This window comes from Heterodontus francisci, chromosome 39, assembly GCF_036365525.1.
Source record: "Heterodontus francisci isolate sHetFra1 chromosome 39, sHetFra1.hap1, whole genome shotgun sequence".
Classification (NCBI taxonomy): domain Eukaryota; kingdom Metazoa; phylum Chordata; class Chondrichthyes; order Heterodontiformes; family Heterodontidae; genus Heterodontus; species Heterodontus francisci.
The window spans coordinates 32,536,353-32,680,531 of record NC_090409.1 but is presented as its reverse complement, the minus strand read 5'-3'; the positions used below and the strand labels follow the sequence as shown (position 1 = coordinate 32,680,531).

Here is a 144,179-nt window from a genome sequence, read left to right as displayed (position 1 = left end):
GCACCCCCCTACCACCTCTCATCACCGCTTTAGTGCAGTAACTTGGCAACCTGTCGCCGGGGGCAACAGTCTGCCTGAGAGCCTCCTTCCTGGCCTCGTCTCTATTTATAACGGTGCCTGTGCGCACTTGTAATCAGACACTTGACAGTCCCGCTCGCAGGAGTACGAGATCGAGAGACAAAACAGCTCAGCTCTCCACTCCGCAATAGCGAGCAGCAAGTCTGACGTACTCTCATTGTGAGGTTGTTCTGAGGGCTGCTGGTTGCCACTGGTTTCCAAAGGCCCTGTCATTAGACAGTTACGTACATTAAAGACAACAGCAATTAAAGTCTTTCTGTGGCAGCTTTAAGGTGGTCTGTGAGTTGGGCAACTGCTAACCAGCGATATCTGCAAGCAGCTTCCAAATCCCAATTAGTTAAGGAGCTGAGATGAAGATTCTCAGTGGGGGAAGTGGTGGGGGAAGGGGGTGTAGGCGCAAGGTGAACTGAAGATTATGGGGTTATTATCTAGAATTACTGCAAAGGAACAGGGCATTCGGCCCAACTAATCTGTGCCAGTACTTACACTTCACACAAGCCCCCTCCAATCTCCTTCATCTCACCCCATTAACATACCCTTCAATTTTTTTTTCTCAGCAATTTGCATTTAAATAGCGCCCTTAATGTAGGAAAACATCCCAAGGTGCTTTGCAAGAGCGTTACCAAACAAAACTGGACACCGATGCACGTAAGGCGATATTAGGTCAGGTGACCAAAAGCTGGGTCAAAGAGTGAGGTTTTCAGCAGTGTTTTGAATAGAAAGGCGGAGAGGTTTAGGGAGAGAATTCTAGAGCTTAGGGCCCAGGCAGCTGAAGGCACGGCCACCAATGGTGGAGCAGTGGGAATCGGGATGTGCAAGAGGCCGGAATTAGAGGAGCTCAGAGATCTTGGAGGGTTGTAGGGGCTGGAGGAGGTTATAGAGATAGGGAGGGTTGTAGGGGCTGGAGGAGGTTATAGAGATAGGGAGGGTGTAGGAGCTGGAGGAGGTTATAGAGATAGGGAGGGTGTAGGAGCTGGAGGAGGTTATAGAGATAGGGAGGGTGTAGGAGCTGGAGGAGGTTATAGAGATAGGGAGGGTGTAGGAGCTGGAGGAGGTTATAGAGATAGGGAGGGTGTAGGAGCTGGAGGAGGTTATAGAGATAGGGAGGGTCTAGGAGCTGGAGGAGGTTATAGAGATAGGGAGGGTCTAGGAGCTGGAGGAGGTTATAAAGATAGGGAGGGTGTAGGAGCTGGAGGAGGTTATAGAGATAGGGAGGGTCTAGGAGCTGGAGGAGGTTATAAAGATAGGGAGGGTCTAGGAGCTAGAGGAGGTTATAGAGATAGGGAGGGTTGTAGGAGCTGGAGGAGGTTATAGAGATAGGGAGGGTTGTAGGAGCTGGAGGAGGTTATAGAGATAGGGAGGGTGTAGGAGCTGGAGGAGGTTATAGAGATAGGGATGGTGTAGAGGCTGGAGGAGTTTATAGAGATAGGGAGGGTGTAGGAGCTGGAGGAGGTTATAGAGATAGGGAGGGATGTAGGGGCTGGAGGAGGTTATAGAGATAGGGAGGGTGTAGGAGCTGGAGGAGGTTATAGAGATAGGGAGGGTTGTAGGAGCTGGAGGAGGTTACAGAGATAGGGAGAGTTGTAGGGGCTGGAGGAGGTTACAGAGGTAGGGAGGGTGTAGGAGCTGGAGGAGGTTACAGAGATAGGGAGGGGTGTAGGGGCTGGAGAAGGTTATAGAGATAGGGAGGGGTGTAGGGGCCGGAGGAGGTTACAGAGATAGGGAGGGTTGTAGGAGCTGGAGGAGGTTATAGAGATAGGGAGGGTGTAGGAGCTGGAGGAGGTTATAGAGATAGGGAGGGTTGTAGGGGCTGGAGGAGGTTACAGAGATAGGGAGGGTTGTAGGAGCTGGAGGAGGTTACAGAGATAGGGAGGGTGTAGGGGCTGGAGGAGGTCACAGAGATAGAAACTTAGAAAATAGGAGGAGTAGGCCATTCGGCCCTTCAAGCCTGCTCTGCCATTCATTATGATCATGGTTGATCATCCAACTCAGTAACCTGTTCCCGCATTCCCCCATATCCTTTGATCCCTTTCGCCCCAAGAGCTATATCTAACTCCTTCTTGAAAACATACAATGTTTTGGCCTCAACTGCTTTCTGTGGTAGCGAATTCCACAGGTTCACCACTCTCTGGGTGAAGAAATTTCTCCTCATCTCAGTCCTGAAAGGTTTACCCCGCATCTTTAGACTATGACCCCTGGTTCTGGACTCCCCCACCATTGGGATCATCCTTCCTGCATCTACCCTGTCAAGTCCTGTTAGAATTTTATAGGTTTCTATGAGATCCCCCCTCACTCTTCTGAACTCCAGCGAATATAATCCTAACCGACTCAATCTCTCCTCATACGTCAGTCCCGCCATCCCAGGAATCAGTCTGGTAAACCTTCGCTGCACTCCCTCATTGGCAAGAACATCCTTCCTTAGATAAGGAGACCAAAACTGCACACAATATTCCAGGTGTGGCCTCACCAAGGCCCTGTATAATTGCAGCAAGACATCCCTGCTCCTGTACTCGAATCCTCTTGCTATGAAGGCCAACATATCATTTGCCCTTTTTACCACCTGTTGCACCTGCATGCTTACCTTCAGTGACTGGTGTACGAGAACACCCAGGTCTCGCTGCATATTCCCCTCTCTCAGTTTATAGCCGTTCAGATAATAATCTGCCTTCCAGTTGTTGCTACCAAAGTGGATAACCTCACATTTATCCACATTATACTGAATCTGCCATGCATTAGCCACTCACTCAACTTGTCCAAATCACCCTGAAGCCTCTCTGCATCCTCCTCACAACTCACCCTCCCACCCAGTTTTGTGTCATCTGCCAATTTGGAGATATTACATTTAGTTCCCTCATCTAAATCATTAATGATTTAGAGATAGGGAGGGTTGTGGGACTGGAAGAGGTTACAGAGAAAGGGAGGGTTGTATGGGCTGGGGGAGGTTAGAGAAGGGGAGGGTTGTGGGGCTGGAGGAGGTTACTGAGATAGGGAGGGTTGTATGGGCTGGAGGAGGTTAGAGATAGGGAGGATTGTAGGGGCTGGAGGAGGTTACAGAGATAGTGAAGGGCGAGGCCATGGAGGGAATTGAACATGAGGATGAGAGTTTTGAAATTTGTAACGTTGGTGGACTGGGAGCAAGTGTAGATCAGTAAGCACATTTGGTCCCGGTGGGAAGGGCCGTGAAGGGGAATTGGTGTGAATTAGGATACGGGGCAGTAGAGTTTCAGATGAGCTCAAGCTTACGGAGGGTGGATGGTGGGATGCTGGCCGGGGGAGGCTTGTAATAGTTGAGTCTGGGAGGTTAAAGGATGAGGGTGTGTGTATTTGTGCTGAGTGAGGACAGGATGAGGCTTGACTTTGATGCCTTACACAGTCAAATAGGCGGCTGTTGCTAACCCTCTGAACTCAACCAAGTGACCATTCTCAGTTCATAAGTAACCTAGGTGCCCAAGGAGCCTGCGCCCCCCAGGAGATAAGGGAACTGTTAACCCCCTCCCATCCCACCCACTGGGCCAGGAGCAGACTGCGGTGGTTACATTGAACATAACCGGCATGTTGTCTGGCACATGGGTCAAGACACATGGCAGTCGGATGTTTGCAGAGGCTTCTTCGGTTCGGCAGGAGCTGGCTTCCTGCGTCCAGTCCAAAGAAGGAGCCTCGCTGCTGCTGACGGAGCTCCGGACACAAGGGGGCTGCTGTGTGACCGCCGCAGGCTCGCCTCACCCTCCCACGCACGATCAGCCCCGCCGCCCCACGAAACAAAGCAAGCCCAGTGTCACACAGAGATGGGGATCGACACATCACACGCCTGCACACGCGCGCGCTCGCACACACACACACACCTAACCTCGCTTAGACCACTGTTAGAAAAGCAAAATCCTGTAGATGCTGGAAATCTGAAATAAAAACAGAAAATGCTGGAAATGCCAGTCAGGCAGCATCTGTGGATGAAAGGACAATGATCTGAAACATGAACTCCGTTTCTCTGTCCACAGATGGTGCCAGATATGCCCTGTATTTCCAACATTTTCTGTTTTTATTCTTGGCTGGACCGCACTTGGAATACTGGGCACCGTTTAGATCCACATATTACGAAAAGGATATACAGGCACCAGAGAAGGTGCAAAAAAAAAATTACTAGAATGATGCCAGAACTGAGATGCTCTGACTATCAGAGGACTGAACAGGCTGGGAACTCTTTTCTCTAGATAAGGGAAGATTGAGGGGTGACCTGATAGAGGTCTTTATTATTATGAAAGGGTAGATGTTGAGAAGATGTTTCCACTTGTGGGGGAGACAGAACTGGGGGCTATCAGTATAAGAGAGTCACTGCTACGAAAGTGCGTCTATATTTTTTGTTCACTATATGTTTTTGAGAACTTGTATTTAAATTGTGCAGATGGGTTCATTGGAAGGCTGAAGATTGTATAGAAGCTGGACTTTGATTTGTTGTTGACAGTTCATTGAAAGGAAACTGAGATGTTGTTTAAAAACAGCCTTGCTGGAAGTCATGTGCTTTAAGCAATAAACAACAGAAACCTTGGCAACCCGGGGAAGATGTTTACAGAGAAGTGACAGGTCAAGATTTATAGGGGTCAGGAGGCTTGATTCTTGAGATATTGTTTTTGGTTTCGCTTTGGACAGAGTGTTGGGGCGTGAGCTGTTTTGAAGACAGTTGGAGAAAACCAGCCAAGACAGCAGCCACCATCAGCTCATCCTCTTCCATCTCTTTGGGATCTTGCTGAGAATCAAGTGGAAGAAATAGAGAAACTCATGCTGCATTTCTCCTGAAAAGCCTGCCAAACTGATCCTCAGCGTCGCCTGAAAAGAACTGCTCCAGAAAGGTCTCAATGACAGCCTTCTATGCGCATTTGGGACGCCAGATCAAAAAGGGACAACTGACATCTTTCCACATCTTCTCTTTTATTCTTCAATAATTTGCAAGTATTTGGCCAAAATATTCTTTTTTGGGTTTTTTTTGTAACAGACCTCCGCAAAGAGAATTTCTGTATTTTTCCAGTGTGTGTGCGAGAAAATTAAAAAGGGAACTTTCATATTTCAATCTGTGTGTTAATGCTTTGCTTCGTTACTGGATAAGTCTTGTTTGATAATAAACGGGTAATTTTGCTGCTTATGAAGGAAACCTGGTTGGTGTACTTTATTCTGGGATAAAGAGTACAGTCTACGATTGACCGCATCGGTAACTGGGTAAACATTTAAATATATGTTGCAACCTGTGGAGAAATGGAACTAGAAAAGACAGTGCACTCCTCCCACCTTGGTCGTAACGTGTTTAATAAATCCAATAGGGAATTTAGGAGAAACTTCTTTACCCAGAGAGTGGTGCGAACTCGCAACTACAGGGAGTGGGTTGATGCGAATAACAGATGCATTTAAAGCAGAAGCTGCATTAACACATGAAGGAGAATGAGGGGTTTAGGTTGAACATTGAAAACATTTACAGCACAGTAACAGGACCATGCCAGTGAATAGATAGGGACAAACTATTTCCCACTGGCAGGAGGGTCGGTAACCAGAGGTCACAGATTTAAGGTAATCGGCCAGAGGGGGAGATGAGGAGAAGTGCGTTTATGCAGCAAGTTGTTGTGATCTGCAATGCACTGGCTGGAAGGGCAGTGGAAGCAGATTTAAAATGGAATTGGACAAATACTTGATGCTAACTGCAGCCCTGGCTCCAATATTCACGAGCTTCTCCAACCCGCCGCCACCCGGCTCAGTATCTGTCTCTCAAACACCTCCAGATCCTCCTTACTGCACTGAAGCAGTCCTGACCAAAGTCTGGGACACCATCCTGGGAGATACTGGGTGCTTAATCTCGCCTCAACACCTGCACAGCCATCTGCCCCCATCGCCCCTTTTCTGTTGTCCAGCTTGTTGGGACGGCCCCCACACACAGTTCTGCCCTCACCAACCCCAACAAAGCCAGCAACAAGTTCCCCAGACCTGTCACCCCCAAGGGATCTCTCCTCTTTGGGAAGAGGAAGGAGTTACAGGAGGAAGACACGGTACTGTGCGTCAGTGGCCCCTGCTACACCGCAGGGAGAACAATCTCCCATTTGTGCTACTGATTGATAAGTGCGAAACCGCCCCCCCCAACAAAGCCCAATGGAATGTTGGCCTTTATTTCGGGGCTGGAATACACAGGGGTGGGGGAAGTTATGTTACAGCTGTACAGAGCTCTGCTCAGTCCCCATCTGGAGTAACTGTGTTCAATTCTGGGCCCTGCGCTTAAAGAAGGATAGACTCTGCTTTGGAGGGGGCGCAGGACAGATTTACCAGAATGATACCTGGGGATAAAAGGCTTAAATCAGGAGTACGGGATTCATAGACTAGGCTTGTATTCCCTGAAGTTTGGACGATTGTGGGGTGAATTAATCGAGGTTTAAAATGATTTGATAGGGTCGACAGAGAGAAACTATTTCCTCTGGTGGGGGGGAAGATTCCAGAACAAGGGGCACAGAACCTTAAAATTAGAGGCGGGCCATTTAGGGGTGATGTCAGGAAGCATTTCTTCACACAAAGGACAGTGAAATTTGGAACGCTCTGTGTTATTTGCAGCAGTGGCCTGGAGACGAGTTTGAATTCCTGGGGACTCCAGGGCAATCCCGGAGGGTCGGCAACCCAAATCTAAGCTTGGCGCCCTCATCGGTATGCTGCCCCCTTCGCAACATCGTCCGCTTGACACATGACTCCAAGCCCCTGATGGGAGAGAGCTTGCATGAGCCAGGGGATAGTTCCCAGAGTGGGGATTGAACCCCTGATGACTGAGAGGGTGAGAGAGCACTGAGCTAGGGGTTAATTCCTGGAGTGGGGGGGGGGGGGGTCGAACCCCACTCCTCCCTGACCTGACTGAGAGGTTGAACCGAGCCAGGGCTAGAGCAGAGGCTTTGTGCAGCAAAGTATCATGTGGCGCATGGCCATTATAATCCATGCAGGAGATGCCGTGCCCTGTTACGCACATGGTCCAGGGCCGTGAAATCAGCAACAGAGGTTGGACAGAAGCTGGGATGTGTTGTGCGTCACTCAGTACACTTTGATCTCAGGCCCTGGGGACTTTGAAAGAGGCAGAATCCACGGCTGTGCTTCTGATCAGTTAAAAATGGAAATCGCATCAAGATGGAGAGATTTCATGGGAGTGCACTGGTTTGTCAGAGTGCTCAGTTATCACACAGCTTGCTTGTCACTCTCACTTGCTCAGCAATCTGAAAAGATACCCCTCCCTGCCCAGCGGCACAGCTTCATCCACAGTCTGTCACCAAACACGATACACCCTGCTTAGAGAGCACATCTACCAGATAGACTCAAACAGCCCTGGTGAATTCTTTACCTTGCATATAAAAAACACTCGAACCCCTCGATTAGATTCCAGTCTGTAACTCACTCCCGGGTATCTGTTATTCTATATATAAACCACCCAAACCCCTCGATTAGATTCCAGTCTGTAACTCACTCCCGGGTATCCGTTATTCTATACATAAACCACCCGAACCCCTCGATTAGATTCCAGTCTGTAACTCACTCCCGGGTATCTGTTATTCTATATATAAACCACCCGAACCCCTCGATTAGATTCCAGTCTGTAACTCACTCCCGGGTATCTGTTATTCTATATATAAATCACCCGAACCCCTCGATTAGATTCCAGTCTGTAACTCACTCCCGGGTATCTGTTATTCTATATATAAACCACCCGAACCCCTCGATTAGATTCCAGTCTGTAACTCACTCCCGGGTATCTGTTATTCTATATATAAATCACCCGAACCCCTCGATTAGATTCCAGTCTGTAACTCACTCCCGGGTATCTGATATTCTATATATAAACCACCCGAACCCCTCTATTAGATTCCAGTCTGTAACTCATTCCCGGGTATCTGTTATTCTATATATAAACCACCCAGACCCCTCGATTAGATTCCAGTCTGTAACTCACTCCCGGGTATCTGTTATTCTATGTATAAACCACCCGAACCCCTCGATTAGATTCCAGTCTGTAACTCACTCCCGGGTATCTGTTATTCTATATATAAACCACCCGAACCCCTCGATTAGATTCCAGTCTGTAACTCACTCCCGGGTATCTGTTATTCTATGTATAAACCACCCGAACCCCTCGATTAGATTCCAGTCTGTAACTCACTCCCGGGTATCTGTTATTCTATATATAAACGACCCGAACACCTCGATTAGATTCCAGTCTGTAACTCACTCCCGGGTATCTGTTATTCTATATATAAACCCCTCAAACCCCTCGATTAGATTCCAGTCTGTAACTCACTCCCGGGTATCTGTTATTCTATATATAAACCCTTCAAACCCCTCGATTAGATTCCAGCCTGTAACTCACTCCCGGGTATCTGTTATTCTATATATAAACCACCCGAACACCTCTATTAGATTCCAGTCTGTAACTCACTCCCGGGTATCTGTTATTCTATATATAAACCACCCGAACACCTCTATTAGATTCCAGTCTGTAACTCACTCCCGGGTATCTGTTATTCTATATATAAACCACCCGAACACCTCTATTAGATTCCAGTCTGTAACTCACTCTCGGGTATCTGTTATTCTATATATAAACCACCTGAACCCCTCGATTAGATTCCAGTCTGTAACTCACTCCCGGGTATCTGTTATTCTATATATAAGCCACCCGAAACCCTCGATTAGATTCCAGCCTGTAACTCACTCCCGGGTATCTGTTATTCTATATATAAGCCACCCGAAACCCTCGATTAGATTCCAGTCTGTAACTCACTCCCGGGTATCTGTTATTCTATACATAAACCACCCAAACCCCTCAATTAGATTCCAGTCTGTAACTCACTCCCAGGTATCTGTTATTCTGAATATAAACCACCCGAACCCCTCAATTAAATTCCAGTCTGTAACTCACTCCCGGGTATCTTTTATTCTATATATAAACCACCCGAACCCCTCGATTCGATTCCAGCCTGTAACTCACTCCCGGGTATCTGTTATTCTATATATAAACCACCCGAACCCCTCGATTAGATTCCAGCCTGTAACTCACTCCCGGGTATCTGTTATTCTATATATAAAGCACACGAAACCCTCGATTAGATTCCAGTCTGTAACTCACTCCCCAGTATCTGTTATTCTATATATAAACCACCCGAACCCCTCGATTACATTCCAGTCTGTAACTCACTCCCGGGTATCTGTTATTCTATATATAAAACACCCGAATCCCTCGATTAGATTCCAGCCTGTAACTCACTCCCGGGTATCTGTTATTCTGTATATAAATCACCTGAACCCCTCGATTAGATTCCAGTCTGTAACTCACTCCCGGGTATCTGATATTCGATATATAAAACACCCAAACCCCTCGATTAGATTCCAGTCTGTAACTCACTCCCGGGTATCTGTTATTCTATATATAAACCACCCGAACCTCTCGATTAGATTCCAGTCTGTAACTCACTCCCGGGTATCTGTTATTCTATATATAAACCACCCGAACCTCTCGATTAGATTCCAGCCTGTAACTCACTCCCCAGTATCTGTTATTCTATATACAAACCACCCGAACCCCTCGATTAGATTCCAGTCTGTAACTCACTCCCGGGTATCTGTTATTCTATATATAAACCACCCGAACCCCTCGATTAGATTCCAGTCTGTAACTCACTCCCAGGTATCTGTTATTCTATACATAAACCCATTGAACCCCTCGATTAGATTCCAGCCTGTAACTCACTCCCGGGTATCTGTTATTCTATATATAAACCTCCCCGAACCCCTCGATTAGATTCCAGCCTGTAACTCACTCCCGGGTATCTGTTATTCTATATATAAACCACCCGAACCCCTTGATTAGATTCCAGACTGTAACTCACTCCCGGGTATCTGTTATTCTATATATAAACCACCCGAACCCCTCGATTAGATTCCAGTCTGTAACTCACTCCCGGGTATCTGTTATTCTATATGTAAACCACCTGAACCCCTCGATTAGATTCCAGACTGTAACTCACTCCCGGGTATCTGTTATTCTATATGTAAACCACCTGAACCCCTCGATTAGATTCCAGACTGTAACTCACTCCCGGGTATCTGTTATTCTATATATAAACCACACGAACCCCTCGATTAGATTCCAGTCTGTAACTCACTCCCGGGTATCTGTTATTCTATATATAAACCACCCGAACCCCTCGATTAGATTCCAGTCTGTAACTCACTCCCGGGTATCTGTTATTCTATATATAAACCACCCGAACCCCTCGATTAGATTCCAGTCTGTAACTCACTCCCGGGTTTCTGTTATTCTATATATAAACCACCCGAAACCCTCGATTAGATTCCTGCCTGTAGCTCACTCCCGGGTATCTGTTATTCTATATATAAACCACCCAAACCCCTCGATTAGATTCCAGTCTGTAACTCACTCCCGGGTATCTGTTATTCTATATATAAACCACCCAAACCCTTCCATTAGATTCCTGCCTGTAGCTCACTCCCGGGTATCTGTTATTCTATATATAAACCACCCAAACCCTTCCATTAGATTCCAGTCTGTAACTCACTCCCGGGTATCTGTTATTCTATATATAAACCACCCAAACCCTTCCATTAGATTCCTGCCTGTAGCTCACTCCCGGGTATCTGTTATTCTATATATAAACCACCCAAACCCTTCCATTAGATTCCAGTCTGTAATTCACTCCCGGGTATCTGTTATTCTATATATAAACCACCCAAACCCTTCCATTAGATTCCAGTCTGTAACTCACTCCCGGGTATCTGTTATTCTATATATAAACCACCCGAACCCCTCGATTAGATTCCAGTCTGTAACTCACTCCCGGATATCTGTTATTCTATATATAAACCACCCAAACCCCTCGATTAGATTCCTGCCTGTAGCTCACTCCCGGGTATCTGTTATTCTATATATAAACCACCCAAACCCCTCGATTAGATTCCTGCCTGTAGCTCACTCCCGGGTATCTGTTATTCTATATATAAACCACCCAAACCCCTCGATTAGATTCCTGCCTGTAGCTCACTCCCGGGTATCTGTTATTCTATATATAAACCACCCAAACCCCTCGATTAGATTCCTGCCTGTAGCTCACTCCCGGGTATCTGTTATTCTATATATAAACCACCCAAACCCTTCCATTAGATTCCTGCCTGAAGCTCACCGCCACGTGTCCATTGTTGTATATATTTGCTGCCCGCCTCATTATATCATTCAGGGGCTTCAATTGTACAGAGAGCAAGGGAACGTACAGAGCTTCGGGTGAAATCAAATCTCATCTTGTTCTGACTAACTACAGGAACCTCCTCCTGGTCACAAAAACAGAATGAAAACACACCACAACATGACCTTTCACGGACTTGCTTAACTTTTCCAGTTCCCCGTTCTGAATCTGGCCAGCTCTGGGATGGATATTCCCCACACATGACCAGTTTTGCTCCCTAAACTGGGCTGGTTGGTGAAATGTGCCCCATCACCCCAGCGCAGGTCCTTCAGCTCTTGTGCTCCCAGCATGTATGGGAGGGCTGTCTGTCTGAATGACATCCGCCCTCTGCAGTAGTACATTAGCAGGCCTGTGAATGAAAGTGTCTCCCTCTCCTCTCCCAACTTGGGCTGTGAATCAATAGAGACCACTGAGGCCGGAATGAGCGTGCGATGAGTCAACTGATTCTCTTCACCTCCCTGTGGAGTTGACTGTGAGTCACACAATGACACAGCACAGCAGGCCATTCAGCCCACTGTGTGTGTGCCGGCACTTTGGTCGAGCCATTCAATGAGTCCCACACTCCCTGCACTTTCCCAATCGCCCTTTAAATTTCTCCCCTTCAAGTATTTTTCCAATTCCCTTTTGAAAGTTACCAGTGAATCTGCTTGTTCCAATAGTGGCCGTGGGAGTTTTTCCGTCCACCTGACTGGGCAGAAGGGGCCTCGGTTTAACCTCTCACTAGAAAGAAGGCGCCTGCGACAGTGCAGCACTCCCTCAGTACTGACCCTCCGACAGTGCAGCGCTCCCTCCGTACTGACCCTCCGACAGTGCAGCGCTCCCTCCGTATTGACCCTCCGACAGTGCAGCACTCCCTCAGGACTGACCCTCTGACAGTGCAGCGCTCCCTCAGTACTGACCCTCCGACAGTGCAGCGCTCCCTCAGTACTGACCCTCTGACAGTGCAGCGCTCCCTCAGTACTGACCCTCTGACAGTGCAGCGCTCCCTCAGTCCTGATCCTCTGACAGTGCAGCGCTCCCTCCGTACTGACCCTCTGACAGTGCAGCGCTCCCTCAGTACCGATCCTCTGACAGTGCAGCGCTCCCTCAATACTGACCCTCTGACAGTGCAGCGCTCCCTCAGTCCTGATCCTCCGACAGTGCAGCGCTCCCTCAGTACTGACCCTCCGACAGTGCTGCACTCCCTCAGGACTGACCCTCTGACAGTGCAGCGCTCCCTCAGTACTGACCCTCCGACAGTGCAGCGCTCCCTCAGGACTGACCCTCTGACAGTGCAGCGCTCCCTCAGTACTGACCCTCCGACAGTGCAGCGCTCCCTCAGTACTGACCCTCCGACAGTGCAGCGCTCCCTCAGTACTGACCCTCCGACAGTGCAGCGCTCCCTCAGTACTGACCCTCCGACAGTGCAGCACTCCCTCAGTACAGATCCTCCGACAGTGCAGCACTCCCTCAGTACTGACCCTCCGACAGTGCAGCGCTCCCTCAGTACTGACCCTCTGACAGTGCAGCGCTCCCTCAGTCCTGATCCTCCGACAGTGCAGCGCTCCTTCCGTACTGACCCTCTGACAGTGCAGCGCTCCCTCAGTACTGACCCTCTGACAGTGCAGCGCTCCCTCAGGACTGACCCTCCGACAGTGCAGCGCTCCCTCAGGACTGACCCTCCGACAGTGCAGCGCTCCCTCAGGACTGACCCTCCGACAGTGCAGCGCTCCCTCAGTACTGACCCTCTGACAGTGCAGCGCTCCCCAAGTACTGACCCTCGGACAGTGCAGCACTCCCTCACTACTGGCCCTCCCATCGTGCGGATCTCCCTTCGTACTGACGCTCCTACAGTGCCGTACTGCCTCAGTACTGACCCTCCAACAGTGCCGTGCTCCCTCAGTACTGACCCTCTGACAGTCCGCCTGGATTATATGCTTAAGTGTCTGGGAACTTGGCCCACAATCTTCTGACTAAGAGGCGCAAGTGTCATCCACTGAGTCACGGAGGAGGAAGCGGGTGCAAACTGGGGATTTGGAGTTTCGGGGGAACAAAAGGGGAAGTTTGTAATCCAATAGACACTCACAAAATAGGGAGAGAAATGTTGGTGGTGAGGGGTGCGGGAGAAATCATATGACAGCTTTGGTCAAACTTCCCCTTTAAGACTACCTGCTACACTCTCCCCGCCTGGCTGGAAAAAGAGAGGAAATCTTCAGAATGACCTTTCAATGATGTGTATGAGGCCCAAGTTCATCTCCCCCCGACACACACACACACACACACACACACACAGGCCACACAGCAACAGGCAGCCTGTTCAATGACTCAGTCTCGGGTTCAATTAGGAGCCTCCCCGTCTGTTCGTGCATAGGGAGGGACTGATCTGCTGCTCAAACTACTACTTAATGCACTGAACTGACCCAAAGGAATAGATCAAGAGGGCCCATCTCTCCCCTCGGAACAGAGAGGGGGCGATATACCATACCATCGCCGTGCGATACAGCTTACCGGTCGCCGTGCAACATACACTGTACAATATACCATACTGGTCGCCACGCGATATACACTGTATACCGTTACAAGTTCCTGTGCAATATACAATAGTAGGCGTCATGATATACTGTGTAGGTTGTCGTGCGATATACTGTACAGGTCACCGTGTGATATACCGTATGTGTTGCCATGCGATATACCATATGGGTCACCATGTAATAACTATACAGGTGATTGAGCACTAGCCATCCCTCCTCCGCTCACCACAGGTGCACAATACCCCAGTCAATAATGGCGACTACAACACCCACAATCCTCTGCATCCCAGAAACCACACCATCTGCAGCTTGGTTTCACTGCATTGCATCCTGCGAGCATTAAGTCACTGCTATTTGACACGAGTCTGGGTCGAAGCGAAACCAGGCAGGAAAAGGTGTGGGATTATTCTCCCCGAATGTTCAGTTCAGTTCAGAGATACAGCACTGAAACAGGCCCTTCGGCCCACCGAGTCTGTGCCGACCACCAACCACCCATTTATACTAATCCTACACTAATCCCATATTCCTACCACATCCCCACCTGTCCCTATATTACCCTACCGCCGACCGATACTCAGGGCAATTTATAATGGCCAATTAACCTACCAAGCTGCAAGTCTTTTGGTGGTGGGAGAAACCGGAGCACCCGGAGGAAACCCACGCAGACACAGGGAGAACTTGCAAACTCCACACAGGCAGTACCCAGAATTGAACCCGGGTCCCTGGAGCTGCGGTGCTAACCACTGCACCACCCCAATGCTAGCTGAGGCTTAACCTTCTTTCCCAGGAGACGCCAGGAAAGTCCGAGAGGGTTAATTGATGGGAACAGGTTGCAAGACGAGGAGTTTAGGGGGTGTAACTTTTTGATCTAATCAAGGTATTGAAGGTGATTGAAGGAGTTGATAGGGCAGATGGTGGGGGGAAGAGTCCAGAACAAAGGGACAGAACCTGAAAATGGAATAGTGTAGGTCAGATGGTTTCACAGGTCGGCGCAACATCAAGGGCCGAAGGGCCTGTACTGCGCTGTAATCTTCTAATTCTAATTCTAAAAGAACCAGGCCATTCAGAGATGATGTCAGGAAGCATTTCTTCATGCAAGGGGGAGTGGAAATCTGGAACTCTCTCTCCCAAAAATTGTCATTTCCACCTCCTCGAGACCCATCTTTTATTTCTTTACTTGTACTATTACCATCTCTTTTGCCTCTCCTCCATTAAGATGCTTCTGAAAGCCGATCTCTTTGACCATGACTCTGCTAATAGTTGCTTACGTGGTTCATAAACAAAACGTTTTAGAGATAATGTTCTTGTTAAGTGCCTTGGGACATTTTGCTATGTTAAAGGTGCTACGGAGATGTAAATAACAGTTGTTGTCTTAAAAGAAGAGAAAGAGAGGCTGAGGGGAGGAGAGGTTGAGGGAGGGAATCCCAGAGCTTAGGACCCAGGCAGGTGAAGGCTCGGCCGCCAAAGGTGGGAGGGATGATGAAAACTGGACGAATGGCAACGGTCAGTGAGGCAGGAGCGCGGAGATCTCAGAGGGTGGTAGGCGGTTTCAGACACAGGGACAGAGAGAGGCCATGGAGGGATTTGAAAACAAGGATGAGAATTTTAAAATGGAGGCCTTGCCAATAGAGGTCAACGAGAACGGGAGGGAATGGGCGAACGGGACTTGGAGCAAATTCAGTCACTCCAGTGAGTATATCAGGGATGGGGTGAATGTCGGGGTACAGTGAGCATATTGGGATGGGGAGAATGTCGGGGAACAGTGAATATATCGGGGATGGGGTGAATGTCGGGGTACAGTGAGTATATCGGGATGGGGTGAATGTCGGGGTACAGTGAGTATATCGGGGTGGAGTGAATGTCGGGGTACAGTGAGTATATCGGGGGTGGGGTGAATGTCGGGGTACAGTGAGTACATCGGGAGTGGGGTGAATGTCGGGGTACAGTGAGTATATCGGGGGTGGGGTGAATGTCAGGGTACAGTGAGGAGATCGGGCTGGGTTGAATGTCGGGGTACAGTGAGAATATCGGGATGGGGTGAATGTCGGCGGACAGTGAGCAAATCAGGATGGGGTGTATGTCGGGGTACAGTGAGTATATCGGGGATGGGGTGAATGTCGAGGTACAGTGAGTATATCGGGGGTGGGGTGAAAGTTGGGGTACAGTGAGTATATCGGGATGGGGTGAATGTCGGGGTACAGTGAGTATATCGGGATGGGGTGAATGTCAGGGGACAGTGAGTATATCGGGGGTGGGGTGAATGTCGGGGTACAGTGAGTAAATCGGGATGGGGTGAATGTCGGGGTACAGTGAGTATATCGGGATGGGGTGAATGTCGGGGTACAGAGAGTATTTCGGGGGTGGGGTGAATGTCGGGATACAATGAGTATATCGGGGGTGGGGTGAATGTCGGGGTACAGTGAGTATATCGGGGGTGGGATGAATGTCGGGGTACAGAGAGTATTTCGGGGATGGGGTGAATGTCGGGGCACAGTGAGTATATCGGGGGTGGGGTGAATGTCGGGGTACAGTCAGCTAATCGGGACGGGGTGAATGTCAGGGTACAGTGAGTATATCGGGATGGGGTGAATGTCGGGGTACAGTAAGTATATCGGGGGTAGGGTGAATGTCGGGGTACAGTGAGTATATCGGGGGTGGCGTGAATGTCGGGGTACAGTGAGTAAATCGGGGGTGGGGTGAATGTCGGGGTACAGTGAGATTATCAGGGGTGGGGTGAATGTCGGGGTACAGTGAGTATATCGGGGGCGGGGTGAATGTCAGGGTACAGTGAGTATTTCGGGATGGGGTGAATGTCGGGGTACAGTGAGTATATCGGGATGGGGTGAATGTCGGCGTACAGTGAGCTAATCGGGATGGGGTGAATGTCGGGGTACAGTGAGTATATCGGGGATGGGGTGAATGTCGAGGTACAGTGAGTATATCGGGGGGGTGGGGTGAATGTCGGGGTACAGTGAGTATATCGGGATGGGGTGAATGTCGGTGTACAGTGAGTATATCGGGATGAGGTGAATGTCGGGGGACAGTGAGTATATCGGGATGGGGTGAATGTCAGGGTACAGTGAGTATATCGGGATGGGGTCAATGTCGGGGTACAGTGAGTATATCGGGATGAGGTGACTGTCGGGATACAGTGAGTATATCGGGATGGGGTGAATGTCGGGGTACAGTGAGTATATCGGGATGGGGTCAATGTCGGGGTACAGTGAGTATATCGGGATGAGGTGACTGTCGGGATACAGTGAGTATATCGGGGATGGGGTGAATGTCGGGGAACAGTGAGTATATCGGGGGTGGGGTGAATTTCGGGGTACAGTGAGTATATCGGGGAAAGGGGTGAATGTCGGGGTACAGAGAGTATATCGGGGGTGGGGTGAATGTCGGGGTACAGTGAGTATATCGGGATGGAGTGAATGTCGGGGTACAGTGAGCTAATCAGGATGGGGTGAATGTCGGGGTGCAGTGAGTATATCGGGATGGGGTGAATGTCGGGGTACAGTGAGTATATCGGGATGGGGTGAATGTCGGGGTACAGTGAGTATATCAGGATGGGGAGAATGTCGGGGTACAGTGAGTATTTCGGGGGTAGGGTGAATGTCGGGGTACAGTGAGTATATCAGGATGGGGTGAATGTCGGGGTACAGTGAGTATTTCGGGGGTAGGGTGAATGTCGGGTGACAGTGAGTATATCGGGATGGGGTGAATGTCGGGGTACAGTGAGTATATCGGGGGTGGGGTGAATGTCGGGGTACAGTGAGTACATCGGGATGGGGTGAATGTCGGGGTACAGTGAGTATATCGGGGATGGGGTGAATGTCGGGGGACAGTGAGTATATCGGGGGTGGGGTGAATGTCGGGGTACAGTGAGTATATCGGGGATGGGGTGAATGTCGGGGTATAGTGAGTATATCAGGGGTGGGGTGAATGTCGGGGGACAGTGAGTATATCGGGGGTGGGATGAATGTCGGGGTATAGTGAGTATATCAGGGGTGGGGTGAATGTCGGGGTATAGTGAGTATATCAGGGGTGGGGTGAATGTCGGGGTACAGTGAGTATATCGGGATGGGGTGAATGTCGGGGTACAGAGAGTAATTTGGGGATGGGGTGAATGTCGGGGTACAGTGAGTATATCGGGATGGGGTGAATGTCGGGGGACAGTGAGCTAATCGGGATGGGGTGAATGTCAGGGTACAGAGAGTAATTCAGGGATGGGGTGAATGTCGGGGTACAGTGAGTATATCGGGGGGGGGGTGAATGTCGGGGTACAGTGAGCTAATCGGGATGGGGTGAATGTCGGGGTACAGTGAGTATATCGGGGGGGGGGGGTTGAATGTCGGGGTACAGTGAGTATATCGGGATGGGGTGAATGTCGGGGTACAGTAAGTATATCGGGGGTGGGGTCAATGTCGGGGTACAGTGAGTATATCGGGGGTGGGGTGAATGTCGGGGTACAGTGAGTATATCGGGAGGTGGGGTGAATGTCGGCGTACAGTGAGAATATCGGGGGTTGGGTGAATGACGGGGTACAGTGAGAATATCGGGATGGGGTGAATGTCGGCGGACAGTGCTTATATCAGGATGGGGTGAATGTCGGGGTACAGTGAGTATAGCGGGGGGTGGGGTGAATATCGGGGTACAGTGAGTATATCGGGGGTGGGGTGAATGTCGGGGAACAGTGAGCATATCGGGATGGGGTAAATGTCGGGATACAGTGAGTATATCGGGATGGGGTGAATGTCGGGGTACAGTGAGTATATCGGGATGGGGTGAATGTCGGGGTACAGAGAGTATTTCGGGGGTGGGGTGAATGTCGGGATACAATGAGTATATCGGGGGTGGGGTGAATGTCGGGGTACAGTGAGTAAATCGGGGGTGGGATGAATGTCGGGGTACAGTTCGTATATCGGGATGGGGTGAATGTCGGGGTACAGAGAGTATTTCGGGGATGGGGTGAATGTCGGGGCACAGTGAGTATATTGGGGGTGGGGTGAATGTCGGGGTACAGTGAGCTAATCGGGATGGGGTGAATGTCAGGGTACAGTGAGAAGATCGGGATGGGGTGAATGTCAGGGTACAGAGAGTAATTCAGGGATGGGGTGAATGTCGGGGTACAGTGAGTATATCGGGGGGGGGGTGAATGTCGGGGTACAGTGAGCTAATCGGGATGGGGTGAATGTCGGGGTACAGTGAGTATATCGGGGGGGGGTGAATGTCGGGGTACAGTGAGTATATCGGGATGGGGTGAATGTCGGGGTACAGTAAGTATATCGGGGGTGGGGTCAATGTCGGGGTACAGTGAGTAGATCGGGGGTGGGGTGAATGTCGGGGCACAGTGAGTATATCGGGGGTGGGGTGAATGTCGGGGTACAGTCAGCTAATCGGGACGGGGTGAATGTCAGGGTACAGTGAGTATATCGGGATGGGGTGAATGTCGGGGTACAGTAAGTATATCGGGGGTAGGGTGAATGTCGGGGTACAGTGAGTAAATCGGGGGTGGGGTGAATGTCGGGGTACAGTGAGATTATCAGGGGTGGGGTGAATGTCGGGGTACAGAGAGTATTTCGGGGATGGGGTGAATGTCGGGGCACAGTGAGTATATCGGGGGTGGGGTGAATGTCGGGGTACAGTCAGCTAATCGGGACGGGGTGAATGTCAGGGTACAGTGAGTATATCGGGATGGGGTGAATGTCGGGGTACAGTAAGTATATCGGGGGTAGGGTGAATGTCGGGGTACAGTGAGTATATCGGGGGTGGCGTGAATGTCGGGGTACAGTGAGTAAATCGGGGGTGGGGTGAATGTCGGGGTACAGTGAGATTATCAGGGGTGGGGTGAATGTCGGGGTACAGTGAGTATATCGGGGGTGGGGTGAATGTCAGGGTACAGTGAGTATTTCGGGATGGGGTGAATGTCGGGGTACAGTGAGCATATCGGGATGGGGTGAATGTCGGCGTACAGTGAGCTAATCGGGATGGGGTGAATGTCGGGGTACAGTGAGTATATCGGGGATGGGGTGAATGTCGAGGTACAGTGAGTATATCGGGGGGGGGGTGGGGTGAATGTCGGGGTACAGTGAGTATATCGGGATGGGGTGAATGTCGGTGTACAGTGAGTATATCGGGATGAGGTGAATGTCGGGGGACAGTGAGTATATCGGGATGGGGTGAATGTCAGGGTACAGTGAGTATATCGGGATGGGGTGAATGTCAGGGTACAGTGAGTGTATCGGGATGGGGTCAATGTCGGGGTACAGTGAGCATATCGGGATGAGGTAACTGTCGGGATACAGTGAGTATATCGGGATGGGGTGAATGTCGGGGTACAGTGAGTATATCGGGGTTGGGGTGAATGTCGGGGAACAGTGAGTATATCGGGGGTGGGGTGAATTTCGGGGTACAGTGAGCATATCGGGGAAAGGGGTGAATGTCGGGGTACAGTGAGTATATCGGGGGTGGGGTGAATGTCGGGGTACAGTGAGTATATCGGGATGGAGTGAATGTCGGGGTACAGTGAGCTCATCAGGATGGGGTGAATGTCGGGGTGCAGTGAGTATATCGGGATGGGGTGAATGTCGGGGTACAGTGAGTATATCGGGATGGGGTGAATGTCGGGGTACAGTGAGTATATCAGGATGGGGTGAATGTCGGGGTCCAGTGAGTATTTCGGGGGTAGGGTGAATGTCGGGTGACAGTGAGTATATCGGGATGGGGTGAATGTCGGGGGACAGTGAGTATATCGGGGGTGGGGTGAATGTCGGGGTACAGTGAGTACATCGGGATGGGGTGAATGTCGGGGTACAGTGAGTATATCGGGGATGGGGTGAATGTCGGGGTATAGTGAGTATATCGGGGGTGGGGTGAATGTCGGGGGACAGTGAGTATATCGGGGGTGGGGTGAATGTCGGGGTACAGTGAGTATATCGGGATGGGGTGAATGCCGAGGTACAGTGAGTATATCGGGGATGGGGTGAATGTCGGGGTATAGTGAGTATATCAGGGGTGGGGTGAATGTCGGGGGACAGTGAGTATATCGGGGGTGGGGTGAATGTCGGGGTATAGTGAGTATATCAGGGGTGGGGTGAATGTCGGGGTACAGTGAGTATATCGGGGATGGGGTGAATGTCGGGGTACAGTGAGTATATCGGGGATGGGGTGAATGTCGGGGTATAGTGAGTATATCGGGGATGGGGTGAATGTCGGGGTACAGAGAGTAATTCGGGGATGGGGTGAATGTCGGGGTACAGTGAGCTAATCGGGATGGGGTGAATGTCGGGGTACAGTGAGCTAATCGGGATGGGGTGAATGTCGGGGTACAGTGAGTATATCGGGATGGGGGTGAATGTCAGGGTACAGAGAGTAATTCAGGGATGGGGTGAATGTCGGGGTACAGTGAGTATATCGGGGGGGGGGTGTGAATGTCGGGGTACAGTGAGCTAATCGGGATGGGGTGAATGTCGGGGTACAGTGAGTATATCGGGGGGGGGGGGTGAATGTCGGGGTACAGTGAGTATATCGGGATGGGGTGAATGTTGGGGTACAGTAAGTATATCGGGGATGGGGTGAATGTCGGGGTACAGAGAGTAATTCGGGGATGGGGTGAATGTCGGGGTACAGTGAGCTAATCGGGATGGGGTGAATGTCGGGGTACAGTGAGCTAATCGGGATGGGGTGAATGTCGGGGTACAGTGAGTATATCGGGATGGGGGTGAATGTCAGGGTACAGAGAGTAATTCAGGGATGGGGTGAATGTCGGGGTACAGTGAGTATATCGGGGGGGGGGGTGAATGTCGGGGTACAGTGAGCTAATCGGGATGGGGTGAATGTCGGGGTACAGTGAGTATATCGGGGGGGGGGGGGTGAATGTCGGGGTACAGTGAGTATATCGGGATGGGGTGAATGTTGGGGTACAGTAAGTATATCGGGGGTGGGGTCAATGTCGGGGTACAGTGAGTATATCGGGGGTGGGGTGAATGTCGGGGTACAGTGAGTATATCGGGAGGTGGGGTGAATGTCGGCGTACAGTGAGAATATCGGGGGTTGGGTGAATGACGGGGTACAGTGAGAATATCGGGATGGGGTGAATGTCGGCGGACAGTGCTTATATCAGGATGGGGTGAATGTCGGGGTACAGTGAGTATAGCGGGGGGTGGGGTGAATATTGGGGTACAGTGAGTATATCGGGGGTGGGGTGAATGTCGGGGAACAGTGAGCATATCGGGATGGGGTAAATGTCGGGGTACAGTGAGTATATCGGGGATGGGGTGAATGTCGGGGTACAGTGAGTATATCGGGGATGGGGTGAATGTCGGGGGACAGTGAGTATATCGGGATGGGGTGAATGTCGGGGTACAGTGAGTACATCGAGATGGGGTGAATGTCGGGGTACAGTGAGTATATCAGGATGGGGTGAATGTCGGGGTACAGTGAGAACATCGGGATGAGGTGACTGTCGGGATACAGTGAGTAAATCGGGGTGGGGTGAATTTCGGGGTACAGTGAGTATATGGGTGGGTGGGGTGAATGTCAGGGTACAGTGAGTATATCGCGGGTGGGGTGAATGTCGGGGTACAGTGAGTATATCGGGGGTGGGGTGAATGGCGGGGTGCCGTGAGTATATCGGGGATGGGGTGAATGTCGGGGTACAGTGAGTATATCGGGATGGGGTGAATGTCGGGGTACAGTGAGTATATCGGGAATGGGGTGAATGTCGGGGTACAGTGAGTATATCGGGGGTGGGGTGAATGTCGGGATAAAGTGAGTATATCGGGTTGGGGTGAATGTCGGGGTACAGTGAGTATATCGGGATGGGGTGAATGTCGGGGTACAGTGAGTATATCGGGGATGGGGTGAATGTCAGCATACAGTGAGTATATCGGGGATGGGGTGAATGTCGGGGTACAGTGAGTATATCGGGGATGGGGTGAATGTCGGGGTACAGTGAGTATATCGGGGATGGGGTGAATGTCGGGATACAGTGAGTATATCGGGGATGGGGTGAATGTCCGGGGACAGTGAGTATATCGGGGGTGGGGTGAATGTCGGGGTACAGTGAGTGTATCGGGGGTGGGGTGTATGTCGGGATTCAGTGAGTATATCGGGGGTGGGGTGAATGTCGGGGTACAGTGAGTATATCGGGGGTGGGGTGAATGTCGGGGTACAGTGAGTATATCGGGGGTGGGGTGAATGTCGGGGTACAGTGAGTATATCGGGGGTGGGGTGAATGTCGGGGTACAGTGAGTATATCGGGGGTGGGGTGAATGTCGGGGTACAGTGAGTATATCGGGGGTGGGGTGAATGTCGGGAATCAGTGAGTGTATCGCGGGTGGGGTGAATGTCGGGGTACAGTGAGTATATCGGGGGTGGGGTGAATGTCCGGAATCAGTGAGTATATCGCGGGTGGGGTGAATGTCGGCGTACAGTGAGTATATCGGGGGTGGGGTGAATGTCGGGAATCAGTGAGTGTATCGCGGGTGGGGTGAATGTCGGGGTACAGTGAGTATATCGGGGATGGGGTGAATGTCGGGATTCAGTGAGGATATCGGGGGTGGGGTGAATGTCGGGGTACAGTGAGTGTATCGGGGATGGGGTGAATGTCGGGGTACAGTGAATATATCGGGGATGGGGTGAATGTCGGGGTTCAGTGAGTATATCGGGATGGGGTGACTGTCGGGGTACAGTGAGTATATCGGGATGGGGTGAATGTCGGGGTACAGTGAGTATATCGGGGGTGGGGTGAATGTCGGGGTACAGTTAGTATATCGGGATGGGGTGAATGTCGGGGTACAGTGAGTATATCGGGGGTGGGGTGAATGTCGGGGTACAGTGAGTATATCGGGGGTGGGGTGAATGTCGGGGTACAGTGAGGAGATCGGGGATGGGGTGAATGTCGGGGTACAGTGAGTATATCGGGGGTGGGGTGAATGTTGGGAGAAAGTGAGTATATCAGGGTTGGGGTGAATGTCGGGGTACAGTGAGTATATCGGGATGGGGTGAATGTCGGGGTACAGTGAGTATATCGGGGATGGGGTGAATGTCGGGGTACAGTGAGTATATCGGGGATGGGGTGAATGTCGGGGTACATTGAGTATATCGGGGATGGGGTGAATGTCCGGGAACAGTGAGTATATCGGCGGTGGGGTGAATGTCGGGGTACAGTGCGTATATCAGGATGGGGTGAATGTCAGGCTACAGTGAGTACATCGGGGGTGGGGTGAATGTTGGGGTACACTGAGTATACCGGGGAAGGGGTGAATGTCGGGGTACAGTGAGTATATCGGGATGGGGTGAATGTCGGGGTGCCGTGAGTATATCGGGGATGGGGTGACTGTCGGGGTACAGTGAGTATATCGGGGGTGGGGTGAATGTCGGGGTGCCGTGAGTATATCGGGGATGGGGTGAATGTCGGGGTACAGTGAGTATATCGGGATGGGGTGAATGTCGGGTTACAGTGAGTATATCGGGAATGGGGTGAATGTCGGGGTACAGTGAGTATATCAGGTTTGGGGTGAATGTCGGGGTACAGCGAGTATATCGGGATGGGGTGAATGTCGGGGTACAGTGAGTATATCGGGGATGGGGTGAATGTCGGGGTACAGTGAGTATATCAGGTTTGGGGTGAATGTCGGGGTACAGCGAGTATATCGGGATGGGGTGAATGTCGGGGTACAGTGAGTATATCGGGGATGGGGTGAATGTCGGGGTACAGTGAGTATATCGGGGATGGGGTGAATGTCGGGGTACAGTGAGTATATCGGGGATGGGGTGAATGTCGGGGTACATTGAGTATATCGGGGATGGGGTGAATGTCGGGATACAGTGAGTATATCGGGGATGGGGTGAATGTCCGGGTACAGTGAGTATATCGGGGGTGGGGTGAATGTCGGGGTACAGTGCGTATATCAGGATGGGGTGAATGTCAGGCTGCAGTGAGTACATCGGGGGTGGGGTGAATGTTGGGGTACAGTGAGTATACGGGGGAAGGGGTGAATGTCGGGGTACAGTGAGTATATCGGGGGTGGGGTGAATGTCGGGGTACAGTGAGTATATCGGGGATGGGGTCAATGTCGGGGTACAGTGTGTATATCGGGGATGGGGTGAATGTCGGGGTACAGTGAGTATTTCGGGATGGGGTGAATGTCGGGATACAGTGAGTATATCAGGGATGGGGTGAATGTCGGGGTACAGTGAGTATATCGGGATGGGGTGAATGTCGGGGTACAGTGAGTATATCGGGATGGGGTGAATGTCGGGGTACAGTGAGTATATCAGGGATGTGGTGAATGTCGGGGCACAGTGAGTATATCGGGGGTGGGGTGAATGTCGGGGTACAGTGAGTATATCGGGGTGGGGTGAATGTCGGGGTACAGTGAGTATATCGGGGGTGGGGTGTATGTCGGGATTCAGTGAGTATATCGGGGGTGGGGTGAATGTCGGGGTACAGTGAGTATATCGGGGGTGGGGTGAATGTCGGGGTACAGTGAGTATATCGGGGGTGGGGTGAATGTCGTGGTACAGTGAGTATATCGGGGGTGGGGTGAATGTCGGGGTACAGTGAGTATATCGGGGGTGGGGTGAATGTCGGGAATCAGTGAGTATATCGCGGGTGGGGTGAATGTCGGCGTACAGTGAGTATATCGGGGGTGGGGTGTATGTCGGGATTCAGTGAGTATATCGGGGGTGGGGTGAATGTCGGCGTACAGTGAGTATATCGGGGGTGGGGTGAATGTCCGGAATCAGTGAGTATATCGGGGGTGGGGTGAACGTCGGGGTGCAGTGAGTATATCGGGGATGGGGTGAATGTCGGGATTCAGTGAGGATATCGGGGGTGGGGTGAATGTCGGGGTACAGTGAGTGTATCGGGGATGGGGTGAATGTCGGGGTACAGTGAGTATATCGGGGATGGGGTGAGTGTCGGGGTTCAGTGAGTATATCGGGATGGGGTGACTGTCGGGGTACAGTGAGTATATCGGGATGGGGTGAATGTCGGGGTACAGTGAGTATATCGGGGGTGGGGTGAATGTCGGGGTACAGTTAGTATATCGGGATGGGGTGAATGTCGGGGTACAGTGAGTATATCGGGGGTGGGGTGAATGTCGGGGTGCCGTGAGTATATCGGGGATGGGGTGAATGTCGGGGTACAGTGAGTATATCGGGATGGGGTGAATGTCGGGGTACAGTGAGTATATCGGGATGGGGTGAATGTCGGGGTACAGTGAGTATATCGGGGGTGGGGTGAATGTCGGGGTACAGTTAGTATATCGGGATGGGGTGAATGTCGGGGTACAGTGAGTATATCGGGGGTGGGGTGAATGTCGGGGTATAGTGAGTATATCAGGGGTGGGGTGAATGTCGGGGTACAGTGAGTATATCGGGGATGGGGTGAATGTCGGGGTACAGTGAGTATATCGGGGATGGGGTGAATGTCGGGGTATAGTGAGTATATCGGGGATGGGGTGAATGTCGGGGTACAGAGAGTAATTCGGGGATGGGGTGAATGTCGGGGTACAGTGAGCTAATCGGGATGGGGTGAATGTCGGGGTACAGTGAGCTAATCGGGATGGGGTGAATGTCGGGGTACAGTGAGTATATCGGGATGGGGTGAATGTCAGGGTACAGAGAGTAATTCAGGGATGGGGTGAATGTCGGGGTACAGTGAGTATATCGGGGGGGGGGGGGGGGGGGGTGAATGTCGGGGTACAGTGAGCTAATCGGGATGGGGTGAATGTCGGGGTACAGTGAGTATATCGGGGGGGGGGGGTGAATATCGGGGTACAGTGAGTATATCGGGATGGGGTGAATGTTGGGGTACAGTAAGTATATCGGGGGTGGGGTCAATGTCGGGGTACAGTGAGTATATCGGGGGTGGGGTGAATGTCGGGGTACAGTGAGTATATCGGGAGGTGGGGTGAATGTCGGCGTACAGTGAGAATATCGGGGGTTGGGTGAATGACGGGGTACAGTGAGAATATCGGGATGGGGTGAATGTCGGCGGACAGTGCTTATATCAGGATGGGGTGAATGTCGGGGTACAGTGAGTATAGCGGGGGGTGGGGTGAATATTGGGGTACAGTGAGTATATCGGGGGTGGGGTGAATGTCGGGGAACAGTGAGCATATCGGGATGGGGTAAATGTCGGGGTACAGTGAGTATATCGGGGATGGGGTGAATGTCGGGGTACAGTGAGTATATCGGGGATGGGGTGAATGTCGGGGGACAGTGAGTATATCGGGATGGGGTGAATGTCGGGGTACAGTGAGTACATCGAGATGGGGTGAATGTCGGGGTACAGTGAGTATATCAGGATGGGGTGAATGTCGGGGTACAGTGAGAACATCGGGATGAGGTGACTGTCGGGATACAGTGAGTAAATCGGGGTGGGGTGAATTTCGGGGTACAGTGAGTATATGGGTGGGTGGGGTGAATGTCAGGGTACAGTGAGTATATCGCGGGTGGGGTGAATGTCGGGGTACAGTGAGTATATCGGGGGTGGGGTGAATGGCGGGGTGCCGTGAGTATATCGGGGATGGGGTGAATGTCGGGGTACAGTGAGTATATCGGGATGGGGTGAATGTCGGGGTACAGTGAGTATATCGGGAATGGGGTGAATGTCGGGGTACAGTGAGTATATCGGGGGTGGGGTGAATGTCGGGATAAAGTGAGTATATCGGGTTGGGGTGAATGTCGGGGTACAGTGAGTATATCGGGATGGGGTGAATGTCGGGGTACAGTGAGTATATCGGGGATGGGGTGAATGTCAGCATACAGTGAGTATATCGGGGATGGGGTGAATGTCGGGGTACAGTGAGTATATCGGGGATGGGGTGAATGTCGGGGTACAGTGAGTATATCGGGGATGGGGTGAATGTCGGGATACAGTGAGTATATCGGGGATGGGGTGAATGTCCGGGGACAGTGAGTATATCGGGGGTGGGGTGAATGTCGGGGTACAGTGAGTGTATCGGGGGTGGGGGTGTATGTCGGGATTCAGTGAGTATATCGGGGGTGGGGTGAATGTCGGGGTACAGTGAGTATATCGGGGGTGGGGTGAATGTCGGGGTACAGTGAGTATATCGGGGGTGGGGTGAATGTCGGGGTACAGTGAGTATATCGGGGGTGGGGTGAATGTCGGGGTACAGTGAGTATATCGGGGGTGGGGTGAATGTCGGGGTACAGTGAGTATATCGGGGGTGGGGTGAATGTCGGGAATCAGTGAGTGTATCGCGGGTGGGGTGAATGTCGGGGTACAGTGAGTATATCGGGGGTGGGGTGAATGTCCGGAATCAGTGAGTATATCGCGGGTGGGGTGAATGTCGGCGTACAGTGAGTATATCGGGGGTGGGGTGAATGTCGGGAATCAGTGAGTGTATCGCGGGTGGGGTGAATGTCGGGGTACAGTGAGTATATCGGGGATGGGGTGAATGTCGGGATTCAGTGAGGATATCGGGGGTGGGGTGAATGTCGGGGTACAGTGAGTGTATCGGGGATGGGGTGAATGTCGGGGTACAGTGAGTATATCGGGGATGGGGTGAATGTCGGGGTTCAGTGAGTATATCGGGATGGGGTGACTGTCCGGGTACAGTGAGTATATCGGGATGGGGTGAATGTCGGGGTACAGTGAGTATATCGGGGGTGGGGTGAATGTCGGGGTACAGTTAGTATATCGGGATGGGGTGAATGTCGGGGTACAGTGAGTATATCGGGGGTGGGGTGAATGTCGGGGTACAGTGAGTATATCGGGGGTGGGGTGAATGTCGGGGTACAGTGAGGAGATCGGGGATGGGGTGAATGTCGGGGTACAGTGAGTATATCGGGGGTGGGGTGAATGTTGGGAGAAAGTGAGTATATCAGGGTTGGGGTGAATGTCGGGGTACAGTGAGTATATCGGGATGGGGTGAATGTCGGGGTACAGTGAGTATATCGGGGATGGGGTGAATGTCGGGGTACAGTGAGTATATCGGGGATGGGGTGAATGTCGGGGTACATTGAGTATATCGGGGATGGGGTGAATGTCCGGGAACAGTGAGTATATCGGCGGTGGGGTGAATGTCGGGGTACAGTGCGGAAATCAGGATGGGGTGAATGTCAGGCTACAGTGAGTACATCGGGGGTGGGGTGAATGTTGGGGTACACTGAGTATACCGGGGAAGGGGTGAATGTCGGGGTACAGTGAGTATATCGGGATGGGGTGAATGTCGGGGTGCCGTGAGTATATCGGGGATGGGGTGACTGTCGGGGTACAGTGAGTATATCGGGGGTGGGGTGAATGTCGGGGTGCCGTGAGTATATCGGGGATGGGGTGAATGTCGGGGTACAGTGAGTATATCGGGATGGGGTGAATGTCGGGTTACAGTGAGTATATCGGGAATGGGGTGAATGTCGGGGTACAGTGAGTATATCAGGTTTGGGGTGAATGTCGGGGTACAGCGAGTATATCGGGATGGGGTGAATGTCGGGGTACAGTGAGTATATCGGGGATGGGGTGAATGTCGGGGTACAGTGAGTATATCAGGTTTGGGGTGAATGTCGGGGTACAGCGAGTATATCGGGATGGGGTGAATGTCGGGGTACAGTGAGTATATCGGGGATGGGGTGAATGTCGGGGTACAGTGAGTATATCGGGGATGGGGTGAATGTCGGGGTACAGTGAGTATATCGGGGATGGGGTGAATGTCGGGGTACATTGAGTATATCGGGGATGGGGTGAATGTCGGGATACAGTGAGTATATCGGGGATGGGGTGAATGTCCGGGTACAGTGAGTATATCGGGGGTGGGGTGAATGTCGGGGTACAGTGCGTATATCAGGATGGGGTGAATGTCAGGCTGCAGTGAGTACATCGGGGGTGGGGTGAATGTTGGGGTACAGTGAGTATACGGGGGAAGGGGTGAATGTCGGGGTACAGTGAGTATATCGGGGGTGGGGTGAATGTCGGGGTACAGTGAGTATATCGGGGATGGGGTCAATGTCGGGGTACAGTGTGTATATCGGGGATGGGGTGAATGTCGGGGTACAGTGAGTATTTCGGGATGGGGTGAATGTCGGGATACAGTGAGTATATCAGGGATGGGGTGAATGTCGGGGTACAGTGAGTATATCGGGATGGGGTGAATGTCGGGGTACAGTGAGTATATCGGGATGGGGTGAATGTCGGGGTACAGTGAGTATATCAGGGATGTGGTGAATGTCGGGGCACAGTGAGTATATCGGGGGTGGGGTGAATGTCGGGGTACAGTGAGTATATCGGGGTGGGGTGAATGTCGGGGTACAGTGAGTATATCGGGGGTGGGGTGTATGTCGGGATTCAGTGAGTATATCGGGGGTGGGGTGAATGTCGGGGTACAGTGAGTATATCGGGGGTGGGGTGAATGTCGGGGTACAGTGAGTATATCGGGGGTGGGGTGAATGTCGTGGTACAGTGAGTATATCGGGGGTGGGGTGAATGTCGGGGTACAGTGAGTATATCGGGGGTGGGGTGAATGTCGGGAATCAGTGAGTATATCGCGGGTGGGGTGAATGTCGGCGTACAGTGAGTATATCGGGGGTGGGGTGTATGTCGGGATTCAGTGAGTATATCGGGGGTGGGGTGAATGTCGGCGTACAGTGAGTATATCGGGGGTGGGGTGAATGTCCGGAATCAGTGAGTATATCGGGGGTGGGGTGAACGTCGGGGTGCAGTGAGTATATCGGGGATGGGGTGAATGTCGGGATTCAGTGAGGATATCGGGGGTGGGGTGAATGTCGGGGTACAGTGAGTGTATCGGGGATGGGGTGAATGTCGGGGTACAGTGAGTATATCGGGGATGGGGTGAGTGTCGGGGTTCAGTGAGTATATCGGGATGGGGTGACTGTCGGGGTACAGTGAGTATATCGGGATGGGGTGAATGTCGGGGTACAGTGAGTATATCGGGGGTGGGGTGAATGTCGGGGTACAGTTAGTATATCGGGATGGGGTGAATGTCGGGGTACAGTGAGTATATCGGGGGTGGGGTGAATGTCGGGGTGCCGTGAGTATATCGGGGATGGGGTGAATGTCGGGGTACAGTGAGTATATCGGGATGGGGTGAATGTCGGGGTACAGTGAGTATATCGGGGCTGGGGTGAATGTTGGGATAAAGTGAGTATATCAGGGTTGGGGTGAATGTCGGGGTACAGTGAGTATATCGGGATGGGGTGAATGTCGGGGTACAGTGAGTATATCGGGGATGGGGTGAATGTCGGGGTACAGTGAGTATATCGGGGATGGGGTGAATGTCGGGATACAGTGAGTATATCGGGGATGGGGTGAATGTCCGGGTACAGTGAGTATATCGGCGGTGGGGTGAATGTCGGGGTACAGTGCGTATATCAGGATGGGGTGAATGTCAGGCTACAGTGAGTACATCGGGGGTGGGGTGAATGTTGGGGTACACTGAGTATACCGGGGAAGGGGTGAATGTTGGGGTACACTGAGTATACCGGGGAAGGGGTGAATGTCGGGGTACAGTGAGTATATCGGGATGGGGTGAATGTCGGTGTGCCGTGTGTATATCCGGGATGGGGTGACTGTCGGGGTACAGTGAGTATATCGGGGGTGGGGTGAATGTCGGGAATCAGTGAGTATATCGGGATGGGGTGAATGTCGGGGTGCCGTGAGTATATCGGGATGGGGTGACTGTCGGGGTACAGTGAGTATATCGGGATGGGGTGAATGTCGGGGTGCCGTGAGTATATCGGGGATGGGGTGAATGTCGGGGTACAGTGAGTATATCGGGATGGGGTGAATGTCGGGGTACAGTGAGTATATCGGGAATGGGGTGAATGTCGGGGTACAGTGAGTATATTGGGGGTGGGGTGAATGTCGGGATAAAGTGAGTATATCAGGTTTGGGGTGAACGTCGGGGTACAGCGAGTATATCGGGATGGGGTGAATGTCGGGGTACAGTGAGTATATCAGGGATGGGGTGAATGTCGGGGTACAGTGAGTATATCGGGGATGGGGTGAATGTCGGGGTACAGTGAGTATATCGGGGATGGGGTGAATGTCGGGGTACATTGAGTATATCGGGGATGGGGTGAATGTCGGGATACAGTGAGTATATCGGGGATGGGGTGAATGTCCGGGTACAGTGAGTATATCGGGGGTGGGGTGAATGTCGGGGTACAGTGCGTATATCAGGATGGGGTGAATGTCAGGCTGCAGTGAGTACATCGGGGGTGGGGTGAATGTTGGGGTACAGTGAGTATACGGGGGAAGGGGTGAATGTCGGGGTACAGTGAGTATATCGGGGGTGGGGTGAATGTCGGGGTACAGTGAGTATATCGGGGATGGGGTCAATGTCGGGGTACAGTGTGTATATCGGGGATGGGGTGAATGTCGGGGTACAGTGAGTATTTCGGGATGGGGTGAATGTCGGGATACAGTGAGTATATCAGGGATGGGGTGAATGTCGGGGTACAGTGAGTATATCGGGATGGGGTGAATGTCGGGGTACAGTGAGTATATCGGGATGGGGTGAATGTCGGGATACAGTGAGTATATCAGGGATGGGGCGAATGTCGGGGTACAGTGAGTATATCGGGGGTGGGGTGAATGTCGGGGTGCAGTGAGTATATCGGGGGTGGTGCGAATGTCGGGGTACAGTGAGTATATCGGGGGTGGGGTGAATGTCGGGGTACAGTGAGTATATCAGGGGTGGGGTGAATGTCGGGGTACAGTGAGTATATCGGGGGTGGGGAAAATGTTGGGTGCAGTGAATATATCGGGGGTTTGGTGAATGTCGGTGTACAGTGAGTATATCGGGGATGGGGTGAATGTCGGGGTACAGTGAGTATATCGGGGATGGGGTGAATGTCGGGGTACAGTGAGTATATCGGGGATGGGGCGAATGTCGGGGTACAGTGAATATATCGGTGGTGGGGTGAATGTCGGGGTACAGTGAGTATATCGCGGGTGGGGTGAATGTCGGCGTACAGTGAGTATATCGGGGCTGGGGTGAATGTCGGGGTACAGTGTGTATATCGGGGATGGGGTTAATGTCGGGGTACAGTGAGTATATCGGGATGGGGTGAATGTCGGGATACAGTGAGTATATCAGGGATGGGGTGAATGTCGGGGTACAGTGAGTATATCGGGATGGGGTGAATGTCGGGGGACAGTGAGTATATCAGGGATGGGGCGAATGTCGGGGGACAGTGAGTATATCGGGGGTGGGGTGAATGTCGGGGTACAGTGAGTATATCGGGATGGGGTGAATGTCGGGGTACAGAGCGTATATCAGGATGGGGTGAATGTCGGGCTACAGTCAGTATATCGGGGATGGGGTGAATGTCGGGGTACAGTGAGTATATCGGGGTGGGCTGAATGTCGGGGTAGAGTGAGTATATCGGGTTGGGGTGAATGTCGAGGTGCAGTGAATATATCGGGGGTGGGGTGAATGTCGGGGTAGAGTGAGTATATCGGGTTGGGGTGAATGTCGAGGTCCAGTGAGTATATCGGGAGTGGGGTGAATGTCGGGGGACCGTGAGTATATCGGGATGGGGTGAATGTCGGGGTGCCGTGAGTAAATCGGGGATGGGGTGACTGTCGAGGTACAGTGAGTATATCGGGGATGGGGTGAAAGTCGGGAATCAGTGAGTATATCGGGATGGGGTGAATGTCGGAGTACAGTGAGTATATCGGGGGTGGGGTGAATGTCGGGAATCAGTGAGTATATCGCGGGTGGGGTGAATGTCGGGGTACAGTGAGTATATCGGGGGTGGGGTGAACGTCGGGGTACAGTGAGTATATCGGGATGGGGTGAAAGTCGGGGTACAGTGAGTATATCGGGATGGGGTGACTGTCGGGATTCAGTGAGGATATCGGGGGTGGGGTGAATGTCGGGGTACAGTGAGTATATCGGGGATGGGGTGACTGTCGGGGTACAGTTAGTATATCGGGATGGGGTGAATGTCGGGGTACAGTGAGTATATCAGGGATGGGGTGAATGTCGGGGCACAGTGAGTATATCGGGGGTGGGGTGAAGGTCGGTGTACAGTGAGAATATCGGGGGTCGGGTGTATGTCGGGATTCAGTGAGTATATCGGGGGTGGGGTGAATGTCGGGGTACAGTGAGTATATCGGGGCTGGGGTGAATGTCGGGGTACAGTGAGTATATCGGGGATGGGGTCAATGTCGGGGTACAGTGTGTATATCGGGGATGGGGTGAATGTCGGGGTACAGTGAGTATAACGGGATGGGGTGAATGTCGGGGTACAGTGAGTATAACGGGATGGGGTGAATGTCGGGATACAGTGAGTATATCGGGGGTGGGGTGAATGTCGGGGTGCAGTGAGTATATCGGGGGTGGGGCGAATGTCGGGGTACAGTGAGTATATCGGGGGTGGGGTGAATGTCGGGGTACAGTGAGTATATCGGGATGGGGTGAATGTCGGGATACAGTGAGTATATCGGGGGTGGGGTGAATGTCGGGGTACAGTGAGTATATCGGGATGGGGTGAATGTCGGGATACAGTGAGTATATCAGGGATGGGGTGAATGTCGGGGTACAGTGAGTATATCGGGATGGGGTGAATGTCGGGATACAGTGAGTATATCGGGGGTGGGGTGAATGTCGGGGTGCAGTGAGTATATCGGGGGTGGGGCGAATGTCGGGGTACAGTGAGTATATCGGGGGTGGGGTGAATGTCGGGGTACAGTGAGTATATCAGGGGTGGGGTGAATGTCGGGGTACAGTGAGTATATCGGGGATGGGGTGAATGTCGGGGTACAGCGAATGTATCGGGATGGGGTGAATGTCGGGGTACAGTGAGTTTTTTGGGGGTTGGGTGAATGTTGGGTGCAGTGAGTATATCGGGGGTGGGGTGAATGTCGGGGTACAGTGAGTATATCGGGGAAGGGAGTAATGTCGGGGTACAGTGAGTATATCGGAGATGGGGTGAATGTCGAGGTACAGTGAATATATCGGTGGTGGGGTGAATGTCGGGGTACAGTGAGTATATCGCGGGTGGGGTGAATGTCGGCGTACAGTGAGTATATCGGGGGTGGGGTGAATGTCGGGGTACAGTGAGTATATCGGGGATGGGGTGAATGTCGGGGTACAGTGTGTATATCGGGGATGGGGTGAATGTCGGGGTACAGTGAGTATATCGGGATGGGGTGAATGTCGGGATACAGTGAGTATATCAGGGATGGGGTGAATGTCGGGGTACAGTGAGTATATCGGGATGGGGTGAATGTCGGGGGTACAGTGAGTATATCGGGGCTGGGGTGAATGTCGGGGTACAGTGAGTATATCGGGGATGGGGTGAATGTCGGGGTACAGTGTGTATATCGGGGATGGGGTGAATGTCGGGGTACAGTGAGTATATCGGGATGGGGTGAATGTCGGGATACAGTGAGTATATCAGGGATGGGGTGAATGTCGGGGTACAGTGAGTATATCGGGATGGGGTGAATGTCGGGGTACAGTGAGTATATCGGGATGGGGTGAATGTCGGGAAACAGTGAGTATATCAGGGATGGGGCGAATGTCGGGGGACAGTGAGTATATCGGGGGTGGGGTGAATGTCGGGGTACAGTGAGTATATCGGGATGGGGTGAATGTCGGGGTACAGAGCGTATATCAGGATGGGGTGAATGTCGGGCTACAGTGAGTATATCAGGGATGGGGTGAATGTCGGGGCACAGTGAGTATATCGGGGGTGGGGTGAATGTCGGGGTGCAGTGAGTATATCGGGGGTGGGGTGAATGTCGGTGTGCAGTGAGTATATCGGGGGTCGGGTGTATGTCGGGATTCAGTGAGTATATCGGGGGTGGGGTGAATGTCGGGGTACAGTGAGTATATCGGGGCTGGGGTGAATGTCGGGGTACAGTGAGTATATCGGGGATGGGGTCAATGTCGGGGTACAGTGTATATCGGGGATGGGGTGAATGTCGGGGTACAGTGAGTATATCGGGATGGGGTGAATGTCGGGATACAGTGAGTATATCAGGGATGGGGTGAATGTCGGGGTACAGTGAGTATATCGGGATGGGGTGAATGTCGGGATACAGTGAGTATATCAGGGATGGGGCGAATGTCGGGGTACAGTGAGTATATCGGGGGTGGGGTGAATGTCGGGGTGCAGTGAGTATATCGGGGGTGGGGTGAATGTCGGGGTGCAGTGAGTATATCGGGGGTGGGGCGAATGTCGGGGTACAGTGAGTATATCGGGGGTGGGGTGAATGTCGGGGTACAGTGAGTATATCAGGGGTGGGGTGAATGTCGGGGTACAGTGAGTATATCGGGGGTGGGGTGAATGTTGGGTGCAGTGAGTATTTCGGGGGTTTGGTGAATGTCGGGGTACAGTGAGCATATCGGGGATGGGGTGAATGTCGGGGTACAGTGAATGTATCGGGGATGGGGTGAATGTCGGGGTACAGTGAGTTTTTTGGGGGTTGGGTGAATGTTGGGTGCAGTGAGTATATCGGGGGTGGGGTGAATATCGGGGTACAGTGAGTATATCGGGGATGGGGCGAATGTCGGGGTACAGTGAGTATATCGCGGGTGGGGTGAATGTCGGGGGTACAGTGAGTATATCGGGGCTGGGGTGAATGTCGGGGTACAGTGAGTATATCGGGGATGGGGTGAATGTCGGGGTACAGTGTGTATATCGGGGATGGGGTGAATGTCGGGGGACAGTGAGTATATCGGGATGGGGTGAATGTCGGGAGCAGTGAGTATATCAGGGATGGGGTGATTGTCGGGGTACAGTGAGTATATCGGGATGGGGTGAATGTCGGGGTACAGTGAGTATATCGGGATGGGGTGAATGTCGGGAAACAGTGAGTATATCAGGGATGGGGCGAATGTCGGGGGACAGTGAGTATATCGGGGGTGGGGTGAATGTCGGGGTACAGTGAGTATATCGGGATGGGGTGAATGTCGGGGTACAGAGCGTATATCAGGATGGGGTGAATGTCGGGCTACAGTCAGTATATCGGGGATGGGGTGAATGTCGGGGTACAGTGAGTATATCGGGGTGGGCTGAATGTCGGGGTAGAGTGAGCATATCGGGTTGGGGTGAATGTCGAGGTGCAGTGAATATATCGGGGGTGGGGTGAATGTCGGGGTACAGTGAGCATATCGGGATTGGGTGAATGTCGGGGTACACTGAGTATATCGGGAGTGGGGTGAATGTCGGGGTGCCGTGAGTATATCGGGGATGGGGTGAATGTCGGGGTGCCGTGAGTAAATCGGGGATGGGGTGACTGTCGGGGTACAGTGAGTATATCGGGATGGGGTGAATGTCGGGGTGCCGTGAGTATATCGGGGATGGGGTGAATGTCGGGGTACAGTGAGTATATCGGGATGGGGTGAATGTCGGGGTACAGTGAGTATATCGGGATGGGGTGAATGTCGGGGTACAGTGAGTATATCGGGATGGGGTGAATGTCGGGGTACAGTGAGTATATCAGGATGGGGTGAATGTCGGGGTACAGTGAGTATATCGGGCGTGGGGTGAATGTCGGGGTACAGTGGGTATATCGGGGGTGGGGTGAATGTCGGGATAAAGTGAGTATATCAGGGTTGGGGTGAATGTCGGGGTACAGTGAGTATATCGGGATGGGGTGAATGTCGGGGTACAGTGAGTATATCGGGGATGGGGTGAATGTCGGGGTACAGTGAGTATATCGGGGATGGGGTGAATGTCGGGGTACAGTGAGTATATCGGGGATGGGGTGAATGTCGGGGTACATTGAGTATATCGGGGATGGGGTGAATGTCGGTATACAGTGAGTATATCGGGGATGGGGTGAATGTCCGGGTACAGTGAGTATATCGGGGGTGGGGTGAATGTCGGGGTACAGTGCGTATATCAGGATGGGGTGAATGTCAGGCTACAGTGAGTACATCGGGGGTGGGGTGAATGTTGGGGTACAGTGAGTATACCGGGGAAGGGGTGAATGTCGGGGTACAGTGAGTATATCGGGGATGGGTGAATGTCGGGGCACAGTGAGTATATCGGGGGTGGGGTGAATGTCGGGGTACAGTGAGTATATCGGGGGTGGGGTGAATGTCGGGGTACAGTGAGTATATCGGGGGTGGGGTGAATGTCGGGGTACAGTGCGTATGTCAGGGGTGGGGTGAATGTCGGGGTACAGTGAGTATATCGGGGGTGGGGTGAATGTCGGGAATCAGTGAGTATATCACGGGTGGGGTGAACGTCGGGGTACAGTGAGTATATCGGGGATGGGGTGAATGTCGGGATTCAGTGAGGATATCGGGGGTGGGGTGAATGTCGGGGTACAGTGAGTATATCGGGATGGGGTGACTGTCGGGGTACAGTGAGTATATCAGGATGGGGTGAATGTCGGGGTACAGTGAGTATATCGGGGGTGGGGTGAATGTCGGGGTACAGTGAGTATATCGGGGGTGGGGTGAATGTCGGGGTACAGTTAGTATATCTGGATGGGGTGAATGTCGGGGTACAGTGAGTATATCGGGGGTGGGGTGAATGTCGGGGTACAGTGAGTATATCGGGGGTGGGGTGAATGTCGGGGTACAGTGTGTATATCAGGGATGGGGTGAATGTCGGGGTACAGTGAGTATATCGGGATGGGGTGAATGTCGGGGTACAGTGCGTATATCAGGATGGGGTGAATGTCAGGCTACAGTGAGTACATCGGGGGTGGGGTGAATGTTGGGGTACAGTGAGTATATCGGGGGTGGGGTGAATGTTGGGTGCAGTGAGTATATCGGGGGTTTGGTGAATGTCAGGGTACAATGAGTATATCGGGGATGGGGTGAATGTCGGGGTACAGTGAGTATATCGGAGATGGGGTGAATGTCGGGGTACAGTGAGTATATCGGGGTGGGGTGAATGTCGGCGTACAGTGAGTATATCGGGGATGGGGTGAATGTCGGGGGTACAGTGAGTATATCGGGATGGGGTGAATGTCGGGGGTACAGTGAGTATATCGGTTTGGGGTGAATGTCGGGGGTACAGTGAGTATATCGGGGATGGGGTGAATGTCGAGGTACAGTGAGTATATCGGGGATGGGGTGAATGTCGGGGTACAGTGAGTATATCGGGATGGGGTGAATGTCGGGGTACAGTGTGTATATCGGGGATGGGGTGAATGTCGGGATACAGTGAGTATATCAGGGATGGGGTGAATGTCGAGGTACAGTGAGTATATCGGGGATGGGGTGAATGTCGGGGTACAGTGAGTATATCGGGATGGGGTGAATGTCGGGGTACAGTGAGTATATCGGGGATGGGGTGAATGTCGAGGTACAGTGAGTATATCGGGGATGGGGTGAATGTCGGGGTACAGTGAGTATATCGGGATGGGGTGAATGTCGGGGTACAGTGTGTATATCGGGGATGGGGTGAATGTCGGGATACAGTGAGTATATCAGGGATGGGGTGAATGTCGGGGTACAGTGAGTATATCGGGATGGGGTGAATGTCGGGGTACAGTGTGTATATCGGGGATGGGGTGAATGTCGGGATACAGTGAGTATATCAGGGATGGGGTGAATGTCGGGGGTACAGTGAGTATATCGGGATGGGGTGAATGTCGGGGTACAGTGAGTATATCGGGGATGGGGTGAATGTCGGGGTACAGTGAGTATATCGGGGATGGGGTGAATGTCGAGGTACAGTGAGTATATCGGGGATGGGGTGAATGTCGAGGTACAGTGAGTATATCGGTGGTGGGGTGAATGTCGGGGTACAGTGAGTATATCGGGATGGGGTGAATGTCGGGGTACAGTGAGTATATCGGGGGTGGGGTGAATGTCGGGAATCAGTGAGTATATCGCGGGTGGGGTGAATGTCGGGGTACAGTGAGTGTATCGGGGATGGGGTGAATGTCGGGGTACAGTGAGTATATCGGGGATGGGGTGAATGTCGGGGTACAGTGAGTGTATCGGGGATGGGGTGAATGTCGGGGTACAGTGAGTATATCGGGGGTGGGGTGAATGTCGGGGTACAGTGAGTATATCGGGGGTGGGGTGAATGTCGGGGTACAGTTAGTATATCGGGATGGGGTGAATGTCGGGGTACAGTGAGTATATCAGGGATGGGGTGAATGTCGGGGCACAGTGAGTATATCGGGGGTGGGGTGAATGTCGGGGTACAGTGAGTATATCGGGGGTCGGGTGTATGTCGGGATTCAGTGAGTATATCGGGGGTGGGGTGAATGTCGGGGTACAGTGAGTATATCGGGGCTGGGGTGAATGTCGGGGTACAGTGAGTATATCGGGGATGGGGTCAATGTCGGGGTACAGTGTGTATATCGGGGATGGGGTGAATGTCGGGGTACAGTGAGTATATCGGGATGGGGTGAATGTCGGGATACAGTGAGTATATCAGGGATGGGGTGAATGTCGGGGTACAGTGAGTATATCGGGGATGGGGCGAATGTCGGGGTACAGTGAATATATCGGTGGTGGGGTGAATGTCGGGGTACAGTGAGTATATCGCGGGTGGGGTGAATGTCGGCGTACAGTGAGTATATCGGGGATGGGGTGAATGTCAAGGTACAGTGAGTATATTGGGGATGGGGTGAATGTCGGGGTACAGTGAGTATATCGGGGATGGGGTGAATGTCAAGGTACAGTGAGTATATCGGGGATGGGGTGAATGTCGGGGTACAGTGAGTATATCGGGGATGGGGTGAATGTCGGGGTACAGTGAGTATATCGGTGGTGGGGTGAATGTCGGGGTACAGTGAGTATATCGGGATGGGGTGAATGTCGGGGTACAGTGAGTATATCAGGATGGGGTGAATGTCGAGGTACAGTGAATATATCAGGATGGGGTGAATGTCGGGGTACAGTGAGTATATCGGGGGGTGGGGTGAATATCGGGGTACAGTGAGTATATCGGGGATTGGGTGAATGTTGTGGTACAGTGAGTATATCAGGATGGTGTGAATGTCGAGGTACAGTGAATATATCAGGGATGGGGTGACTGTCGGGGTACAGTGAGTATATCGGGGGGTGGAGTGAATATCGGGGTACAGTGAGTATGTCGGGGATTGGGTGAATGTCGTGGTGCAGTGAGTATATCGGGATGGGGTGAACGTGGGGTACAGTGAGTATATCAGGATGGGGTGAATGTCGAGGTACAGTGAATATATCAGGGATGGGGTGAATGTCGGGGTACAGTGAGTGTATCGGGGGGTGGGGTGAATATCGGGGTACAGTGAGTATGTCGGGGATTGGGTGAATGTCGTGGTGCAGTGAGTATATCGGGATGGGGTGAACGTGGGGTACAGTGAGTATATCGGGTGGAGTGAATGTCAGGGTACACTGGGTACATTGGGGGGGTGGTGCGGCACAGTGCCGCAGTGGTTAGCACCGCAGCCTCACAGCTCCAGCGACCCGGGTTCAATTCTGGGTACTGCCTGTGTGGAGTTTGCCGGGTTCTCCCTGTGTCTGCGTAGTCGAGGTAGATGGTAGGGGAATATAGGGACAGGTGGGGATGTTGTTGGAATATGGGATTAGTGTAGGATTAGTATAAATGGGTGGTTGATGGTCGGCACAGACGCGGTGGGCCGAAGGGCCTGTTTCACTGCTGTATCTCTAATAAATTAAAAAAAAAATAATAAAAATATCAAATTATATTGGCCACATTTCTGCCGATCTGAGCAGGCCATTAATATCTTCCTGCATCCTGCAGCTATCCTCCTCGCTATCTACCACATGGCCAATCTTTGTGTTGTCCAAAATCTTCTTGATCATGCTCCCTGCATTTCTGCCCAAATCGTTAATATACACCACAAAGAGCAGGAGACCCAGTACTAAGCCCTGCGGAACACCACTGGAAACAGCCCTCCAATCGCTAAAACAGCCGTCAACAATTACCCTTTGTTTCCTGTCACCGAGCCAATTTTGTATCCACCTTGCTGCATTTCCCTGGATCCCATGGGATTTTATTTTTTTAACCAGTCTGCCATGTGGGACCTTGTCAAAAGCCTTGTTAAAATCCATGTAGATCACACCACATGCACTACCCTCATCTATCCTCCTTGTTACTTCTTCAAAACATTCCATCAAGTTGGTTAAACCAGATCTTCCCTGAACAAATCCATGCTGACTATCCTTGATTAACATGTGCCTTTCTAAGTGACAGTTTTTCCTGTCTCTCAGAATAGATTCCAATAATTTGCCCATTACTGAGGTTTGGACTTACTGGCCTGTAATTATTCGGCCTATCCTTCGCTCCCTTTTTAAACAGAGGTACAACGTTAGCAATTCTCCAATCCTCCAGCACCACACCTGTATCCAGTAAGGACTGGAAAACGATGGTCAGACCTTCTGCTATTTCCTCTCTTGCTTCTTTCAACAGCCGAGGATACATTTCATCTGGCCCTGGTGGTTTATCAACTTTCAATGATGCTAATCCCATTAATACTTCCTCCCTCCCTATGTTTATCACATCCAAAACTTCACACTCTTCTTCCTTAACTACAATATCTGCAGCGACCCCCTCTTTTGTGAAGACAGACACAAAGTATTCATTAAGAACCATACCAACATCTTCCACCCCTTCACATAGGTTACCTTATTGATCTTTTATGGGCCCTACTCTCTCCTTAGCTATCCCCTTATTCTTAATGTATCGATAAAACATCTTTGGGTTCAGCTTGATTTTGCTTGCCAATATTCTTTCATGCCCTCTCTTTGCTTTCCTAACTTCCTTTTTGATTTCACCCCTCCAATTTCTATACTCCTCTCGGCTTTCTGTAGTATTGAGTTCTCGGTGTCAGACATAAGCTTTCCTTTTCTGCCTTGTCTTATCCTGTAGGCTCCTTGACATCCATGGGGCTCTAGATTTGGCCGTCTCACCCTTTTTCTTTGTGGGAACATGTTCACCCTGAACCTCCCCTTTGAATGTGTCCCACTGTTCTGATGCTGATTTACCTTCAAGTAGCTGTTTCCAGTCTACTTTCACTAAATCACTCCTCAGTTTAATAAAATTGGCCTTGCCCCAGTTCAGAACTCTAACTCCTGTTCTATCTCTGTCCTTTTCCATAATTATGTTAAAACTGAATGAATTATGATCACTATCACCAAAATGCTCTCCCACTGCCACCCCTTCCACCTGCCCATCTTCATTTCCTAAAACTATGTCTAAAACTGCGCCCCCTCTTGTTGGACTTGCTACATTCAGGGCAAAAAGGTTCTCCTGAATGTACCTCAAGAAATCTGCTCCCTCAATTCCTTTCACACTAAAACTATCCCAGTTAATATTGGGATAGTTAAAATCCCCTACTATTACTACCCTATTGTTCTTGCACTTCTCAGAGATTTGCCTACATATCTGCTCTTCTATCTCCCTGTGACTGTTTGGAGGTCTATAGTACACTCCCAGTAGTGTGATTGCCCCTTTTCTGTTCCTTAGCTCAATCCATACGGCCTTCTTTGATGAACCTTCCAACATATCATCCCTCCTCACAGCTGGAACAGTTTCCTTGACCAGAATTGCCAATCCCCCTCCTTTCTCATCCCCCTCCCTATCGCGTCTGAAAACCCTGTGACCAGGAACGTTGAGCTGCCATTCCTGTCCCTCCTTAAGCCATGCTTCTGTAATAGTTATGATATCATACTGCCACGTGTCTATCTGTGCCCTCAGCTCATCTGCTTTATTTGCTGTAGTCCTTACATTGAAATAGATACCCTTGAGCACTGCCTGGCTGATTTGTGTTTCAACGCCATTTCCCACATTCGCTCCATTTGCTTGACACCCTTGCCCAGCAAAAATCCATCGATCTAAGTCTTGAAAGTTTCACTTGACGCCCTCCCTGTGGGGGAGTGGGTTTCAGATTGTGAACAAGTGCTTCCTGTCATCAACCCTGAAGAGCCCAGCTCTAATTTTATGCTACTGACCCCTTTGTTCTGGCCTCTCCCCCCACCAGAGGAAACAGTTTCTCTCTATCTACCCTATCAAATCCTTCAATCATCTTAAACACCTCGATTAGATCACCCCGTAGTCTTCTATACTTGAGGGAATAACAGCCTAGTCTGTGCAAACTGCCCTCGCAATTTAACCCTTTAAACCCCTGGTATCATTCTGGTGAATCTGCATTACATCCCCCTCCAAGGCCAATCTATCCTTCCTGAGGTGCAGGGGCCCAGAACTGAACACAGTTACTCCAGATGGGGTCTGAGCAGAGCTCCGTACAGCTGTAACATAACTCCCACCCCGGTGTCTTCCAGCCCCCAGATAAAGGCCAACATTCCATTAGGCTTTGAGTTATTTTTTTGTACCTGTCCGCCAGCTGTCAGTGAGTCCCGTACATGGAGCCCGAAACCTCTCTGCTGCTCCAACATTCCGAGTCTCTCACCAGTTGGAAGATGCTCCGATCAGTCTTTCTTCAGTACAATGTGGATGACCCCTCCCCCCCCACCCTCTACTCTTCCCCATATTGAACACCATCTGCTACAGTTTTCACCATTCATCTATCAATAACCCTTTGCAACTACTGCTCCCATCTCCACTAGTTACTGTGTCACCGAACATGCATACATGGATCTCTATTCCTTCAGCCAAGCCATTGATAAACAGTGAAAAGCAGAGGCCCTATTAAACACCTCTGGGAATTTAAGTAGATACTCATTATCCCCGCTCTCCGTCTACCTCCAAACTAATTCCCTAGCTATGTCAATAGATTGCCTCCCATTCCATCCTTCCTAACAGCCTCTTATGTGGAACCATATCCAATGCCTTCTGGAAGTCCATATAACTGACATTCATAGACACTTCCATGTCCACCAGGTTAGCGACCTCTTCAAAAAAAAAACTCAACCTGCTTAGTTTTACATGAGTTACTCCTCACAGAGTCTCGTGAGCTCTCTTTGATCAGTTCATGTAGGTACCAAGTGCTCATTCATTCTGGCCTTAATAACAGATTCCAGTCATTCCTGCCATGAGACCAATAGTCATGATCAGGAGCCCTCCCTCTTTAAGTAGCTTCTCCGCGGAGGATAAGAGACGGCAAGTAAAGGCGGAACATCAGTACCTGTTCCAGGCCGCGCCATGATGATCTCCTTCTTCGGCGCCGGGTGGTTGAACTCTCCGAGCTGTGAGGGGACGATGACGGGAAGCAGGGCTGCCGGCGAGGGGTGGAAGGCCACGGGTTGGATGGGCGGGTCCTGGCAGGAAGGGGTTAAAGCCGCAACCATGCCGAGCCCCCCGGCTGGCTGGCCCGGGGAGGCAGCGCGTGCCATGCCCTGGATGCGGTTGGCATTGATGGGCACGGGGGCCTGGAGGGGTGCTTTGCTGCTGGCGGCGGAGTGGCGATGGTGCTCCTTGGTGCCCCCCTTGACCGCCCGAGGGCTCCCCCCTCCCCCCCGGACCCCCTCCCCGCCCAGGGGCCGCTCGGTGAACCTGGCGGGCAGCGGCACATCGGGGTTGCGGACGATGACCGGCGAGTCTCGCTGGGCGGCCGGCACCCGCCGGACCGAGGGGCTGGCTGCCATGGGGTCGGAGGTCATGGCGGCGGGCGGGGTCAGCAGCAGAGGCGAGGGCTGGCGGGAGCGGGGAAAGGGACCTGCCGGGGGCGAGACGGCCTGGAAGCCAGCCGGGACAGAGGGGGTTGGGGTATGGGGAACAGACTCCACCCCCGAGTCCACACTGTCACTCTTGTGGTAGTCGCTGGCTGCCGTCGCGGCAGAGACAGCACAGCCATGGGCCCAGTCAGCCTTGCCCTTGGTCTTGCCGGGGCTCATGGGTACAGTGAAGGTCAAGCTGGTCTGGAAGCTGGGCTGGATGCCAGAGGAGTGGCGCTCGCGCTGGTGCAGTTGCTGCTGCTGGTGATGGTGATGTACCATCTCTGGCGTCAGTACGCCGAGCTTGGGTGTGCTGGCGTGCCGGTGGCGGGAGGAGGAGGAGGAGCAGGAGGCCCGCTGGATGACGGGCGAGGCAGTGATCGGGCTGAAGCTGGCCGGCCGGAAGCCAAAGAGGGGCGAGGGCGAGGGCGAGGGGGCGGGGGAGAAAGGCGACTGGTTGGAGACGGGCGAGAAGCCGGGCGTGCCCGAGCGCGAGCTGCCCAGCGACACCAGCATGTTCGCCGCGTCGCACTCGTCCGAATTGAAGCTGGAGAGGTCGGAGGCTGCCAGCAGCCGGGGATGGGGGTCAGTGCGGGCGCTGCTGGCCTCGCTGTCCCGGGACGTCTCGTCCCAGTCGAACTCGGAGCTGCCCTCGCGCAGGCCGCTGGCCCTGCCGTCCGAGGCCCCCTCCAGCTCCTTGGTGCGCATGGAGAGGTGGCGGGAGCAGTAGCCCCGCCGCTGAGACTCCTTCATGCAGCTGTCGCGGGAGCACAGCCGCCGCCACTGCTTGCCGTTAAATTTCTTGCGGATGCCGTTGGGCGTGCAGACCACGTCGCCCTTCTTGTACTTGTGCTGTGCCGCTGCAGCCGCGCTGGCGGGCGCCAGGGGCGTGCGGGAGCGGGAGCCGGGCGTCAGGCGGCTGTCGAGCGACACGCTGCTGCTGGTGCTGCCCCCACCATCCTGGGGGGCCGGCTGCTGCTGCTGCTGCTGCTGCTGAGGGGGTGGTGGGGCGGGCGAGGATGGCAGGACACCGGAGTGCAGGGCAGACCCCGGCATGTCCTCCCGCCTGCCCCCGCCCATGTTCAGGCTCAGCGTGAGGACCTCGGCGTCTTCCGGCTGCCGGGGCTGGGAGGGTGGGCCGGGGGGTTGCTGTCCCAGGGGCGAGGGGCTCCTCTCAGGTCGTGCCCCGGCCGCAGTCTCCTGGGCCCAGGGCGCCCGCAGGAGGCGCAGGTCATTGAGCGTCACCCAGGCCCCCTCCGGCTGCCCCTCATCCTGCCCGACCTGGTCGAAGAGGACCCTGAAGGGGGTCGGCCCCTGCCCAATCTCGGCCACCAAGCCGTCCCGGAAAGCCAGCTGCTGTGGACTGGCACGGGCACAGACGCGGGTGCCCGGGGCCAGGGCAGAGGCAGGTGGTGCCAGGTCCAGCAACACGCTAAGCTCGCCCCCGCCTTCACCCTCCCCGCCCCACGCGCCCTCAAAGTAGGTGACGACCCGGTCCCCGTCAAACTGCACAGCCAGGTCTCGGCAGTGCCGCCGGCAGTGCCGCAGAGTGCCGGGCCGGAAGGCACCATTTCGGCGCGCCAGGACACGCTGGGTGGCGAGGGGCCGGGCCGCGCGAGGGGGCCTCTCAGCCTCGTCCTCCTCGCAATCGGCCGAGTGCTCGCTGGCTGTCTCAGTGCCGGAGGAGCTGGCGGTGGGGCAGGGGTCATCGGCCGGGATGTGGGGCGGGGGCTCCTCCGGCACAGGGGGGGCGGGTGGGTTGGTACGGCCGCTGACCCCTGATCCCTCGCTGCTGTTACTGCTTGAATCGTCTCGCCCCTCGGCGCCCGACAGGTCCTCCACCAGCTTCTTGCGAGGTGCCCGGGACTTGAAGGTGGCCGTCTTGCGGTTGGACGTCCCCTCGACCTTGCCAGTCTCGCCGGCCGGCCGCCCCTCCTCCCGGGGCTGACATCCGGCCTCAGCCTCCTTTGACCGGCCAGGCTGGCTCCTGGCCTCTGCCTGGTTTCTGACCCCGGCCTCTTTGACCTGCGACTCCTGCCCTTTGATCTCCTTGGGCCGACCCTCGTGCTTGCCTTGGGCTCTCCTCGTGGTGGGCGGACCCTGGGGCTGCTGGGCTGTGCCCGTTGTCTCAGCTCCCTCCTCTCCTTGCCGGCGCTTGACGCCCCTCTGTCGCCCGGCGGGAGGGGACCTGCTGCTGCCCGAGGCGGTCGGCTTCCTGGCGGACTTCATTGTTCATTTTAGTTTAGCAATAGAGTCTAGAGAAGGGAATACAACAAACAACGCAATCAGTCACTGAGCGAATCTGTGAGCCGGGCACCCACTCACCAGTCCTCTGCCCAAGTACCAACTTGGACAGGGGACCCCAAACATGCAGACAGAGTGTGCCACATTCATGCACGTCATAGATGACTAAGGAGGGATGAGGGTGGTCCCACATAAGAGGTGGGAGCAAGAGGAGGCCACTCGGACCCTTGAGCCTGCTCTGCCATTGAATAAGATCATGGCCGATCTTCTGCCTCAATGCCACTTTTCTGTCCTATCTCTATATCCCTTAATTGCCTTTAGTGCCCAAACATCTATCGATCTCTGTCTTGAATATACTCATCAACAGACACATCCTCTGGGACAGAGAATTCCAAAGGTTCCCCACCCAAGACACTTCTCTACTTCTCAGTCCTCAATGGTTGACATAACAATCTGTGTCGCTGATTAAAAATCAAGTGTCCTTGGCGGAAGAGGCCATTTAGCCCCCTCAGGCCTGTTACACTGCAACAGGAGGAGGCCATTCAGCCCCCTCAGGCCTGTTACACTGGAACAGGAGGATGCCATTCAGCCCCCTCAGGCCTGTTACACTGCAACAGGAGGAGGCCATTCAGCCCCCTCAGGCCTGTTACACTGCAACAGGAGGAGGCCATTCAGCCCCCTCAGGCCTGTTACACTGGAACAGGAGGAGGCCATTCAGCCCCCTCAAGCCTGTTCCAGATTTCCACTCCCCTTTGTGTGAAGAAATGCTTCCTGGCATCACCCCTGAATGGCCCACCTCTAATTTTAAGCTTCTGTCCCCTTGTTCTGGACTCTCCCCCCACCAGAGGATATAGTTTCTCTCTGCCCACCCTTTCAAACCTTTCAATTATCTCAAACAACTTGATTAGATCACCCCTTAATCTTCCACACTTGAGGGACTACAAGCCTCGCCTGTGCAACCTGTCCTCCTAATTTAACCCTGTGTGGCCTGGTATCATTCTGGTGAATTTGTGTAGAGGTGTCACGTTGATATCCACTCCAGCCCTACCAAAGGTGTGATGAGGGCAGTGTCGATAAAAGTGGACATGTGTGCACAGAACAGAAACCGAGAACTAGGGATCTATGAAACGGGAGTTGGTGGAAGCAGTCGGCACTGCTAAATTCAAACGCTGATTGAACTGAATTTTCGCAGATGATAACACTTTGGAATCCACTACTTGAGTAATCTGAATCATGATGTGTGGTGAGTGTCGCGTGCTTGGGAGGAACAGGTGTCTTTAGACCAAAGCTCTCCACCACTGGGGGATTTCTTCACCTCATGTCTGCACTCCCACCCTGGTCCAATTATCTTGCTCTCTTCCGTCCCTCCATTCCACAGCTCAGGACATCCCCAAGTGCTTGACAACCATCTTTTTGAGGCGCTGTTGTTACGTAGGAAACGCAACAGCCAATTTGCGCACAGCAAGCTCCCACAAACAGCAGTGTCGGCCCCGGGACCCCGGGGGAAGAACTCTCTCAGTCTTCTTCAATAGGGGCCGCGGGATGTTTCACATTCAGCTGAGAAGGCTGACGTGGTTTAGCGTCTCACCCGATAGACCGCCCCGCTACCAGCACAGCGCTCCCTCAGGACTGCGCCGGCGGGGGCGTCGGCCTGGATGATGTGTTCAAGCCTCGGGAGTGGGCCTTGACCTTCTGACTCAGAGGCGAGACAGACTGCTACCCACTGAGCTGGCTCCACACTCCCACGTGTATGTGGGAACATAGGAACTGACGGCTGACAAACAACAAGGTCCCCCCAGTTCACTGACTGCCGCCCTAGTCGTTGCATTCTACGATGATAATGGAGTTATTGACTAATCATTACAATCAATCTCTGTCAATTAGTCTGCAACAGAGCCAGACATGATGTGAGGAAAACCCCACTGGTGGGGAGCTTTGGGAACCGTAGGTCCAAAGTCACCCGTTCCTCCCAAGCACTCTGTGTGCACCAGACAGGATGTCTCAAATGACTCACATACTGTATCCCAAAGTGTTATCTGAGAGCAATCCATCCAGTTTCCATTTGAATGAATCGATCCGAAATGCTTCCACCATCTCCCGGGGGAGCCTGTTCCAAAGATTGACCACTCGCTCATTTCTACTGCTCTGGAAAAGCTGAAACAGCCTGACATTATGGAGTCTCTCAGGAATTCTAAAAACAGCAATCACATCACCCCTCTGCAGCACAAGAGGATCCGACAGACAGGCAGGGAGGCACATTGATTCAGCATTGCTCTGTATCTTTACTCTGTATCTAACCCACTGCTGTACCTGTCCTGGGAGTGTTTGATGGGACAGTGTAGAGGGAGTTTTACACTGTATCTAACACCGGTTTTTTTTTCCAAGGTGACCTTTATACCCCAGGCCCCTTTTATATATTTTATGTCGAGGGGGCCTTTATTCCTCAGGCCCCCTTTAACCCCGTGCTGTACCTGTCCTGGGAGTGTTTGATGGGGACAGCGCAGAGGGAGCTTTACTCTGTATCTAAACCCATTTTTTCTTTCTTTTACCCCGCGCTGTACCTGTCCTGGGATTGTTTGATGGGACAGTGTAGATGGAGCTTTACTCTGTATTTAACCCTGTACTGTACCTGTCCTGGGAGTGTTTGACGGGACAGTGTAGAGGGAGCGTTACTCTGTATCTAACCCCTTGTTGTAACTCACTCCCGGGTATCTCTTATTATAAATATAAACCACCTAAACACCTCAATTAGATTTCAGCCTGCAACTCACTCACAGGAATCTGTTATTCCATATATAAACCAGCCCCGATTAGATTCCAGTCTGTAACTCACTCCCGGGTATCTGTTATTCTATATATAAACCCACCGAACCCCTCGATTAGATTCCAGTCATTAACTCACATCCAGGTATCTGTTATTCAATATATAAACCACCCGAACCCATCGATTAGATTCCAGCCTGTAACTCACTCCCGGGTATCTGTTGCTCTATATATAAACCACCGGAAACCCTCGATTAGATTCCAGTCTGTAACTCACTCCCGGGTATCTGTTATTCTATATATAAACCACCCGAACCCCTCGATTAGATTCCAGTCTGTAACTCAGTCCCGGGTATCTGTTATTCTATATATAAACCACCCGAACCTCTCGATTAGATTCCAGTCTGTAACTCACTCCTGGGTATCTGTTATTCTATATATAAACCCCCCGAACCCCTCGATTAGATTCCAGTCAGTAACTCACTCCCAGGTATCTGTTATTCTACATATAAACCCCCCGAACCCCTCGATTAGATTCCAGCCTGTAACTCACTTCCAGGTATCTGTTATTCTATATATAAACCCCCTGAACCCCTCGATTAGATTCCAGTCTGTAACTCACTCCTGGGTATCTGTTATTCTACATATAAACCACCCCGAACCCCTTGATTAGATTCCAGTCTGTAACTCACTCCCGGGTATCTGTTATTCTATACATAAACCCCCCCGAACCCCTCGATTAGATTCCAGTCTGTAACTCACTCCCGGGTATCTGTTATTCTATACATAAACCCCCCCGAACCCCTCGATTAGATTCCAGTCTGTAACTCACTTCCAGGTATCTGTTATTCTATATATAAACCACCCGAACCGCTCAATTAGATTCAAGCCTGTAACTCACATCCAGGTATCTGTTATTCAATATATAAACCACCCGAACCCCTCGATTAGATTCCAGCCTGTAACTCACTCCCAGGTATCTGTTGCTCTATATATAAACCACCGGAAACCCTCGATTAGATTCCAGTCTATAACTCACTCCCGGGTTTCTGTTATTCTATATATAAACCACCCGAACCCATCGATTAGATTCCAGTCTGTAACTCACTCCCAGGTATCTGTTGCTCCATATATAAACCACCGGAAACCCTCGATTAGATTCCAGTCTGTAACTCACTCCCGGGTATCTGTTATTCTATATATAAACCACCCGAACCCATCGATTAGATTCCAGTCTGTAACTCACTCCCGGGTATCTGTTATTCTATATATAAACTACCCAAACCCCTCGATTAGATTCCAGTCTGTAACTCACTCCCGGGTATCTGTTATTCTATATATAAACCACCCGAACCTCTCGATTAGATTCCAGTCTGTAACTCAGTCCCGGGTATCTGTTATTCTATATATAAACCACCCGAACCTCTCGATTAGATTCCAGTCTGTAACTCGCTCCTGGGTATCTGTTATTCTATATATAAACCACCCTGAACCCCTCGATTAGATTCCAGTCTGTAACTCACTCCCGGGTATCTGTTATTCTATATATAAACCCCCCCGAACCCCTCGATTAGATTCCAGTCTGTAACTCACTTCCAGGTATCTGTTATTCTATATATAAACCACCCGAACCGCTCGATTAGATTCCAGCCTGTAACTCAGTCCCGGGTATCTGTTATTCTATATATAAACCACCCGAACCTCTCGATTAGATACCAGTCTGTAACTCACTCCCAGGTATCTGTTATTCTATATATAAACCACCCGAACCCCTCGATTAGATTCCAGTCTGTAACTCACTCCCGGGTTTCTGTTATTCTATATATAAACCACCCGAACCCCTCGATTAGATTCCAGTCTGTAACTCACTCCCAGGTATCTGTTATTCTATATATAAACCACCCGAACCCCTCGATTAGATTCCAGTCTGTAACTCACTCCCAGGTATCTGTTATTCTATATATAAACCACCCGAACCCCTCGATTAGATTCCAGCCTGTAACTCACTCCCGGGTATCTGTTATTCTATATATAAACCACCCGAACCCCTCGATTAGATTCCAGTCTGTAACTCACTCCCGGGTATCTGTTATTCTATATATAAACCCCCCGAACCCCTCGATTAGATTCCAGTCTGTAACTCACTCCCGGGTATCTGTTATTCTATATATAAACCCCCCGAACCCCTCAATTAGATTCCAGTCTGTAACTCACTCCCGGGTATCTGTTATTCTATATATAAACCCCCCGAACCCCTCAATTAGATTCCAGTCTGTAACTCACTCCCGGGTATCTGTTATTCTATATATAAACCCCCCGAACCCCTCAATTAGATTCCAGTCTGTAACTCACTCCCGGGTATCTGTTATTCTATATATAAACCCCCCGAACCCCTCAATTAGATTCCAGTCTGTAACTCACTCCCAGGTATCTGTTATTCTTTATATAAACCACCCCGAACCCCTCGATTAGATTCCAGTCTGTAACTCACTCCCGGGTATCTGTTATTCTATATATAAACCACCCGAATCCCTCGATTAGATTCCAGTCTGTAACTCACTCCCGGGTATCTGTTATTCTATATATAAACACCCCGAACCCCCCGATTAGATTCCAGTCTGTAACTCACTCCCGGGTATCTGTTATTCTATATATAAACCCCCCCGAACCCCTCTATTAGATTCCAGTCTGTAACTCACTCCCGGGTATCTGTTATTCTATATATAAACCCCCCCGAACCCCTCTATTAGATTCCAGTCTGTAACTCACTCCTGGGTATCTGTTATTCTATATATAAACCACCCGAACCCCTCGATTAGATTCCAGTCTGTAACTCACTCCCGGGTATCTGTTATTCTATATATAAACCCCCCGAATCCCTCGATTAGATTCCAGTCTGTAACTCACTCCCGGGTATCTGTTATTCTATATATAAACCCCCCGAACCCCTCGATTAGATTCCAGTCTGTAACTCACTCCCGGGTATCTGTTATTCTATATATAAACCCCCCGAACCCCTCGATTAGATTCCAGCCTGTAACTCACTCCCGGGTATCTGTTATTCTATATATAAACCACCCCGAACCCCTCGATTAGATTCCAGTCTGTAACTCACTCCCGGGTATCTGTTATTCTATATATAAACCACCCGAACCCCTCGATTAGATTCCAGTCTGTAACTCACTCCCGGGTTTCTGTTATTCTATATATAAACCACCCGAACCCCTCGATTAGATTCCAGTCTGTAACTCACTCCCAGGTATCTGTTATTCTATATATAAACCACCCGAACCCCTCGATTAGATTCCAGTCTGTAACTCACTCCCAGGTATCTGTTATTCTATATATAAACCACCCGAACCCCTCGATTAGATTCCAGCCTGTAACTCACTCCCGGGTATCTGTTATTCTATATATAAACCCCCCGAACCCCTCGATTAGATTCCAGCCTGTAACTCACTCCCGGGTATCTGTTATTCTATATGTAAACCACCCGAACCCCTCGATTAGATTCCAGTCTGTAACTCACTCCCGGGTATCTGTTATTCTATATATAAACCCCCCGAACCCCTCGATTAGATTCCAGTCTGTAACTCACTCCCGGGTAATCTGTTATTCTATATATAAACCCCCCGAACCCCTCAATTAGATTCCAGTCTGTAACTCACTCCCGGGTATCTGTTATTCTATATATAAACCCCCCGAACCCCTCAATTAGATTCCAGTCTGTAACTCACTCCCGGGTATCTGTTATTCTATATATAAACCCCCCGAATCCCTCGATTAGATTCCAGTCTGTAACTCACTCCCGGGTATCTGTTATTCTATATATAAACCTCCCGAACCCCTCGATTAGATTCCAGTCTGTAACTCACTCCCGGGTATCTGTTATTCTATATATAAACCCCACCCGAACCCCTCGATTAGATTCCAGTCTGTAACTCACTCCCGGGTATCTGTTATTCTATATATAAACACCATTCGAACCTCTCGATTAGATACCAGTCTGTATCTCAATCCAGGGTATCTGTTATTCTATATCTAAACCCCACCCGAATCCCTGAATGAGATTCCAGTCTGTAACTCTCTTCCTTGTGTCCCTCAACCTCTGTACATTGACTGTTGGTTGTTAGTGAGCACTGTGATGCTGGGCTGTCTGCTGCACTGCTGCAATCATCAGGTTACCCTGCCTGTGCATGCCTGGCACTGCTCAGACTTGTACATTCGGCTGTCTGCATACTAACTTTCCCATGTGTTTCGGTTGGAGATTTGGGCCCATCATCCAGGGTGATGCTCCTAGTGCAGTACGGAGGCAGCGCTGCACTGTCTGAGATGCCATCTCTGAGAATGTCAGAGCATCCGATACAAATACACATCGGCTACCGCAATGTATTAATGGCCTTTTTAAAAATTCATTCACGGGATACAGGCTTTGCCGGTAAAGACAGCATTTATTGCCCTTGAGAAGGTGGTTGTGAATACAACTGAGTGGCTTGCAAGGACATTTCAGAGGGCATTTAAGAGTCAACCACATTGCTGTGGTGCTTCAGTCACATGTAGACCAGGGAAGGATGGCAGATTTGTTCCCGAAAGGACATGTGGGCTTTTTTTTCTTTACGGCAGTCTGATAGTTTCATCGTCACTATTACTGTTAAAATCTGTCTTTTTCTTCCAGATTTATTTCAGAACAAACCCTAACTGCTCTGGAAGGATTTGAACTCAGGCCTCCGGCTCATTCTTCTAGGCTTCGGGATGACTAGTCTAGTAACATCACCACAGTGCTATGTCGTCAGTGGGTAGGGTGTGTGAGATAGAGAGAGAGAGAGGAGAGAGAGGCAGATGAGAGAGAGAGAGAAACTTATACACATGGAAAAAGAGAGATCATTGAGGTCATTCAGTTCAGCAAGAACTCGATTTTAAAATTCTCAACCGTGTGTTCAAATCTCTCCGGGGTCTTACAACCCTCCCTATCTCTGTAACCACGTCCAACCCCACAACCCTCCCTATCTCTGTAACCTCCTCCAACCCCACAACCCTCCCTATCTCTGTAACCTCCTCCAACCCCACAACCCTCACTATCTCTGTAACCTCCTCCAACCCCACAACCCTCACTATCTCTGTAACCTCCTCCAACCGCACAACCCTCCCTATCTCTGTAACCACGTCCAACCCCACAACCCTCCCTATCTCTGTAACCTCCTCCAACCGCACAACCCTCCCTATCTCTGTAACCTCCTCCAACCCCACAAACCCTCACTATCTCTGTAACCTCCTCCAACCCCACAACCCTCCCTATCTCTGTAACCACGTCCAACCCCACAGTAAGAACAGAGAAGATGGTAAAAGAGCAGGGGGTGTGGCATTGTTAATCAAGGAGAGTATTACAGCGGCAGAAAGGACGTTTGAGGACTTGTCGACTGAGGTAGTATGGGCCGAGGTTAGAAACAGGAGAGGAGAGGTCACCCTGTTGGGAGTCTTCTATAGACCTCCGAATCGTTCCAGAGATGTAGAGGAAAGGATAGCGAAGATGATTCTCCACAGGGGCGCGAGTAACACGGTAGTTGTTATGGGGGACTTTAACTTTCCAAATGTTGACTGGAAATACTATAGTTCGAGTACTTTAGATGGGTCAGTTTTTGTCCAGTGTGTGCAGGAGGGTTTTCTGACACAGTATGTAGACAGGCCAACAGGGGCGATGCCACATTGAATTTGGTACTGGGTAATGAACCCGGCCAGGTGTTAGATTTAGATGTAGGTGAGCACTTTGGTGATAGTGATCACAATTCGGTTAGGTTTACCTTTGCGATGGGCAGGGACAGGTATATACCGCAGGGCAAGAATTATAGCTGGGGGAAAGGAAATTATGATGCGATTAGGCAAGATTTAGGATGCGTAGGATGGGGAAGGAAACTGCAGGGGACGGGAACAATCGAAATGTGGAGCTTATTCAAGGAGCAGCTACTGCGTGTCCTTGATAAGTATGTACCTGTCAGGCAGGGAGGAAGTTGTCGAGCGAGGGAGCCGTGGTTTACTAAAGAAGTTGAAGCGCTTGTCAAAAGGAAGAAGGCGGCTTATGTTAGGATGAGACGTGAAGGCTCAGTTAGGGCGCTTGAGAGTTACAAGCTAGCCAGGAAGGATCTAAAGGGAGAGCTAAGAAGAGCAAGGAGAGGACACGAGAAGTCATTGGCGGATAGGATCAGGGAAAACTCTAAGGCTTTCTATAGGTATATCAGGAATAAAAGAATGACTAGAGTTAGATTAGGGCCAATCAAGGATAGTAGTGGGAAGTTGTGTGTGGAATCAGAGGAGATAGGGGAAGCGTTAAATGAATATTTTGCGTCAGTATTTACAGTAGAGAAAGAAAATGTTGTCGAGGAGAATACTGAGATTCAGACTACTAGGCTAGATGGGATTGAGGTTCACAAGGAGGAGGTGTTCGCAGTTTTGGAAAGTGTGAAAATAGATAAGTCCCCTGGGCCAGATGGGATTTATCCTAGGATTCTCTGGGAAGCCAGGGAGGAGATTGCAGAGCCTTTGTCCTTGATCTTTATGTCGTCATTGTCGACAGGAATAGTGCCGGAAGACTGGAGGATAGCAAATGTTGTCCCCTTGTTCAAGAAGGGGAGTAGAGACAGCCCTGGTAATTATAGACCTGTGAGCCTTACTTCGGTTGTGGGTAAAATGTTGGAAAAGGTTATAAGAGACAGGATTTATAATCATCTTGAAAAGAATAAGTTCATTAGCGATAGTCAGCACGGTTTTGTGAAGGGTAGGTCGTGCCTCACAAACCTCATTGAGTTTTTCGAGAAGGTGACCAAACAGGTGGATGAGGGTAAAGCAGTGGATGTGGTGTATATGGATTTCAGTAAGGCGTTTGATAAGGTTCCCCACGGTAGGCTATTGCAGAAAATACGGAAGTATGGGGTTGAAGGTGATTTAGAGCTTTGGATCAGAAATTGGCTAGCTGAAAGAAGACAGAAGGTGGTGGTTGATGGCAAATGTTCATCCTGGAGTTTAGTTACTAGTGGTGTACCGCAAGGATCTGTTTTGGGGCCACTGCTGTTTGTCATTTTTATAAATGACCTGGAAGAGGGTGTAGAAGGGTGGGTTAGTAAATTTGCGGATGACACTAAGGTCGGTGGAGTTGTGGATAGTGCCGAAGGATGTTGTCGGTTCAGAGGGACATAGATAGGCTGCAGAGCTGGGCTGAGAGATGGCAAATGGAGTTCAATGCGGAAAAGTGCGAGGTGATTCACTTTGGAAGGAGTAACAGGAATGCAGAGTACTGGGCGAATGGGAAGATTCTTGGTAGTGTAGATGAACAGAGAGATCTTGGTGTCCAGGTGCATAAATTCCTGAAGGTTGCTACCCAGGTTAATAGGGCTGTTAAGAAGGCATATGGTGTGTTAGCTTTTATTAGTAGGGGGATCGAGTTTCGGAGCCACGAGGTCATGCTGCAGCTGTACAAAACTCTGGTGAGACCGCACCTGGAGTATTGCGTGCAGTTCTGGTCACCGCATTATAGGAAGGATGTGGAAGCTTTGGAAAGGGTGCAGAGGAGATTTACTAGGATGTTGCCTGGTATGGAGGGAAGGTCTTACGAGGAAAGGCTGAGGGACTTGAGGTTGTTTTAGTTGGAGAGAAGACTTAATAGAGACATATAAGATAATCAGAGGGTTAGATAGGGTGGATAGTGAGAGTCTTTTCCTCGGATGGTGATGGCAAACACGAGGGGACATAGCTTTAAGATGAGGGGTGATAGATATAGGACAGATGTTAGAGGTAGTTTCTTTACTCAGTGAGTAGTAGGGGCGTGGAACGTCCTGCCTGCAACAGTAGTAGACTCTACAACTTTAAGGGCATTTAAGTGGTCATTGGATAGACATATGGATGAAAATGGAATAGTGTAGGTCAGATGGTTTCACAGGTCGGCGCAACATCGAGGGCCGAAGGGCCTGTACTGCGCTGTAATGTTCTAATTCTAATTCTAACCCTCCCTATCTCTGTAACCTCCTGCAGCCCAGACAACCCTCTCTATCTCTGTAACCTTCTCCAGCCCCTACAACCCTCCCTATCTCTGTAACCTCCTCCAGCCCAGACAACCCTCTCTATCTCTGTAACCTCCTCCAGCCCAGACAACCCTCTCTATCTCTGTAACCTCCTCCAGCCCCTACAACCCTCCCTATCTCTGTAACCTCCTCCAGCCCAGACAACCCTCCCTATCTCTGTAACCTCCTCCAGCCCCTACAACCTTCCCTATCTCTGTAACCTCCTCCAGCCCAGACAACCCTCTCTATCTCTGTAACCTCCTCCAGTCCCTACAACCCTCCCTATCTCTGTAATCTCCTCCAACCCTCCCTATCTCTGTAACCTCCTCCAGTCCCTACAACCCTCCCTATCTCTGTAACCTCCTGCAGCCCAGACAACCCTCCCTATCTCTGTAACCTCCAGCCCCTACAACCCTCCTTATCTCTGTAACCTCCTCCAACCCCTACAACCCTCCCTATCTCTGTAACCTCCAGCCCCTACAACCCTCCCGATCTCTGTAACCTCCAGCCCCTACAACCCTCCCTATCTCTGTAACCTCCAACCCCTACAACCCTCCCTATCTCTGTTACCTCCTCCAGCCCCTACAATCCTCCCTATCTCTGTAACCTCCTCCAACCCCTACAACCCTCCCTATCTCTGTTACCTCCTCCAGTCCCTACAATCCTCCCTATCTCTGTAACCTCCTCCAGCCCCTACAACCCTCCCTACCTCTGTAACCTCCAGCCCCTACAATCCTCCCGATCTCTGTAACCTCCAGCCCCTACAACCCTCCCTATCTCTGTAACCTCCAGCCCCTACAACCCTCCCTATCTCTGTAACCTCCTCCAACCCCTACAACCCTCCCTATCTCTGTAACCTCCAGCCCCTACAACCCTCCCGATCTCTGTAACCTCCAGCCCCTACAACCCTCCTTATCTCTGTAACCTCCTCCAACCCCTACAACCCTCCCTATCTCTGTAACCTCCAGCCCCTACAACCCTCCCGATCTCTGTAACCTCCAGCCCCTACAACCCTCCCTATCTCTGTAACCTCCAGCCCCTACAACCCTCCCGATCTCTGTAACCTCCAGCCCCTACAACCCTCCCGATCTCTGTAACCTCCAGCCCCTACAACCCTCCCGATCTCTGTAACCTCCAGCCCCTACAACCCTCCCTATCTCTGTAACCTCCAGCCCCTACAACCCTCCCTATCTCTGTAACCTCCAGCCCCTACAACCCTCCCGATCTCTGTAACCTCCAGCCCCTACAACCCTCCCTATCTCTGTTACCACCTCCAGCTATAAAACCTTCAAGATCTTTGCGCTCTGAGAATTCTGGCATCTTGAGCATCCCTGATTTTAATCGCTCCGTCATTGGTCGCTGGGGCTTCAAGTGCCTGGGCCCGAAGCTCTGGAATTCCGCCTCTTGTTCCTCCTTTAGATGCTCTTTAAACTCTTTAAAAACTTTTAGGTTACATATCCTAATATCTCCTTATGTAGCTCGGTGTCAAACTTTCTTTGATAACCACTCCTGTGAAGCACCTTGGGACATTTTAAAATGCTAAAGGCGCCATATAAACGCAAGGCCTTGCAGTTGAGAGACAGACAAACAGAACGCCAGAGAGAAAGGTAGACACAGAAAGAGGGAGGGAGAGATGCAGGCAGACAAAGAGAGAGAGAGAGAGGGGCAGAGAGAGAGAGAGGGGCAGAGAGAGAGAGAGAGAGGGGCAGAGAGAGAGAGAGGGGCAGAGAGAGAGAGAGAGGGGCAGAAGAGAGAGAGAGAGAGGGGCAGAGAGAGAGAGAGAGGGGCAGAGAGAGAGAGAGAGGGCAGAGAGAGAGAGAGGGCAGAGAGAGAGAGAGGGGCAGAGAGAGAGAGAGAGAGGGGCAGAGAGAGAGAGAGAGGGGCAGAGAGAGAGAGAGAGGGGCAGAGAGAGAGGGGCAGAGAGAGAGAGGGGCAGAGAGAGAGAGAGGGGCAGAGAGAGAGAGAGGGGCAGAGAGAGAGAGAGGGGCAGAGAGAGAGAGAGGGGCAGAGAGAGAGAGGGGCAGAGAGAGAGAGGGGCAGAGAGAGAGAGAGAGGGGGCAGAGAGAGAGAGAGGGGCAGAGAGAGAGAGAGGGGCAGAGAGAGAGAGAGAGAGGGCAGAGAGAGAGAGAGAGAGAGGGGCAGAGAGAGAGAGAGAGAGGGGCAGAGAGAGAGAGAGAGAGGGGCAGAGAGAGAGAGAGAGAGGGGCAGAGAGAGAGAGAGAGGGCAGAGAGAGAGAGAGGGCAGAGAGAGAGGGGCAGAGAGAGAGAGAGAGAGAGAGAGAGAGGGGGCAGAGAGAGAGAGAGAGAGAGAGAGAGAGGGGCAGAGAGAGAGAGAGAGAGGGGCAGAGAGAGAGAGAGAGGGGCAGAGAGAGAGAGAGGGGCAGAGAGAGAGAGAGGGGCAGAGAGAGAGAGAGAGGGGCAGAGAGAGAGAGAGAGGGGGGCAGAGAGAGAGAGAGAGGGCAGAGAGAGAGGGGCAGAGAGAGAGAGGGGCAGAGAGAGAGAGGGGCAGAGAGAGAGAGGGGCAGAGAGAGAGAGAGAGGGCAGAGAGAGAGAGAGAGAGAGGGCAGAGAGAGAGGGCAGAGAGAGAGAGAGAGGGGCAGAGAGAGAGAGAGAGGGCAGAGAGAGAGAGGGGCAGAGAGAGAGAGGGGCAGAGAGAGAGAGGGGCAGAGAGAGAGGGGCAGAGAGAGAGGGGCAGAGAGAGAGGGGCAGAGAGAGAGGGCAGAGAGGGGCAGAGAGAGAGAGAGAGGGGCAGAGAGAGAGAGAGAGGGGCAGAGAGAGAGAGAGAGGGCAGAGAGAGAGAGAGGGCAGAGAGAGAGAGAGGGGCAGAGAGAGAGAGAGGGGCAGAGAGAGAGAGGGGCAGAGAGAGAGAGGGGCAGAGAGAGAGAGAGGGCAGAGAGAGAGAGAGAGGGCAGAGAGAGAGAGAGAGGGCAGAGAGAGAGAGAGAGGGCAGAGAGAGAGAGAGAGAGGGCAGAGAGAGAGGGGCAGAGAGAGAGAGAGGGGCAGAGAGAGAGAGAGGGGCAGAGAGAGAGAGAGGGGCTGAGAGAGAGAGAGGGGCAGAGAGAGAGAGGGCAGAGAGAGAGAGAGAGGGCAGAGAGAGAGAGAGAGGGCAGAGAGAGAGAGGGGCAGAGAGAGAGAGGGGCAGAGAGAGAGAGGGGGCAGAGAGAGAGAGAGAGGGGGCAGAGAGAGAGAGAGGGCAGAGAGAGAGTGAGAGGGCAGAGAGAGAGAGAGGGGCAGAGTGAGAGAGAGAGGGCAGAGAGAGAGGGGGCACAGAGAGAGAGGGGCAGAGAGAGAGAGAGGGGCAGAGAGAGAGAGAGGGGCAGAGAGAGAGAGAGGGGCAGAGAGAGACAGAGGGCAGAGAGAGAGTGAGAGGGCAGAGAGAGAGTGAGAGGGCAGAGAGAGAGAGGGGCAGAGAGAGAGAGAGGGGCAGAGAGAGAGAGGGGCAGAGAGAGAGGGGCAGAGAGAGAGGGGCAGAGAGAGAGAGGGGCAGAGAGAGAGAGGGGCAGAGAGAGAGAGAGGGCAGAGAGAGAGTGAGAGGGCAGAGAGAGAGAGAGAGGGGCAGAGAGAGAGAGGGGCAGAGAGAGAGAGAGAGGGGCAGAGAGAGAGAGAGAGGGGCAGAGAGAGAGAGAAAGGGGCAGAGAGAGAGAGAAAGGGGCAGAGAGAGAGAGAGGGGCAGAGAGAGACAGGGCAGAGAGAGAGAGAGAGGGCAGAGAGAGAGAGAGAGGGCAGAGAGAGAGAGAGAGGGCAGAGAGAGAGAGAGAGGGGCAGAGAGAGAGAGAGGGCAGAGAGAGAGAGGGCAGAGAGGGAGAGAGAGGGCAGAGAGAGAGAGAGTGGGCAGAGAGAGAGAGAGAGGGGCAGAGAGAGAGAGAGAGAGAGGGCAGAGAGAGAGAGAGAGGGCAGAGAGAGGGCAGAGAGAGAGAGAGAGGGCAGAGAGAGAGAGGGGCAGAGAGAGAGGGCGAGGGGCAGAGAGAGAGAGAGGGGCAGAGAGAGAGAGAGGGGCAGAGAGAGAGAGAGGGGCAGAGAGAGAGAGAGGGGCAGAGAGAGAGAGAGGGCAGAGAGAGAGAGGGGCATAGAGAGAGGGGGAGGGCAGAGAGAGAGAGAGAGGGGCAGAGAGAGAGGGGCAGAGAGAGAGAGGGGCAGAGAGAGAGAGAGGGGCAGAGAGAGAGAGAGGGGCAGAGAGAGAGAGAGGGGAAGAGAGAGAGAGAGGGGCAGAGAGAGAGAGGGGCAGAGAGAGAGAGGGGCAGAGAGAGAGAGGGGCAGAGAGAGAGAGAGGGGCAGAGAGAGAGAGAGGGGCAGAGAGAGAGAGAGGGGCAGAGAGAGAGAGAGGGGCAGAGAGAGAGAGAGGGGCAGAGAGAGAGAGAGGGGCAGAGAGAGAGAGTGGGGCAGAGAGAGAGAGAGGGGCAGAGAGAGGGCAGAGAGAGAGGGCAGAGAGAGAGAGAGGGCAGAGAGAGAGGGGGGGAGGGAGAGAGAGAGAGAGAGCGGGGCAGAGAGAGGGCAGAGAGAGAGGGGCAGAGAGAGAGAGAGAGAGCGAGAGAGAGCGAGAGAGCGGGGCAGAGAGAGAGAGAGAGGGGCAGGCAGAGGGAGGGGCAGGCAGAGCGAGGGGCAGGGAGAGCGAGGGGCAGAGCGAGCGAGGGGCAGAGGGAGCGAGGGGCAGAGGGAGCGAGGGGCAGAGGGAGCGAGGGGCAGAGAGAGAGAGGGGTAGAGAGAGAGAGAGGGGGGCAGAGAGAGAGAGAGAGGGGCAGAGAGAGAGAGAGAGGGGCAGAGAGAGAGAGAGAGAGAGGGGGCAGAGAGAGAGATGGGGCAGAGAGAGAGGGGGGCAGAGAGAGAGAGATAGAGAGAGAGGGGGCAGAGAGAGATAGAGAGTGGGGGGCGGGGAGAGAGAGATAGGGAGGGGCGGGGAGAGAGAGAGAGAGAGGGACGGGGAGAGGGAGAGAGGGGCGGGGAGTGGGAGAGAGGGGCGGGGAGAGGGAGAGGGGGGCGAGGAGAGGGAGAGAGGGGTGGGGAGGGAGGATGGGGCGGGGAGAAGGAGAGAGAGGGGCGGGGAGAGGGAGAGAGAGGGGCGGGGAGAGGGAGAGAGAGGAACGGGGAGATGGAGGGAGGGGCGGGAGAGGGAGGGAGGGGCGGGGAGGAATAGAGGGGCGGGGAGGAATAGAGGGGCGGGGAGAAACAGAGTGGCAGAGACGGAGGGAGAGAGAGAGAGAGGGACGGGGAGAGAGAGGGAGATGGGGACGGGGAGAGAGAAAGAGAGGGGGACAGGGAGAGAGAAAGAGAGGGGGACGGGGAGAGAGAAAGAGAGGGGGACGGGGAGAGAGAAAGAGAGGGGGACGGGGAGACAGAGAGAGGGGGACGGGGAAAGAGAGAGGAAGCGGGACGGGGAGAGAGAGAGAGTCAGGGTGCGAGAGAGAGTAGTGGGGCGAGAGAGAGAGTCGGGGGGGCGAGAGAGAGTCGGGGGGGCGAGAGAGAGTCGGGGAGAGAGAGTCGGGGGGGGCGAGAGTGAGTCGGGGGGGGCGACAGAGAGTCGGGGGGGGCGACAGAGAGTCGGGGGGGGCGACAGAGAGTCGGGGGGAGCGAGAGAGAGTCGGGGGGGCGAGAGAGAGTCGGGGGGGCGAGAGAGAGTCGGGGGGGGGGGGCGAGAGAAAGTCGGGGGGGCGAGAGAGAGTCGGTGTGAGCGAGAGAGAGTCGGGGGTGGCGAGAGTGAGTCGGGGGTGCGAGAGAGAGTCGGGGGGGGCGAGAGAGAGTCGGGGGGGCGAGAGAGAGTCGGGGGGGCGAGAGAGAGTCGGGGGGGCGAGAGAGAGTCGGGGGGGGCGAGAGAGAGTCGGGGGGGGCGAGAGAGAGTCGGGGGGGGCGAGAGAGAGTCGGGGGGGGCGAGTGAGAGTCGGGGGGGGGCGAGAGAGAGTCGGGGGGGGGCGAGAGAGAGTCGGGGGGGGCGAGAGAGAGTCAGGGGGGGGCGAGAGAGAGTCGGGGGGGGGGCGAGAGAGAGTCGGGGGGGGGGCGAGAGAGAGTCGGGGGGGGGCGAGAGAGAGTCGGGGGGGGCGAGAGAGATTCGGGGGGGGGCGAGAGAGAGTCGGGGGGGGGGCGAGAGAGAGTCGGGGGGGGGCGAGAGAGAGTCGGGGGGGGGGGCGAGAGAGAGTCGGGGGGGGGCGAGAGAGAGTCGGGGGGGGGGCGAGAGAGAGTCGGGGGGGGCGAGAGAGAGTCGGGGGGGACGAGAGAGAGTCGGGGGGGACGAGAGAGAGTCGGGTGGCAAGAGAGAGTCTTCTACACAGTAGAAGACAGGAGCCATCAGTACGGTATCCCAGTGTTACAGTGAGAGACCTATACCCACCAGTACTGTACCCCCGTGTTATCGTGACAGACCTGTCCCCACCAGTACTGTACCTCAATGTTATCGTGACAGACCTGTCCCCACCAGTACTGTACCTCAATGTTATCGTGACAGACCTGTACCCACCAGTACTGTACCTCAATGTTATCGTGACAGACCTGTCCCCACCAGTACTGTACCCCCGTGTTATCGTGACAGACCTGTCCCCACCAGTACTGTACCTCAATGTTATAGTGACAGACCTGTACCCACCAGTACTGTACCCCAGTGTTATTCAGTGACAGTCCTGTACCCACCAGTACTGTACCTCAATGTGAGAGTGACAGATCTGCACCCACCAGTACTGTACCCCAATGTTATACAGTGACAGACCTGCACCCACCAGTACTGTACCCCAATGTTATACAATGACAGACCAGTAGCCACCAGTACTGTACCCCAATGTTATAGTGACAGATCTGCACCCACCAGTACTGTACCCCAATGTGAAACAGTGACAGACCTGTACCCACCAGTACTGTACCCCAATGTTATACAATGACAGACCAGTAGCCACCAGTACTGTACCCCAATGTTATAGTGACAGATCTGCACCCACCAGTACTGTACCCCAATGTTATACAGTGACAGACCTGCACCCACCAGTACTGTACCCCAATGTTATACAATGACAGACCAGTAGCCACCAGTACTGTACCCCAATGTTATAGTGACAGATCTGCACCCACCAGTACTGTACCCCAATGTTAAACAGTGACAGACCTGTACCCACCAGTACTGTACCTCAATGTTATTCAGTGACAGTCCTGTACCCACCAGTACTGTACCCCAATGTTATACAATGACAGACCAGTAGCCACCAGTACTGTACCCCAATGTTATACAATGACAGACCAGTAGCCACCAGTACTGAACCCCAATGTTACACAATGACAGACCTGTACCCACCAGTACTGTACCCCAATGTAATACAATGACAGACCTGTACCCACCAGTACTGTACCCCAATGTAATACAATGACAGACCTGCACCCACCAGTACTGTACCCGTGTTACACAGTGACACACCTGCACCCGACAGTACTGAACCCCAGTATTATAGTGATAGACATGTACCCACCAATATTGTACTTTAATGTTATACAGTGACAGACCTGTACCCACCAGTACTGTACCCCAATGTTATACAGTGACAGACCTGTACCCACCAGTACTGTACCCCAATGTTATACAGTGACAGACCTATACCCACCAGTACTGTACGTTATTGTTATACAGTGACAGACCTGTACCCACCAGTACTGTACGTTATTGTTATACAGTGACAGACCTGTACCCACCAGTACTGTACGTTGTTATACAGTAACAGACCTGCACCCACCAGTACTGTACGTTACTGTTTTACAGTGACAGACCTGTACCCACCAGTACTGTACCCCAATGTTTTACAGTGACAGACCTGAACCCACCAGTACTGTACTTTATTGTTATACAGTGACAGACCTGTACCCACCAGTACTGTACGTTATTGTTATACAGTGACAGACCTGTACCCACCAGTACTGTACTTTATTGTTATACAGTGACAGACCTGTACCCACCAGTACTGTACGTTATTGTTATACAGTGACAGACCTGTACCCACCAGTACTGTACGTTGTTATACAGTAACAGACCTGCACCCACCAGTACTGTACGTTACTGTTTTACAGTGACAGACCTGTACCCACCAGTACTGTACATTACTGTTTTACAGTGACAGACCTGAACCCACCAGCACTGTACGTTACTGTTTTACAGTGACAGACCTGTACCCACCTGTACTGTACGTTATTGTTATACAGTGACAGACCTGTACCCACCAGTACTGTACGTTATTGTTTTGCAGTGACAGACCTGTACCCACCAGTACTGTACGTTATTGTTATACAGTGACAGACCTGTACCCACCAGTACTGTACGTTACTGTTATACAGTGACAGACCTGTACCCACCAGTACTGTACGTTATTGTTATACAGTGACAGACCTGTACCCACCAGTACTGTACGTTACTGTTATACAGTGACAGACCTGTACCCACCAGTACTGTACGTTATTGTTATACAGTGACAGACCTGTACCCACCAGTACTGTACGTTATTGTTATACAGTGACAGACCTGTACCCACCAGTACTGTACGTTATTGTTACACAGTGACAGACCTGTACCCACCAGTACTGTACTTTATTGTTATACAGTGACAGACCTGTACCCACCAGTACTGTACGTTATTGTTATACAGAGACAGACCTGTACCCACCAGTACTGTACGTTATTGTTATACAGTGACAGACCTGCACCCACCAGTACTGTACCCCAATGTTATACAGTGACAGACCTGTACCCACCAGTACTGTACGTTATTGTTATACAGTGACAGACCTGTACCCACCAGTACTGTACGTTATTGTTATACAGTGACAGACCTGCACCCACCAGTACTGTACATTATTGTTATACAGTGACAGACCTGTACCCACCAGTACTGTACGTTACTGTTATACAGTGACAGTCCTGTACCCACCAGTACTGTACGTTATTGTTTTGCAGTGACAGACCTGTACCCACCAGTACTGTACGTTATTGTTATACAGAGACAGACCTGTACCCACCAGTACTGTACGTTATTGTTATACAGTGACAGACCTGTACCCACCAGTACTGTACGTTATTGTTATACAGTGACAGACCTGTACCCACCAGTACTGTACGTTATTGTTATACAGAGACAGACCTGTACCCACCAGTACTGTACGTTATTGTTATACAGTGACAGACCTGCACCCACCAGTACTGTACGTTATTGTTATACAGAGACAGACCTGTACCCACCAGTACTGTACGTTATTGTTATACAGTGACAGACCTGTACCCACCAGTACTGTACGTTATTGTTATACAGTGACAGACCTGCACCCACCAGTACTGTACATTATTGTTATACAGTGACAGACCTGTACCCACCAGTACTGTACGTTACTGTTATACAGTGACAGTCCTGTACCCACCAGTACTGTACGTTATTGTTTTGCAGTGACAGACCTGTACCCACCAGTACTGTACGTTATTGTTATACAGAGACAGACCTGTACCCACCAGTACTGTACGTTATTGTTATACAGTGACAGACCTGTACCCACCAGTACTGTACGTTATTGTTATACAGTGACAGACCTGTACCCACCAGTACTGTACGTTACTGTTATACAGTGACAGTCCTGTACCCACCAGTACTGTACGTTATTGTTTTGCAGTGACAGACCTGTACCCACCAGTACTGTACGTTATTGTTATACAGAGACAGACCTGTACCCACCAGTACTGTACGTTATTGTTATACAGTGACAGACCTGTACCCACCAGTACTGTACGTTATTGTTATACAGAGACAGACCTGTACCCACCAGTACTGTACGTTATTGTTATACAGAGACAGACCTGTACCCACCAGTACTGTACGTTATTGTTAAACAGTGACAGACCTGTACCCACCAGTACTGTACGTTATTGTTATACAGTGACAGACCTGTACCCACCAGTACTGTACGTTATTGTTATACAGAGACAGACCTGTACCCACCAGTACTGTACGTTACTGTTATACAGTGACAGACCTGTACCCACCAGTACTGTACGTTACTGTTAAACAGTGACAGACCTGTACCCACCAGTACTGTACGTTATTGTTATACAGTGACAGACCTGTACCCACCAGTACTGTACGTTATTGTTATACAGTGACAGACCTGTACCCACCAGTACTGTACGTTACTGTTTTACAGTGACAGACCTGAACCCACCAGCACTGTACGTTACTGTTTTACAGTGACAGACCTGTACCCACCTGTACTGTACGTTATTGTTATACAGTGACAGACCTGTACCCACCAGTACTGTACGTTATTGTTATACAGTGACAGACCTGTACCCACCAGTACTGTACGTTATTGTTATACAGTGACAGACCTGTACCCACCAGTACTGTACGTTATTGTTATACAGAGACAGACCTGTACCCACCAGTACTGTACGTTATTGTTAAACAGTGACAGACCTGTACCCACCAGTACTGTACGTTATTGTTATACAGTGACAGACCTGTACCCACCAGTACTGTACGTTATTGTTATACAGTGACAGACCTGTACCCACCAGTACTGTACGTTACTGTTTTACAGTGACAGACCTGAACCCACCAGCACTGTACGTTACTGTTTTACAGTGACAGACCTGTACCCACCAGTACTGTACGTTATTGTTATACAGTGACAGACCTGTACCCACCAGTACTGTACGTTACTGTTATACAGTGACAGACCTGTACCCACCAGTACTGTACGTTACTGTTATACAGTGACAGACCTGTACCCACCAGTACTGTACGTTATTGTTTTACAGTGACAGACCTGTACCCACCAGCACTGTACGTTACTGTTTTACAGTGACAGACCTGTACCCACCAGTACTGTACGTTACTGTTTTACAGTGACAGACCTGTACCCACCAGTACTGTACGTTACTGTTATACAGTGACAGACCTGTACCCACCAGTACTGTACATTATTGTTATACAGTGACAGACCTGTACCCACCAGTACTGTACGTTATTGTTATACAGTGACAGACCTGTACCCACCAGTACTGTACGTTATTGTTATACAGTGACAGACCTGTACCCACCAGTACTGTACGTTATTGTTATACAGTGACAGACCTGTACCCACCAGTACTGTACATTATTGTTATACAGTGACAGACCTGTACCCACCAGTACTGTACGTTATTGTTATACAGTGACAGACCTGTACCCACCAGTACTGTACATTATTGTTATACAGTGACAGACCTGTACCCACCAGTACTGTACGTTACTGTTATACAGTGACAGACCTGTACCCACCAGTACTGTACGTTATTGTTATACAGTGACAGACCTGTACCCACCAGTACTGTACGTTATTGTTATACAGTGACAGACCTGTACCCACCAGTACTGTACGTTATTGTTATACAGTGACAGACCTGTACCCACCAGTACTGTACGTTATTGTTATACAGTGACAGACCTGTACCCACCAGTACTGTACGTTATTGTTATACAGTGACAGACCTGTACCCACCAGTACTGTACGTTACTGTTATACAGAGACAGACCTGTACCCACCAGTACTGTACGTTACTGTTATACAGTGACAGACCTGTACCCACCAGTACTGTACGTTATTGTTATACAGTGACAGACCTGTACCCACCAGTACTGTACATTATTGTTATACAGTGACAGACCTGTACCCACCAGTACTGTACATTATTGTTATACAGTGACAGACCTTACCCACCAGTACTGTACGTTACTGTTATACAGTGACAGACCTGTACCCACCAGTACTGTACGTTATTGTTATACAGTGACAGACCTGTACCCACCAGTACTGTACATTATTGTTATACAGTGACAGACCTGTACCCACCAGTACTGTACATTATTGTTATACAGTGACAGACCTTACCCACCAGTACTGTACGTTACTGTTATACAGTGACAGACCTGTACCCACCAGTACTGTACGTTATTGTTTTACAGTGACAGACCTGTACCCACCAGAACTGTACGTTACTGTTTGACAGTGACAGACCTGTACCCACCAGTACTGTACGTTATTGTTAGACAGTGACAGACCTGTACCCACCAGTACTGTACGTTACTGTTTTACAGTGACAGACCTGCACCCACCAGTACTGTACGTTACTGTTATAGAGTGACAGACCTGTACCCACCAGTTCTGTACGTTACTGTTATACAGTGACAGACCTGTACCCACCAGTACTGTACGTTACTGTTTTACAGTGACAGACCTGTACACACCAGTACTGTACTTTCTTGTTATACAGTGACAGACCTGTACCCACCAGTACTGTAAGTTACTGTTTTACAGTGACAGACCTGTACCCACCAGTACTGTACGTTATTGTTATACAGTGACAGACCTGTACCCACCAGAACTGTACGTTACTGTTTTACAGTGACAGACCTGTACCCACCAGTACTGTACCCCAGTGTTATACAGTGACGGACCTGTACCCACCAGTACTGTACGTTATTGTTAGACAGTGACAGACCTGTACCCACCAGTACTGTACGTTATTGTTAGACAGTGACAGACCTGTACCCACCAGTACTGTACTTTATTGTTATACACTGACAGACCTGTACCCACCAGTACTGTACGTTATTGTTATACAGTGACAGACCTGTACCCACCAGTACTGTACCCCAATGTTATAGTGACAGACCTGTCCCCACCAGTACTGTACCCCAGTGTTATACAGTGACAGACCTGTACCCTTCAGTGCTGAACCCCAGTATTATAGTGATAGACATGTACCCACCAATATTGTACTTTAATGTTATACAGTGACAGACCTGTCCCTACCAGTACTGTACGCCAATGTTATACAGTGACAGACCTGTACCCACCAGTACTGTATCCCAATGTTATACAGTGACAGACCTGCACCTACCAGTACTGTACCCCAATGTTATACAGTGACAGACCTGTACCCACCAGTACTGTACCCCAATGTTATACAGTGACAGACCTGTACCCACCAGTACTGTACCCCAATGTTATACAGTGACAGACCTGTACCCACCAGTACTGTACCCCAATGTTATACACTGACAGACCTGTACCCACCAGTACTGTACCCCAATGTTATACAGTGACAGACCTGTACCCACCAGTACTGTACCCCAGTGTTATACACTGACAGACCTGTACCCACCAGTACTGTACCCCAATGTTATACAGTGACAGACCTGTACCCACCAGTACTGTACCCCAATGTTATACACTGACAGACCTGTACCCACCAGTACTGCACCCCAATGTTATACAGTGACAGACCTGTACCCACCAGTACTGTACCCCAATGTTATACAGTGACAGACCTGTACCCACAAGTACTGTACATTACTGTTACACAGTGACAGACCTGTACCCACCAGTACTGTACTTTATTGTTATACAGTGACAGACCTGTACCCACCAGTACTGTACTTTATTGTTATACAGTGACAGGCCTGTACCCACCAGTACTGTACGTTATTGTTATACAGTGACAGACCTGTACCCACCAGTACTGTACTTTATTGTTATACAGTGACAGACCTGTACCCACCAGTACTGTACTTTATAGTTATACAGTGACAGACCTGTACCCACCAGTACTGTACGTTATTGTTATACAGTGACAGACCTGTACCCACCAGTACTGTACTTTATTGTTATACAGTGACAGACCTGTACCCACCAGTACTGTACGTTATTGTTATACAGTGACAGACCTGTACCCACCAGTACTGTACGTTATTGTTATACAGTGACAGACCTGTACCCACCAGTACTGTACGTTATTGTTATACAGTGACAGACCTGTACCCACCAGTACTGTACGTTATTGTTATACAGTGACAGACCTGTACCCACCAGTACTGTACGTTATTGTTATACAGTGACAGACCTGTACCCACCAGTACTGTACGTTATTGTTATACAGTGACAGACCTGTACCCACCAGTACTGTACGTTATTGTTATACAGTGACAGACCTGTACCCACCAGTACTGTACGTTATTGTTATACAGTGACAGACCTGTACCCACCAGTACTGTACGTTACTGTTTTACAGTGACAGACCTGAACCCACCAGCACTGTACGTTACTGTTTTACAGTGACAGACCTGTACCCACCTGTACTGTACGTTATTGTTATACAGTGACAGACCTGTACCCACCAGTACTGTACGTTATTGTTATACAGTGACAGACCTGTACCCACCAGTACTGTACGTTATTGTTATACAGTGACAGACCTGTACCCACCAGTACTGTACGTTATTGTTATACAGAGACAGACCTGTACCCACCAGTACTGTACGTTATTGTTAAACAGTGACAGACCTGTACCCACCAGTACTGTACGTTATTGTTATACAGTGACAGACCTGTACCCACCAGTACTGTACGTTATTGTTATACAGTGACAGACCTGTACCCACCAGTACTGTACGTTACTGTTTTACAGTGACAGACCTGAACCCACCAGCACTGTACGTTACTGTTTTACAGTGACAGACCTGTACCCACCAGTACTGTACGTTATTGTTATACAGTGACAGACCTGTACCCACCAGTACTGTACGTTACTGTTATACAGTGACAGACCTGTACCCACCAGTACTGTACGTTACTGTTATACAGTGACAGACCTGTACCCACCAGTACTGTACGTTATTGTTTTACAGTGACAGACCTGTACCCACCAGCACTGTACGTTACTGTTTTACAGTGACAGACCTGTACCCACCAGTACTGTACGTTACTGTTTTACAGTGACAGACCTGTACCCACCAGTACTGTACGTTACTGTTATACAGTGACAGACCTGTACCCACCAGTACTGTACATTATTGTTATACAGTGACAGACCTGTACCCACCAGTACTGTACGTTATTGTTATACAGTGACAGACCTGTACCCACCAGTACTGTACGTTATTGTTATACAGTGACAGACCTGTACCCACCAGTACTGTACGTTATTGTTATACAGTGACAGACCTGTACCCACCAGTACTGTACATTATTGTTATACAGTGACAGACCTGTACCCACCAGTACTGTACGTTATTGTTATACAGTGACAGACCTGTACCCACCAGTACTGTACATTATTGTTATACAGTGACAGACCTGTACCCACCAGTACTGTACGTTACTGTTATACAGTGACAGACCTGTACCCACCAGTACTGTACGTTATTGTTATACAGTGACAGACCTGTACCCACCAGTACTGTACGTTATTGTTATACAGTGACAGACCTGTACCCACCAGTACTGTACGTTATTGTTATACAGTGACAGACCTGTACCCACCAGTACTGTACGTTATTGTTATACAGTGACAGACCTGTACCCACCAGTACTGTACGTTATTGTTATACAGTGACAGACCTGTACCCACCAGTACTGTACGTTACTGTTATACAGAGACAGACCTGTACCCACCAGTACTGTACGTTACTGTTATACAGTGACAGACCTGTACCCACCAGTACTGTACGTTATTGTTATACAGTGACAGACCTGTACCCACCAGTACTGTACATTATTGTTATACAGTGACAGACCTGTACCCACCAGTACTGTACATTATTGTTATACAGTGACAGACCTTACCCACCAGTACTGTACGTTACTGTTATACAGTGACAGACCTGTACCCACCAGTACTGTACGTTATTGTTATACAGTGACAGACCTGTACCCACCAGTACTGTACATTATTGTTATACAGTGACAGACCTGTACCCACCAGTACTGTACATTATTGTTATACAGTGACAGACCTTACCCACCAGTACTGTACGTTACTGTTATACAGTGACAGACCTGTACCCACCAGTACTGTACGTTATTGTTTTACAGTGACAGACCTGTACCCACCAGAACTGTACGTTACTGTTTGACAGTGACAGACCTGTACCCACCAGTACTGTACGTTATTGTTAGACAGTGACAGACCTGTACCCACCAGTACTGTACGTTACTGTTTTACAGTGACAGACCTGCACCCACCAGTACTGTACGTTACTGTTATAGAGTGACAGACCTGTACCCACCAGTTCTGTACGTTACTGTTATACAGTGACAGACCTGTACCCACCAGTACTGTACGTTACTGTTTTACAGTGACAGACCTGTACACACCAGTACTGTACTTTCTTGTTATACAGTGACAGACCTGTACCCACCAGTACTGTAAGTTACTGTTTTACAGTGACAGACCTGTACCCACCAGTACTGTACGTTATTGTTATACAGTGACAGACCTGTACCCACCAGAACTGTACGTTACTGTTTTACAGTGACAGACCTGTACCCACCAGTACTGTACCCCAGTGTTATACAGTGACGGACCTGTACCCACCAGTACTGTACGTTATTGTTAGACAGTGACAGACCTGTACCCACCAGTACTGTACGTTATTGTTAGACAGTGACAGACCTGTACCCACCAGTACTGTACTTTATTGTTATACACTGACAGACCTGTACCCACCAGTACTGTACGTTATTGTTATACAGTGACAGACCTGTACCCACCAGTACTGTACCCCAATGTTATAGTGACAGACCTGTCCCCACCAGTACTGTACCCCAGTGTTATACAGTGACAGACCTGTACCCTTCAGTGCTGAACCCCAGTATTATAGTGATAGACATGTACCCACCAATATTGTACTTTAATGTTATACAGTGACAGACCTGTCCCTACCAGTACTGTACGCCAATGTTATACAGTGACAGACCTGTACCCACCAGTACTGTATCCCAATGTTATACAGTGACAGACCTGCACCTACCAGTACTGTACCCCAATGTTATACAGTGACAGACCTGTACCCACCAGTACTGTACCCCAATGTTATACAGTGACAGACCTGTACCCACCAGTACTGTACCCCAATGTTATACAGTGACAGACCTGTACCCACCAGTACTGTACCCCAATGTTATACACTGACAGACCTGTACCCACCAGTACTGTACCCCAATGTTATACAGTGACAGACCTGTACCCACCAGTACTGTACCCCAGTGTTATACACTGACAGACCTGTACCCACCAGTACTGTACCCCAATGTTATACAGTGACAGACCTGTACCCACCAGTACTGTACCCCAATGTTATACACTGACAGACCTGTACCCACCAGTACTGCACCCCAATGTTATACAGTGACAGACCTGTACCCACCAGTACTGTACCCCAATGTTATACAGTGACAGACCTGTACCCACAAGTACTGTACATTACTGTTACACAGTGACAGACCTGTACCCACCAGTACTGTACTTTATTGTTATACAGTGACAGACCTGTACCCACCAGTACTGTACTTTATTGTTATACAGTGACAGGCCTGTACCCACCAGTACTGTACGTTATTGTTATACAGTGACAGACCTGTACCCACCAGTACTGTACTTTATTGTTATACAGTGACAGACCTGTACCCACCAGTACTGTACTTTATTGTTATACAGTGACAGACCTGTACCCACCAGTACTGTACGTTATTGTTATACAGTGACAGACCTGTACCCACCAGTACTGTACTTTATTGTTATACAGTGACAGACCTGTACCCACCAGTACTGTACGTTATTGTTATACAGTGACAGACCTGTACCCACCAGTACTGTACGTTATTGTTATACAGTGACAGACCTGTACCCACCAGTACTGTACGTTATTGTTATACAGTGACAGACCTGTACCCACCAGTACTGTACGTTATTGTTATACAGTGACAGACCTGTACCCACCAGTACTGTACGTTATTGTTATACAGTGACAGACCTGTACCCACCAGTACTGTACGTTATTGTTATACAGTGACAGACCTGTACCCACCAGTACTGTACGTTATTGTTATACAGTGACAGACCTGTACCCACCAGTACTGTACGTTATTGTTATACAGTGACAGACCTGTACCCACCAGTACTGTACGTTATTGTTATACAGTGACAGACCTGTACCCACCAGTACTGTACGTTATTGTTATACAGTGACAGACCTGTACCCACCAGTACTGTACCCCAATGTTATACACTGACAGACCTGTACCCACCAGTACTGCACCCCAATGTTATACAGTGACAGACCTGTACCCACCAGTACTGTACCCCAATGTTATACAGTGACAGACCTGTACCCACAAGTACTGTACATTACTGTTACACAGTGACAGACCTGTACCCACCAGTACTGTACTTTATTGTTATACAGTGACAGACCTGTACCCACCAGTACTGTACTTTATTGTTATACAGTGACAGACCTGTACCCACCAGTACTGTACGTTATTGTTATACAGTGACAGACCTGTACCCACCAGTACTGTACGTTATTGTTATACAGTGACAGACCTGTACCCACCAGTACTGTACGTTATTGTTATACAGTGACAGACCTGTACCCACCAGTACTGTACGTTATTGTTAAACAGTGACAGACCTGTACCCACCAGTACTGTACTTTATTGTTATACAGTGACAGACCTGTACCCACCAGTACTGTACGTTATTGTTATACAGTGACAGACCTGTACCCACCAGTACTGTACGTTATTGTTATACAGTGACAGACCTGTACCCACCAGTACTGTACTTTATTGTTATACAGTGACAGACCTGTACCCACCAGTACTGTACGTTATTGTTATACAGTGACAGACCTGTACCCACCAGTACTGTACGTTATTGTTATACAGTGACAGACCTGTACCCACCAGTACTGTACGTTATTGTTATACAGTGACAGACCTGTACCCACCAGTACTGTACGTTATTGTTATACAGTGACAGACCTGTACCCACCAGTACTGTACATTATTGTTATACAGTGACAGACCTGTACCCACCAGTACTGTACGTTATTGTTATACAGTGACAGACCTGTACCCACCAGTACTGTACGTTATTGTTATACAGTGACAGACCTGTACCCACCAGTACTGTACGTTATTGTTATACAGTGACAGACCTGTACCCACCAGTACTGTACGTTATTGTTATACAGTGACAGACCTGTACCCACCAGTACTGTACGTTATTGTTATACAGTGACAGACCTGTACCCACCAGTACTGTACGTTATTGTTATACAGTGACAGACCTGTACCCACCAGTACTGTACGTTATTGTTATACAGTGACAGACCTGTACCCACCAGTACTGTACGTTATTGTTATACAGTGACAGACCTGTACCCACCAGTACTGTACGTTATTGTTATACAGTGACAGACCTGTACCCACCAGTACTGTACGTTATTGTTATACAGTGACAGACCTGTACCCACCAGTACTGTACGTTATTGTTAGACAGTGACAGACCTGCACCCACCAGTACTGTACGTTACTGTTTTACAGTGACAGACCTGTACCCACCAGTACTGTACGTTATTGTTATACAGTGACAGACCTGTACCCACCAGTACTGTACGTTATTGTTAGACAGTGACAGACCTGTACCCATCAGTACTGTACGTTATTGTTAAACAGTGACAGACCTGTACCCACCAGTACTGTACGTTATTGTTATACACTGACAGACCTGTACCCACCAGTACTGTACGTTATTGTTATACAGTGACAGACCTGTACCCACCAGTACTGTACGTTATTGTTATACAGTGACAGACCTGTACCCACCAGTACTGTACGTTATTGTTTTGCAGTGACAGACCTGTACCCACCAGTACTGTACGTTATTGTTATACAGTGACAGACCTGTACCCACCAGTACTGTACGTTATTGTTTTGCAGTGACAGACCTGTACCCACCAGTACTGTACGTTACTGTTATACAGTGACAGACCTGCACCCACCAGTACTGTACGTTATTGTTTTACAGTGACAGACCTGTACCCACAAGTACTGTACGTTATTGTTTTGCAGTGACAGACCTGTACCCACCAGTACTGTACGTTACTGTTATACAGTGACAGACCTGTACCCACTAGTACTGTACTTTATTGTTATACAGTGACAGACCTGTACCCACCAGTACTGGACGTTACTGTTATACAGTGACAGACCTGTACCCACCAGTACTGTACATTATTGTTATACAGTGACAGACCTGTACCCACCAGTACTGTACTTTATTGTTATACAGTGACAGACCTGTACCCACCAGTACTGTACGTTACTGTTATACAGAGACAGACCTGTACCCACCAGTACTGTACGTTATTGTTATACAGAGACAGACCTGTACCCACCAGTACTGTACGTTACTGTTATACAGAGACAGACCTGTACCCACCAGTACTGTACGTTATTGTTATACACTGACAGACCTGTACCCACCAGTACTGTACGTTATTGTTATACAGTGACAGACCTGTACCCACCAGTACTGTACTTTATTGTTATACAGTGACAGACCTGCACCCACCAGTACTGTACGTTACTGTTTTACAGTGACAGACCTGTACCCACCAGTACTGTACGTTATTGTTATACAGTGACAGACCTGTACCCACCAGTACTGGACGTTACTGTTATACAGTGACAGACCTGTACCCACCAGTACTGTACATTATTGTTATACAGTGACAGACCTGTACCCACCAGTACTGTACTTTATTGTTATACAGTGACAGACCTGTACCCACCAGTACTGTACGTTACTGTTATACAGAGACAGACCTGTACCCACCAGTACTGTACGTTATTGTTATACAGAGACAGACCTGTACCCACCAGTACTGTACGTTACTGTTATACAGAGACAGACCTGTACCCACCAGTACTGTACGTTATTGTTATACACTGACAGACCTGTACCCACCAGTACTGTACGTTATTGTTATACAGTGACAGACCTGTACCCACCAGTACTGTACTTTATTGTTATACAGTGACAGACCTGCACCCACCAGTACTGTACATTACTGTTTTACAGTGACAGACCTGTACCCACCAGTACTGTACGTTATTGTTATACAGTGACAGACCTGTACCCACCAGTACTGTACGTTATTGTTATACAGTGACAGACCTGTACCCACCAGTACTGTACGTTACTGTTATACACTGACAGACCTGTACCCACCAGTACTGTACGTTATTGTTATACAGTGACAGACCTGTACCCACCAGTACTGTACGTTATTGTTAGACAGTGACAGACCTGCACCCACCAGTACTGTACATTATTGTTATACAGTGACAGACCTGTACCCACCAGTACTGTACGTTACTGTTATACAGTGACAGACCTGTACCCACCAGTACTGTACGTTACTGTTATACAGTGACAGACCTGTACCCACCAGTACTGTACGTTATTGTTATACAGTGACAGACCTGTACCCACCAGTACTGTACGTTATTGTTAGACAGTGACAGACCTGCACCCACCAGTACTGTACGTTACTGTTTTACAGTGACAGACCTGTACCCAACAGTACTGTACGTTATTGTTATACAGTGACAGACCTGTACCCACCAGTACTGTACGTTATTGTTAGACAGTGACAGACCTGCACCCACCAGTACTGTACGTTACTGTTTTACAGAGACAGACCTGTACCCACCAGTACTGTACGTTATTGTTATACAGTGACAGACCTGTACCCACCAGTACTGTACGTTATTGTTATACAGTGACAGACCTGTACCCACCAGTACTGTACGTTATTGTTATACAGTGACAGACCTGTACCCACCAGTACTGTACGTTATTGTTATACAGTGACAGACCTGTACCCACCAGTACTGTACGTTATTGTTATACAGTGACAGACCTGTACCCACCAGTACTGTACGTTATTGTTATACAGTGACAGACCTGTACCCACCAGTACTGTACGTTATTGTTATACAGTGACAGACCTGTACCCACCAGTACTGTACGTTATTGTTATACAGTGACAGACCTGTACCCACCAGTACTGTACGTTATTGTTATACAGTGACAGACCTGTACCCACCAGTACTGTACGTTATTGTTATACAGTGACAGACCTGTACCCACCAGTACTGTACGTTATTGTTATACAGTGACAGACCTGTACCCACCAGTACTGTACGTTATTGTTATACAGTGACAGACCTGTACCCACCAGTACTGTACGTTATTGTTATACAGTGACAGACCTGTACCCACCAGTACTGTACGTTATTGTTATACAGTGACAGACCTGTACCCACCAGTACTGTACGTTATTGTTATACAGTGACAGACCTGTACCCACCAGTACTGTACGTTATTGTTATACAGTGACAGACCTGTACCCACCAGTACTGTACGTTATTGTTATACAGTGACAGACCTGTACCCACCAGTACTGTACGTTATTGTTATACAGTGACAGACCTGTACCCACCAGTACTGTACGTTATTGTTATACAGTGACAGACCTGTACCCACCAGTACTGTACGTTATTGTTATACAGTGACAGACCTGTACCCACCAGTACTGTACGTTATTGTTATACAGTGACAGACCTGTACCCACCAGTACTGTACGTTATTGTTATACAGTGACAGACCTGTACCCACCAGTACTGTACGTTATTGTTATACAGTGACAGACCTGTACCCACCAGTACTGTACGTTATTGTTATACAGTGACAGACCTGTACCCACCAGTACTGTACGTTATTGTTATACAGTGACAGACCTGTACCCACCAGTACTGTACGTTATTGTTATACAGTGACAGACCTGTACCCACCAGTACTGTACGTTATTGTTATACAGTGACAGACCTGTACCCACCAGTACTGTACGTTATTGTTATACAGTGACAGACCTGTACCCACCAGTACTGTACGTTATTGTTATACAGTGACAGACCTGTACCCACCAGTACTGTACGTTATTGTTATACAGTGACAGACCTGTACCCACCAGTACTGTACGTTATTGTTAAACAGTGACATACCTGTACCCACCAGTACTGTACGTTATTGTTATACAGTGACAGACCTGTACCCACCAGTACTGTACGTTATTGTTATACAGTGACAGACCTGTACCCACCAGTACTGTACGTTATTGTTATACAGTGACAGACCTGTACCCACCAGTACTGTACGTTATTGTTATACAGTGACAGACCTGTACCCACCAGTACTGTACGTTATTGTTATACAGTGACAGACCTGTACCCACCAGTACTGTACGTTATTGTTATACAGTGACAGACCTGTACCCACCAGTACTGTACGTTATTGTTAAACAGTGACATACCTGTACCCACCAGTACTGTACGTTATTGTTATACAATGACAGACCTGTACCCACCAGTACTGTACGTTATTGTTATACAGTGACAGACCTGTACCCACCAGTACTGTACGTTATTGTTATACAGTGACATACCTGTACCCACCAGTACTGTACGTTATTGTTATACAGTGACAGACCTGTACCCACCAGTACTGTACGTTATTGTTAAACAGTGACAGACCTGCACCCACCAGTACTGTACGTTATTGTTATACAGTGACAGACCTGTACCCACCAGTACTGTACGTTATTGTTATACAGTGACAGACCTGTACCCACCAGTACTGTACGTTATTGTTATACAGTGACAGACCTGTACCCACCAGTACTGTACGTTATTGTTATACAGTGACAGACCTGTACCCACCAGTACTGTACGTTATTGTTATACAGTGACATACCTGTACCCACCAGTACTGTACCCCAATGTTATACAATGACAGACCTGTACCCACCAGTACTGTACCCCAATGTTATAGTGACAGACCTGCACCCACCAGTACTGTACCCGTGTTACACAGTGACACACCTGCACCATACAGTACTGAACCCCAGTATTATAGTGATAGACATGTACCCACCAATATTGTACTTTAATGTTATACAGTGACAGGCCTGTACCCACCAGTACTGTACCCCAATGTAAAACAATGACAGACCTGTACCCACCAGTACTGTACATTACTGTTATACAGTGACAGACCTGTACCCACCAGTACTGTACATTACTGTTATACAGTGACAGACCTGTACCCACCAGTACTGTACGTTACTGTTTTCCAGTGACAGACCTGTACCCACCAGTACTGTACATTACTGTGATACAGTGACAGACCTGTACCCACCAGTACTGTACCCCAATGTTATTCAGTGACAGACCTGTACCCACCAGTACTGTACCCCAATGTTATACAGAGACAGACCTGAACCCACCAGTACTGTACGTTACTGTTATACAGTGAGACCTGCACCCAACAGTACTGTACCACAGCGTTATACAGTGACAGACCTGAACCCACCAGTACTGTACGTTACTGTTATACAGTGAGAGACCTGTACCCACCAGTACTGTACGTTATTGTTATACAGTGAGAGACCTGTACCCACCAGTACTGTACGTTGTTTTACAGTGACAGACCTGTACCCACCAGTACTGTACGTTACTGTTATACAGTGAGAGACCTGTACCCACCAGTACTGTACGTTGTTTTACAGTGACAGACCTGTACCCACCAGTACTGTACGTTACTGTTATACAGTGAGACCTGCACCCACCAGTACTGCACCACAGCGTTAGACAGTGACAGACCTGTACCCACCAGTACTGTACCCGTGTTATACAGTGACAGACCTGTACCCACCAGTCCTGTCCCCAATGTTATACAGTGACAGACCTGTACCCACCAGTACTGTACGTTATTGTTATACAGTGACAGACCTGTACCCACCAGTCCTGTCCCCAATGTTATACAGTGACAGACCTGTACCCACCAGTCCTGTCCCCAATGTTATACAGTGACAGACCTGTACCCACCAGTCCTGTCCCCAATGTTATACAGTGACAGACCTGTCCCCACCAGTCCTGTACCCCAATGTAACAGTGACAGAACTGCACGCACCAGTACTGTACCCCAATGTAAAACAACCACAGACCTGTACCCACCAGTACTGTACCCCAATGTTATAGTGACAGATTTGCACCCACCAATACTGTACCCCAGTGTTATTCAGTGACAGACCTGTCCCCACCAGTACTGTACCCCAGTGTTGTACAGTGACAGACCTGTCCCCAGCAGTACTGTACCCCAGTGTTATACAGTGATAGACCTGTACCCACCAGTACTGTACCCCAATGTTATACAGTGACAGACCTGTCCCCACCAGTACTGTACCCCAATGTTACACAATGACAGACCTGTACCCACCAGTACTGAACCCCAATGTAATACAATGACAGACCTGTCCCCACCAGTACTGTACCCGTGTTACACAGTGACACACCTGCACCCTACAGTACTGAACCCCAGTATTATAGTGATAGACATGTACCCACCAATATTGTACTTTAATGTTTTACTGTGACAGAACTGTACCCACCAGTACTGTACCCCAATATTATACAGTGACAGACCTGTACCCACCAGTACTGTACCCCAATATTATACAGTGACAGACCTGTACCCACCAGTACTGCACCACAGCGTTAGACAGTGACAGACCTGTACCCACAAATACTGTACGTTACTGTTATACAGTGACGGACCTGTCCCCACCAGTACTGTACCCCAGTGTTATACAGTGACAGACCTGCACCCACCAATACTGTACCCGTGTTACACAGTGACACACCTGCACCCCACAGTACTGAACCCCAGTATTATAGTGATAGACATGTACCCACCACTACTGCACCACAGCGTTAGACAGTGACAGACCTGTCCCCACCAGTACTGCACCACAGCGTTAGACAGTGACAGACCTGTCCCCACCAGTACTGCACCACAGCGTTAGACAGTGACAGACCTGTCCCCACCAGTACTGCACCACAGCGTGAGACAGTGACAGACCTGTCCCCACCAGTACTGCACCACAGCGTTAGACAGTGACAGACCTGTCCCCACCAGTACTGCACCACAGCGTTAGACAGTGACAGACCTGTCCCCACCAGTACTGCACCACAGCGTTAGACAGTGACAGACCTGTACCCACAAATACTGTACGTTACTGTTATACAGTGACAGTACAGTACCCCAATGTTGGACAGAGACAGACCTGTACCCACCAGTCCTGCACCACAGCGTTAGTCAGTGACAGACCTGTACCCACAAATACTGTACGTTACTGTTATACAGTGACAGACCTGTACCCACCAGTACTGTACCCCAATGTTATACAGAGACAGACCTGTACCCACCAGTACTGTACCACAGCGTTATACAGTGACAGACCTGAACCCACCAGTACTGTACGTTACTGTTATACAGTGACGGACCTGCACCCACCAGTAGTGTACGTTACTGTTTTACAGTGACAGACCTATACACACCAGTACTGTACGTTACTGTTACACAATGACAGACCTGTAACCACCAGTACTGTACCCCAATATTATACAGTGACAGACCTGTACCCACCAGTACTGTCCCCAATGTTATACAGTGACAGACCTGTACCCACCAGTACTGTACGTTACTGTTAGACAGTGACAGACCTGTACCCACCAGTACTGTACCCCAATGTTATACAGTGACAGACCTGTACCCACCAGTACTGTACCACAGCGTTATACAGTGACAGACCTGTACCCACCAGTACTGCACCAATGTTATACAGTGACAGACCTGTACCCACCAGTACTGTACCCCAATGTTATACTGTGACAGACCTGTACCCACCAGTACTGTACCCCAATGTTATACAATGACAGACCTGTACCCACCAGTACTGTACCAAAATGTTATACAATGACATACCTGTACCCACCAGTACTGTACCCCAATGTTATACAATGAAAGACCTGTACCCACCAGTACTGTACCCCAATATTATGCAGTGACAGACCTGTATCCACCAGTACTGTACCCCAGTGTTATACAATGAAAGACCTGTACCCACCAGTACTGTACCCCAATGTTATACAATGAAAGACCTGTACCCACCAGTACTGTACTCCAATGTTATACAGTGACAGACCTGTACCCACCAGTACTGTACCCCAGTGTTATACAGTGACAGACCTGTCCCCACCAGTGCTGTACCCCAATGTTATACAGTGACAGACCTGTACCCACAAGTACTGTACCCCAATGTTATACAGTGACAGACCTGTACCCACAAGTACTGTCCCCAATGTTATACAGTGACAGACCTGTACCCACAAGTACTGTCCCCAATGTTATACAGTGACAGACCTGTACCCACAAGTACTGTCTCCAATGTTATACAGTGACAGACCTGTACCCACCAGTACTGCACCCCAGTGTAATACAGTGACAGACCATTACCCACCAGCACTGTACGTTACTGTTATGCAGTGACAGACCTGTACCCACCAGTACTGTACCCCAATGTTATACAGTGACAGACCTGTACCCACCAGTACTGTACCCCAATGTTATACAGTGACAGACCTGTACCCACAAGTACTGTCCCCAATGTTATACAGTGACAGACCTGTACCCACAAGTACTGTCCCCAATGTTATACAGTGACAGACCTGTACCCACCAGTACTGTACCCCAGTGTAATACAGAGACAGACCATTACCCACCAGCACTGTACGTTACTGTTATGCAGTGACAGACCTGTACCCACCAGTACTGTACCCCAATGTTAGTGACAGATCTGCACCCACCATTACTGTACCCCAATGTTATTCAGTGACAGACCTGTACCCACAAGTACTGTCCCCAATGTTATACAGTGACAGACCTGTACCCACAAGTACTGTCCCCAATGTTATACAGTGACAGACCTGTACCCACCAGTACTGTACCCCAATGTTATACAGTGACAGACCTGTACCCACAAGTACTGTCCCCAATGTTATACAGTGACAGACCTGTACCCACCAGTACTGTACCCCAATGTTATACAGTGACAGACCTGTACCCACAAGTACTGTCCCCAATGTTATACAGTGACAGACCTGTACCCACCACTACTGTACCACAGCGTTAGACAGTGACAGATCTGTACCCACAAGTACTGTACATTACTTTTAGACAGTGACAGACCTGTACCCACCAATACTGTCCCCAATGCTATACAGTGACAGACCTGCACCCACCAGTACTGCACCACAGCGTTAGACAGTGACAGACCTGTACCCACAAGTACTGTACGTTACTGTTATACAGTGACAGACCTGTACCCACCACTACTGCACCACAGCGTTAGACAGTGACAGACCTGTACCCACAAGTACTGTACATTACTGTGATACAGTGACAGACCTGTACCCACCAGCACTGTACGTTACTGTGATAGAGAGACAGATTTGTACCCACCAGTACTGAACCCCAATGTTACACAGAGACAGACCTGAACCCACCAGTCCTGTACCACAGCGTTATACAGTGACAGACCTGAACCCACCAGTACTGTACGCCAGTGTTATACAGTGAGAGACCTCCACCCACCAGTACTGTACGTTATTGTTATACAGTGACAGTCCTGTACCCACCAGTACTGTACGTTACTGTTTTACAGTGACAGACCTGTACCCACCAGCACTGTACGTTACTGTGATAGAGAGACAGATTTGTACCCACCAGTACTGAACCCCAATGTTACAGAGACAGACCTGAACCCACCAGTCCTGTACCACAGTGTTATACAGTGCCAGACCTGTACCCACCAGCACTGTACGTTACTGTTATGCAGTGACAGACCTGTACCCATCAGTACTGTACGTTACTGTTATACAGTGACAGACCTGTACCCACCACTACTGTCCCCAATGTTACAGAGACAGACCTGAACCCACCAGTCCTGTACCCCAATATTATGCAGTGACAGACCTGTATCCACCAGTACTGTACCCCAGTGTTATACAATGAAAGACCTGTACCCACCAGTACTGTACCCCAATGTTATACAATGAAAGACCTGTACCCACCAGTACTGTACTCCAATGTTATACAGTGACAGACCTGTACCCACCAGTACTGTACCCCAGTGTTATACAGTGACAGACCTGTCCCCACCAGTGCTGTACCCCAATGTTATACAGTGACAGACCTGTACCCACAAGTACTGTACCCCAATGTTATACAGTGACAGACCTGTACCCACAAGTACTGTCCCCAATGTTATACAGTGACAGACCTGTACCCACAAGTACTGTCCCCAATGTTATACAGTGACAGACCTGTACCCACAAGTACTGTCCCCAATGTTATACAGTGACAGACCTGTACCCACCAGTACTGCACCCCAGTGTAATACAGTGACAGACCATTACCCACCAGCACTGTACGTTACTGTTATGCAGTGACAGACCTGTACCCACCAGTACTGTACCCCAATGTTATACAGTGACAGACCTGTACCCACCAGTACTGTACCCCAATGTTATACAGTGACAGACCTGTACCCACAAGTACTGTCCCCAATGTTATACAGTGACAGACCTGTACCCACAAGTACTGTCCCCAATGTTATACAGTGACAGACCTGTACCCACCAGTACTGTACCCCAGTGTAATACAGAGACAGACCATTACCCACCAGCACTGTACGTTACTGTTATGCAGTGACAGACCTGTACCCACCAGTACTGTACCCCAATGTTAGTGACAGATCTGCACCCACCATTACTGTACCCCAATGTTATTCAGTGACAGACCTGTACCCACAAGTACTGTCCCCAATGTTATACAGTGACAGACCTGTACCCACCAGTACTGTACCCCAATGTTATACAGTGACAGACCTGTACCCACAAGTACTGTCCCCAATGTTATACAGTGACAGACCTGTACCCACCAGTACTGTACCCCAATGTTATACAGTGACAGACCTGTACCCACAAGTACTGTCCCCAATGTTATACAGTGACAGACCTGTACCCACCACTACTGTACCACAGCGTTAGACAGTGACAGATCTGTACCCACAAGTACTGTACATTACTTTTAGACAGTGACAGACCTGTACCCACCAATACTGTCCCCAATGCTATACAGTGACAGACCTGCACCCACCAGTACTGCACCACAGCGTTAGACAGTGACAGACCTGTACCCACAAGTACTGTACGTTACTGTTATACAGTGACAGACCTGTACCCACCACTACTGCACCACAGCGTTAGACAGTGACAGACCTGTACCCACAAGTACTGTACATTACTGTGATACAGTGACAGACCTGTACCCACCAGCACTGTACGTTACTGTGATAGAGAGACAGATTTGTACCCACCAGTACTGAACCCCAATGTTACACAGAGACAGACCTGAACCCACCAGTCCTGTACCACAGCGTTATACAGTGACAGACCTGAACCCACCAGTACTGTACGCCAGTGTTATACAGTGAGAGACCTCCACCCACCAGTACTGTACGTTATTGTTATACAGTGACAGTCCTGTACCCACCAGTACTGTACGTTACTGTTTTACAGTGACAGACCTGTACCCACCAGCACTGTACCCCAGTGTTATACAGTGCCAGACCTGTACCCACCAGCACTGTACGTTACTGTGATAGAGAGACAGATTTGTACCCACCAGTACTGAACCCCAATGTTACAGAGACAGACCTGAACCCACCAGTCCTGTACCACAGTGTTATACAGTGCCAGACCTGTACCCACCAGCACTGTACGTTACTGTTATGCAGTGACAGACCTGTACCCATCAGTACTGTACGTTACTGTTATACAGTGACAGACCTGTACCCACCACTACTGTCCCCAATGTTACAGAGACAGACCTGAACCCACCAGTCCTGTACCCCAGTGTTATACAGTGCCAGACCTGTACCCACCAGTACTGTACTTTACTGTTATACAGTGACAGACCTGTACCCACCACTACTGTCCCCAATGTTATACAGTGACAGACCTGTACCCACCAGTACTGTACGTTACTGTGATAGAGAGACAGATTTGTACCCACCAGTACTGAACCCCAATGTTACACAGAGACAGACCTGAACCCACCAGTCCTGTACCACAGCGTTATACAGTGACAGACCTGAACCCACCAGTACTGTACGCCAGTGTTATACAGTGAGAGACCTCCACCCACCAGTACTGTACGTTATTGTTATACAGTGACAGTCCTGTACCCACCAGTACTGTACGTTACTGTTTTACAGTGACAGACCTGTACCCACCAGCACTGTACCCCAGTGTTATACAGTGCCAGACCTGTACCCACCAGCACTGTACTTTACTGTTATGCAATGACAGACCTGTACCCACCAGTACTGTCCCCCAGTGTTGTACAGTGACAGAGGTGTACCCACCAGTACTGTACCCCAATGTTATAGAGTGACAGACCTGTACCCACCAGTACTGTACCCCAGTGTTATACAATGACAGACCTGTACCCACCAGTACTGTACCCCAGTGTTATACAATGACAGACCTGTACCCACCATTACTGTACCCCAGTGTTATACAATGACAGACCTGTACCCACCAGTACTGTACCCCAGTGTTATACAGTGACAGACCTGTACCCACCAGTACCGTATTCCCAGTGTTATACAGTGATATGGCTTTACTCACTAGTACTGTACCCCAGTGTTATACAGTGACAGACGTGTACCCACCAGTACTGTACCCCAGTGTTATAAAGTGACACGGCTTTACTCACTGGTACTGTACCCCAGTGTTATTCAATGACAGACCTGTGCCCACCAGTACTGTACCCCAGTGTTATACAATGACAGACCTGTGCCCACCAGTACTGTACCCCAGTGTTATACAATGACAGACCTGTGCCCACCAGTACTGTAGCCCAGTGTTATAAAATGACAGACCTGTACCCATCAGTACTGTACCCCAGTGTTATACAGTGACAGACCTGTACCCACCAGTACTGTACCCCAGTGTTATACAATGACAGACCTGCACCCACCAGTACTGTACCCCAGTGTTATACAGTGACAGACCTGCACCCACCAGTACTGTACCCCAGTGTTATACAATGACAGAACTGTACCCACCAGTACTGTACCCCAGTGTTATACAATGACAGAACTGTACACACCAGTACTGTACCCCAGTGTTATACAATGACAGACCTGCACCCACCAGTACTGTAGCCCAGTGTTAAGCAGTGACAGACCTGTACCCACCAGTACTGTACCCCAGTGTGAAACAATGACAGACCTGCACCCACCAGTACTGTACCCCAGTGTTAAACAGTGACAGACGTGTGCCCACCAGTACTGTACCCCAGTGTTATACAATGACAGACCAGTCCCCACCAGTACTGTATTCCCAGTGTTATAAAGTGACACGGCTTTACTCACTGTTACTGTCGCCCAGTGTTATCCAATGACAGACCTGTACCCACCAGTACTGTAGCCCAGTGATATACAATCACAGACCTGTACCCATCAGTACTGTATTCCCAGTGTTATACAGTGACATGGCTTTACTCACCAGTACTGTACCCAGTGTTACACAATGACAGACCTGTACCCACCAGTACTGTCCCCCAGTGTTGTACAATCACAGACCTGTACCCACCAGTACTGTACCCCAGTGTTATACAGTGACAGACCTGTACCCACCAGTACTGTACCCCAGTGTTAGACAATGACAGACCTGTACCCACCAGTACTGTACCCCAGTGTTATACAATGACAGACCGGTAGCCACCAGTACTGTACCCCAGTGTTATACAGTGACAGACCTGTACCCACCAGTACTATACCCCAGTGTTACACAATGACAGACCTGTACCCACCAGTACTGTACCCCAGTGTTACACAATGACAGACCTGTACCCACCAGTACTGTCCCCCAGTGTTGTACAATGACAGACCTGTACCCACCAGTACTGTCCCCCAGTGTTATACAGTGACAGACCTGTACCCACCAGTACTGTACCCCAGTGTTATAAAATGACAGACCTGTCCCCACCAGTACTGTACCCCAGTGTTATACAGTGAGACGGCTTTACTCACTAGTGCGGTACCCCAGTGTTATACAATGACAGACCTGTACCCACCAGTACTGTACCCCAGTCTTAAACAATGACAGACCTGTCCCCACCAGTACTGTATTCCCAGTGTTATACAGTGACACGGCTTTACTCACTGGTACTGTAGCCCAGTGTTATACAATGACAGACGTGAACCCACCACTACTGTACCCCAGTGTTATAAAGTGACACGGCTTCACTCACTGGTACTGTAGCCCAGTGTTATACAATGACAGACCTGTACCCACCTGTACTGTACCCCAGTGTTATACAATGACAGACCTGTACCCACCAGTAATGTACCCCAGTGTTATACAGTGACAGACCTGCACCCACCAGTACTGTACCCCAGTTTTATACAATGACAGACCTGCACCCACCAGTACTGTACCCCAGTGTTATACAATGACAGACCTGTACCCACCAGTAATGTACCCCAGTGTTATACAGTGACAGACCTGCACCCACCAGTACTGTACCCCAGTGTTATACAATGACAGAACTGTACCCACCAGTACTGTACTCCAGTGTTATACAATGACAGAACTGTACCCACCAGTACTGTACCCCAGTGTTATACAATGACAGAACTGTACACACCAGTACTGTACCCCAGTGTTATACAATGACAGACCTGCACCCACCAGTACTGTACCCCAGTGTTATACAATGACAGACCTGTACCCACCAGTAATGTACCCCAGTGTTATACAGTGACAGACCTGCACCCACCAGCACTGTACCCCAGTGTTATACAGTGCCAGACCTGTACCCACCAGCACTGTACGTTACTGTGATAGAGAGACAGATTTGTACCCACCAGTACTGAACCCCAATGTTACAGAGACAGACCTGAACCCACCAGTCCTGTACCACAGTGTTATACAGTGCCAGACCTGTACCCACCAGCACTGTACGTTACTGTTATGCAGTGACAGACCTGTACCCATCAGTACTGTACGTTACTGTTATACAGTGACAGACCTGTACCCACCACTACTGTCCCCAATGTTACAGAGACAGACCTGAACCCACCAGTCCTGTACCCCAGTGTTATACAGTGCCAGACCTGTACCCACCAGTACTGTACTTTACTGTTATACAGTGACAGACCTGTACCCACCACTACTGTCCCCAATGTTATACAGTGACAGACCTGTACCCACCAGTACTGTACGTTACTGTGATAGAGAGACAGATTTGTACCCACCAGTACTGAACCCCAATGTTACACAGAGACAGACCTGAACCCACCAGTCCTGTACCACAGCGTTATACAGTGACAGACCTGAACCCACCAGTACTGTACGCCAGTGTTATACAGTGAGAGACCTCCGCCCACCAGTACTGTACGTTATTGTTATACAGTGACAGTCCTGTACCCACCAGTACTGTACGTTACTGTTTTACAGTGACAGACCTGTACCCACCAGCACTGTACCCCAGTGTTATACAGTGCCAGACCTGTACCCACCAGCACTGTACTTTACTGTTATGCAATGACAGACCTGTACCCACCAGTACTGTCCCCCAGTGTTGTACAGTGACAGAGGTGTTCCCACCAGTACTGTACCCCAATGTTATAGAGTGACAGACCTGTACCCACCAGTACTGTACCCCAGTGTTATACAATGACAGACCTGTACCCACCGGTACCGTATTCCCAGTGTTATACAGTGATATGGCTTTACTCACTAGTACTGTACCCCAGTGTTATACAATGACAGACCTGTACCCACCAGTACTGTACCCCAGTGTTATACAATGACAGACCTGTACCCACCAGTACTGTACCCCAGTGTTATACAGTGACAGACCTGTACCCACCAGTACCGTATTCCCAGTGTTATACAGTGATATGGCTTTACTCACTAGTACTGTACCCCAGTGTTATACAGTGACAGACGTGTACCCACCAGTACTGTACCCCAGTGTTATAAAGTGACACGGCTTTACTCACTGGTACTGTACCCCAGTGTTATTCAATGACAGACCTGTGCCCACCAGTACTGTACCCCAGTGTTATACAGTGACAGACCTGTACCCACCAGTACTATACCCCAGTGTTACACAATGACAGACCTGTACCCACCAGTACTGTACCCCAGTGTTACACAATGACAGACCTGTACCCACCAGTACTGTCCCCCAGTGTTGTACAATGACAGACCTGTACCCACCAGTACTGTCCCCCAGTGTTATACAGTGACAGACCTGTACCCACCAGTACTGTACCCCAGTGTTATAAAATGACAGACCTGTCCCCACCAGTACTGTACCCCAGTGTTATACAGTGAGACGGCTTTACTCACTAGTGCGGTACCCCAGTGTTATACAATGACAGACCTGTACCCACCAGTACTGTACCCCAGTCTTAAACAATGACAGACCTGTCCCCACCAGTACTGTATTCCCAGTGTTATACAGTGACACGGCTTTACTCACCAGTACTGTACCCCAGTGTTATACAATGACAGACGTGAACCCACCACTACTGTACCCCAGTGTTATAAAGTGACACGGCTTCACTCACTGGTACTGTAGCCCAGTGTTATACAATGACAGACCTGTACCCACCTGTACTGTACCCCAGTGTTATACAATGACAGACCTGTACCCACCAGTAATGTACCCCAGTGTTATACAGTGACAGACCTGCACCCACCAGTACTGTACCCCAGTGTTATACAATGACAGACCTGCACCCACCAGTACTGTACCCCAGTGTTATACAATGACAGACCTGTACCCACCAGTAATGTACCCCAGTGTTATACAGTGACAGACCTGCACCCACCAGTACTGTACCCCAGTGTTATACAATGACAGAACTGTACCCACCAGTACTGTACTCCAGTGTTATACAATGACAGAACTGTACCCACCAGTACTGTACCCCAGTGTTATACAATGACAGAACTGTACACACCAGTACTGTACCCCAGTGTTATACAATGACAGACCTGCACCCACCAGTACTGTACCCCAGTGTTATACAATGACAGACCTGTACCCACCAGTAATGTACCCCAGTGTTATACAGTGACAGACCTGCACCCACCAGCACTGTACCCCAGTGTTATACAGTGCCAGACCTGTACCCACCAGCACTGTACGTTACTGTGATAGAGAGACAGATTTGTACCCACCAGTACTGAACCCCAATGTTACAGAGACAGACCTGAACCCACCAGTCCTGTACCACAGTGTTATACAGTGCCAGACCTGTACCCACCAGCACTGTACGTTACTGTTATGCAGTGACAGACCTGTACCCATCAGTACTGTACGTTACTGTTATACAGTGACAGACCTGTACCCACCACTACTGTCCCCAATGTTACAGAGACAGACCTGAACCCACCAGTCCTGTACCCCAGTGTTATACAGTGCCAGACCTGTACCCACCAGTACTGTACTTTACTGTTATACAGTGACAGACCTGTACCCACCACTACTGTCCCCAATGTTATACAGTGACAGACCTGTACCCACCAGTACTGTACGTTACTGTGATAGAGAGACAGATTTGTACCCACCAGTACTGAACCCCAATGTTACACAGAGACAGACCTGAACCCACCAGTCCTGTACCACAGCGTTATACAGTGACAGACCTGAACCCACCAGTACTGTACGCCAGTGTTATACAGTGAGAGACCTCCACCCACCAGTACTGTACGTTATTGTTATACAGTGACAGTCCTGTACCCACCAGTACTGTACGTTACTGTTTTACAGTGACAGACCTGTACCCACCAGCACTGTACCCCAGTGTTATACAGTGCCAGACCTGTACCCACCAGCACTGTACTTTACTGTTATGCAATGACAGACCTGTACCCACCAGTACTGTCCCCCAGTGTTGTACAGTGACAGAGGTGTTCCCACCAGTACTGTACCCCAATGTTATAGAGTGACAGACCTGTACCCACCAGTACTGTACCCCAGTGTTATACAATGACAGACCTGTACCCACCGGTACCGTATTCCCAGTGTTATACAGTGATATGGCTTTACTCACTAGTACTGTACCCCAGTGTTATACAATGACAGACCTGTACCCACCAGTACTGTACCCCAGTGTTATACAATGACAGACCTGTACCCACCAGTACTGTACCCCAGTGTTATACAGTGACAGACCTGTACCCACCAGTACTATACCCCAGTGTTACACAATGACAGACCTGTACCCACCAGTACTGTACCCCAGTGTTACACAATGACAGACCTGTACCCACCAGTACTGTCCCCCAGTGTTGTACAATGACAGACCTGTACCCACCAGTACTGTCCCCCAGTGTTATACAGTGACAGACCTGTACCCACCAGTACTGTACCCCAGTGTTATAAAATGACAGACCTGTCCCCACCAGTACTGTACCCCAGTGTTATACAGTGAGACGGCTTTACTCACTAGTGCGGTACCCCAGTGTTATACAATGACAGACCTGTACCCACCAGTACTGTACCCCAGTCTTAAACAATGACAGACCTGTCCCCACCAGTACTGTATTCCCAGTGTTATACAGTGACACGGCTTTACTCACCAGTACTGTACCCCAGTGTTATACAATGACAGACGTGAACCCACCACTACTGTACCCCAGTGTTATAAAGTGACACGGCTTCACTCACTGGTACTGTAGCCCAGTGTTATACAATGACAGACCTGTACCCACCTGTACTGTACCCCAGTGTTATACAATGACAGACCTGTACCCACCAGTAATGTACCCCAGTGTTATACAGTGACAGACCTGCACCCACCAGTACTGTACCCCAGTGTTATACAATGACAGACCTGCACCCACCAGTACTGTACCCCAGTGTTATACAATGACAGACCTGTACCCACCAGTAATGTACCCCAGTGTTATACAGTGACAGACCTGCACCCACCAGTACTGTACCCCAGTGTTATACAATGACAGAACTGTACCCACCAGTACTGTACTCCAGTGTTATACAATGACAGAACTGTACCCACCAGTACTGTACCCCAGTGTTATACAATGACAGAACTGTACACACCAGTACTGTACCCCAGTGTTATACAATGACAGACCTGCACCCACCAGTACTGTACCCCAGTGTTATACAATGACAGACCTGTACCCACCAGTAATGTACCCCAGTGTTATACAGTGACAGACCTGCACCCACCAGCACTGTACCCCAGTGTTATACAGTGCCAGACCTGTACCCACCAGCACTGTACGTTACTGTGATAGAGAGACAGATTTGTACCCACCAGTACTGAACCCCAATGTTACAGAGACAGACCTGAACCCACCAGTCCTGTACCACAGTGTTATACAGTGCCAGACCTGTACCCACCAGCACTGTACGTTACTGTTATGCAGTGACAGACCTGTACCCATCAGTACTGTACGTTACTGTTATACAGTGACAGACCTGTACCCACCACTACTGTCCCCAATGTTACAGAGACAGACCTGAACCCACCAGTCCTGTACCCCAGTGTTATACAGTGCCAGACCTGTACCCACCAGTACTGTACTTTACTGTTATACAGTGACAGACCTGTACCCACCACTACTGTCCCCAATGTTATACAGTGACAGACCTGTACCCACCAGTACTGTACGTTACTGTGATAGAGAGACAGATTTGTACCCACCAGTACTGAACCCCAATGTTACACAGAGACAGACCTGAACCCACCAGTCCTGTACCACAGCGTTATACAGTGACAGACCTGAACCCACCAGTACTGTACGCCAGTGTTATACAGTGAGAGACCTCCACCCACCAGTACTGTACGTTATTGTTATACAGTGACAGTCCTGTACCCACCAGTACTGTACGTTACTGTTTTACAGTGACAGACCTGTACCCACCAGCACTGTACCCCAGTGTTATACAGTGCCAGACCTGTACCCACCAGCACTGTACTTTACTGTTATGCAATGACAGACCTGTACCCACCAGTACTGTCCCCCAGTGTTGTACAGTGACAGAGGTGTTCCCACCAGTACTGTACCCCAATGTTATAGAGTGACAGACCTGTACCCACCAGTACTGTACCCCAGTGTTATACAATGACAGACCTGTACCCACCGGTACCGTATTCCCAGTGTTATACAGTGATATGGCTTTACTCACTAGTACTGTACCCCAGTGTTATACAATGACAGACCTGTACCCACCAGTACTGTACCCCAGTGTTATACAATGACAGACCTGTACCCACCAGTACTGTACCCCAGTGTTATACAGTGACAGACCTGTACCCACCAGTACCGTATTCCCAGTGTTATACAGTGATATGGCTTTACTCACTAGTACTGTACCCCAGTGTTATACAGTGACAGACGTGTACCCACCAGTACTGTACCCCAGTGTTATAAAGTGACACGGCTTTACTCACTGGTACTGTACCCCAGTGTTATTCAATGACAGACCTGTGCCCACCAGTACTGTACCCCAGTGTTATACAATGACAGACCTGTGCCCACCAGTACTGTACCCCAGTGTTATACAATGACAGACCTGTGCCCACCAGTACTGTAGCCCAGTGTTATAAAATGACAGACCTGTACCCATCAGTACTGTACCCCAGTGTTATACAGTGACAGACCTGTACCCACCAGTACTGTACCCCAGTGTTATACAATGACAGACCTGCACCCACCAGTACTGTACCCCAGTGTTATACAGTGACAGACCTGCACCCACCAGTACTGTACCCCAGTGTTATACAATGACAGAACTGTACCCACCAGTACTGTACCCCAGTGTTATACAATGACAGAACTGTACACACCAGTACTGTACCCCAGTGTTATACAATGACAGACCTGCACCCACCAGTACTGTAGCCCAGTGTTAAGCAGTGACAGACCTGTACCCACCAGTACTGTACCCCAGTGTGAAACAATGACAGACCTGCACCCACCAGTACTGTACCCCAGTGTTAAACAGTGACAGACGTGTGCCCACCAGTACTGTACCCCAGTGTTATACAATGACAGACCAGTCCCCACCAGTACTGTATTCCCAGTGTTATAAAGTGACACGGCTTTACTCACTGTTACTGTCGCCCAGTGTTATCCAATGACAGACCTGTACCCACCAGTACTGTAGCCCAGTGATATACAATCACAGACCTGTACCCATCAGTACTGTATTCCCAGTGTTATACAGTGACATGGCTTTACTCACCAGTACTGTACCCAGTGTTACACAATGACAGACCTGTACCCACCAGTACTGTCCCCCAGTGTTGTACAATCACAGACCTGTACCCACCAGTACTGTACCCCAGTGTTATACAGTGACAGACCTGTACCCACCAGTACTGTACCCCAGTGTTAGACAATGACAGACCTGTACCCACCAGTACTGTACCCCAGCGTTATACAATGACAGACCGGTAGCCACCAGTACTGTACCCCAGTGTTATACAGTGACAGACCTGTACCCACCAGTACTATACCCCAGTGTTACACAATGACAGACCTGTACCCACCAGTACTGTACCCCAGTGTTACACAATGACAGACCTGTACCCACCAGTACTGTCCCCCAGTGTTGTACAATGACAGACCTGTACCCACCAGTACTGTCCCCCAGTGTTATACAGTGACAGACCTGTACCCACCAGTACTGTACCCCAGTGTTATAAAATGACAGACCTGTCCCCACCAGTACTGTACCCCAGTGTTATACAGTGAGACGGCTTTACTCACTAGTGCGGTACCCCAGTGTTATACAATGACAGACCTGTACCCACCAGTACTGTACCCCAGTCTTAAACAATGACAGACCTGTCCCCACCAGTACTGTATTCCCAGTGTTATACAGTGACACGGCTTTACTCACCAGTACTGTACCCCAGTGTTATACAATGACAGACGTGAACCCACCACTACTGTACCCCAGTGTTATAAAGTGACACGGCTTCACTCACTGGTACTGTAGCCCAGTGTTATACAATGACAGACCTGTACCCACCTGTACTGTACCCCAGTGTTATACAATGACAGACCTGTACCCACCAGTAATGTACCCCAGTGTTATACAGTGACAGACCTGCACCCACCAGTACTGTACCCCAGTGTTATACAATGACAGACCTGCACCCACCAGTACTGTACCCCAGTGTTATACAATGACAGACCTGTACCCACCAGTAATGTACCCCAGTGTTATACAGTGACAGACCTGCACCCACCAGTACTGTACCCCAGTGTTATACAATGACAGAACTGTACCCACCAGTACTGTACTCCAGTGTTATACAATGACAGAACTGTACCCACCAGTACTGTACCCCAGTGTTATACAATGACAGAACTGTACACACCAGTACTGTACCCCAGTGTTATACAATGACAGACCTGCACCCACCAGTACTGTACCCCAGTGTTATACAATGACAGACCTGTACCCACCAGTAATGTACCCCAGTGTTATACAGTGACAGACCTGCACCCACCAGCACTGTATCCCAGTGTTATACAGTGCCAGACCTGTACCCACCAGCACTGTACGTTACTGTGATAGAGAGACAGATTTGTACCCACCAGTACTGAACCCCAATGTTACAGAGACAGACCTGAACCCACCAGTCCTGTACCACAGTGTTATACAGTGCCAGACCTGTACCCACCAGCACTGTACGTTACTGTTATGCAGTGACAGACCTGTACCCATCAGTACTGTACGTTACTGTTATACAGTGACAGACCTGTACCCACCACTACTGTCCCCAATGTTACAGAGACAGACCTGAACCCACCAGTCCTGTACCCCAGTGTTATACAGTGCCAGACCTGTACCCACCAGTACTGTACTTTACTGTTATACAGTGACAGACCTGTACCCACCACTACTGTCCCCAATGTTATACAGTGACAGACCTGTACCCACCAGTACTGTACGTTACTGTGATAGAGAGACAGATTTGTACCCACCAGTACTGAACCCCAATGTTACACAGAGACAGACCTGAACCCACCAGTCCTGTACCACAGCGTTATACAGTGACAGACCTGAACCCACCAGTACTGTACGCCAGTGTTATACAGTGAGAGACCTCCACCCACCAGTACTGTACGTTATTGTTATACAGTGACAGTCCTGTACCCACCAGTACTGTACGTTACTGTTTTACAGTGACAGACCTGTACCCACCAGCACTGTACCCCAGTGTTATACAGTGCCAGACCTGTACCCACCAGCACTGTACTTTACTGTTATGCAATGACAGACCTGTACCCACCAGTACTGTCCCCCAGTGTTGTACAGTGACAGAGGTGTACCCACCAGTACTGTACCCCAATGTTATAGAGTGACAGACCTGTACCCACCAGTACTGTACCCCAGTGTTATACAATGACAGACCTGTACCCACCGGTACCGTATTCCCAGTGTTATACAGTGATATGGCTTTACTCACTAGTACTGTACCCCAGTGTTATACAATGACAGACCTGTACCCACCAGTACTGTACCCCAGTGTTATACAATGACAGACCTGTACCCACCAGTACTGTACCCCAGTGTTATACAGTGACAGACCTGTACCCACCAGTACCGTATTCCCAGTGTTATACAGTGATATGGCTTTACTCACTAGTACTGTACCCCAGTGTTATACAGTGACAGACGTGTACCCACCAGTACTGTACCCCAGTGTTATAAAGTGACACGGCTTTACTCACTGGTACTGTACCCCAGTGTTATTCAATGACAGACCTGTGCCCACCAGTACTGTACCCCAGTGTTATACAATGACAGACCTGTGCCCACCAGTACTGTACCCCAGTGTTATACAATGACAGACCTGTGCCCACCAGTACTGTAGCCCAGTGTTATAAAATGACAGACCTGTACCCATCAGTACTGTACCCCAGTGTTATACAGTGACAGACCTGTACCCACCAGTACTGTACCCCAGTGTTATACAATGACAGACCTGCACCCACCAGTACTGTACCCCAGTGTTATACAGTGACAGACCTGCACCCACCAGTACTGTACCCCAGTGTTATACAATGACAGAACTGTACCCACCAGTACTGTACCCCAGTGTTATACAATGACAGAACTGTACACACCAGTACTGTACCCCAGTGTTATACAATGACAGACCTGCACCCACCAGTACTGTAGCCCAGTGTTAAGCAGTGACAGACCTGTACCCACCAGTACTGTACCCCAGTGTGAAACAATGACAGACCTGCACCCACCAGTACTGTACCCCAGTGTTAAACAGTGACAGACGTGTGCCCACCAGTACTGTACCCCAGTGTTATACAATGACAGACCAGTCCCCACCAGTACTGTATTCCCAGTGTTATAAAGTGACACGGCTTTACTCACTGTTACTGTCGCCCAGTGTTATCCAATGACAGACCTGTACCCACCAGTACTGTAGCCCAGTGATATACAATCACAGACCTGTACCCATCAGTACTGTATTCCCAGTGTTATACAGTGACATGGCTTTACTCACCAGTACTGTACCCAGTGTTACACAATGACAGACCTGTACCCACCAGTACTGTCCCCCAGTGTTGTACAATCACAGACCTGTACCCACCAGTACTGTACCCCAGTGTTATACAGTGACAGACCTGTACCCACCAGTACTGTACCCCAGTGTTAGACAATGACAGACCTGTACCCACCAGTACTGTACCCCAGTGTTATACAATGACAGACCGGTAGCCACCAGTACTGTACCCCAGTGTTATACAGTGACAGACCTGTACCCACCAGTACTATACCCCAGTGTTACACAATGACAGACCTGTACCCACCAGTACTGTACCCCAGTGTTACACAATGACAGACCTGTACCCACCAGTACTGTCCCACAGTGTTGTACAATGACAGACCTGTACCCACCAGTACTGTCCCCCAGTGTTATACAGTGACAGACCTGTACCCACCAGTACTGTACCCCAGTGTTATAAAATGACAGACCTGTCCCCACCAGTACTGTACCCCAGTGTTATACAGTGAGACGGCTTTACTCACTAGTGCGGTACCCCAGTGTTATACAATGACAGACCTGTACCCACCAGTACTGTACCCCAGTCTTAAACAATGACAGACCTGTCCCCACCAGTACTGTATTCCCAGTGTTATACAGTGACACGGCTTTACTCACCAGTACTGTACCCCAGTGTTATACAATGACAGACGTGAACCCACCACTACTGTACCCCAGTGTTATAAAGTGACACGGCTTCACTCACTGGTACTGTAGCCCAGTGTTATACAATGACAGACCTGTACCCACCTGTACTGTACCCCAGTGTTATACAATGACAGACCTGTACCCACCAGTAATGTACCCCAGTGTTATACAGTGACAGACCTGCACCCACCAGTACTGTACCCCAGTGTTATACAATGACAGACCTGTACCCACCAGTAATGTACCCCAGTGTTATACAGTGACAGACCTGCACCCACCAGTACTGTACCCCAGTGTTATACAATGACAGAACTGTACCCACCAGTACTGTACTCCAGTGTTATACAATGACAGAACTGTACCCACCAGTACTGTACCCCAGTGTTATACAATGACAGAACTGTACACACCAGTACTGTACCCCAGTGTTATACAATGACAGACCTGCACCCACCAGTACTGAAGCCCAGTGTTCAGCAGTGACAGACCTGTACCCACCAGTACTGTACCCCAGTGTGAAACAATGACAGACCTGCACCCACCAGTACTGTACCCCAGTGTTAAACAGTGACAGACGTGTGTCCACCAGTACTGTACCCCAGTGTTATACAATGACAGACCAGTCCCCACCAGTACAGTATTCCCAGTGTTATACAGTGACATGGCTTTACTCACTGGTACTGTACCCCAGTGTTATACAATGACAGACCTGTCCCCACCAGTACTGTACCCCAGTGTTACACAATGACAGACCTGTACCCACCAGTACTGCACCCCAGTGTGAAGCAATGACAGACCTGCACCCACCAGTACTGTACCCCAGTGTTAAACAGTGACAGACGTGTACCCACCAGTACTGTACCCCAATGTTATACAATGACAGACCTGCACCCACCAGTACTGTACCCCAGTGTTATACAGTGACAGACCTGCACCCACCAGTACTGTACCCCAGTGTTATACAATGACAGAACTGTACCCACCAGTACTGTACCCCAGTGTTATACAATGACAGAACTGTACACACCAGTACTGTACCCCAGTGTTATACAATGACAGACCTGCACCCACCAGTACTGTAGCCCAGTGTTAAGCAGTGACAGACCTGTACCCACCAGTACTGTACCCCAGTGTTATACAATGACAGACCAGTCCCCACCAGTACTGTATTCCCAGTGTTATAAAGTGACACGGCTTTACTCACTGTTACTGTCGCCCAGTGTTATCCAATGACAGACCTGTACCCACCAGTACTGTAGCCCAGTGATATACAATCACAGACCTGTACCCATCAGTACTGTATTCCCAGTGTTATACAGTGACATGGCTTTACTCACCAGTACTGTACCCAGTGTTACACAATGACAGACCTGTACCCACCAGTACTGTCCCCCAGTGTTGTACAATCACAGACCTGTACCCACCAGTACTGTACCCCAGTGTTATACAGTGACAGACCTGTACCCACCAGTACTGTACCCCAGTGTTAGACAATGACAGACCTGTACCCACCAGTACTGTACCCCAGTGTTATACAATGACAGACCGGTAGCCACCAGTACTGTACCCCAGTGTTATACAGTGACAGACCTGTACCCACCAGTACTATACCCCAGTGTTACACAATGACAGACCTGTACCCACCAGTACTGTACCCCAGTGTTACACAATGACAGACCTGTACCCACCAGTACTGTCCCCCAGTGTTGTACAATGACAGACCTGTACCCACCAGTACTGTCCCCCAGTGTTATACAGTGACAGACCTGTACCCACCAGTACTGTACCCCAGTGTTATAAAATGACAGACCTGTCCCCACCAGTACTGTACCCCAGTGTTATAAAATGACAGACCTGTCCCCACCAGTACTGTACCCCAGTGTTATACAGTGAGACGGCTTTACTCACTAGTGCGGTACCCCAGTGTTATACAATGACAGACCTGTACCCACCAGTACTGTACCCCAGTCTTAAACAATGACAGACCTGTCCCCACCAGTACTGTATTCCCAGTGTTATACAGTGACAAGGCTTTACTCACCAGTACTGTACCCCAGTGTTATACAATGACAGACGTGAACCCACCACTACTGTACCCCAGTGTTATAAAGTGACACGGCTTCACTCACTGGTACTGTAGCCCAGTGTTATACAATGACAGACCTGTACCCACCTGTACTGTACCCCAGTGTTATACAATGACAGACCTGTACCCACCAGTAATGTACCCCAGTGTTATACAGTGACAGACCTGCACCCACCAGTACTGTACCCCAGTGTTATACAATGACAGACCTGCACCCACCAGTACTGTACCCCAGTGTTATACAATGACAGACCTGTACCCACCAGTAATGTACCCCAGTGTTATACAGTGACAGACCTGCACCCACCAGTACTGTACCCCAGTGTTATACAATGACAGAACTGTACCCACCAGTACTGTACTCCAGTGTTATACAATGACAGAACTGTACCCACCAGTACTGTACCCCAGTGTTATACAATGACAGAACTGTACACACCAGTACTGTACCCCAGTGTTATACAATGACAGACCTGCACCCACCAGTACTGAAGCCCAGTGTTCAGCAGTGACAGACCTGTACCCACCAGTACTGTACCCCAGTGTGAAACAATGACAGACCTGCACCCACCAGTACTGTACCCCAGTGTTAAACAGTGACAGACGTGTGCCCACCAGTACTGTACCCCAGTGTTATACAATGACAGACCAGTCCCCACCAGTACAGTATTCCCAGTGTTATACAGTGACATGGCTTTACTCACTGGTACTGTACCCCAGTGTTATACAATGACAGACCTGTCCCCACCAGTACTGTACCCCAGTGTTACACAATGACAGACCTGTACCCACCAGTACTGCACCCCAGTGTGAAACAATGACAGACCTGCACCCACCAGTACTGTACCCCAGTGTTAAACAGTGACAGACGTGTACCCACCAGTACTGTACCCCAGTGTTATAAAGTGACACGGCTTTACTCACTGTTACTGTCGCCCAGTGTTATCCAATGACAGACCTGTACCCACCAGCACTGTAGCCCAGTGTTATACAATCACAGACCTGTACACACCAGTACTGTATTCCCAGTGTTATACAGTGACATGGCTTTACTCACCAGTACTGTACCCAGTGTTACACAATGACAGACCTGTCCCCACCAGTACTGTCCCCCAGTGTTGTACAATCACAGACCTGTACCCACCAGTACTGTACCCCAGTGTTATACAGTGACAGACCTGTACCCACCAGTACTGTACCCCAGTGTTAGACAATGACAGACCTGTACCCACCAGTACTGTACCCCAGTGTTATACAATGACAGACCTGTAGCCACCAGTACTGTACCCCAGTGTTAGACAGTGACAGACCTGTACCCACCAGTACTATACCCCAGTGTTACACAATGACAGACCTGTACCCACCAGTACTGTCCCCCAGTGTTGTACAATGACAGACCTGTACCCACCAGTACTGTACCCCAGTGTTATGCAATGACAGACCTGTCCCCACCAGTACTGTACCCCAGTGTTAAACAGTGACAGACGTGTACCCACCAGTACTGTACCCCAGTGTTATAAAGTGACACGGCTTTCCTCACTGTTACTGTAGCCCAGTGTTATCCAATGACAGACCTGTAGCCACCAGTACTGTACCCCAGTGTTATACAGTGACAGACCTGTACCCACCAGTACTGTACCCCAGTGTTATACAATGACAGACCTGTACCCACCAGTACTGTATTCCCAGTGTTATACAGTGACATGGCTTTACTCACTAGTACTGTCCCCCAAGTGTTATACAGTAACAGACCTGTACCCACCAGTGCTGTCCCCCAGTGTTGTACAAGACAGACCTGTACCCACCAGTACTGTACCCCAGTGTTATACAATGACAGACCTGTACCCACCAGTACTGTACCCCAGTGTTAAACAGTGACAGACGTGTACCCACCAGTACTGTACCCCAGTGTTATAAAGTGACATGGCTTTACTCACTGTTACTGTAGCCCAGTGTAATCCAATGACAGACCTGTACCCACCAGTACTGTACCCCAGTGTTATACAATGACAGACCTGTAGCCACCAGTACTGTACCCCAGTGTTTTACAGTGACATGGCTTGACTCACTGGTACTGTAGCCCAGTGTTATACAATGACAGACCTGTATCCACCAGTACTGTACCCCAGTGTTATACAATGACAGACCTGTAGCCACCAGTACTGTATTCCCAGTGTTATACAGTGACATGGCTTTACTCACTGGTACTGTTGCCCAGTGTTATACAACGACAGACCTGTATCCACCAGTACTGTACCCCAGTGTTATACAATGACAGACCTGTAGCCACCAGTACTGTATTCCCAGTGTTATACAGTGACATGGCTTTACTCACCAGTACTGTACCCCAGTGTTGTACAATGACAGACCTGTACCCACCAGTACTGTACCCCAGTGTTATACAATCACAGACCTGTACCCACCAGTACTGCATTCCCAGTGTTACACAGTGACATGGCTTTACTCACCAGTACTGTACCCAGTGTTACACAATGACAGACCTGTACCCACCAGTACTATCCCCCAGTGTTGTACAATGACAGACCTGTCCTCACCAGTACTGTACCCCAGTGTTATACAGTGACAGACCTGTACCCACCAGTACTGTACCCCAGTGTTATACAGTGACAGACCTGTACACACCAGTACTGTACCCCAGTGTTATACAATGACAGACCTGTACCCACCAGTACTGTACCCCAGTGTTAAAAAGTGACACGACATTACTCACTGGTACTGTAGCCCAGTGTTATACAATGACAGACCTGTACCCACCAGTACTGTCCCCCAATGTTATACAATGACAGACCTGTACCCACCAGTACTGTACCCCAGTGTTATACAGTGACAGACCTGTACCCACCAGTACTGTACCCCAGTGTTATACAATGACAGACATGTACCCACCAGTACTGTACCCCAGTGTTATACAGTGACAGACCTGTACCCACCAGTACTGTACCCGTGTTATACAATGACAGACCTGTACCCACCAGTACTGTACCCCAGTGTTATGCAATGACAGACCTGTACCCACCAGTACTGTACCCCAGTGTTAGACAATGACAGACCAGTCCCCACCAGTACTGTACCCCAGTGTTATACAATGACAGACCCGTCCCCACCAGTACTGTACCCCAGTGTTATACAGTGACAGACCTGAACCCACCAGTACTGTACCCCAGTGTTATACAATGACAGACCTGTACCCACCAGTACTGTACCCCAGTGTTATAAATTACACGGCTTTACTCACTGGTACTGTACCCCAGTGTTATACAATGACAGACCTGTACCCACCAGTACTGTACCCCAGTGTTATACAGTGACAGACCTGTACCCACCAGTAATGTACCCGAGTGTTATACAGTGACAGACCTGCACCCACCAGTACTGTACCCCGGTGTTATACAATGACAGACCTGGACCCACCAGTACTGTACCCCAGTGTTTTGCAATGACAGACCTGTACCCACCAGTACTGTACCCCAGTGTTATACAATGACAGACCTGTGCCCACCAGTACTGTACCCCAGTGTTATAAATTACACGGCTTTACTCACTGGTACTGTACCCCAGTGTTGTACAATGACAGACCTGTACCCACCAGTCCTGTACCCCAGTGTTATACAGTGACAGACCTGTGCCCACCAGTACTGTACCCCAGTGTTATACAATGACAGACCAGTCCCCACCAGTACTGTAGCCCAGTGTTATACAGTGACACGGCTTTACTCACTAGTGCGGTACCCCAGTGTTACACAATGACAGACCTGTACCCACCAGTACTGTCCCCCAGTGTTGTACAGTGACAGAGGTGCACCCACCAGTACTGTACCCCAATGTTATAGAGTGACAGACCTGTAGCCACCAGTACTGTACCCCAGTGTTATACAATGACAGACCTGTACCCACCAATACTGTACCCCAGTGTTATACAATGACAGACCTGTACCCACCAGTACTGTACCCCAGTGTTATACAGTGACAGAGCTGTACCCACCAGTACTGCACCCCAGTGTTATACAGTGACAGACCTGTACCCACCGGTACCGTATTCCCAGTGTTATACAGTGATATGGCTTTACTCACTAGTACTGTACCCCAGTGTTATACAATGACAGACCTGTACCCACCAGTACTGTACCCCAGTGTTATACAATGACAGACCTGTACCCACCAGGCCTGTACCCCAGTGTTATACAGTGACAGACCTGTACCCACCAGTACCGTATTCCCAGTGTTATACAGTGATATGGCTTTACTCACTAGTACTGTACCCCAGTGTTATACAGTGACAGACGTGTACCCACCAGTACTGTACCCCAGTGTTATAAAGTGACACGGCTTTACTCACTGGTACTGTACCCCAGTGTTATTCAATGACAGACCTGTGCCCACCAGTACTGTACCCCAGTGTTATACAATGACAGACCTGTGCCCACCAGTACTGTACCCCAGTGTTATACAATGACAGACCTGTGCCCACCAGTACTGTACCCCAGTGTTATAAAATGACAGACCTGTACCCATCAGTACTGTACCCCAGTGTTATACAGTGACAGACCTGTACCAACCAGTACTGTACCCCAGTGTTATACAATGACAGACCTGTACCCACCAGTACTGTACCCCAGTGTTATACAATGACAGACCAGTCGCCACCAGTACTGTACCCCAGTGTTATACTGTGACAGACCTGTACCCACCAGTACTGTACTCCAGTGTTATCCAGTGACAGACCTGTACCCACCAGTACTGTTCCCCAGTGTTATACAGTGACAGACCTGTCCGCACCAGTACTGTACCCCAGTGTTATACTGTGACAGACCTGTACCCACCAGTACTGTACTCCAGTGTTATACAGTGACAGACCTGTAGCCACCAGTACTGTACCCCAGTGTTATACAGTGACAGACCTGTACCCACCAGTACTGTACCCCAGTGTTATATAGTGACAGACCTGTACCCACCAGTACCGTACCCCAGTGTTATACAATGACAGACCTGTACCCACCAGTACTGTACCCCAGTGTTATACAGTGACAGACCTGTACCCACCAGTACTGTACCCCAGTGTTATACAATGACAGACCTGTACCCACCAGTACTGTAGCCCAGTGTTATACAGTGACACGGCTTTACTCACTAGTGCGGTACCCCAGTGTTACACAATGACAGACCTGTTCCCACCAGTCCTGTCCCCCAGTGTTGTACAGTGACAGAGGTGTACCCACCAGTACTGTACCCCAATGTTATAGAGTGACAGACCTGTACCCACCAGTACTGTACCCCAGTGTTATACAATGACAGACCTGTACCCACCAATACTGTACCCCAGTGTTATACAATGACAGACCTGTACCCACCAGTACTGTACCCCAGTGTTATACAGTGACAGACCTGTACACACCAGTACTGTACCCCAGTGTTATACAATGACAGACCTGTACCCACCAGTACTGTACCCCAGTGTTATAAAGTGACACGACTTTACTCACTGGTACTGTAGCCCAGTGTTATACAATGACAGACCTGTACCCACCAGTACTGTCCCCCAATGTTATACAATGACAGACCTGTACCCACCAGTACTGTACCCCAGTGTTATACAGTGACAGACCTGTACCCACCAGTACTGTACCCCAGTGTTATACAATGACAGACATGTACCCACCAGTACTGTACCCCAGTGTTATACAGTGACAGACCTGTACCCACCAGTACTGTACCCGTGTTATACAATGACAGACCTGTACCCACCAGTACTGTACCCCAGTGTTATGCAATGACAGACCTGTACCCACCAGTACTGTACCCCAGTGTTAGACAATGACAGACCAGTCCCCACCAGTACTGTACCCCAGTGTTATACAATGACAGACCCGTCCCCACCAGTACTGTACCCCAGTGTTATACAGTGACAGACCTGAACCCACCAGTACTGTACCCCAGTGTTATACAATGACAGACCTGTACCCACCAGTACAGTACCCCAGTGTTATAAATTACACGGCTTTACTCACTGGTACTGTACCCCAGTGTTATACAATGACAGACCTGTACCCACCAGTACTGTACCCCAGTGTTATACAGTGACAGACCTGTACCCACCAGTAATGTACCCGAGTGTTATACAGTGACAGACCTGCACCCACCAGTACTGTACCCCGGTGTTATACAATGACAGACCTGGACCCACCAGTACTGTACCCCAGTGTTTTGCAATGACAGATCTGTACCCACCAGTACTGTACCCCAGTGTTATACAATGACAGACCTGTGCCCACCAGTACTGTACCCCAGTGTTATAAATTACACGGCTTTACTCACTGGTACTGTACCCCAGTGTTGTACAATGACAGACCTGTACCCACCAGTCCTGTACCCCAGTGTTATACAGTGACAGACCTGTGCCCACCAGTACTGTACCCCAGTGTTATACAATGACAGACCAGTCCCCACCAGTACTGTATTCCCAGTGTTATACAGTGACATGGCTTTACTCACTAGTACTGTACCCCAGTGTTATACAATGACAGACCTGTACCCACCAGTACTGTAGCCCAGTGTTATACAGTGACACGGCTTTACTCACTAGTGCGGTACCCCAGTGTTACACAATGACAGACCTGTACCCACCAGTACTGTCCCCCAGTGTTGTACAGTGACAGAGGTGCACCCACCAGTACTGTACCCCAATGTTATAGAGTGACAGACCTGTACCCACCAGTACTGTACCCCAGTGTTATACAATGACAGACCTGTACCCACCAATACTGTACCCCAGTGTTATACAATGACAGACCTGTACCCACCAGTACTGTACCCCAGTGTTATACAGTGACAGAGCTGTACCCACCAGTACTGCACCCCAGTGTTATACAGTGACAGACCTGTACCCACCGGTACCGTATTCCCAGTGTTATACAGTGATATGGCTTTACTCACTAGTACTGTACCCCAGTGTTATACAATGACAGACCTGTACCCACCAGTACTGTACCCCAGTGTTATACAATGACAGACCTGTACCCACCAGGCCTGTACCCCAGTGTTATACAGTGACAGACCTGTACCCACCAGTACCGTATTCCCAGTGTTATACAGTGATATGGCTTTACTCACTAGTACTGTACCCCAGTGTTATACAGTGACAGACGTGTACCCACCAGTACTGTACCCCAGTGTTATAAAGTGACACGGCTTTACTCACTGGTACTGTACCCCAGTGTTATTCAATGACAGACCTGTGCCCACCAGTACTGTACCCCAGTGTTATACAATGACAGACCTGTGCCCACCAGTACTGTACCCCAGTGTTATACAATGACAGACCTGTGCCCACCAGTACTGTACCCCAGTGTTATAAAATGACAGACCTGTACCCATCAGTACTGTACCCCAGTGTTATACAGTGACAGACCTGTACCAACCAGTACTGTACCCCAGTGTTATACAATGACAGACCTGTACCCACCAGTACTGTACCCCAGTGTTATACAATGACAGACCAGTCGCCACCAGTACTGTACCCCAGTGTTATACTGTGACAGACCTGTACCCACCAGTACTGTACTCCAGTGTTATCCAGTGACAGACCTGTACCCACCAGTACTGTTCCCCAGTGTTATACAGTGACAGACCTGTCCGCACCAGTACTGTACCCCAGTGTTATACTGTGACAGACCTGTACCCACCAGTACTGTACTCCAGTGTTATACAGTGACAGACCTGTAGCCACCAGTACTGTACCCCAGTGTTATACAGTGACAGACCTGTACCCACCAGTACTGTACCCCAGTGTTATATAGTGACAGACCTGTACCCACCAGTACCGTACCCCAGTGTTATACAATGACAGACCTGTACCCACCAGTACTGTACCCCAGTGTTATACAGTGACAGACCTGTACCCACCAGTACTGTACCCCAGTGTTATACAATGACAGACCTGTACCCACCAGTACTGTAGCCCAGTGTTATACAGTGACACGGCTTTACTCACTAGTGCGGTACCCCAGTGTTACACAATGACAGACCTGTTCCCACCAGTCCTGTCCCCCAGTGTTGTACAGTGACAGAGGTGTACCCACCAGTACTGTACCCCAATGTTATAGAGTGACAGACCTGTACCCACCAGTACTGTACCCCAGTGTTATACAATGACAGACCTGTACCCACCAATACTGTACCCCAGTGTTATACAATGACAGACCTGTACCCACCAGTACTGTACCCCAGTGTTATACAGTGACAGACCTGTACCCACCAGTACTGTACCCCAGTGTTATACAATGACAGACCTGTACCCACCAGTACTGTAACCCAGTGTTGTACAGTGACAGACCTGTACCCACCAGTACTGTACCCCAGTGTTATACAGTGACAGACCTGTACCCACCAGTACTGTACCCCAGTGTTATACAATGACAGACCTGCACCCACCAGTACTGTACCCCAGTGTTATACAGTGACAGACCTGTACCCACCGGTACCGTATTCCCAGTGTTATACAGTGATATGGCTTTACTCACTAGTACTGTACCCCAGTGTTATACAATGACAGACCTGTACCCACCAGTACTGTACCCCAGTGTTATACAATGACAGACCTGTACCCACCAGGCCTGTACCCCAGTGTTATACAGTGACAGACCTGTACCCACCAGTACCGTATTCCCAGTGTTATACAGTGATATGGCTTTACTCACTAGTACTGTACCCCAGTGTTATACAGTGACAGACGTGTACCCACCAGTACTGTACCCCAGTGTTATAAAGTGACACGGCTTTACTCACTGGTACTGTACCCCAGTGTTATTCAATGACAGACCTGTGCCCACCAGTACTGTACCCCAGTGTTATACAATGACAGACCTGTGCCCACCAGTACTGTACCCCAGTGTTATACAATGACAGACCTGTGCCCACCAGTACTGTACCCCAGTGTTATAAAATGACAGACCTGTACCCATCAGTACTGTACCCCAGTGTTATACAGTGACAGACCTGTACCAACCAGTACTGTACCCCAGTGTTATACAATGACAGACCTGTACCCACCAGTACTGTACCCCAGTGTTATACAATGACAGACCAGTCGCCACCAGTACTGTACCCCAGTGTTATACTGTGACAGACCTGTACCCACCAGTACTGTACTCCAGTGTTATCCAGTGACAGACCTGTACCCACCAGTACTGTTCCCCAGTGTTATACAGTGACAGACCTGTCCGCACCAGTACTGTACCCCAGTGTTATACTGTGACAGACCTGTACCCACCAGTACTGTACTCCAGTGTTATACAGTGACAGACCTGTAGCCACCAGTACTGTACCCCAGTGTTATACAGTGACAGACCTGTATCCACCAGTACTGTACCCCAGTGTTATATAGTGACAGACCTGTACCCACCAGTACCGTACCCCAGTGTTATACAATGACAGACCTGTACCCACCAGGCCTGTACCCCAGTGTTATACAGTGACAGACCTGTACCCACCAGTACCGTATTCCCAGTGTTATACAGTGATATGGCTTTACTCACTAGTACTGTACCCCAGTGTTATACAGTGACAGACGTGTACCCACCAGTACTGTACCCCAGTGTTATAAAGTGACACGGCTTTACTCACTGGTACTGTACCCCAGTGTTATTCAATGACAGACCTGTGCCCACCAGTACTGTACCCCAGTGTTATACAATGACAGACCTGTGCCCACCAGTACTGTACCCCAGTGTTATACAATGACAGACCTGTGCCCACCAGTACTGTACCCCAGTGTTATAAAATGACAGACCTGTACCCATCAGTACTGTACCCCAGTGTTATACAGTGACAGACCTGTACCAACCAGTACTGTACCCCAGTGTTATACAATGACAGACCTGTACCCACCAGTACTGTACCCCAGTGTTATACAATGACAGACCAGTCGCCACCAGTACTGTACCCCAGTGTTATACTGTGACAGACCTGTACCCACCAGTACTGTACTCCAGTGTTATCCAGTGACAGACCTGTACCCACCAGTACTGTTCCCCAGTGTTATACAGTGACAGACCTGTCCGCACCAGTACTGTACCCCAGTGTTATACTGTGACAGACCTGTACCCACCAGTACTGTACTCCAGTGTTATACAGTGACAGACCTGTAGCCACCAGTACTGTACCCCAGTGTTATACAGTGACAGACCTGTACCCACCAGTACTGTACCCCAGTGTTATATAGTGACAGACCTGTACCCACCAGTACCGTACCCCAGTGTTATACAATGACAGACCTGTACCCACCAGTACTGTACCCCAGTGTTATACAGTGACAGACCTGTACCCACCAGTACTGTACCCCAGTGTTATACAATGACAGACCTGTACCCACCAGTACTGTAGCCCAGTGTTATACAGTGACACGGCTTTACTCACTAGTGCGGTACCCCAGTGTTACACAATGACAGACCTGTTCCCACCAGTCCTGTCCCCCAGTGTTGTACAGTGACAGAGGTGTACCCACCAGTACTGTACCCCAATGTTATAGAGTGACAGACCTGTACCCACCAGTACTGTACCCCAGTGTTATACAATGACAGACCTGTACCCACCAATACTGTACCCCAGTGTTATACAATGACAGACCTGTACCCACCAGTACTGTACCCCAGTGTTATACAGTGACAGACCTGTACCCACCAGTACTGTACCCCAGTGTTATACAATGACAGACCTGTACCCACCAGTACTGTAACCCAGTGTTGTACAGTGACAGACCTGTACCCACCAGTACTGTACCCCAGTGTTATACAGTGACAGACCTGTACCCACCAGTACTGTACCCCAGTGTTATACAATGACAGACCTGCACCCACCAGTACTGTACCCCAGTGTTATACAGTGACAGACCTGTACCCACCGGTACCGTATTCCCAGTGTTATACAGTGATATGGCTTTACTCACTAGTACTGTACCCCAGTGTTATACAATGACAGACCTGTACCCACCAGTACTGTACCCCAGTGTTATACAATGACAGACCTGTACCCACCAGGCCTGTACCCCAGTGTTATACAGTGACAGACCTGTACCCACCAGTACCGTATTCCCAGTGTTATACAGTGATATGGCTTTACTCACTAGTACTGTACCCCAGTGTTATACAGTGACAGACGTGTACCCACCAGTACTGTACCCCAGTGTTATAAAGTGACACGGCTTTACTCACTGGTACTGTACCCCAGTGTTATTCAATGACAGACCTGTGCCCACCAGTACTGTACCCCAGTGTTATACAATGACAGACCTGTGCCCACCAGTACTGTACCCCAGTGTTATACAATGACAGACCTGTGCCCACCAGTACTGTACCCCAGTGTTATAAAATGACAGACCTGTACCCATCAGTACTGTACCCCAGTGTTATACAGTGACAGACCTGTACCAACCAGTACTGTACCCCAGTGTTATACAATGACAGACCTGTACCCACCAGTACTGTACCCCAGTGTTATACAATGACAGACCAGTCGCCACCAGTACTGTACCCCAGTGTTATACTGTGACAGACCTGTACCCACCAGTACTGTACTCCAGTGTTATCCAGTGACAGACCTGTACCCACCAGTACTGTTCCCCAGTGTTATACAGTGACAGACCTGTCCGCACCAGTACTGTACCCCAGTGTTATACTGTGACAGACCTGTACCCACCAGTACTGTACTCCAGTGTTATACAGTGACAGACCTGTAGCCACCAGTACTGTACCCCAGTGTTATACAGTGACAGACCTGTATCCACCAGTACTGTACCCCAGTGTTATATAGTGACAGACCTGTACCCACCAGTACCGTACCCCAGTGTTATACAATGACAGACCTGTACCCACCAGTACTGTACCCCAGTGTTATACAGTGACAGACCTGTACCCACCAGTACTGTACCCCAGTGTTATACAATGACAGACCTGTACCCACCAGTACTGGAGCCCAGTGTTATACAGTGACACGGCTTTACTCACTAGTGCGGTACCCCAGTGTTACACAATGACAGACCTGTTCCCACCAGTCCTGTCCCCCAGTGTTGTACAGTGACAGAGGTGTACCCACCAGTACTGTACCCCAATGTGATAGAGTGACAGACCTGTACCCACCAGTACTGTACCCCAGTGTTATACAGTGACAGACCTGTACCCACCAGTACTGTACCCCAGTGTTATACAATGACAGACCTGTACCCACCAGTACTGTACCCCAGTGTTATACAATGACAGACCTGTACCCACCAGTACTGTAACCCAGTGTTGTACAGTGACAGACCTGTACCCACCAGTACTGTACCCCAGTGTTATACAGTGACAGACCTGTACCCACCAGTACTGTACCCCAGTGTTATACAATGACAGACCAGTCCCCACCAGTACTGTATTCCCAGAGGTATACAGTGACATGGCTTCACTCACCAGTACTGTACCCCAGTGTTATACAATGACAGACCTGCACCCACCAGTACTGTACCCCAGTGTTATACAGTGACAGACCTGTACCCACCGGTACCGTATTCCCAGTGTTATCCAGTGATATGGCTTTACTCACTAGTACTGTACCCCAGTGTTATACAATGACAGACCTGTACCCACCAGTACTGTACCCCAGTGTTATACAATGACAGACCTGTACCCACCAGTACTGTACCCCAGTGTTATACAGTGACAGACCTGTACCCACCAGTACCGTATTCCCAGTGTTATACAGTGATATGGCTTTACTCACTAGTACTGTACCCCAGTGTTATACAGTGACAGACGTGTTCCCACCAGTACTGTACCCCAGTGTTATAAAGTGACACGGCTTTACTCACTGGTACTGTACCCCAGTGTTATTCAATGACAGACCTGTGCCCACCAGTACTGTACCCCAGTGTTATACAATGACAGACCTGTGCCCACCAGTACTGTACCCCAGTGTTATACAATGACAGACCTGTGCCCACCAGTACTGTACCCCAGTGTTATAAAATGACAGACCTGTACCCATCAGTACTGTACCCCAGTGTTATACAGTGACAGACCTGTACCCACCAGTACTGTACCCCAGTGTTATACAATGACAGACCTGTACCCACCAGTACTGTACCCCAGTGTTATACAATGACAGACCAGTCGCCACCAGTACTGTACCCCAGTGTTATACTGTGACAGACCTGTACCCACCAGTACTGTACTCCAGTGTTATCCAGTGACAGACCTGTACCCACCAGTACTGTTCCCCAGTGTTATACAGTGACAGACCTGTCCCCACCAGTACTGTACCCCAGTGTTATACTGTGACAGACCTGTACCCACCAGTACTGTACTCCAGTGTTATACAGTGACAGACCTGTAGCCACCAGTACTGTACCCCAGTGTTATACAGTGACAGACCTGTACCCACCAGTACTGTACCCCAGTGTTATAAAATGACAGACCTGTACCCACCAGTACTGTTCCCCAGTGTTATATAGTGACAGACCTGTACCCACCAGTACCGTACCCCAGTGTTATACAATGACAGACCTGTACCCACCAGTACTGTACCCCAGTGTTATACAGTGACAGACCTGTACCCACCAGTACTGTACCCCAGTGTTATAAAATGACAGACCTGTACCCACCAGTACTGTACCCCAGTGTTATATAGTGACAGACCTGTACCCACCTGTACCGTACCCCAGTGTTATACAGTGACAGACCTGTACCCACCAGTACTGTACCCCAGTGTTATAAAATGACAGACCTGTACCCACCAGTACTGTACCCCAGTGTTAGATAGTGACAGACCTGTACCCACCAGTACTGTACCCCAGTGTTATACAGTGACAGACCTGTACCCACCTGTACCGTACCCCAGTGTTATACAGTGACAGACCTGTACCCACCAGTACTGTACCCCAGTGTTATACAGTGACAGACATGTACCCACCAGTATTGTTCCCCAGTGTTATACTGTGACAGACCTGTACCCACCAGTACTGTACCCCAGTGTTATACTGTGACAGACCTGTACCCACCAGTACTGTACTCCAGTGTTATACAGTGACAGACCTGTACCCACCAGTAGTGTTCCCCAGTGTTATACAGTGACAGACCTGTACCCACCAGTACTGTACCCCAGTGTTATACTGTGACAGACCTGTACCCACCAGTACTGTACTCCAGTGTTATACTGTGACAGACCTGTACCCACCAGTACTGTACTCCAGTGTTATACAGTGACAGACTTGTACCCACCAGTAGTGTTCCCCAGTGTTATACAGTGACAGACCTGTACCCACCAGTACTGTACCTTAGTGTTATACAATGACAGACCTGTCCCCACCAGTACTGTACCTCAATGTTGTATCGTGAAAGACCTGTACCCACCAGTACTGTACCCCAGTGTTATATCGTGACAGGCCTCTACGCAGCAGTTTTCAAGAAGAAGGCTGGCAGCCCTGCTGTGTGGCCTGCACTGCCAACCAGGGAGAATTGCTGGAATAGAACAGCCGGGTAACCTCGCCCCCTGACATGCTGCCTGCTTGCAGCTCATCCCCTCTCCGCCTGTCGTTGCTCCGCACTGGGAACATTCCTCCCAGAACGCCCACTCTCCCCACTGCTGTGATATCTCCAGGAGGTGGAAGTTGGAGCAGCTCTCCGTGGCTGCAGGCTTTACCCAGCGGGAAAGACTGACTCGGCTGGAGCCTGCTGAGAAGACCTAGCGTGACCTGATAGAGGTCTTGAAGATTATGACGGAGTTCGAAAGGGTAGACGTAGAGAAGGTGTTTCCACTTGTTATGGAGATAAGGACCAGGCAGCCATTAATATAAGAAAGTCTCTCATAAATCCAGTAGAGAATGCAAGAGATATTTCTTTATCCAGAGAGTAGTGAGAATGTGGAACTCGCTACCAAAGGGAGTGGTTGAGGTGAATAGTTGAAATAAATTTAAGGGGAAGCTGACTAAACACGAGGGAGAAAGGAATTGATCATAAACACTTGCATAGACCATTTGGGCCGAATAGCTTGTTTCTGTGCTGTAAATTCTATGTAATTCTCTATCTAATGTTCCTGCATCCCAGTGTCACCAGCACCAATTGTGTCCCCTGCGTTACTCATGTCCCTGAATTGAGATGAAAAAGCTTATAGTGTCTCTTACTGCGTTCGCCATATCCGAGAATCAGGAGGCCCAGACGCTCACCGCCTGGCAGCAGGAGGCCCAGACGCTCACTGCCTGGAGCAGGAGGCCCAGATGCTCACCGCCTGGAAGCAGGAGGCCCAGACGCTCACCGCCTGGAAGCACGAGGCCCAGACGTTCACTGCCTGGCAGCAGGAGGCCCAGACGCTCACCGCCTGGAAGCAGGAGGCCCAGACACTAACCGCCTGGAAGCACGAGGCCCAGACGCTCACTGCCTGGCAGCAGGAGGCCCAGACGCTCACCGCCTGGAAGCAGGAGGCCCAGACGTTCACTGCCTGGCAGCAGGAGGCCCAGACGCTCACCGCCTGGAAGCAGGAGGCCCAGACGCTCACCGCCTGGAAGCACGAGGCCCAGACGCTCACGGCCTGGCAGCAGGAGGCCCAGACGCTCACCGCCTGGAAGCAGGAGGCCCAGACACTCACCGCCTGGAAGCAGGAGGCCCAGACGCTCACCGCCTGGCAGCAGGAGGCCCAGACGCTCACCGCCTGGAAGCAGGAGGCCCAGACACTCACCGCCTGGAAGCAGGAGGCCCAGACACTCACCGCCTGGCAGCAGGAGGCCCAGACACTCACCGCCTGGAAGCAGGAGGCCCAGACACTCACTGTCTGGCAGCAGGGGGGTTGGGGGCCCAGACGCTGACCGTCTGGCAGCGGTGGGGCCAAGACGCTCAGCATCTGGCAACGGTGGGGGGGGGGGGGGGGCGGGGAGGTGGGTGGGGGGTAGCCCAGATGCTCACTGTCTGGCAGTAGGGAGGCCCAGACGCTTTCTGTCCGGCAGCAGGGGGGCCCAGACGCTCACCATCTGGCAGTAGGAAACCCAGGGCCCAGAGGCTCCCCGTCCGGCAGCCGGGGTGTGGGGGGTCGGTGGGGGAGCTGGCCAGATGCTTACCATCTGGCAGTGGGGGGCCCAGATGCTCACCGTTTGGCAGTGGGGGGGGCCCAGACGCTCACCGTCTGGCAGCGGGCAGGCCCAGGCGCTCACCGTCTGGCAGCGGGGGGGCCCAGACGCTCACCGTCTGGCAGTGGGGGGGGGGGCTCAGACGTTCACCGTTTGGCAGTGGGAGGGGGGGGCCAGGCGCTCACCGTCTGGCAGCGGGGGGGCCCAGACGCTCACCGTCTGGCAGCGCGGTGGCCTAGACGCTCACCGTCTGGCAGCGCGGTGGCCTAGACGCTCACCGTCTGGCAGTGGGGGGGGGGGGCTCAGACGTTCACCGTTTGGCAGTGGGGGGGGGGGGGGGGAGACAGACGCTCACCGTCTGGCAGCGCGGTGGCCTAGACGCTCACCGTCTGGCAGCGGGGGTGCCCAGACGCTCACCGTCTGGCAGCGCGGTGGCCTAGACGCTCACCGTCTGGCAGTGGGGGGGGGGGGGCTCAGACGTTCACCGTTTGGCAGTGGGGGGGGGGGGGGGGAGACAGACGCTCACCGTCTGGCAGCGCGGTGGCCTAGACGCTCACCGTCTGGCAGCGGGGGGGCCCAGACGCTCACCGTCTGGCAGCGCGGTGGCCTAGACGCTCACCGTCTGGCAGTGGGGGGGGGCTCAGACGTTCACCGTTTGGCAGTGGGGGGGGGGGGGGGCCAGGCGCTCACCGTCTGGCAGCGCGGTGGCCTAGACGCTCACCGTCTGGCAGCGCGGTGGCCTAGACGCTCGCCATAGTAACCTTGCAGTGGTTCTAAGCATGATGACACTAAGCATTAAGTAGTGCAAAGCTCCTGACAGAAGTCCAGAGCTGTTGAAAGGTTACTAAACTTGGCTTTTTTTTCCCACAAAGTAAATGTTAAATAATTGTCTTCGACACAGAGAAGATGTTTCTACTAGTGGGGGAGACCAGAGCCAGGAGCCATTAATATAAGCGAGTCACTAATAAATCCAAAAGGGAATTGAGGAGAAACTTCTTTCGGCAGAGAGTGGTGAGAATGTGGAGAGTGGATGAGGTGAATAGTGTCAATATATTTAAGGAAAAACTAGATAAACACATGAGAGAGAAAGGAATACTGGGGTGAGATGAAAGGGGTTGGAAGACTGTGCAGCATAAACACGGGCAAAGGACTGTTGGGCTGAATGTTTCTGTGTTGTAGATTCTGCATAAGGTCCATGTACTCGTGCAAGACTCCCTCTGCAGTCGTTATAGTATGCTCATTGTAGTACGTCACTGTCCCTGTCGTGCCAGGGATACCTATAGAAGTGCAGGGCTCCCTACAGCAGTGCCAGGGATATCCTACACTGCAAGAGGCAACCTGGAATTGCAAATGCCACCCCTCAGTGCTACTTCAGTCATGCTGGGGCCCCTGCAGTATCCCTGGGCTCACAATAGGAATGCCACACTGCCTGCTCTAATGCCAGGGCTCCCCATAGTACCGTATCCTACATAATAACGGAGGCTGGCACAACTGCTGCCCATTGCAGGGAGCCTGAGAGGGCAAGCCTTGCTTAATCAGCAAAGGTCGGGCAGAGCTCCCTGTGGAAGTACCAGAGATCCCCCATGATAATGCCAGGCTCACTCCAGTAGATCAGTGCACTGCTGCACTCTGTGGAAGTGCCAGGCACCGAGATAGAGTTATAAGCTCCCTGTATTAATGCAGGGCTCCCTGTAATCATGCCAAGGTCCCCACACTCATGCCAATGCCCCGCACTCATGCCAAGGTCACGGCAGGACTGCAAGACACCCTGTACCAGTGCGAGGCTCACTTTCATAAGTGTAAGGCACCCCTGTAGCAGAGGAAGGCTCTTTGTAGCAGTGTCGGGAATCCTAATACCATGCCAGATTCATCGTTACAGTGTAGGGTTCACTGTTATAATATCAGTCTCCCTGTAGTGCTATAACGTTCATGAAAGTAGTACCAGGCCCCTTGCAATGTAAAGCTCAGAAGGGTTAGGCAAAGATATCTATGGTAATTCAGCTCCCCCTGTAATTGTGCATGGCTCAAGACAATAGCACAGGTCTTGCCATCGATGTACCATAGCATCAGGATCACTACAGTAATGGTGCCAGGCTCAGTCTCGTGTGTCAGGCACCCTGTAATAATGTGGGGCTCCCTGTAATATTGTCAGGTGCCCTGTAATAATATGGGGCTCCCTGCAATAGTGTCAGGTGCCCTGTACTAATGTTGGGCAGCCTGTGAGGGCATCAGGTGCCCTGTAATAATATGCTTCCATGTGATAGTGTCAGATGCCCTGCAATAATGTGGGGCTCCCTATAAGTGCCAGGTGCACTTCAATAATGTTGGGCTCCATGTGATGGTATCAGATGCACTGCAATAATGTGGGGCTCCCTATAAGTGCCAGGTGCACTGTAATAATGTGGGGCTCCCAGTAATAGTGTCAGGTGCTCTGTAACAATGTGGGTCTCCCCATGATAGTTTCAGATGCCCTGCAATAATATGGAACTCCCTGTAATAGGGCCAAGTGCCCTGTAATAATGTGTGGCTCCTTGTAATAGGATCAGGTGCCCTGTAATAATTTCAGATGCCCTGCAATAATGTGGAGCTCCCTGCAATGGTGATCAGGGTTCTGTAATAGTGTGGGGCTGTCTGTAATAGTGTCAGGAGCCTGCAAGAATGTAGAGCTCCCCATAATAATGTCAGGTGCCCTGTAATAATGTGGAGGCTCCCTGTAATGGTGTCAGGTGCCCTGTAATAATGTGGGCTTCCCTGTAACTGTGTCAAGCACCCTATATTAATGAGGGACTCCCTGTAATGTTGTCAGGTGCTCTGTAGTCATGTGGGGCACTTTGTAATACTGTCAGGTGCCCTGCCATAACGTGGGACACCCTGTAATCGTGTCAGGTGCCCTGTAATAATGTGAGCCTCCCTGTAACCGTGTCAAGCATCCTATATTAAAGTGGTACTCCCTGTAATGCTGTCAGGTCCCTGTAGTAGTGTCAAGCACCCTGTAATAGTGTCAGGCGCCTTTTAATAACATGGGGCTCCCTGTAATAGTGTTAAGGGCCACATGATAATATGGGGCACCCCATAACAGTGTCAGACACCCTGCAACAGTGTCAAGCTTTCCTGCAATAATGTAGGGCACCCTGTGATCCTGTCAGGTGCCAGTAATTGTGTCAGGCACCCTGTAATAATGTAGGGTAACCCTGTCAGGTACCCACTGATTGTGTCAGGCACCCCACAGTGGTGCAGGACTCGCTGCAAGAGTGCAAAGGTCCCTGTAGTGGTGCGAAGCTGAGTATAGTAGTGTAAAGCTGCCTGTCGTAGTGCCAGTCTCCCCTGTAGTAATGCAGGGCTGACAAAACCCTGGCATTGCCCCAGCCTGGCTGACAGCCCCCGGGTACTCACCGAGCTGTGTGGTAGTGGGGGAGGGAGGGAAGCCCTGCCAAGTCCACTGCTCCTTTAACTCTCAGCCCCTTCTGGTAAATCCTCACTCTCACTCACTGTGGGAAGCCCAGGCTCCAAAATGGTGAATGGAGCTGGCCCAGCTCGGCTGACGACCAATCAGCGGCGCCTGTGCCGCTGATGGGCGGGCGCCGTGACCAATGGGCGGGTGGTGGCGGGGCGGGGCCTGCGGTCGACCAATCGCCGCCGCGTCGACCGCTCGCCCCGCAGTTGTTTACCAGCCGCCAATGCGCCTGCGCTGAGACCCCTAATCGCGGGGCGCGCCGGGAGTCGTAGTCCGTCGCTGATGTCACGGAGGCAGGAGGCCCGGATGCAAAGAAGGGGCCGGGGACTACAACTCCCGGCGGGCACGGCGGCGCCCCCTCCTCCTCTCCGGTATCCAAAGAGAAAACGCTAGAAGAAATACGGGGAGATGTTGTCCTGTCAGCGGGGGAGGGAGTGAGGCCTCCCCAATCTTCAGGTAAAGTTAGTTTGGGAACTTACCATCTCTTTAAGGCCGCAATCTTTCTTTTTGAATCGGCTTTTCCTGCTGTTGATTGACCCGACAACAGGCCGGCAACAAGGCTCAGCCAATGGGAAGGCGCCCAGCCACCCTACCCCGCCCCTCCCCCCACACTCCCGTGACGTCGGGGGGCTGGGTTGCCAGGTGACGTCACCCGACGAGGAAGCGCGAGCGGTTGCCAGGCGCCGGCCGCCCGTCCAATCGGTGGACTCCGCTGCTCCCTCCCCAATCTCACTCTCGCGCGTCAGCGGTCGGGTTCCCAGCAGACGTCACCGTTCGGGCCCCTGATTGGACCAGACGCGGCTGTTGGGGACCAATAGGCGCCCTCGAGGGCCGCGTGACGTCGCCCGTCGTTGCCACCACCCGGCCGAAAGAGGCCTGGGCTCCGCTGGCCAATGGGGGTGGCGGCTCTGTCCCATGACGTAATGGGCCCAAACAAACGAAGTACCGGAGGGCGGACGCGCGGCGACGCTGTGACACGCAGGCGAAGCGCTGAGTGAGCCGGCGGTAACCGGCTCACAGTCACACGCCCCCGGCATGAATACGCGTGGAAGATATAGTGCCTGCAGAAAGTGTCCAGAGATTTGCACGACTATAGCGAGCGATGGATATTTCTAGTCAGCTTTACACGACCACGTCTACTACAGTTTTACACTACAGCATAGAAACTAGTACTACTGTAGTGAGCTTTACACTACTACACACAGAGACCACAACAAATATGGTGAGCTTTACACTACTACACAGAGACCACTACTTTACACTATTATGCAGAAAGACCAGTACAAGTATAGTGAGCTTTACACTACCACACACGAAATATGTACAACTATAGTCCAAGTGTATCAAGCCTGTGTCCTCAGTACCTTGCTCTATGGCAGCGAGGCCTGGACAACGTATGTCAGCCAAGAGCGACGTCTCAATTCATTCCATCTTCGCTGCCTCCGGAGAATCCTTGACATCAGGTGGCAGGACCATATCTCCAACACAGAAGTCCTCGAGACGGGCAACATCCCCAGCATATACACCCCACTGAGCCAGCGGTGCTTGAGATGGCTTTGCCATGTGAGCCGCATGGAAGATGGCAGGATCCCCAAGGACACATTGTACAGCGAGCTCGCCACTGGTATCAGACCCACCGGCCGTCCATGTCTCCGCTTTAAAGACGTCTGCAAACGCGACATGAAGTCCTGTGACACTGATCACAAGTCGTGGGAGTCAGTTGCCAGCGTCCGCCAGAGCTGGCGGGCAACCATAAAGGCGGGGCTAAAGTGTGGCGAGTCGAAGAGACTTAGCAGTTGGCAGGAAAAAAGATAGAAGCGCAAGGAGAGAGCCAACTGTGTAACAGCCCCGACAAACAATTTTATCTGCAGCACCTGTGGAAGAGTCTGTCGCTCTAGAATTGGCCTTTATAGCCACTCCAGGCACTGCTTCACAAACCACTGACCACCTCCAGGCGCTTAGCCATTGTTTCTCGAGACAAGGAGGCCAAAGATAAGTGAGGTATACACTGCTACTCAGAGACCAGTACTACTATATAAGCGTTACATAAACAAGGACCTGCATGACTACAAGGTGACCAGTACTCCTCTAGTAAGCTTGACACTACTACACATGGGAGGCCACTACTATTATGGTGAGCTTTGCACTACGACTCACTAAATAGGTATGACTAGAGTGAGTTTTACACTACTACACAAAACCAATAACACTATATTGAGCTTTACACTACTACACAGAGAGTCCAGTACCAATATTGTGAGTTTTACACTATTATGCAGAGAGACCAGTGTCATTATAGTGATGGACACTAATGGACAGAAAGACCAGTACAAGTATAGTGAGGTTTACACTACTAAACAGAAAGACTAGTACTACTATACTGAGATTTACACTACTACACAGAGACCAATACGACTATAGTGAGCTTATACTACTATGCAGAGATCAATATTACTATAGTGAGCTTTACACAGAAAGATCAGTACCATTGTAGTGCGCTTTACACTACTACATAGACCAGTATTGCTATAGTGAGCTTTGCAGTAATACCCAGAGACCAGCACCACTCTACTGTGCTTTACACTGTTATGCAGAAAGACCAGTACTACTGTAATGAGCTTTGCACTACTACGAAGAAAGACCAATACTACTGTAATGAGCTTTGCACTACTACACAGACCTGTACCAATATATTGAGCTTTACGCTATTACGCAGAGACTAGTATTATTACTATTAGCTTTGCACTACTACACAAAGACCAGTACCAGTATCATGATCTTTACAAGGAGAGACTAGTACTACTATAGTGAGCTCTACACAGCTACACAAAGAGACCAGTACTACTATAGAAGCTTTACATAACTGCATACAGGGATCCATACAAATGTAGTGAGCTTTACACAACCACAAATATACACCAATGCCACTATAGTAAGCTTTATACAGCTACAAACAGACACCAAAACTACTATAGGAGGTTTACACTACTACACAAAGAGACGAGAAGCACTATAATGAGCTTTACAAGGTGACACAGAGAGTAATAGTATAGTGAGCTTCATACTACTAAAGAGAGACCAGCACTACTATAGTGAGTTTATACTACTACACACACAGACCAGTACTACTATAGTGAGCTTTACACTACTAAACAGACACCAGTACTACTGTATTGCACTTTACACTACTGCACACAAAACCAGTACTACTGTGGTGTGCTTTACGCTGCTATTCAGAGAGACTGTGGTGAGCTTTACACTGCTATATAGAGAGACCATTATTACCATAGGAAGATTTACACTACTACACAGAGACCACGACTACTATAGTGAGCTTTACACTGCTACATAGAGAGACCAGTACTACTATGATGAGCTTTACACTGCTATACATAGGGAGCAATACTACTACAGTGAGCTTTGCACTACTACACGGAAAGACCTAGACTACTATCGTAAGCTCTACACAGCTACACATAGATACCAGTATTAATAAAATGAGCTTTACACTTCTACCCCGACAGACCAGTACTACTATAAGGGAGCATTATGCTATTACAGAGAGATCAGTGAGCTTTACACTACTACACCCAGAGATCAGTACTATTGTAGTGAGCTTTACACTATTAACCAGACACCAGCACTACTATAGTGAGCTTTACACAGCTACACAAAGAGACCAGTATTGTTTTAACACAACCACTCAAGACAAAGCCCCCAATCAAAATAAATGATTCTGATTGTGGTGGGAGCAACGCACTGTCAATTCAGTCCCGTTACCCCACAGATCGCCGAACATGTGAATTTAAACTTTCCAAATTAAAGAAAACCATAGCCGAATTGAACCATCTATTAACCCCCGAATGAGGCGAACCAAACCAGGTGTCTTTAGATCAACAAATTAACTGTTTGTTAGAAAAACTAAATTCTTAAACACTACTAAGATAAAAAACAACATTTAAAATAGAAAAGGTTAGTGTCCTTGCAGATTTACACTTCCCAATGAACAATCCTCTGATTAAAGTTCACTTGCAATCTTCCAGGGTTTGATGTGGAAAGGGAAAACAGTCCGACATCCAAAGCTTCGAACTTCTCTTCCTTCCAGCGATGATCACAGCAGATCAACAACTCGCAACCGCTTTCAATAGAATCATTCTGGGAATTTTGAGGGACGAACAATAGTCATAATTTAAATTCTTCCTTCAGTTTAAATTAACATTTCTAAATAATAACAGAGATCTCTGTTTAGTTCATGCTGGCCCACCTGTCTGCGCCTATCTTTCCACTGTCTCTGCAAAAGCCAGTTTTTCAGCTAGTTTCAAAAGTCAATCGCAACATTGTATATCCTTTTCTTGGTCTCTGAATGGTTGTATCCAAGGCAACCAAGATGCACTTTCTGAAGCTGGCTGTCTTAAAGCAGTACTGATCCTTTGCTGTCTTGAAGACCCACTGCATATTTCCTGGGAAAAAAACAGAATCATAACACTATAGAAGCTTTACACAACTACATACAACTATAGTGAACTGTGCATGACTACAAAGAGGCCAGTACTACTACAGTGAGCTTTAGGCAGCCACAAACAGATACAAATACTACTATAGTGAACTTTACATTACTAAACAGATGCCAACACTACAATAGTGAGTTTTACACTACTACACTAAGCGACCAGTACTACTGTAATGACCTTTGCACTACTACACAGAGACTAGTACTAATACTAAAGTGAGCTTTACACTACTACAAAGAGAGACCAGTATTACTATAATGAGATTTATACTACACAGAGCCCAATACTACTACAGTGAGCTTTATACCACTACAAAGAGAGACCAGTACTACTATAGTGAGCTTCACACTACTACACACTAAACCAGTACTACTGGGCAGCACAGTGGTGCAGTGGTTAGCACCGCAGCCTCACAGCTCCAGCGACCCGGGTTCTGCCTGTGCGGAGTTTGCAAGTTCTCACTGTGACTGCGTGGGTTTCCTCCGGGTGCTCCGGTTTCCTCCCACAGCCAAAGACTTGCAGGTTGATGGGTAAATTGGCCATTATAAATTGCCCCTAGTATCGGTAGGTGGTAGGGGAATTGAGGGAAGGTGGGGATGTGGTAGGAATATGGGATTAATGTAGGATTAGTATAAATGGATGGTTGATGGTCGGCACAGGCTCGGTGGGCCGAAGGGCCTGTTTCAGTTCTGTATCTCTAAATAAATAAATACTATGGTCAGCTTAGCACTGCTATATAGAGAGAGCAATACTACTACAGCGAGCTTTACACAACAGAAAGAACTACACCACTATTGTGAGCTTTACACAGCCCCATATAGAGACCAGTATTAATATAATGAACTTTACACTGCTACACCGACAGACCAGTACTACTATAGGGAGTATTATGCTACTACACAGAGACCAGAACTACTCTAGTGAGCTTTACGCTGCTAAGCACAAAGACCAGTACTACATTCGCGAGCTTTACACTACGTCACAGGGAGACCCTTAGTACTATAGGGAGCTTCACAGGACGACGCACTAAACACATATCAATATAGTGACCAGTACTAGTATAGTGAGCTTTGCACTACTGCAAACAGACATCAGTATGACTACAGTGAGCTTTACACTGCTACTCAGAGAGACCAGGACTACTCTAGTGAGATTTCACTACTGCACAGAGACCAGTACTAGTATGGTGAACTTTTCTTTCTTTTGGGCCTCCTTATCTCGAGAGACAATGGATACGCGCCTGGAGGTGGTCAGTGGTTTGTGAAGCAGCGCCTGGAGTGGCTATAAAGGCCAATTCTGGAGTGACAGGCTCTTCCACAGGTGCTGCAGAGAAATTTGTTTGTTGGGGCTGTTGCACAGTTGGCTCTCCCCTTGCGCCTCTGTCTTTTTTCCTGCCAACTACTAAGTCTCTTCGACTCGCCACAATTTAGCCCTGTCTTTATGGCTGCCCGCCAGCTCTGGCGAATGCTGGCAACTGACTCCCACGACTTGTGATCAATGTCACAGGATTTCATGTCGCGTTTGCAGACGTCTTTATAACGGAGACATGGACGGCCGGTGGGTCTGATACCAGTGGCGAGCTCGCTGTACAATGTGTCTTTGGGGATCCTGCCATCTTCCATGCGGCTCACATGGCCAAGCCATCTCAAGCGCCGCTGACTCAGTAGTGTGTATAAGCTGGGGGTGTTGGCCGCTTCAAGGACTTCTGTGTTGGAGATATAGTCCTGCCACCTGATGCCAAGTATTCTCCGAAGGCAGCGAAGATGGAATGAATTGAGACGTCGCTCTTGGCTGGCATACGTTGTCCAGTATGGTGAACTTTACACTGCCACAAACAGACACCACTATGACAGTGAGATTTACACTGCTATATAGAGAGGCCAGTACTACTATAATGAGCTTACATTATTATACAGAGAGACCAGTACTACTATGGTTAGATTTCTCTACTGCACAGAGAGACCAGTACTACTACTCTCCACATTACACTACTACACAGAGAGACCAGTACTACTACTCTCCACATTACACTACTACACAGAGAGACCAGTACTACTACTCTCCACATTACACTACTACACAGAGAGACCAGTACTACTACTCTCCACATTACACTACTACACAGAGAGACCAGTACTACTACTCTCCACATTACACTACTACACAGAGAGACCAGTACTACTACTCTCCACATTACACTACTACACAGAGAGACCAGTACTACTATGGTTAGATTTCTCTACTGCACAGAGACCAGTACTACCATAGTGAGTGTTATTCTACTACACGGTACAGTACTGCTATAGTAAACTTTACATTATTGCATTCAAAACCAGTACCACTATATTGAGCCTTACACTACTACTCAGAGAGACCAGTACTACTATAGTGAGATTTCATTACTGCGCAGAGACCAATTCTACTATACTGAGTTTTACACTACTACAGAGAGACCAGTTATACTATAGAAACTTTACACAACTACACAGGGATCACTACTACTACTATGGTGACCATTACACTACGACACACAGAGACCAGTACTACTATTGTGAGATTTACACTACTATACAGAGAGAGCCTGTACTACTGTAGTGAGCTTCATACTACTGCGCATGGAGACCAGTACTACTATAGTGAGATTTACACTGCTACAGAAATACCACCACTACTATTGTGAGCTTTATCCTGCTACACGCAACACCAGTACTACTATAGTCAGCTTTACAATACTACACAGACCAACACTACAATAGTGAGCTTTACATTACTATACAGAGACCAGTACTACTATCGAGAGTTTTACATTGCTACAAAGATACCAGCAGTACAATAGTGAGGTTGCCACTACGAACCAGAGAGACCAGTGCTACTATAGTGATCTTTACACTATGAAAATGAGAGACCAGTACTACAACAGTGAGCTTCATACCACTAATTTGAGACCAGCACTTTTATAGTGAGCTTTACACTGCTACGCTTAGAGACCAGTAGTACTTTAGTGAGCTTAACACTGCTACACAGAGAGATGAGTACTGCTATAGTGAGCTTTACACTGCTACACGTAGAGACGAGTGCCACTCTTCTTCTTTGGCCTCCTTATCTCGAGAGACAATGGGTAAGCGCCTGGAGGTGGTCAGTGGTTTGTGAAGCAGCGCCTGGAGTGGCTATAAAGGCCAATTCTAGAGTGACAGGCTCTTCCACAGGTGCTGCAGAGAAGTTTGTTTGTCGGGGCTGTTACACAGTTGGCTCTCCCCTTGCGCTTCTGTCTTTTTTCCTGCCAACTACTAAGTCTCTTCGACTCGCCACACTTTAGCCCCGTCTTTATGGCTGCCCGCCAGCTCTGGCGAACGCTGGCAACTGACTCCCACGACTTGTGATCAATGCCACAGGATTTCATGTCGCGTTTGCAGACGTCTTTAAAGCGGAGACATGGACGGCCGGTGGGTCTGATACCAGTGGCGAGCTCTCTGTACAATGTGTCTTTGGGGATCCTGCCATCTTCCATGCGGCTCACATGGCCAAGCCATCTCAAGCGCCGCTGACTCAGTAGTGTGTATAAGCTGGGGATGTTGGCTGCCTCGAGGACCTCTGTGTTGGAGATACGGTCCTGCCACCTGATGCCAAGGATTCTCCGGAGGCAGCGAAGATGGAATGAATTGAGATGTCGCTCTTGGCTGACATACATTGTCCAGGCCTCGCTGCCATAGAGCAAGGTACTGAGGACACAGGCCTGATACACTCGGACCTTTGTGTTCCGTGTCAGTGCCCCATTTTCCCACACTCTCTTGGCCAGTCTGGACATAGCAGTAGAAGCCTTTCCCATGCGCTTGTTGATTTCTGCATCTAGAGACAGGTTACTGGTGATAGTTGAGCCTAGGTAGATGAACTCTTGAACCACTTCCAGAGCGTGGTCGCCAATATTGATGGATGGAGCATTTCTGACGTCCTGCCCCATGATGTTCGTTTTCTTGAGGCTGATGGTTAGGCCAAATTCATTGCAGGCAGCCGCAAACCTGTCGATGAGACTCTGCAGGCACTCTTCAGTGTGAGATGTTAAAGCAGCATCGTCAGCAAAGAGGAGTTCCCTGATGAGGACTTTCCGTACTTTGGACTTCGCTCTTAGACGGGCAAGGTTGAACAACCTGCCCCCTGATCTTGTGTGGAGGAAAATTCCTTCTTCAGAGGACTTGAACGCATGTGAAAGCAGCAGTGAGAAGAAAATCCCAAAAAGTGTGGGTGTGAGAACACAGCCCTGTTTCACGCCACTCAGGATAGGAAAGGGCTCTGATGAGGAGCCACCATGTTGAGCTTTACACTACTACATTGTGTGACCAATACTACTACAGTGTGTGACCAGTACTACTATAGTGAGCTTTACACTACTACACGGACCAACACTATAATAGTAAGCTTTACAATACTATACAGAGACCAGTACTACTATAGTGAGATTTCACTGCTGCACGGAGAACAGTTCTACTATAGAGGTACCACCAGTACCTCCATTAGTAGTGGAGGAGGTTACAGAGGTGGGGAGGATTGTAGGGGCATGAGGAGGTTGCAGAGACAGGGAGGGTTGTAGGGGCTGGAGGAGGTTACAGAGATAGGGAGGGTTGCAGGGGCTGGAGGAGGTTACAGAGATAGGGAGGGTTGGAGGGGCTGGAGGATTTTACAGAGATAGCGAGGGTTGTAGGTCTGGGGGTGGTTACAGGTATAGGGAGGGTTGTAGGGGCTGGAGGAGGTTACAGAGATAGGGTTGTAGGTCTGGAGGAGGTTACAGAGATAGGGTTGTAGGGCTTTGGGAAGTTACAGAGATAGGGTTGTAGGGCTGGAGGAGGTTACAGAGATAGGGTTGTAGGGCTGGAGGAGGTTACAGCGATAGGGTTGTAGGGCTGGAGGAGGTTACAGAGATAGGGTTGTAGGGCTGGAGAAGGTTACAGAGATAGGGTAGTGGGTCTGTGGGTGGTTACAGAGATAGGGTTGTAGGGCTTTGGGAAGTTACAGAGATAGGGTAGTGGGTCTGTGGGAGGTTACAGAGATAGGGTAGTAGGTCTGTGGGAAGTTACAGAGATAGGGTAGTAGGGCTGGAGGAGGTTACAGAGATAGGGTAGTAGGGCTGGAGGAGGTTACAGAGATAGAGTAGTAGGGCTGGAGGAGGTTACAGAGATAGGGTAGTAGGGCTGGAGGAGGTTACAGAGATAGGGTAGTAGGGCTGGAGGAGGTTACAGAGATAGGGTAGTAGGGCTGGAGGAGGTTACAGAGATAGGGTAGTAGGGCTGGAGGAGGTTACAGAGATAGGGTAGTGGGTCTGTGGGAGGTTACAGAGATAGGGTTGGAGCGCTGGAGGAGGTTACAGCGATAGGGTAGTAGGTCTGTGGGAGGTTACAGATATAGGGTAGTAGGTCTGTGGGAGGTTACAGAGATAGGGTTGTAGGGCTGGAGAAGGTTACAGAGATAGGGTAGTAGGGCTGGAGGAGGTTACAGAGATAGGGTAGTAGGGCTGGAGGAGGTTACAGAGATAGGGTTGTAGGGCTGGAGAAGGTTACAGAGATAGGGTAGTGGGTCTGTGGGAGGTTACAGAGATAGGGTAGTAGGGCTGGAGGAGGTTACAGAGATAGGGTTGTAGGGCTGGAGAAGGTTACAGAGATAGGGTAGTGGGTCTGTGGGAGGTTACAGAGATAGGGGAGTAGGGCTGGAGGAGGTTACAGAGATAGGGTTGTAGGGCTGGAGGAGGTTACAGAGATAGGGTTGTAGGGCTGGAGAAGGTTACAGATATAGGGTAGTAGGGCTGGAGGAGGTTACAGAGATCGGGTTGTAGGGCTGGAGAAGGTTACAGATATAGGGTAGTAGGGCTGGAGGAGGTTACAGAGATAGGGTTGTAGGGCTGGAGGAGGTTACAGAGATAGGGTTGTAGGGCTGGAGAAGGTTACAGATATAGGGTAGTAGGGCTGGAGGAGGTTACAGAGATCGGGTTGTAGGGCTGGAGAAGGTTACAGATATAGGGTAGTAGGGCTGGAGGAGGTTACAGAGATAGGGTAGTAGGGCTGGAGGAGGTTACAGAGATAGGGTTGCAGGGCTGGAGGAGGTTACAGAGATAGGGTAGTGGGTCTGTGGGAGGTAACAGATATAGGGTAGTAGGGCTGGAGGAGGTTACAGAGATAGGGTTGTAGGGCTGGAGAAGGTTACAGATATAGGGTAGTAGGGCTGGAGGAGGTTACAGAGATAGGGTTGTAGGGCTGGAGAAGGTTACAGATATAGGGTAGTAGGGCTGGAGGAGGCTACAGAGATAGGGTTGTAGGGCTGGAGAAGGTTACAGATATAGGGTAGTAGGGCTGGAGGAGGTTACAGAGATAGGGTTGTAGGGCGGGAGAAGGTTACAGATATAGGGTTGTAGGGCTGGAGGAGGTTACAGATATAGGGTAGTAGGGCTGGAGGAGGTTACAGAGATAGGGTTATAGGGCTGGAGAAGGTTACAGAGATAGGGTAGTAGGGCTGGAGGAGGTTACAGATATAGGGTAGTAGGGCTGGAGGAGGTTACAGAGATAGGGTTGTAGGGCTGGAGAAGGTTACAGAGATAGGGTAGTAGGGCTGGAGGGGGTTACAGAGATAGGGTTGTAGGGCTGGAGAAGGTTACAGATATAGGGTAGTAGGGCTGGAGGAGCTTACAGAGATAGGGTTGTAGGGCTGGAGAAGGTTACAGATATAGGGTAGCAGGGCTGGAGGAGGTTACAGAGATAGGGTTGTAGGGCTGGAGAAGGTTACAGAGATTGGGTAGTAGGGCTGGAGCGGGTTACAGAGATAGGGTTGTAGGGCTGGAGAAGGTTACAGAGATAGGGTAGTAGGGCTGGAGGAGGTTACAGATATAGGGTAGTAGGGCTGGAGGAGGTTACAGATATAGGGTAGTAGGACTGGAGGAGGTTACAGCGATAGGGTTGTAGGTCTGGAGGAGGTTACAGCGATAGGGTTGTAGGGCTGGAGAAGGTTACAGAGATAGGGTAGTGGGGCTGGAGGAGGTTACAGATATAGGGTAGTAGGGCTGGAGGAGGTTACAGATATAGGGCAGTAGGTCTGTGGGAGGTTACAGAGATAAGGTTGGAGGGCTGGAGGAGGTTACAGAGATAGGGTAGTGGGTCTGTGGGAGGTTACAGAGATAGGGTTGGAGGGCTGGAGGAGGTTACAGAGATAGGGTAGTAGGGCTGGAGGAGGTTACAGAGATAGGGTAGTAGGGCTGGAGGAGGTTACAGAGATAGGGTAGTAGGGCTGGAGAAGGTTACAGAGATAGGGTAGTAGGGCTGGAGGAGGTTACAGAGATAGGGTAGTAGGGCTGGAGGAGGTTACAGAGATAGGGTTGTAGGGCTGGAGAAGGTTACAGAGATAGGGTAGTGGGTCTGTGGGAGGTGACAGAGATAGGGTAGTAGGGCTGGAGGAGGTTACAGAGATAGGGTTGTCGGGCTGGAGGAGGTTACAGAGATAGGGTTGTAGGGCTGGAGGAGGTTACAGAGATAGGGTAGTGGGTCTGTGGGAGGTTACAGAGATAGGGTAGTAGGGCTGGAGGAGGTTACAGAGATAGGGTAGTAGGGCTGGAGGAGGTTACAGAGATAGGGTAGTAGGGCTGGAGGAGGTTACAGAGATAGGGTTGTAGAGCTGGAGGAGGTTACAGAGATAGGGTTGGAGGGCTGGAGGAGGTTACAGAGATAGGGTAGTGGGTCGGTGGGAGGTTACAGAGATAGGGTAGTAGGGCTGGAGGAGGTTACAGAGATAGGGTAGTGGATCTGTGGGAGGTTACAGAGATAGGGTAGTAGGGCTGGAGGAGGTTACAGAGATAGGGTTGTAGGGCTGGAGGAGGTTACAGATATAGGGTAGTGGGTCTGTGGGAGGTTACAGATATAGGGTAGTAGGGCTGGAGGAGGTTACAGAGATAGGGTTGTAGGGCTGGAGGAGGTTACAGAGATAGGGTAGTGGGTCTGTGGGAGGTTACAGATATAGGGTAGTAGGGCTGGAGGAGGTTACAGAGATAGGGTTGTCGGGCTGGAGGAGGTTACAGATATAGGGTAGTAGGGCTGGAGGAGGTTACAGAGATAGGGTTGTAGGGCTGGAGAAGGTTACAGATATAGGGTTGTCGGGCTGGAGGAGGTTACAGAGATAGGATAGTAGGGCTGGAGAAGGTTACAGATATAGGGTAGTCGGGCTGGAGGAGGTTACAGAGATAGGGTTGTAGGGCTGGAGAAGGTTACAGATATAGGGTAGTAGGGCTGGAGGAGGTTACAGTTATAGGGTAGTAGGGCTGGAGGAGGTTACAGAGATAGGGTAGTAGGACTGGAGGAGGTTACAGATATAGGGTAGTAGGGCTGGAGGAGGTTACAGAGATAGGGTTGTAGGGCTGGAGAAGGTTACAGAGATCGGGTAGTAGGGCTGGAGGAGGTTACAGATATAGGGTAGTAGGGCTGGAGGAGGTTACAGAGATAGGGTTGTAGGGCTGGAGAAGGTTACAGAGATAGGGTAGTAGGGCTGGAGGGGGTTACAGAGATAGGGTTGTCGGGCTGGAGAAGGTTACAGATATAGGGTAGTAGGGCTGGAGGAGGTTACAGAGATAGGGTTGTAGGGCTGGAGAAGGTTACAGAGATAGGGTAGTAGGGCTGGAGGGGGTTACAGAGATAGGGTTGTAGGGCTGGAGAAGGTTACAGATATAGGGTAGTAGGGCTGGAGGAGGTTACAGAGATAGGGTAGTAGGGCTGGAGGAGGTTACAGATATAGGGTAGTAGGGCTGGAGGAGGTTACAGAGATAGGGTTGTAGGGCTGGAGAAGGTACAGAGATAGGGTAGTAGGGCTGGAGGAGGTTACAGATATCGGGTAGTAGGGCTGGAGGAGGTTACAGAGATTGGGTAGTAGGGCTGGAGAAGGTTACAGAGATAGGGTAGTAGGGCTGGAGGAGGTTACAGATATAGGGTAGTAGGGCTGGAGGAGGTTACAGAGATAGGGTAGTAGGGCTGGAGGAGGTTACAGCGATAGGGTTGTAGGGCTGGAGAAGGTTACAGAGATAGGGTAGTGAGGCTGGAGGGGGTTACAGATATAGGGTAGTAGGGCTGGAGGAGGTTACAGATAATGGGTAGTAGGTCTGTGGGAGGTTACAGAGATAGGGTAGTGGGGCTGGAGGAGGTTCCAGATATAGGGTAGTAGGTCTGTGGGAGGTTACAGAGATAGGGTTGGAGGGCTGGAGGAGGTTACAGATATAGGGTTGTCGGGCTGGAGGAGGTTACAGAGATAGGGTAGTGGGTCTGTGGGAGGTTACAGAGGTAGGGTAGTAGGGCTGGAGGAGGTTACAGAGATAGGGTTGTAGGGCTGGAGGAGGTTACAGAGATAGGGTAGTGGGTCTGTGGGAGGTTACAGATAAAGGGGAGTAGGGCTGGAGGAGGTTACAGAGATAGGGTTGTCGGGCTGGAGAAGGTTACAGATATAGGGTAGTAGGGCTGGAGGAGGTTACAGATATAGGGTAGTAGGGCTCGAGGAGGTTACAGAGATAGGGTTGTCGGGCTGGAGGAGGTTACAGAGATAGGGTTGTCGGGCTGGAGGAGGTTACAGAGATAGGGTTGTAGGGCTGGAGGAGGTTACAGAGATAGGGTAGTGGGTCTGTGGGAGGTTACAGAGATAGGGTAGTAGGGCTGGAGGAGGTTACAGAGATAGGGTTGTCGGGCTGGAGGAGGTTACAGAGATAGGGTTGGAGGGCTGGAGGAGGTTACAGAGATAGGGTAGTGGGTCGGTGGGAGGTTACAGAGATAGGGTAGTAGGGCTGGAGGAGGTTACAGAGATAGGGTAGTGGGTCTGTGGGAGGTTACAGAGATAGGGTAGTGGGTCTGTGGGAGGTTACAGAGATAGGGTAGTGGGTCTGTGGGAGGTTACAGAGATAGGGTAGTAGGGCTGGAGGAGGTTACAGAGATAGGGTTGTAGGGCTGGAGGAGGTTACAGAGATAGGGTAGTGGGTCTGTGGGAGGTTACAGACATAGGGTAGTAGGGCTGGAGGAGGTTACAGAGATAGGGTTGTAGGGCTGGAGGAGGTTACAGAGATAGGGTAGTGGGTCTGTGGGAGGTTACAGATATAGGGTAGTAGGGCTGGAGGAGGTTACAGAGATAGGGTTGTCGGGCTGGAGAAGGTTACAGATATAGGGTAGTAGGGCTGGAGGAGGTTACAGAGACAGGGTTGTAGGGCTGGAGAAGGTTACAGATATAGGGTAGTAGGGCTGGAGGAGGTTACAGAGATAGGGTTGTAGGGCTGGAGAAGGTTACAGATATAGGGTTGTAGGGCTGGAGGAGGTTACAGAGATAGGGTTGTAGGGCTGGAGAAGGTTACCGATATAGGGTAGTAGGGCTGGAGGAGGTTACAGAGATAGGGTTGTAGGGCTGGAGAAGGTTACAGATATAGGGTAGTAGGGCTGGAGGAGGTTACAGATATAGGGTAGTCGGGCTGGAGGAGGTTACAGAGATAGGGTAGTAGGGCTGGAGGAGGTTACAGAGATAGGGTAGTAGGGCTGGAGGAGGTTACAGATATAGGGTAGTAGGGCTGGAGGAGGTTACAGAGATAGGGTTGTAGGGCTGGAGAAGGTTACAGAGATAGGGTAGTAGGGCTGGAGGAGGTTACAGATATAGGGTAGTAGGGCTGGAGGAGGTTACAGAGATAGGGTTGTAGGGCTGGAGAAGGTTACAGAGATAGGGTAGTAGGGCTGGAGGGGGTGACAGAGATAGGGTTGTAGGGCTGGAGAAGGTTACAGATATAGGGTAGTAGGGCTGGAGGAGGTTACAGAGATAGGGTTGTAGGGCTGGAGAAGGTTACAGAGATAGGGTAGTAGGGCTGGAGAGGGTTACAGAGATAGGGTTGTAGGGCTGGAGAAGGTTACAGATATAGGGTAGTCGGGCTGGAGGAGGTTACAGAGATAGGGTAGTGGGGCTGGAGGAGGTTACAGATATAGGGTAGTAGGGCTGGAGGAGGTTACAGAGATAGGGTTGTAGGGCTGGAGAAGGTTACAGAGATAGGGTAGTAGGGCTGGAGGAGGTTACAGATATAGGGTAGTAGGACTGGAGGAGGTTACAGCGATAGGGTTGTAGGTCTGGAGGAGGTTACAGCGATAGGGTTGTAGGGCTGGAGGAGGTTACAGAGATAGGGTAGTGGGGCTGGAGGAGGTTACAGATATAGGGTAGTAGGGCTGGAGGAGGTTACAGATATAGGGCAGTAGGTCTGTGGGAGGTTACAGAGATAAGGTTGGAGGGCTGGAGGAGGTTACAGAGATAGGGTAGTGGGTCTGTGGGAGGTTACAGAGATAGGGTTGGAGGGCTGGAGGAGGTTACAGAGATAGGGTAGTAGGGCTGGAGGAGGTTACAGAGATAGGGTAGTAGGGCTGGAGGAGGTTACAGAGATAGGGTAGTAGGGCTGGAGAAGGTTACAGAGATAGGGTAGTAGGGCTGGAGGAGGTTACAGAGATAGGGTAGTAGGGCTGGAGGAGGTTACAGAGATAGGGTTGTAGGGCTGGAGAAGGTTACAGAGATAGGGTAGTGGGTCTGTGGGAGGTTACAGAGATAGGGTAGTAGGGCTGGAGGAGGTTACAGAGATAGGGTTGTCGGGCTGGAGGAGGTTACAGAGATAGGGTTGTAGGGCTGGAGGAGGTTACAGAGATAGGGTAGTGGGTCTGTGGGAGGTTACAGAGATAGGGTAGTAGGGCTGGAGGAGGTTACAGAGATAGGGTAGTAGGGCTGGAGGAGGTTACAGAGATAGGGTTGTAGGGCTGGAGGAGGTTACAGAGATAGGGTTGGAGGGCTGGAGGAGGTTACAGAGATAGGGTAGTGGGTCGGTGGGAGGTTACAGAGATAGGGTAGTAGGGCTGGAGGAGGTTACAGAGATAGGGTAGTGGATCTGTGGGAGGTTACAGAGATAGGGTAGTAGGGCTGGAGGAGGTTACAGAGATAGGGTTGTAGGGCTGGAGGAGGTTACAGATATAGGGTAGTGGGTCTGTGGGAGGTTACAGAGGTAGGGTAGTAGGGCTGGAGGAGGTTACAGAGATAGTGTTGTAGGGCTGGAGGAGGTTACAGAGATAGGGTAGTGGGTCTGTGGGAGGTTACAGATATAGGGTAGTAGGGCTGGAGGAGGTTACAGAGATAGGGTTGTCGGGCTGGAGGAGGTTACAGATATAGGGTAGTAGGGCTGGAGGAGGTTACAGAGATAGGGTTGTAGGGCTGGAGAAGGTTACAGATATAGGGTTGTCGGGCTGGAGGAGGTTACAGAGATAGGATAGTAGGGCTGGAGAAGGTTACAGATATAGGGTAGTCGGGCTGGAGGAGGTTACAGAGATAGGGTTGTAGGGCTGGAGAAGGTTACAGATATAGGGTAGTAGGGCTGGAGGAGGTTACAGTTATAGGGTAGTAGGGCTGGAGGAGGTTACAGAGATAGGGTAGTAGGACTGGAGGAGGTTACAGATATAGGGTAGTAGGGCTGGAGGAGGTTACAGAGATAGGGTTGTAGGGCTGGAGAAGGTTACAGAGATCGGGTAGTAGGGCTGGAGGAGGTTACAGATATAGGGTAGTAGGGCTGGAGGAGGTTACAGAGATAGGGTTGTAGGGCTGGAGAAGGTTACAGAGATAGGGTAGTAGGGCTGGAGGGGGTTACAGAGATAGGGTTGTCGGGCTGGAGAAGGTTACAGATATAGGGTAGTAGGGCTGGAGGAGGTTACAGAGATAGGGTTGTAGGGCTGGAGAAGGTTACAGAGATAGGGTAGTAGGGCTGGAGGGGGTTACAGAGATAGGGTTGTAGGGCTGGAGAAGGTTACAGATATAGGGTAGTAGGGCTGGAGGAGGTTACAGAGATAGGGTAGTAGGGCTGGAGGAGGTTACAGAGATTGGGTAGTAGGGCTGGAGAAGGTTACAGAGATAGGGTAGTAGGGCTGGAGGAGGTTACAGATATAGGGTAGTAGGGCTGGAGGAGGTTACAGAGATAGGGTAGTAGGGCTGGAGGAGGTTACAGCGATAGGGTTGTAGGGCTGGAGAAGGTTACAGAGATAGGGTAGTGAGGCTGGAGGGGGTTACAGATATAGGGTAGTAGGGCTGGAGGAGGTTACAGATAATGGGTAGTAGGTCTGTGGGAGGTTACAGAGATAGGGTAGTGGGGCTGGAGGAGGTTCCAGATATAGGGTAGTAGGTCTGTGGGAGGTTACAGAGATAGGGTTGGAGGGCTGGAGGAGGTTACAGATATAGGGTTGTCGGGCTGGAGGAGGTTACAGAGATAGGGTAGTGGGTCTGTGGGAGGTTACAGAGGTAGGGTAGTAGGGCTGGAGGAGGTTACAGAGATAGGGTTGTAGGGCTGGAGGAGGTTACAGAGATAGGGTAGTGGGTCTGTGGGAGGTTACAGATAAAGGGGAGTAGGGCTGGAGGAGGTTACAGAGATAGGGTTGTCGGGCTGGAGAAGGTTACAGATATAGGGTAGTAGGGCTGGAGGAGGTTACAGATATAGGGTAGTAGGGCTGGAGGAGGTTACAGAGATAGGGTTGTCGGGCTGGAGGAGGTTACAGAGATAGGGTTGTCGGGCTGGAGGAGGTTACAGAGATAGGGTTGTAGGGCTGGAGGAGGTTACAGAGATAGGGTAGTGGGTCTGTGGGAGGTTACAGAGATAGGGTAGTAGGGCTGGAGGAGGTTACAGAGATAGGGTTGTCGGGCTGGAGGAGGTTACAGAGATAGGGTTGGAGGGCTGGAGGAGGTTACAGAGATAGGGTAGTGGGTCGGTGGGAGGTTACAGAGATAGGGTAGTAGGGCTGGAGGAGGTTACAGAGATAGGGTAGTGGGTCTGTGGGAGGTTACAGAGATAGGGTAGTGGGTCTGTGGGAGGTTACAGAGATAGGGTAGTGGGTCTGTGGGAGGTTACAGAGATAGGGTAGTAGGGCTGGAGGAGGTTACAGAGATAGGGTTGTAGGGCTGGAGGAGGTTACAGAGATAGGGTAGTGGGTCTGTGGGAGGTTACAGACATAGGGTAGTAGGGCTGGAGGAGGTTACAGAGATAGGGTTGTAGGGCTGGAGGAGGTTACAGAGATAGGGTAGTGGGTCTGTGGGAGGTTACAGATATAGGGTAGTAGGGCTGGAGGAGGTTACAGAGATAGGGTTGTCGGGCTGGAGAAGGTTACAGATATAGGGTAGTAGGGCTGGAGGAGGTTACAGAGACAGGGTTGTAGGGCTGGAGAAGGTTACAGATATAGGGTAGTAGGGCTGGAGGAGGTTACAGAGATAGGGTTGTAGGGCTGGAGAAGGTTACAGATATAGGGTTGTAGGGCTGGAGGAGGTTACAGAGATAGGGTTGTAGGGCTGGAGAAGGTTACCGATATAGGGTAGTAGGGCTGGAGGAGGTTACAGAGATAGGGTTGTAGGGCTGGAGAAGGTTACAGATATAGGGTAGTAGGGCTGGAGGAGGTTACAGATATAGGGTAGTCGGGCTGGAGGAGGTTACAGAGATAGGGTAGTAGGGCTGGAGGAGGTTACAGAGATAGGGTAGTAGGGCTGGAGGAGGTTACAGATATAGGGTTGTAGGGCTGGAGAAGGTTACAGAAATAGGGTAGTAGGGCTGGAGGAGGTTACAGATATAGGGTAGTAGGGCTGGAGGAGGTTACAGAGAAAGGGTTGTAGGGCTGGAGAAGGTTACAGAGATAGGGTAGTAGGGCTGGAGGGGGTGACAGAGATAGGGTTGTAGGGCTGGAGAAGGTTACAGATATAGGGTAGTAGGGCTGGAGGAGGTTACAGAGATAGGGTTGTAGGGCTGGAGAAGGTTACAGAGATAGGGTAGTAGGGCTGGAGGGGGTTACAGAGATAGGGTTGTAGGGCTGGAGAAGGTTACAGATATAGGGTAGTCGGGCTGGAGGAGGTTACAGAGATAGGGTAGTGGGGCTGGAGGAGGTTACAGATATAGGGTAGTAGGGCTGGAGGAGGTTACAGAGATAGGGTTGTAGGGCTGGAGAAGGTTACAGAGATAGGGTAGTAGGGCTGGAGGAGGTTACAGATATAGGGTAGTAGGGCTGGAGGAGGTTACAGAGATAGGGTAGAAGGGCTGGAGAAGGTTACAGAGATAGGGTAGTAGGGCTGGAGGAGGTTACAGATATAGGGTAGTAGGGCTGGAGGAGGTTACAGTTATAGGGTAGTAGGGCTGGAGGAGGTTACAGCGATAGGATTGTAGGGCTGGAGAAGGTTACAGAGATAGGGTAGTGGGGCTGGAGGAGGTTACAGATATAGGGTAGTAGGGCTGGAGGAGGTTACAGATATAGGGTAGTAGGTCTGTGGGAGGTTACAGAGATAGGGTAGTGGGGCTGGAGGAGGTTCCGGATATAGGGTAGTAGGTCTGTGGGAGGTTACAGAGATAGGGTTGGAGGGCTGGAGGAGATTACAGAGATAGGGTAGTGGGTCTGTGGGATGTTACAGAGATAGGGTTGGAGGGCTGGAGGAGGTTACAGAGATAGGGTAGTAGGTCTGTGGGAA

At 50.2% G+C, this 144,179-nt stretch overlaps 1 protein-coding gene across 1 annotated transcript; it reads right to left on the bottom strand.

Annotated features, from left to right (window-relative positions):
- Positions 1–44,781: 44,781 nt before the first annotated feature.
- LOC137352867 (protein capicua homolog) lies at positions 44,782–124,252 on the bottom strand. Its single transcript, XM_068018718.1, has 2 exons — positions 124,113–124,252; positions 44,782–47,639 (listed from the first exon to the last, which is right to left on the bottom strand). Exon 2 carries the CDS (start codon positions 47,611–47,613, stop codon positions 44,782–44,784), a length of 2,832 nt encoding a protein of 943 aa, XP_067874819.1. The 5' UTR covers positions 47,614–47,639; positions 124,113–124,252.
- Between the last annotated feature and the right edge of the window lie 19,927 nt (positions 124,253–144,179).

Coding starts and splice junctions, on each gene's coding strand:
- LOC137352867 (XM_068018718.1), bottom strand. CDS start 47,613: ATGAAGTCCGCCAGGAAGCCGACCGCCTCGGGCAGCAGCAGGTCCCCT.